The sequence below is a fragment of the Elgaria multicarinata genome, chromosome 5, assembly GCF_023053635.1.
Source record: "Elgaria multicarinata webbii isolate HBS135686 ecotype San Diego chromosome 5, rElgMul1.1.pri, whole genome shotgun sequence".
In the NCBI taxonomy this organism is placed as follows: domain Eukaryota; kingdom Metazoa; phylum Chordata; class Lepidosauria; order Squamata; family Anguidae; genus Elgaria; species Elgaria multicarinata.
The window spans coordinates 102,973,716-103,101,293 of record NC_086175.1 but is presented as its reverse complement, the minus strand read 5'-3'; the positions used below and the strand labels follow the sequence as shown (position 1 = coordinate 103,101,293).

The window sequence follows — 127,578 nt, the reverse complement described above, 5'->3', positions numbered from 1 at the left end:
CTTTCATGTCAGTCATGGTTGGTTACTAGACAAAGCTACCTTGCCCAATTTTGAAAGCCAAGCTTTGTCTGTGTATTCTTTGTCCCTTGGCAACAGTCTTTAAATAAAAAAAAGATCAAAGGTGACAGGAGCTTTATTGTAACATGGCCAATGGGAAAATATTTGGCTTCAGTGTCCATAACATGACTCAAATTCCTTATTCCCTTATATCTACTTAAAATCATGAATTCATAGTCAAAATCACTTACAGTGCAATCCTATACATGTCTATTCAGGAGTAAGCGCCACTGAGTTCACTGGGACTTCTTCCCAGGCAGTGTATATAGAACTGTAGTCACAATGTCTGCATGCTACCTCATAACTCCTGTTTTTAACTTTAAGATACTCCCAATTGGTGTGCTTAATTTAATTGACTGTGTATGTTGTTAGCATCACTTCTTTTGGCCTTTTCTTTGTTTTTGGTATTTTTTAAAAAAATATTAACTTGCACTGAGTTTTTACAAAATCACATTTCTTTCCGAAGTTATAAAATTGCAGTCTTCATCCCACTAAAGGGTGTCTACTTATACATTAACAATACTGATGCAAAAGTTTCAAACTCCTCATATAATCTAGAATAGGAATGGAGTAATTTCTCGGGGGGGATTCATGTAGTCAGTTGAAATTCATACGTCAGATTCATCTGTCATCCAAATGCTCATCCAGCACATATGCTGCTTTAAGAGAAATACATCTTTTATGGTGCTCTATACATTTTCTCCCTTCCAGCACCCTCATCTTTTACTAGCATCCCATTAAAAAAAATGTTATTCCATTCATGATATACAGCTAGTGATGAGCAAGCTCACCTCAGATTAACTCTGGAAAAAAGGGGAAGACTTCTTATCAAGCAATTCAACAGGTCTGGAAAACTATCTCGTCCAACCCTCATGGTCTCCAAAAGCCCTCCCTGCCTGAACCGCCCACCCCAAAAGACATTTCCCCACTCATGTCCAGCTTGTGGGTTTTCCATGGGCAGCAGGTTAGCCACTGTGGGAACAGAATGCTGGACCTTTGCAATGATCTAGCATGGCTCTTCTTATGTTCTTACCCCTTGCAAAAGTGGTGCAAGCAGTAGCAAGGGTGTGCAAGGAGAGGAGGCGGGATTTCCCTCTTCCTCCTTCTCCATTGCCCGGAAGTGCTGGATAACATCTCCTCAGGGCATAAAGCTCAGGAGGCCATGAGAAATAACATTCTCCCAAAGGCTGTTGTCACTCCTCTGAGAGATGTTTTTATGAGCACAAAAAAAATTCTCTCCCGAGACCAAGCTCAGAAAATGCCACCAGCACCTCTACTCAGAAACACTTCTTTGCATTTTGTTTTATTGCTCTCTGCACTATTTCAAGCATTTAAAGTGTTTCCATTGTGAGGCTAAGTTTATCTCCTATGTATCAAGGGTGATATTGTATCATATGATTACACTGAATCACTGCGGCTATTGTTCTTCAATCTCCCTGAGAAGAAGCTATATGAAAGACTGGCGAGCAATCTGGTCCCATTAATCAGGGCAGCGAAAAAGCACTGCTTGGAGGATTTATGATGATCTGAAGAGCTCTTTTACAGAAGGAACCTTAAAAATGGGTTTACAGTAATACAATTAAATGGTTTGCTCACACAGCTAATAAAGAGAACAACAGGTCCAGACAGCTATATTTACCTTGAGCTATTGAGCCTGCCAGAGGTCTTATCAGATAAGGAAAGCTGGTCCTAGTGCATATTCAAATAGTGAACACTAAAGATGTGGGGTGATTTTGTAGAAAGCAGGTGTTTAGGATGCTGCCTCACAAATGGGAGATTCAGGTCCCACTCATCTACGCCTGCAGCCCTTTTGCAATGGAAGAGGACAGCTTCCTAATTTTCCTGCTTCCGTAATTGGCGCCCACAGGGCACACACAACTGATCATTCCTGCAATTGCAGGAGTGCAGTTGCAGGAGCACATGTGCCCTGTTATGGCGCTTGCGTATGTGTATCAGTAGAAGTGGGTGGGGCTAGGCAGATGGCTACGGGGGGGGGGGGGACAGGATTTTTTTTAAAATGACCCCTGAGGGATGTGTCCCAGCACAGATACACAGCAACACATGGGGGGATAGGAACTCTGACGAATATGCGCTCCTGTACATAGATGTGTTTGTTTTTTTAAAAAAAACACTCGGCGGTGAAAAACGTCAAAACCCATGCACACGCCTCTCACAGCTGATTGGCTGTTCACTGAGCCCGGAACTCATGGCGAACAGCAATGACCTCACAAAGGGGGGGGAGCACACCGCAAACCTTCTTCTCAATGGAAGCGAGAGAGCTGGAAAAAACGTGACAAAAACAGTCAGGAATATTCTGGTAAAACTCAGAACAGGTGAACATCATGTGCCCCATTAGTGATGACTGAGATACAATCCTGCAATAAATGATTGGTGCAAACTCCCCCTAAGACAGGGCGATCTTAGGTTAGATCATACCTGGAGTAGACCCATTGAAATCAATATTACTTAAGTTACCCATGTCAAGCCAAAGTCCCATTGATTTTCTTAGGTTTACTCTGTATGTCTGACTAGGTCAGGATCCAATCCCTGGTATTTGAGAGTACCTATTGTATAATTAATTTGGGAATCCACCAGCACCAGCAAAGGGTCTTAGTTCTGATAAGAGAAGACTGTTGTCTTTCACTTCAGAGCTGAAGTTAGCCTGTACACAATGGGGATATGGGGCAAATAAAATAAAATTGTTAATAGAAAAGGGGTGGGGGTGTATGTCTGTTTTTATAATAGCTGCAATCATTACATGGATCATGTGATTCTAATGTACTAGGAATTTGTTCTTGGCTGAGCCAGGATTTTAGATTATATGGTCCTATGTCCATTACCTGCAGTGGTTCATAAGGCTTTATCTTGGCTTTCCCCATAACATTCCCATTACCTGATCAACAAATACCTTCTTCCCAGCCTAGCAGCACAGCATCTTGCCAGTGGAGGGCAATGTACAGCCACAGGAAGTTGGGACAGAAGTTGCATAGAGTAATGCTGTCTCTCAGATTTTTTTTCTCTACTGAAACCATAGTGTCAATGAAACTTCTCTTTCTCTCGCTCTCTCTCTCTCTCTCACACACACACACACACTGTTCTTTTTTTTCATTTTAACTTCATACAAACTACCATAAAAGCATCAGTCAAATGCTGTTTGAGTGTTGGACAGAGTGAGGAGACCTGGGTTCAAATAATTGTATAGCTTGGACCATGGATGCTAACAGGGTGCCCTTGGGCAAGTCACCATCTCTTGGCCTAACTTATATCACAGGGTTGTGCTGCAGATAGGATGTGATAACCTACATGCATGCCATTGACAACCTAAATATCTTGGAGGAAAGACGGGATGCAAATGCAATAAATACATTATTTTAATATAATGGTCATGTAACATAGTCAGATGCCAATGGGGTCTTTCCAAGACTGGTGTGCATTAGCAGCAGCAAACTTGGAAGCGCAATCAAATCAAAGTTGGCAGCATATAAGTTAATGGGTGACCAAATGCAGGATGTTAATTCCTGGAAACCCTGTTGGAGCTGCCAACTTAGAATTGGTCACATATTTATAGATGTAAAGAATTCAACATGGCAGCATCAATACTATTATTTGTATGACTCCCCAGTCATCATAATTAGCTAGATCAGCAATGAGGGGGGAAACTTGTGACCCTCTCATGCTGGTCAACTCCTGTCCCATTATCATGGTTTACTGGCCATGCTGGATGGGGCTGATGGGAGTTGGAGTCCAACATCTGGAGTGGCACAGTTCCCTACTCTTGCATTAGAGAAAGTGAACCAAGAAACCTTGAATGATCTAGCCCCCTATAACTCATGTTCCAGTCGTGGCAACCAGAGGACCAAGAAGCAGAAACCTATGGTATTGCCCAGGCATAGCGTTTTGTGTTTCAAAAGCATTTCCCCCCACATGATATCAGGGTTTATTTATTTATTTATTTATTTATTTATTACATTTTTATACCGCCCAATAGCCGAAGCTCTCTGGGCGGTTCAGAGCTACATGACACACAGGCCATATGACATATCCTTGATGTGCCCAGCAACCCTTTTGGGTCACTTTTTTTTTTTTTACCTCTAATGTTTTTTCTCTAATAATTCTGTCATGTTCCACAAGTTCCAAGTTAAGAGACCCTCTTTTTAATATTTTTCAGACATTGGTTTGCAAAATTCTGATTGCTCATAAATCTCCACCTAGTTATGCTGTAATCTTAAACATACTTCCCTGGAAGTACATAGCACTGAAAACAATATGTACAATACTTTTATGCAATACTTCTGCATCAACATGGTTAGAACTGTGTTGTTGTCTTCTTAACAGCTGAAATTGTTTTACGAGTGTAATTTATAATATTTATATGTGAACTACTTTGAGTTTTTATTATAGTAAGCGGCATACAAGTATTACAATAAATAACCCTGAAGAGCAGGTGCAATTGCCAAATCATTAACCCCGAGGAGAAATTGAGAAGGGAGATTGATGACCAAACCACCACATTCTTTTTGGAAAGTAATCTTATTGCCATGACACATTTTCATGTAAACAGAAGTTTCCTGTGTGAAAGTTCATGTATATCGTTATGTAAGAATGACTGCACCAGCATGCTGTACTTTCATATTACGATATGCATCAAAAATATGGTCCTTAATTAGAGTGTATATCATATTGAAAGTTGCGCTGCTGTGGCCATTCTTATTACGTCTGTGCACCGCCTCAGGCCAAATCCCCGAAACCAAGGTGAGGTGGGCTGATTCGGCTCACCTCGGCTTTGTTCCGAGTCAGTTCTGGAGCGGCCCAAGGCAGCCCGAGCCCAAAGCAGATTGGTCCCGAAGCTTCAGGATGCCTCGGGCCACTTTGGACAGCACTGAACTCACCTCCCACTCCCCACTCAACTGCTGCCGCATCACTGCCACAACCAGGAAAACACAGCATCCTCTTGAGACCCAGGCCATGATATATTGGCATCTCTGAGCCGCAAACTATGGTGGCCATAAAGGGAAAATGGCCCTTTGTGGCCACCATAGTTTGTGGCTGTAAATGTACTAAAACAGAGGCCCCGCGATATCTTGAAATCGCAGCCAGGCTCTCAGAGGAATGCCACCTGGTTGTGGTGGTGAAGGGTCGATGATAGAAGTGATTGGGCAACAGCACAGCAGCGGCACGGTGTCAGCAAGTGAGCGGGTAAGTCCCAGCGGCAGCCGCCGAGTCACCTCAGGGGAGCCAAATCTTGCTTCAGGGCCAAGGCAAGGTAGGCAACCCCCAAAGCATGCCGAGGTGAATCGGGGCCTTTTCAGGGGGGTCCAAAATGACCCCCCAGGCAAATCAGAGGGTCCATGCACAGCCCTAATTCTTATACATACATACATCTAAGGAAACAACTTCGCACCTCTATTTGTAAAAAACACAACATGACAATTGGCTCTCAGCTAATATCTGGAACGTAGGATAACCACCTTAAAGAACTTCTGTCCTTAATACCCACCAGTATTCATGGAGTGACATGTACTACAGATATGCATCACAGTGGTATCATTATAATCATTCTCTTTTATTAATCATTCTTCAGTTGGAAAAAGGAGCCATGAGTCGCAAGGAACGCTAATTGGCACATTTGCTTTATTTATTTATTTATTTATTTATTAAAAACAAACTGGGGTTGTATTCTCATTCTGTGTTTTTCTTTTTTTTTCTTTTTTTAAATCCTTTTTGTTTTGCTTTGTCTGTCTTGTCTCCTATAGTTCGTTCCACCATCACATTGAAAAAGGGAGAAAAGAAAAAAAGTTTGTTCTTTTTTCCCCCCTTAACTCACTCAATAGGTTTGGACTCCTCAGATGAATGTAACATTGCACACACACTTGGAACAGAGAGAGAGAGAGAGAGAGAGAGAGAGAGAGAGAGAGAGAGAGAGAGGGAGAGAAAGAGAGAGAGAGAGGCGCACTTGTGGCGGGCAGACAAACACACGCACGCGCAGATCAAACAATTCTGATACAGTGCAAGAATTTTCCCAAAATGATTGGATCATCATTACCAAAAAACTCGCCATAACAACACCAAGAAACAAAATGTTTAAGCCACACTTTTTGACTGGGATTTTTCCTGCTTTTTTTTTTCTTTAAATGTTTGCCACACAGAGAGAAAAAGGGTCAAGTGGGGGGAAGAAGGGCACAAAGAGGACAGACAGACTCACGGGTGTGTGAGTGGGAGAGGGTAAGATTGGAACAAGGAAAGGAGGGAAGGTCAAGGGAGAGAGGAGGGAGGGCAGGGCAACAGGGGGTCATTTCGTAATGTTCAGGCATTTTCTTGGTCCGCCTTGCTCTCGTCTTCTTTCACTTCTTCCTGCTGGGCACTTTCAGAAGGTTTGGTTTCTTCTACAGCATCTAAGAGGGACAAACACAAAACTGTAAGGGAGGGTATGAATTAAGGGAGAGCTTGAACTAGGGTTAACACTTCCTGTTATAAAGGAAGTGGAATGCACACATGGAAGTCAGAAGTACTGGTAGTGTTTGTAAAGTTTTTGCCTTTGGCATTTTGGTGCTTTCTTATACCCCCCCCCCCACCTTGTGCCTCCCAGAAGTTTTGGATTGCAACTCTCATCATCCCAAGCCAGAATGGAGAAGATTGTATCAGACACTAGCCTCACCAGCTTCCTTATCCAGGGCTGGCACTACCATTAGGCCAACTAGGCAGCCGCCTAGGGCGCAGACCTCAGAGGGTTGCAGTACTGCCCTTTAAGGGTCACAGTTTTATACAAATTAGCTGTTTTAAAAAGAAAAAAAAACATAATAAAAGGAAAATATAATAGTTCCCAAACTCTTCTTGAACAGCTGAATCAAAGTTGGCAATTTTGAAGGGGGGGGGGTGCAAGTAACTCACCTTGCCTAGGGTGCAAAATAGTTTGGCACCGGCCCTGTCCTTATCCTTTCTAGACTCAGGTATGGGTGAAATGGGAATTCTAATGGAAGTTGAGGCTTGTGAGTATGAAACCAGGAGTGATAGTTATACTGAGTTAATTAATTATGCTCAGTAGAATTAAGTAGGGATGGCAGAAGGGATTGGATGTTTACAATACAACAGAAAAATTAAGCAATTAGTATTTGAGCTGTCTAGAAAAAGAGAAGAGTGGGAGCAATTGGGGATAAAATAAACTGGGAAGTGCTCAGGGTTAAAGAATAATCTAGTCAAAAGAGCCTAAATATATGGGATTAAAGTGGGAGGAAGTCATGGGGCATGTCTACACCAGCCATTAAATCTGGGTTGGTCTCGTGTGGGTCCCTGTGCGTCCATATGATGCACAGGGAATCCCGGGGGCAGCAGGGATGGCCACAGTCTTTCTCCAAGATCTTGGGAACTGAGGAAAAACCAGTGTTTCCCGGAAGCATCCCGTGGACCACAGGCAGTGTGGCCGCCGCTCCTGCCTCTTCCTTTCTTCCCCGCAAGTAGTGGGGCTCTGAAAATGGGCATGGAGGTGTACAGGGAGGCGCCATGCCCATGGGTGGTGCAGGTTCAGGTGTTTGTTTTAAACTTACTGTTGTGATGGAGCGCAATTGCGCTCCGTCTGCCCTGTTAAAAAAAATGTCGGTTGCAATGTCCCTCTTTCCTTCTGGGATGTCACACAGCCGTCAAGACGCTGGGGGAGGATCGCAGAAGCAGTTAAGTCCACGATCCTCCCCCATCCCTCCCATGCCCAAAGCCTCCCTGAGCGAAGGCATTTCTTGCCTTCATTCCATTTACAGTTCTGCTCATGTAAATTAGCCCTTTGAGATGTCCATTTTAGCATATAGGCCTCATTCATGTCAGTTCACCTGGACACATGGGAAATTTTAATGAATAGACTCCCCAAATTTTTGATAAAAATGTATAGATGTCTGGAGTGTGCGTGCGTCTTGTGTTCTCCCAGATCTGACCCTCTTAATTGGTTGCAATGCTGGGGGATTCCAAGCACCAATGCTCTCCCTTCACGAAGCAATCAATGGGCAGTCGTCTGTATCATAAGGGAGATGAAGAGTCCTTGGGTAGATACAAATTGGCGTGGTTCCTTCAGAACATCTGCTTCTTAGTGCACTGTGTATTTCCTTGAAAACGAAAGGATGTTTTGCACAGGCATTTATCAGTAAATGAATGAGTGTTGTGAATAAATACAGCCTTGGTTTCTATAAAACTGAGCCAAGCAGGAGGGGCAGTAGTTCCAAGGGAGGGCAGCCTTCCCAGCTGTCTTCACCTACACGATATGTGTTAATGGCTTGTAGGCTCTGCTCCAACTCCTTCTACTGCCCTACATTGATGAAATTAGTTTGAGTGGATTTCCGGGTAAAAGACCATCTCTTGGGATCTGCCCAGCTCTCTTTGACTTGCCAGGATTAATTAAATTGGAGCAGACAACATCACATTGCCACTGATCTATCTTTCTTCCTTTCCTCTCTCCCCCACATCCCTCTCTCTTTGTGGGTAGTGGCTTTGTTTTTGTGGGATCTTTAAATGATCCACCACAGTGCCAGTAGAAATTAATCATATCAGCACTCTGGATTTCTTGCAACAGCCTAGGGAGATTTGTCCTTAGTGATGTTCATATTTACCACTGACATTCCTCACTCAGAAACAACCATTATAATTCCTTTGATAGTCTTCAACCACTTGATCTGCTTGCATCCACCTTGACTTTCGCTCTGACTATTAAGAAAGTAGGGCATTGCCTTTATCCCTTGATCTAAGGTATGGTAACTTGGGGGCAAGTTGGACTCACTTTCCTGAAAATGCAAGTGGCTAGATTTTCCATAGAGAAATCTGTTGAACAGTTCTGAATTCTGAAAAACCAAAAGGAGAGCATCCAAGTCAGGTCAGAGAAGGAGAGACAAATTCTCAGGATGCAAAAGATGTTTTATTTAAAAGCCCAATGCATTTTGGCCTGAATTCTTTCAAAGGCCTTCCTCAGGGATTTGTTAGAAGATGTCTGCACCAATACTTCTGGCAAGATGATTGTCTCCTATGATAATATCTTACAACCACTCCCCTTTTGAATAAGAAAGATGGGCTATTATTGATTCATTCTAAATGTATATATTTATGCCACCCTTCCTACAGATGGTCTTGAGATAGTGTAGCAATAAAAACAGCAAACATTAAAAGAGCCAAAACATAAAACCTACAAAAAATAGCAATATTCCAATTAGCAAAATGTTTTCTTAGAAGGAAGGCATTAACACTTGTCCTAAATTAGTTCAATTAACTAACCCAGCAATCCCATTCCATAGCAAAGTCTAGAAAGGCCCTCACTGCCAAATGCAATAGCATCTTGAGTACTGCCTTCCCAGAACTTCTCAAAGTCATGGGAGATAAATATGGGAGAAGCCATTCTTTCAGGTATCTTGGTATTACATTTTCACCCTGCTTAGTAACGTCTGTTTACTGCACCCATTCATCAACTTTGTTGTATTGATATCTTGTGGCTTTATCCTCTTCAGTTGTAAATTGTTCCATGTATGCTCACTGTTTCTCTGTTATAATCTAGGCTCCAGACTGGCTTTTCTTCATGGCAGCTTTGAGCAACTTGTACCCTTTCCAGATGCTGTTGGACTTCAACTTCCATCACCCTTCACCACTAGTTATGTGGACTAGGGCTGATGGGAGTTGCACCCCTGCATTATGGGAAGGGTAACCTTAAAGTTGTATACCCACTGAGTCATTCTCACATGGGCATATCAGGTCTTGATGGAAAAGAGATATCACAGGATTTGACAGAAGAACAAGAATGGTGTGAATGGGTCTCATGCAGTTGCAGATTATTTCGTGCCAAAGGGTTACAATATGCAAGTATCATGATCATTTTTAATTGATGTAGGCATGACAACACTTGAAAATGTAGTAGTAGTAATAGTAGTAGTAGTAGTAGTAGAAGAAGAAGAAGAAGAAGAAGAAGAAGAAGAAGAAGAAGAAGAAGAAGAAGAAGAAGAAGAAATATTTTAGCTCAAAATAAATGGATGACATATAGTAGATTTGTATAGCTGCAGAATTTTAGAGTAGGGTTTGGAGTTCTTGAAACAATATCCAACAACATTTTCTACATTTTCTAAATTTGACTGCAGCCAGATCTACACCAAGCAGGATATGACACTTTGAAAATGGTTTGAAATCTCTATATGGAGTGTGCCCTGAGTCCCAACAGTTGTCACTGCTGTTATAAACCATTTTAAAGCAATAGTGCAGATCCTGCCTGCAAATCTACAACTGAGAGTCACATCCCATATAATATTGTCATCAGTGTTTCTCTGGGCTCTGCACCCACCCACCCACCTCACACTAAATTCTCATCTCCATTTCTTATTGTTTGCTTCCCAAGATAATTATAGACAGATTTCCAGTTCTACCAAGTCAGATGTAGCTGAACACTTACCACCCTTATATGACTATTGGATATTGGCTTTTGCAGACCAGATTTTTTTTTAATGACCATGTGATTTTGCATGACAATGAAAATGAATGGTATTTTGTGGCATCAAAATGTCAACTTCTCCCTTCCCCTGAGTTGAAATGGGAAGTATATGGAATATGGAGAAAACCCTCCATTAAGAAAAACATTTCCCTAGGAGGAGATTATTCAGGATACTACAGAGGAGAGGGACTACAGCTCAGTAATAAGAACGTAAAAGCATAAGAAGAGCCCTGCTGGGTCAGACCCTGGGAACATCTAGTCCAGCATTCTGTTCACATGGTGGCCGACCAGCTGTTGATGGGAAACCCACAAGCAGGACATGAATACAGCAGCACATGCGTTGCGCATGGATGTCCTAGGCTCAATCTCGGTACTTCCAAGTTAAAGAAACTTCAACAGCACTCCACTGGCTTTTCAAAAGCCCCAGTATGTGACTTCCTGTCAATTGCAAAAGAACAGAGATGTCTGCCAAGGTTCTTCACTGTTGGAGAGCCATATCATGCCACAATTCACAGTAAAGAGGACCGGGTTAAATGGACCATTGGCCTGATTCTTTTTCCTCACACAGTTCTGGAATGCCTTTTCCCATTCCTGAACTGCCTCCATCAGCAGTCATTCCACTTGGCTGCCTCTGAATGAGAAGTAAGACAGCAAGGCCATCTCCATCAGCTCAACTGGGACCAATTGCAGTTTGGCCCCTCCATCCCAGAACTGACTCCTGCAGTGCCCCATCCCACAGGGTCATTATGTAACTTCATTATGCAACAGTATGAAAGAACTGCTAAGTGAATTTTGCTTAGTTTCTCTTCTCTTCTAATTCCTTTGGCCTTTTTTAATCATGTCATTTAGATTGTAAGACATTACTCTAAAATGTAAACCACTTTGGCAGAAAAGCAGTATATAAATAAAGAAACCAAATTAAAAAACACAATCGAAAGGTAACACATTTGATAACATAATCAGGGTGCTTTAAGTACTTCAAGGTACTTAAATCTGTGTACCAAAATCTGTGTATTAGGTTGCAATTCTATTCATGTTTCGGCATAAAGAAGTCATACAACTCCCAGCATATCCCAGCCACGACCCTTAGACATAGCTCATTTCTCTTCCACCCCTTAAAAAGTGTTCTCTAGTGTTGCTTTCCTCAATCTAATGGAAACATGTATGAAGGTGGAGGTGGCTCTTTAAGCTGTCCTAAGAAATGCTTGCTGTTTTCTGACCCAATTAAGTGCTCTCCAAATCGATCAAGGCAACACCTCTCTGCGTCCTTAAGATGAATAAATGGAAATAAATCCAAAACCTATTGTTGGGCAATACCTTTGTTAGGACCAACCAAACTGCCACAAAAGAATGTGCAAGTTTTCAAGTTCTCCAGAACTCTTCATCAGGCTAGATGGTACAAAAAATTAAAAATATTAGGTGAGAAGTTGTGGCCATGAGGTCTACAGCATAGACTCACCTTCAAAATGGATATTTCAGACTGAATGAATTATTGGCTAGTAGTGTTTCAAGTATCAGATTACACTTAGAATTATGGGACAAAGAAACAAGGGCTGGTCCCCATTTCTGGTAACATTAAATGCAGGCTTTAACTCAGATTTGTCTCTTGCCCTGGGCAGATTTCTGGATAGGCAGAGAGCAGAAATAAAGAGAAACATGACAGTCTTTTTATTTCCCAAAACCAGTGGGAAATATATGGTGGTGTATAAGGCTCTGTTAGGGATTCTCCCCCACACACCGCCCCCTCTGGTTTCCTCTCAGATCAACCTGTGGAACAGAAATGTGTGCGTGCGTGTGTGTAGTAAATGGGAAGTAACAGGGAGGTGACACAGGGTGTGTGCATTTGTGTGTAAAGGTTGTGAAGGGAAACTGGAATCACGGCTCCTTTGCAAGGCATCGCTCGCTGTGTCTAGACACCAGCTGCCTGGTTGCCATGGAAACCTTCCAACTTTGGCTGATGGGCAAAAGCAGTAATGTCTCTCCAGAGAAATCATTCAAGAGGATGTGTTTGTGGAGGGGCGGGGGAGAGAAGAGAAAGAGAGATGCTCTTTGTGAATACGACGTCTCAACCCTGTTACAACCGCATTCATTTTCTGAGAACAGGGGGGAAAGATGGGCTCACCCATTTCTCTCCACAGCCAACTTCAGCACAGAGACTATCCTGGCAGCTAAGCAACAAAATGTCTGGGATACGCCTCGCTGCTCATTTCTCTATGCCTTCTCTCATCCCCACCCCCCTCCACTTCTCTGAGTGCTCATTCAGTACATCAGAGCTTCCTCCATCACTGCAGACACCTTAATTGTACCGAAAGAAACTCCCCCAGGGAGGAGATGGCAGACTGTCAGGTGCATTTAGTGCTAGTCAGGGGAAAGTCTCTCCCTGATGAATGCCAGTCTCTCGCTCCCCATCCAGAGAAAATAACACACCACTCAGGCAATGGCGCTTCTGTCATCTTGAAGACGTATTTCATCAGTGTACTTGTTTTAGTTTAGACAGCAGGTGAGAGCATGCAAATACAGCGGGATGGGGTGAGGCAGTGTGGCATGAGAAGATAGTGGGCTCTTCTACATGAGGCTTTTAACCCACTTTACTGATCCTTCCGTTTTCAGATTATTTGCAGGATTAAGATTGGCTCCTTACATGAAGGCCTCATGTAGAAAGGCTCCATGTATCTCAGCTATGAAATCAAAACAGAATGGCCCACTCTTATAAGCGCCTGCTCATGTGTTGGGCAAAAATTGGGAGGGGGTATTAGTGTGCACATAAGCCCCACCCCAAAAATCCCCGCACACCTGGCTGTTGGATCATTGTAGGCACAGTGCTCCCATGATCAGAAACCTTGGTAAGGCAGGGTTTTTGACCATGATCATGGGCACTCCATAAGTGCATCCAACCAAAAGCATGTACAGATTCCTTTTCAGACCTTGGCAGGTTCTACACTATTGCTTTGAAATGGCTTATAACAGCGACAACTGCTGAGGCCCAGGACACACTCCATATACAGTTTTCAAACCATTTTCAAAGTGTCATATCCCACTTGGTGTAGATCTGGCCCTTCACACTCAACTCACAAAGGACTAACCTGCAGCTGGAAGTGAGGCTTACATGTGTGCCCGCATACCCTTCCCCAGTTTTTTTTACACCTCAACAGGCAAAAATTAAGACCTGGAAGCCCAGGGCCAAATCTAATTTAGGGAGTCAGCTCACCAGCCCCTTCTCCAAACCCCTCACCCTGCCTCCTACTCAGCTGTATCCCCTGATCTACTGCAAAGCACAGGGCCAGGAGGAGGTTGAAAGAGGTTGAAAGTTGGCTCCTCTGTGGGCAAACCCAACCAAGATGACATACAACAAAACTTAAAAACCACAACAGTAATATTTTTTTAAAAAAACCACCCAAAGAACGAATTAACTATTAAAACCAAATACTAGTATGTGCACTATTGCCTTAATTCAGTTATAAGCCAAGATAAACATGTGAGTCTGTAGAGCCTACTTGAAGGTTTGTAATGATGGGGATGTGAAGCCCCTGGGGGGAAAAAACCATACAAATTAGGAAACACTCCACTGGAGGGGGGGTCCATTCCCTTCCCACCCACCCCAGCTCAAGGACAGTTTTTGCTTTCCCCCCAAAACTGGAAAAACTGAACAGCTTTTTCTTCTACAATTTAAATATTTTATATTACAATTTAAGATAATTATATATTGTTGCCCTGCCTTCATACCCCCAAATGATTTCTAAAAAACTATGTAATACGACTTAAATAGAAACACTAGAGATGTAAAATGTCTGAAAATAATGAAACCCTGGGGGAAATGCTTTTTTAATATTCTCTGTAAGATTTTCAGCACAGTTATTTCTTCCATTCCTTATTATAATTATTGATCTAATGTATCTTTTAGTCATAATTTAGAGATGTTCCAAGTCATGGTCAGTTTCCCAACATATGAGTAGAGTCACTATACCATAATATGGAAGAAAATGTGCATTCTTGACCATTTGGGTTTCGTTCTACAGAGTCCTGTGTTTCTGGGCTTGTTCAGGTTATATGCTGCAGCAGTAGTTAATGTAGTTCTAATCTAAAATCCACATGTGAAAGAAGCCTTGGGGAAATTGTGTATCCCCCCACCCCGCATTAATGGCGGATGCCATTCATGCAGCACAGGAAAAGGAAAAGGGCACAGGTCAGGGCAGAACCATGCCCGACTCTTCTCGAAGACTCAAGAACAGTCCGATGCAGGCCTGACCCTGGCACTGGGCATGTCCACCTAGGCCCATGAGAGCTGGACATGGGCATCCATTGCCCTCACAGGCCCAGGCAGATTTTCACCCCAATGCTAACTGCAAGAACTTAATGTAAAACATGTAAAATGTAAAGTCGTTCTGCTTCCATTTGAAGATCTATTGAAATAGCTAACCACAAATGCTAAAATCCAAACTAGAGTTGCCTAACCGCATTTTTAGAGAAACTGAGCTTCTTTACTAATTACTGGGCCTATTCACAAAACATGCTAAGCCATGGTTAAGTTGCTAACCTTTTTTCTGCAAGTGGTTAGTGAGTATGTTTAAGCCATGGTTATGTAACCACCATGGTTAGGAATGGTTCGTATGACATGCTAAGCCATAGTTCACATGACATGCTAAGCCATAATGTTTAGCATATAATGCGTGAACAGGGTCACTGTAAATCAGCCTTCCACAGCATGGTGCCCTCCAGATCTTTGGGACTAAAACTCCCAACACTCCTGACCATTAGCCATGCTGGTAGGGGCTGATGGGAGTTGGATTCCAAAACATCTGGAAGGCACCAGGTTGAAGGAGGAGCTCTAAGAGATTTACAAAAGATTTCCACTTTTATATTCAGGGCTTAACTAATTATCATATATAAATTAGTTGTATATTTTATTGTATATAATAGTTAGAAAGGTATTTCATTTTTCCTCCAAAACAAAAAGAACTGATGGCCAATGATAGCCAATCTTCACAAAAGGAAGATAGAAAATGTATTTTATGTATTTTATTGTTGTAAGTTGGCTTGCAAGGGCTTCTGCCCTGAAGAGATGGTGCTATATAAATAAATAAATAATAATAATAATAATAATAATAATAATAATAATAATAATAATAATAACAACTGTTTTATATTAAATTACATTAAATAAATAAATTATAAAATCCAAAACACCACAAAATAATATTGATTGAAAAGTTCCAATGCATTTTGAGCAAAAGCTCTTTTTCAGGAAAGTGCATATCCAATTAACAAGTTTGATTCTTGAAGCATGTGAATTCTAGTCAGAATGCTGTCCTTTGGAATCAGAAAGCAAAACCGCCAGTGTAGTTGTCTCATTCCACAGCACCACCTAGAAAGGCCTCCAGGCAATTGCATAGAAACCCAAAAGACAATACAGTTTTCTCTCCATAGGTATTAGTGGTGGGCAGAGCAGGTCTTCTCCTCCCCAAAATTCGGGATGGAGCTCCATTGAGTGGGTTCTCTGCTCCAATTTTTGGAGGGAGTCTGGCTCTCCACACTGCCGGATTACTCATTGGAAAACCATTCTTATTTTGGAGAACTACACTATTATCATCAATGGGAATTAACAAAAGTGCATACATCTCCATCATTTTTAAAGATAAAGACTTGAAACATGGCATGATGATAGCTCTTGAGGGCTTTAGACATGCCAAGTTTGAATTAGATTCCTTCATACCTTGATTTTTTAGATTTTTAAAAAACATTTGATAGCTCAGCTTTTAAAAGTTTGACAATCAACTGTTCCATTAGCCTATGGCAATTAACAAAGTGGAATGGAAATGGGATGGAGCTCCAAATGACTTTCGGTCTGTACCGCAGGGTATCCAGAGGTTTTAAAAAGTCCCCTAACTGCACTGAAAGTTCAGTGCTCCTTCGGAGCACCATCAGAACCTGAGATTTTTGGTGCAAAGCAGGGGGTGGGGGCTCATCTAGGTTGCCAAGTTAGGTATTACTGTGCATGGAGAAACTTTTGTGCTGCAGAGTTTGAATTTTGAACTTTCACAAGAGCAGCAAAAGAAAAAAGGTTTCATTAGCTTTCAGTTTATACATTATTAGCAATGCTCACTGAAGAGGTTCATGGCAAGAAATGGGGCATGAAAGAGCAAAAGTAGCTATACCAGAGGTGATGGGACAGTAATGTACCAGTAGACAGGAAAAGTATCTACAAGCAGAAGTAGTGTATTTAAAAAAACTGTTCTAGAAAAGCTCCGAGTATAGGAAATGTCACATAAGAAATTTGGACTCTGCCAGTGTAGACTCTGATATAAACTAGCCTTTCTACCATATGTGCCCTTATGTAAGGTGATGGAATGGGTTAGGGACTTCTGATTCTATGTTCATGATTTTCCTACCAAGTATGGATTCTGACTTTGCTACATCCACAGCTGTGAAGTGTTTTTCACAGCTGGAGTATGCAGGCTTGGATATATTTCCAGCTGTGGGATGACATCTGGCAGCTGGCAAAAGATGTTCCTTGTACAAGAGTTTTGAGAAGCTATTTCTACCCCATGCGGCTGCTGCACTGTGATTTCTTTTTCTAGGCCTTTGGAGTGTTTATTTTTAAATTCTTGGATATGCTTTGGGAGAAGGACTTGAGCTAAGATGGATGCAGGAGGTTCTTACTTTTGTTCATCTTTTCTAGTAGCAGTCATTTGAATGCAACTCCAAGTGGTCCAAACAAGACAGGACTGTTCTCTTTCTACACTCTTTTGAATGGGACCTGAGTTTGCCACTATAAAACAGAATGGTAGAGATCCTCCACAGATGATGATGATGATGATGATGATGATGATGATGATGATGATGATGAATGATGATGATGATGATCATTTACATATCTATACTGCCCTATAGTTGAAGCTGACAGGGCAGTTTATAAAAGATTAAAACAATAAAAATGATATACAAAATTTTAAACCATAAAAACATACAACTATGGAATGGTTTCCAAAACAAGAGGCTTAGGAACCTTCTTTGCCTAACTCCTTAATTTATGTGGGCCTTCTCAGTAGTAGCGCCCTACACACACACACACACACACACACACACACACACACACTTACAGAATGCCCTCACCAGAGAGCTCTATATGGTTCCTACCCTAATGGCTTTGACACCAGGGGGGGATCTACACTACTGCTTTTAAAGCGCTTTAAAGCGCTTTGAAAATGTTTTGAAACCTGTATATGCAGTGTGTCCTGGGCCCCAACAGTTATCAAAACTGTTATAAAGCGCTTTAAAGCAGTAGTGTAGATCCCCCCCAGCAAAGACCATTTTATTCTTACAAGCTTTTAAAACTGATGTATATTCTGATGGACCAGTTTTTATCTCAATGTGGTTTTATCTCTGAAATGGGTTACATGTTTTTAGAGGTTGCTGCCTGTTACATGTTTATCTCTGCTGGATTTAAATTGGTTTTTTGTACTACTTTTGATGTTGGTTTTATGTATGTGGATTTTATTGGGTTTTTATTTGTGTTTTATCTGTATTTATTGTAACATCCTGAAAACAATTTGTTATAGGGCAACTGATAAATGTAATAATATAATAGTGGCTGATAAATTGAATTATATCATGTGGAGTTATTAATGGCTTATTTGAGAACATAGTTGTGAAATAACTGTTCTCTCACTTTAATTACAGCGGGACAAACTATTGGAGCCTCCCCCAAAATAACACTTCTAGTTATAGACCTCCCATAGTGAAACAGTTACATGCCATTTATGAGTCACCTGAGTGCCAATGGATACTCCTATAAAAGGCCGCAGAGGCCTGACTGCAAGATATTGCCATGGAAACAGGAGGTAGAGATGATATTGATCCCCACAAGAAAAAATGACATGCTGTGATGGGTGATAAAATAACTCCTCTCTTTTCTTTCTAATATTTATTACTGGATTGCGTAAAGGTCTTTTCATGATATCAAGGTGTCATTTTGCCATTTTCTGTACTAAAAAAAGAGGGATGATGTCATCACTATAGTTTCAATGTAATTATTATAAAGTGTTTGGGTCTGTCTCCTTAATCAAAGACTGGTAGTGCTTGATCGTAATGTTAAAATCACTGGATATTTCTGAACCTTCCATCTGCCTTGCTGACAATGACCTAGTTGGCAACAAATTCAACTGTGCTAGAGCATTGCATCAAATAGATCAATAATGATCACAGCAATAAGAAAATTTTAACATTGTATATCCATGTTATGTAGGATGCTGACTATGTGAACTGGTGGGACCTACTTCCAAGTAAGGATGTTGGAGAAATTGGGAGGGGGATTTGCACATATTGGGGAAATTTGTGTATTTTGGGGGGAAGTTTTGAATTTGCACAAGTGCAAATTTTTTCAAATTTAAGAAATGTGGGGGGTAGACTCATTACGACAATGATTAGACAATGGAACAAAAAGCATCTGAAGTTCTGCAAAATGCAGATGGAACAGATTCTACAAAATATGTGCATCCCTATTTCCAAATAAAAATATTTAGATTGCAAACTATGGCTGCAATCCCATGTGCACTTACCTGGGAGTAAGCCCTGTTCAACCTATTTACTTCTGACTAAACATGTATAGGATTACTCTGTCAAATAATAAACATCAAATTACAGACCAATAAACTCAAAGACAAACAGCATCAGGGCAGAATGATCAAATAAACAGAATAGTCCCTGAAGTATAAAAGCAGCCATAATTAATAAAGAGTGGAATAATCTCTTTTGCAGCTTCAGAGAAGCCATAAATATGGGGGGGGGGATTAACTGTCTCTGATAAAGGCATTTTTGAAAAGCCTGGTTTTTGCTGATGCCTGAACACAGTGTTGAGAACAGGCAGATAGATGTCCATGAGAAGGACATTTCACAAAGTTGGCACCACTACAGAAAAGGCCCTGCTCCTAGTAGTTACCTGCTTCGATTTAATAAGCAGGGACTCATGAAGCAGGACCTCAGATGTGGAATGGAGTGCACATGCAGCAGAAGACGGTCCTTAATATATCCAGGTCTAAAGCCATAGTACCTTAAATTGAACCTGAAAATGAAGACATAGCCAGTACAGATTAAACAATACTAGAGTAACATACTCCAGTCAACCAGTCCATTCCAGAAAATTTGATGTTGCCATTTTGCACCAGTAGATGTTCCCAGACAAATTTGGTTAGACAAACTGAAAGGTATACATAGCAATTTGATAATAGTAAGTAAGCCGTAGAGACATCCTGAACAACTGCTGAACAACTGGAGTCCAGATCAGAAAAGATATGTCTAATTTTAACCACATAACCATTACCATGGGCTACTGAGGGTTTCCATCATGCTAATCTAGGAGACAGTGAAAGGCCTCTCACCACTTGGTACTAGGGATGGGTGAACATATGATGTTCAAGCTCGATGAGGCTCTACAATTCCTGCTCAAAACTCGGGGGGGGGGGACGACGCTCGCATTCGGGGTGTGTGTGTGTGTGTGTGTGTGTGTGTGTGTGTATGGAGATGCTCACATTCAAGAATATACATGCATTAAATAAATAAACCTGAGCTTAAGAATCATCATCATAATCATCATCATCTTAGGTGAATTTTCCATAAATGTGTCTGACAATTTTTTAAACTGGTACACTATTTGTCTGAATAGAGCACCAAACAAGTGGCCATAAGGGCAGCTGCCTTTCCACTGCAGTCTTGTTTTAATTGTCACACAGGCTTTCTATCATAAAAAATACTAATTACTTGATTATTGAATTCCGTCTCAACATGAGAGTTCTGAATGAGCATAGTGATGACTGCAGCTCTTTAAGTATCAAATAAGCCTGTACTTTTTTCAAAAAAACAATTGCCTCCATTGCTTGGAGCGCCAAACAGCAGAGGGCACTGTTGCTATTCTCAGAGTAAGGAAGTGCCTAACATTTTGCTCCTAGGCCTCTCATTTCTGATATCCCTAATAGCTTATAGCATTGAGGATCTTCAAGAGTCAATACCACCACCACCACCCACCTATCCACCAAATGTAAAGGAGACAACCAAGTCTGCATACCTAGCCTTTCTGAACCAGGCACCCTCCAGATATTTAGGACTTCAACTACGGATTTCAAACAGGAGCCCTACCTGGAGATGCCAGGGTTCGTGTGGGTCTCTCAGCAGTCTCCTAGCCAGTGGAGGCTGGTGGCTCCCATGTCAGTGGGGTGGTGAATCCGCTCCGGGTTTCAGTCAGAACTCTAAAGGAGCTATCCAGAGTGAATTCACAACCCCACTGAAATTATAGGCACTAGCCTCCATTGCTCCTAAACAAATATTGATGAGTTCCACATATTAGCTTAATTTCAATAGTGCTACAGCTTTGGGTATTCCCAGACTGTTAACAAGATCCATGTCTTATCATGATTTAAAAAATGCTGAAAGTATTAAAGCAGCAATCCTATACCCACTTATGTGGGTATAAGCCCCATTGAACTCATAGGGAATGTTCAGAGGAAGAAAGCTAAGGAAAAAAAACTCTCCTTCTGCCCATAACAAGATATAGCACCATTTTAATATAAAATCCTTGTTAATATGCAGCTAGCACTTCAGAGTCTATGTGGTCATCATTCAAGCTACAGTATATTTAATATAGAACTACTCTCCAGATGATACTATGTAGACTAAATTGATTGGTCTATTTTATATACATTCTCTTAAGACGTAGTTTGCCTGTACTTGGGATATCATCTGCCAGCTTTGATAATCTGTGCACAAGAAATCTTTTCACTGCAGTGAAACAAAATAAAACAACATAAACAAAATATTTACATTTAACTACCTGCTATGACCGATAAAATTGAAACAGGGAATAGGCCTACAGAATCAGGTTTTCCAGAAATCACTCTAGGCTATGTTGGCAATTTCAGCATGAGCTAATACTCAATCGTGTTTGTCCTTGTAGCTACTCAAATACGGTTAACTGCTGTTTCAGACTTTGTTGTAGTGATGGCACTATTAACAAAATGGATTCCAATAATCCTTCGATCTACAGGTGGAATTGAATCAAATAGATCCTTTCGAACACACATGACCCAACAGTGGTGTGGGACCACCATTACACTGAGGAGTATGTGTGAATGTTTTTCAATGACATCATATTTCCTAACATATCAGCACCCTCTGTCCAACCAGACGATGACCAGGAGAGGAAGATCTACATAACTCATGACCCAAATGGTTGATCCTGCCCACATTATTGGGGTATCCACATGATTCACTGGAATGGGATTATACCATGGGGAAGCATTTCCTACATCACAGGTATATGTGGAGGGGGCTATAACAACATAGGTATGAACAATCAAGTGATTCCTCAGAATTAGCAAAATGTTGATAAGAAGCTAATAGAGAAAACACAGTAACAAAACCACAAGTACGAGATGGGGAGCTTTTTTGGTGCTGTACTCCATCACATGCTTCAGTACTGCTGAAATGGCAACAGGACCAGCCCTACCATTAGGCAGAATGAGGTAGTCCTCTCAGGTGGCAGATGCTGGGAGATGGCAGCAAGATGTCGGACAAGGCAGAGCCACATGGCCCATTTGCACCCCTTAAGCTATCGTGCTGCAATGGAGGATGCTGCCCCAGCCTGTATTGCAGTGAGATTCAACTGCTAGTCCAGTTGGCTTTTGTACATGAAATGAGAAGGATGCCATTTTGTTCTTCAACTCAGACAGCAAAATGTCTCTGACTAGCACTCGGGTCAAGAAAATCACACACAGACACTCCTTTCCCTCCACTAAGCAACCCACATTCATATGCCATCAGAGATCCAGGTTGATTATAGGTACCATGCCTTATAAAGTGAATAAAATAAACCACACATATGAGCAACATCTTGTGCTTCATCTATTGTAACAAATCCATCTTGCTTGTTTATCTGTGTCCCAGTCTTGGATTTTGGTCTAGGACATTATTATTATTATTATTATTATTATTATTATTATTATTAATTTATTTATTTATATAGCACCATCAATGTGCATGGTGCTGTACAGAGTAAAACAGTAAATAGCAAGACCCTGCCGCATAGGCTTACAACCTAATAAAATCATAGTAAAACAATAAGGAGGGGAAGAGAATGCCAACAGGTACAGGGAAGGGTAAGCAGGCACAGGGTAGGGAAAAACTAACAGTAGAAAGTAACAGTAGAAGTCTGCACAACATCAAGTTTTAAAAGCTTTAGGAAAAAGAAAAGTTTTTAGTTGAGCTTTAAAAGCTATGGTTGAACTTGTAGTTCTCAAATGTTCTGGAAGAGCGTTCCAGGCGTAAGGGGCAGCAGACGAAAATGGACGAAGCCGAGCAAGGGAAGTAGAGGCCCTTGGGCAGGCGAGAAACATGGCATCAGAGGAGCGAAGAGCACGAGCGGGGCAATAGTGTGAGATGAGAGAGGAGAGGAGAGAGGACATGTCATGCCATAGAACAAACACACTTAGCTCAGACCTCTAATTTGAAGGCAATGATATTTATACTTATGCATAAGTATGTCAAGAATGCAAGCACCATAACTGGCTAACATAGCTGCATGTGCAGCACAATATACGACACAACAGTATGGCATACAACACAATAGAGAGCCAATATGGTGTAGTAGTTTGGACTGGGACTCTGGAGATCTGGGTTCTAATCCCCACTAAGCCATGAAGCTCACTGGATAACTTTGGGTCTGTTACTGTCTCTCAGCCTAACCTACCTCACAGGGTTGCTGTGAGGATAAAATGGAGAAGAGAAGGAGGATTATGTATGCTGCCTTGGGTTCCTTGAAAGAGGGAGGGAAAGTGGCATACAAGTGTAATAATAAATAAATAAACACAGCTACTTCCTTTCACCAAACAGTAGCATTAGCAGGAGAAGGACAGAATTCTGATATATGAAGGCTTAGCTTTTCTTATTTGCTCATGAGTTGTTGTGGTTGTTGTTTTTTAAAAAACAGTTGCTTCATCTCTGAGTTATTTGGCTTTTGCTCTAAAAGTGGTTAAATGAAGGCGCAAACATGTTTTCTTTCACCAATTAATTTTGCTTGGGAGTGCCTTAAGTAAAGAGGTGTCATACTTTTAAGACAGAAATCTGTCATTCCTCCAAAAACAGATGCCTTTTCACACTGGCCCTGACTTTAAATCTCCATGTTTCTTTAAATGCTCTTCCATTAGGAGCAACAGTGAACTAGCACCTTGGTGATTTGTGCAAATTGTTCTCTGTGGAGTGCTAGCTAAAAGCTATTGTAGTAACAGCAAAGGGTGTGAGGCACCAATCCACCAAGTACCTTTACTGCACTTCTGCTCTCAGGGCTCCATCTGCCAATCCTGGCTGATTTCCAGCTATTTCCTAGTGGCAATCACAATATGATCTTGAGCATATCTACTGAGAAATAAGTTTCCCTAAATTCAATGGGATTTTATCCTTAGGAAATGTACTTAGAATTGCAACATGACTACCAATGCAGTTTTTAAAGTTCCTGCTACTTTTTCTGTGTCATAGGTTTTGAAATTGTATCACTGCATATTTCTATCTCAAGTGGGGAATGAGGCCACCGAGGAAACAGTAATTTAAATATGTTTTGAGAACAGCCTCTCTGGTAAAAAAGATTTTTAGCTTCCTTTGTTAGATAGGAGACACAGACAGAGCAAAACTGTTCTTCCTGGTGCTGCAGCACTTGATGGGCAAAATCTGAACTGCCAAAACACACCCCAGCAGTTAAAGGTGCAGCAGCCTCTTTAGATCAGGGATGACTAGTAGTTAAACTAGACGCAACAGGCGGGGGGAAACATTTACAATCACAATAAATATATACATATAGCAATTGTGGAGGCAGGATGTTCATTGGGACCACAGCCAGGGTCAGCATCAAGGGCAGGCATGGTCAGTCACCTGCCGAAGGACCACATCCCAGCAGAGCCCCAGACAATGGTGGTGTTGAGAAGGAGGAGCGATAAATGCCACTGCTTACATGTTCACTGGTTTTCTGCAAGCAATCAAGTGGTGGCAATGATGAGAAAGAGAACCGAGGAGCAATGGCAGCTGCTTACAATGGAAATAAGAGTGTCACTGAGGGAGTGACCCACTGGCGTCTTGCCCAAAAGCCCAAAAGAGCATAGATCCTGCACTGACCACAGTACACAGGAAGGGGTCATTAACACTCCCCACCCACCCCAGACCCAACTACAATCACCCTCTCCTGTTCACCAGAAGCTACTATTAGCCCCAGGACTGTAGTAGTTGAGAAGGAGTCTCTACATCAACAGGGTCTTTTAAAATGTGATCTAACACATGTCTACTCCAAAGTAAGTCTCATCAAATGGGGCTTACTTCCAGGTAAGTAGGTATAGGGTTACATATATAATCACATTGCTCCACACTCCCCATCCCAATAAATCTGTAGCACAATTAATAACGTTTCATTTTAAAACACACACAATGCATGCACAACAACATAAACAAAGTCAAAAGATACACATAATACAGCTTCCATGCACATGTCCCACAAAAACCACTTCTGCCCTCAAGCATTTCAACATGCATATATGGAAACAGACACATGTAGTATAATCTTCTTTCCAACCCTGATAGTTTTCTGCATCTGGTAATTCACAAGTAAAACAAGATGTCCTTCAAGAAGAAAAAGCAAAAACATTCCTGGAGGAGAGAATTCAGATTGAATGAACTCACACTGTCCCTCGTTTCTCCCAACGTGGTGAAAAAGGAAGGTGCATCCAGCTCTGACAAACCCAGGCTGGCTTATGCAGGGCTGCCATGGAAAGCAGTAGGCAGACCTGCACGTCCTCCTTCCTTCACCTTCGTAACATTTAGTAAGGCAAAACATGTGGAATGACATCATTGCATAGCGAGTTCTCTGGCCCCAGCAAGCAGCAGCCAATGAAGAGAAGAAGAGGCGGGGAAACTCACAATGCAATGATGGCCCACTTGCGTTGAATTTTGCCTTGCTGAAACATTGTGGAAGAGACAGAAGAAAATGCAGGCTGCTGTGTTTAATACCAATGTCAGAATTTATTGTCCTCCCCCTCTGCAATCAACAACAGGGAGACTCAAACTTTCAAGATATTACAGCTTTATTATGCTAAAGGCTTGCCTTTCTACAGTGCAGATTCAAGGAAGCTCTCAGACTGCCCCAGGCGCTGAACAACTAATCTAAGATCTCTATCAGGGAAGATGAACCACAGGTGAAGTTCATGACAGTTTGCCCGTGAACACCCACAGTCAAACCTGCCAGACAGTGGACCTGTTCACACAACATGCTAAACCATGGTTAGGCCACTAACCCTTTGCAGCAAATGGTTAGTTGGCATATTTAGACCATGGTTATGTACCCACCATGGTTAGGATTGGTTCACACAACATAGATCACACGACACGCTAAGCCATATCATTTAGCTCAAAATGCTTAACCACCATGAATTAGCATGCCATCTGAACAGGTTCAGTGATGCTCCTCCCTTAGAGCAACTCCTATGTTGGCTTCTAAGAGTGGCTATCCTAACAGAGCATCTTAACCCTGTCCCTAACTCCTCCTACTTTGACTTGTGACACACTCTACCATCTCTCAAATCATGCCACTCTTCCTCCTTCTCGGAAACTTGAGTTCTCATAGTGGAGTGGGGGCGCGGTGACCTCATGACTTTCTGAAGGTTACGCCCCATGATGTAGAAGCTCCACTGCTCATAGAATCATAGAATAGTGGAGTTGGAAGGGCCTATAAGGCCATCGAGTCCAACCTTAAAGCATCCCTGGCAGATGATTGTCCAGCTGCCTCTTGAAGGCCTCTAGTGTGGAAGAGCCCACAACTTCCCTAGGTAATTGGTTCCATTGTTGTACTACTCTTACAGTCACGAAGTCTTTCCTGATGTCCAGCTGAAATCTGCTGTCCTGTAACTTGAGCCCATTAGTCTGTGTCCTGCACTCTGGAATGATCAAGAAGAGATCCTGGCCCTCCTCTGTGTGACAACCTTTCAAGTATTTTGAAGAGTGCTATCATGTCTCCCCTCAGCCTTCTATTCTCCGGGCTAAACATGCCAAGGTTTTTTGGTCTCTCCTCATAGGGCTTTGTTTCCAGACCCCTGATCATCCTTGTTGCCCTCCTCTGAACCCCCTCCAGCTTGTCTGCATCCTTCTTGAAGTGTGGTGCCCATAACTGGATGCAATACTCAAGATGAGGCCTAACCAGTGCTGAATAGAGGAGAACCAGTACCTCACACAATTTGGAAGCTATACTTCTATTAATGCAACCCAAAATAGCATTTGCTTTTTTTTTTTTTTTTTTTTTTGCAGCCACATCACACTGTTGGCTCATATTCAGTTTGTGATCTACAATAATTCCAAGATCCTTCTTGCTTGTAGTATTGCTGAGCCAAGTGTCCCCCATCTTGTAACTGTGCCTTTGGTTTCTTTTTCCTAGATGTAGAACTTGGCATTTTTCCCTATTAAATTTCATTCTGTTGTTTTCAGCCCAGTGCTCCTGCCTGTCAAGATCACTTTGAAGTTTGCTTCTGTCTTCCAGGGCATTAGCTATCCCACCGAATTTTTTATCATCTGCAAATTTGATAAGCGTTCCCTGCACCTCCTCATCCAAATCATTAATAAAAGTGTTGAAGAGCACTGGGCCCAGGACGGAGCCCTGCGGTACCCCACTTGTTACCTTACCCCAGTTTAAGAAGGTACAATTGATAAGCCACTTTGTTGCTTTTAGCCTTCCTTGCTAGGCTCAGCTCATTCTCAGCTTTAGCCTTCTAATGCCATTCCTGCACTTCTGCGCTACCTGTCTGTACTCTTCTTTTGTAGCCCGGCCTTCCTTCCACTTCCTATATGTGTCCTTTTTTGTTTTCAGGTCATCTCTAAGCTTTTTGTGGAGCCATATCAGTTTCTTCTGTTGTCTTATCTTTTTTCCTCTTCTCTGCTCAGTTAGGAGTCAGGGAACAGAATGTATCTAAGTGCATCTTAAGTATCTAAGTGCAGCCTGGGTTGGTGATTTGGTGATGGTAAAGGAAAAGCATTTTTCACATGCTTGGAGACTCTTTCTAATTTGTACTTGCTTCTTGCAGAGCTGTCACACTCACATCAAAAAGAATCTCCAGAACTGACCCCTAACACAAATTAACCGCTGTGCATAGATGTGTCCACATATAATGTGGTCATATGCTGATCCTTAACATGATTTCATTCATAGTTTGATTTCCCTCCCTTAAGGGAGTTGCTACTTGTCCAGACACAACAGCAGCACTTTTAATGGTAGCACTTGATGGTCTGATACACCCACTCTGCCAGATATATTAAATGCTACACTCAAATGCCCAGAGAGGGAATACTAAGCTCTTGTGCTGAGTCATTGAAGCCCAGGTGTGAAAATATCATGGTAATTACATCTGAGTCATGCTAACAGGTGCTGTTAATTAGTTCTGGCCCATCTTTAGAGGGGGTGGATTAGGAAGTATATCAAAAGAGGCTCTGGTGAAAAAGCGTAGGTTATACAGACACAATATGAGGATTTTATATATTGTTTATTTAACTGATAGTTCTTGCAGAGCTTCCAGAAATTCAGCAGGTGAAGCTATTCTCCATTTTCTCCCTTGGCATACTCCACCAGGAAGCTTTTTTTTTTTTTTTTTTTTTTTGCATTTTAAAGTACTTTTTGCTTTTTATTTCCCTTGTATGCTAAATGCTAAGAATGCCGTAGATGTTTTATCTAGACGTTTTTAAAAAAACACCCTGCCAAATACCAGCAGACTGTACCATGCCCTCCAGTCTTTCCTCTGTCATTTAATAGGCCTTCCCCTGCCCTGCTTTTTTGAACTGTTTCTAGCTGTGTGGCCCTCCTGTCCAGCACTAGAAGGCATGCGCACGTGCACACTCACACAGTTTTAAAATTAAAACAATGGGGACAGGTTATTTCATCTCATGGCAAGGTCCAACTGAGTGGACAAATTTGCATCCCAAAAGCCTTACACCATTTTTCTCATGGGTACTTTATGGCACCGTGTCTACATTTAGAACACTGGGTAAAAACTGCTATGAAACCAGAAGCATGCTTAAACTTTTCAGAGCACAGAAGATCAGCCGTCCTATAACGTACAGAATATAAAGGCCATGACTCCACTTCTCAAGTCACTTTCTCTAGAGCAGTTGTTCTACTCTATTAAACCATTTTTATGAAGTAGACGTTGGTTTGAGTGAAATTAGGGATTTTTAGTCCCTCTTCCTCCTGAGAAGACCCCCATTCTGTATTGCCAGACAGAATACAGGCTGCTTCCTATCCTGTCTTCTTCAGCAAGAATTTCACAAAGAGAAAGCTGCTTCTCTTATTGCAGCATACAAGAAAGTTTTTTTTCAATGCTTCTGCAGCTACTGCTGATGTTTGGAAGAAACATTGGTCAATCTCTGGTTTCCTTTTGGTTTGTGTTTTGCTTTTCTAACTCATGAGTTAGCACTGCTTTTCATAAGTTAAAACCTAATTGCCATGGATCATTCTGCTAATCAGACTTTCTTAACCTAGTTGAACTTGTGAACTTGGCAGGGAAGTTCTGTTATGGACCCATCTGTCTTGAGATAGGTGGAACCCACATAACAAAGAGAAAACAGCATAGCCTTAACTGTTTTCCTATGGATTTACTCCTTTGAGCACAAAATCCCAAAAGGTACTGTATTGTATCTTATAGCTTATAGTTTTCAGCTGAAATGTTCAGCCTATTAGATTCTGGCATTAAAGGATTGTGTAACTGCAGCACCATCTCTATGCTGAACAAAACAGGCAGTTAGGTCTGTACAACTTGTAAGTTCTGCTGCCTTTCAAAAGCTTAATTCTAATCTTTTAAGAAGTACATGGCAAGGTGTAGTCAGCAAATGTAGCTTTTCCTGTCATGGCGGCACCAAACCTCTACGAAAATGCAGCTATTATGATCTCAGGAGAAAACTTAAAATCTATATATTGTCAACTTTGTGATTGGCTATAAACAGGGCACAACATTAGAAAATGTTGCACGATACTATAATTGAATTGACTATAAAAGTCCACTTCCTTCTGAAGATAGAAATACTTATTCTTTTAAAGATTTTTAAAAAAATCTTTTAAAGTTTGTAAAAGTCATTTAAAAGTATTTATTAAACATTGTGGTATTTTTGTGTTTTATTGTTTTAGTCCCTGCAATCTGGTTTTACCCAATACGTGATACTATATTCTATGTTGAGTTGGCACGTTTATTAATTCTATATAATTGATTTCATTCATATTATTATGTTTTTGTAGAAGGCCCAGAGAAACTTATTTTATGAGATACCTCCAGTATCAGAGGCTGTATGCCGATGTACACCAGTTGCTGGGGAACATGGGCAGGAGGATGCTGTTGTACTTGTGTCCAGCTTGTCTGTTCCTGGTCAACAGCTGGTTGTCCACTGTGGGAACCCTTGATCTGATCCAGCATGGCTCTTCTTATCTTCTTATGAGATATTTAATTAAAAGTGATTAGTTTATTAATTGAATGTTCTTATCACTTCCTCCACCCATTGGATTGGGTGATATCAACACTAGGTGAAGAGCTTTTTATTTTCCCAGTATTTTAACAGTTTGTCATTTTAGTTTTTTTAACTTTCCTGTTTTAAATATGTATTTTAAATCTGCATTAATCTCTGCATTGCTGCTCAGTTTTATCCTAGTTGTGCTTTTATATTGTACCTTTATACCATTGTTTTATACTTTGAATTGTCTTCATAGTTTTAATTTTTGTGAACTGCCCAGAGAGCTTTGGCTATTGGGTGGTATGGAAATGAAACAAATGAGATTTATCTTAATGTTACCATATGATCACTCAGCTAGTAGCACAAACCAGCTTGTAGGTCTGAAACAGTAAGGTTGTTCATACAACATGACAACCCAGAGTATGGGTTGTCATTGTTGAAACATGTATTGTTGCATTGTGTGAATCCAGTCATAGTAACAAGCCATAGTCTCTTATCTATGAACAACCCACAAAGAGAACCCACTGTGTTCTTGGGTTGCAAACTCTGGGTTGTTGCGATGTGTAAACCCAAAGGGCCCCCTCAGAACACAAGACATAAATACCAGCATAGGGGATTATTTGCTTTTGTTTCTTTCTTCAAAGGTGGTGGTGAGACATTTCAACGGGCCCAGTGAAATTCTTCAGGCTGTGCTTGGAAGATTTCCCAAATTCCCTATAACTTGAAAACATTGATCAAGCCAATCAGAGATAAATATGTTTGAAGTTGGCTCCCCATTGGGTTGCAATTAATATGCAAGTCTCTAAGAGGAAAATAGAAAATAATCTCTATCTAGCTATCAGTCTATGGCTTGGCATGGGATGTGAAAACAAGAAACGTTCACTGTTCCTTTCTTATTAGCAAAATCCATCTTTGTGCTCAGTCTGTTTGGCCACTCAGATGAGGAAAGCAAGAGCAACTCCATATGGCACGTATGAGCTGGTTTTGAAGTAGCATATGAGAACACCCGTTTGGAAGAAGAGGGCTACACAATGAGTGTGTCTTCCTCTAGTGGTAATCTTGGTGATGAGAGATGTGCCCTTTAAAGTGAAACATAGGGCATGTCTACACCACAAGGGTGTAAAGGGACAATTGCAGACTTACCGGCTTCCGCAATCCTCCCTGGGTGTCTAGATGGCCATGCGATGTTCCAGAAGGATGTCATGGCCGCCATTTTAAAAAAATCAAGAAGAGGAGTGCACTCGCACTCTAGCACCAAAGGTAAGAAAGAAAAAATGACCCTGCTCTCCACCCCCGATGGGCACAGACTGCCACCATGCAGCTCCGTGCCCATTTTACAGTCCCCACTATTCGCAGGGAGGACAGGACAACTTGGGAGCAGCAGTCGCACTCCACAGGATGCTCCTGGAACCATGGAAAAATTGGGTTTTCCACGGTTCCTGATATCCCGGAGTAAGTCCTTGCTAGTCCCGGTTTGCCCGCAAGATCCCCTGTGCATCATGTGGATGCACGGGGACAATCCAAGGACTACCCCAGGATATAGGCATGATGTAGATATGCCCATACTTAGGCTGCAACACTAAGGATACTTACTAGAGAGTAAGTCTAATTGAACTTAATGGGCCTTACTTCTGAGTAAGTATGCTTAGGATCACACTGTTAACCTACAGTAGCTAATGCTTTATTCTAACAATATTTATTCATTCCATTAAGGTGGGGTTTTGAACCCCAGGCCCATGGGCCAAAACTGACTCACCTTGGGTCAGGCCCTCTCATGTTCTCCAGACTGTGATGTCACCTTCACTCAGACCCAGACCCCTTTTCCTGATTATCAACTATTTGATGGTTTCCTGGCTTTTGTGCAGTTTTTTCCCATTCTGAAAGGTAGAAATGCTTCTCCTACTGTGTAATAACTGGCAGTAAAGCTTTAAGCTAAAATATACTGGTATTTTGGTCCCAACCCCTTTGGCCTTTTAACCCAACCACTACCGGGATGCAGCCCCCAAAAGCATCTTCAAAATTGAATTCAGCCCTTGGGCTGGAAGAAATTCAACATTTATATACCAACCTTCGTAGTAATTGTCCTACGGGTGGTTTACAATGCAAATTAAAACAAAACAACAAGATATACAATACAACGATTAAAATAATTAAACAGAGGATATAAATACTAAACAAAACCACAGTGAAATTTTAATTCTAGTGTTTACAAGCACAGACCATTAAAATGTCAGAAGACAAAAAAAATGTCTTAACCTGACTCCTAAAAGCCAAATAGGACAATGTCGATGAAGCCACTTCATATCTTTTAGCTCTTGGATGGGAACAACCTACAGAAGTAAATAACTTCTGAAGAACAGAGAATTCCGTATTGATCTCATGTCCTGATAATTATCATAAGGCAGGAAATTGATAGTTTTTATGTATTGCACTGATTGAGAGGAAAAGTGCTAGATACACAGCAAGTTCTAAGTCTTCTTAACAAAATACACAATTGGAGGTACAGTGTACAGAGGAAGTGTATGACTTCCCTGACGAGAGTCAGTGTGTCACTAAGGACGTCTACCTGCCAGATGTCCTCCACATACTTTTTGTACTATAAGAACCACTGATGGGGATCATCTTTATCACTCTTTGATAGGATGGCCAGTTACACATTGCCAATTTGCATAACATTTGCATATGCAAATCTATATTTGTAGGTGCAAATTAAGAAATAATAACTATCATTTAACTAGAAATACAAGACATCTCACCAGAGTCATGAAGACTGACCACATGAACTGTGTACCTGTTCAATCTGCTGTCCAGGTGCTAAGTGCGGATGGGCGACTTCAAGGCACCTGCTCTCCTGCCTTATGGTTCTTTGGCTTTAAACCAGACTCGGACTGGAACCTCTTCAAATAGAGGCCCGTCCTCTGTAAAGGTGAACACCTGGTCACCCTTTGGTGTTAAAGATAGGAATGCAATCTGTGAGAGTGGGAGGAGTGTTGGCAAAACATTAATAACTAACAATATAACCAGAAATAAATAGGGAAGAACAAGGAGAGTTGGCAGTAAGCATGAAAAACGGACTGGATTTGATTCACTCAAAATAACACAAGAGAAGTCAAGGTCTGCATTCATTTAAAGAGCAGGTGAATGTGCAGCTATTATTATACAGAGGTTGTGAAAAGACAATCGCAATGCATAACTACATTGCATATAATAGTTAATCCTTCCATTACTCCCACAATGGAGCCAGTGTTTGCTCACGTAATAGAAATCTCCAAATAGATCACTGGATTGCTGCAAGTGAAATGGGAATGATCACTAAATTTGCCCAGTGTGATAGCATCTACATGCTGCTTTTTAATCGTCAGATACACGGGCCACATAGTCTAATTCTCAGATCTAGATTTCTTCATACATTATTTTATATTACAAGTGACAACACTTCCCGCCCCCCAGGCAATTCTATATGCACAAGTAATACTCCAACTTGTTGAAATGTGTCACTTTATCGCTATCCTGTTTCAAATGAAACTGAGCTTTTAAAGCATTTTGTGAACCATCTATGGTGAGCGGTTTGTCTAGGGAACTCACAGGAGAATAGAAAAGTTATTCAGACTCCTGGGATATTAATGCTTCTACAAAGGCAGGGGAAAGGTGTGGGGTATGTGCTAAAGAAAGCTTTTTCAAGGCTTATCATAACACAAAGAGGTAAAAGGTTCAACATTATTTTATAAATGAAAAGTCTTTTTCCAGCTCTAGGCTTCATTCTCTTCCTTCAGGCTCCTTCTTAAGACCTATTGCTGTTTGAAGTGTAGTGTGGCCTGAAAGACCACTTTTTTATCTTACCTGTTTTCCAATGGTACTTGATTCCCTATTCTCCATTCACACTACTTTTTTCTGTCTAAACACACATAGGATTGTGCCCTTAAAGCAAAATATTGGGACTCCCAGTGAAAATGATCAGGAAAGAAGCGTTAATTAACAGAAACTCCAGAGAGAGGGGAAACTTCCAAGTAGTAGGCAAAGAAGGAGAAGGAGAAGTGATGATGATGATGATGGTGGTGGTGGTGGTGGTACTGAATCATAGAATAGTAGAGTTGGAAGGGGCCTAAAAGACCATTGAGTCCAACTCCCTACTCAATGCAGGAATCCACCTTAAAGCATCCCTGACCAATGGTTGTCCAGCTGCCTCTTGAATGCCTCTAGTGTGGGAGAGCCCACAACCTCCCTAGGTAACTGTTTTTCCTGATGTCCAGCCGGAATCCGGCTTCCTGTAACTTGAGCCCATTATTCCGTATCCTGCACTCTGGAATGATCGAGAAGAGATCCCGGCCCTCTTCTGTGTGACAACCTTTTAAGTATTTGAAGAGTGCTATCATACTTAAAAGTATCTTAATAATTGCTATCTTATGGTAGACAGGACAATTTCTTCATTCCATCCCTTTTTCACATGACATAATGGTTTCTCAAAGAAAGGATAAATAAAGGACCTCCTCCTCTGACAATGTCACCCATGAGATCATGTCCTTAGATTAGAAGATTGAGGCAATAGCTATAGTAACGTTCACTCCAGATGAACACTGCTGCCAAAAAGAAAAATTTAGTCTGACCTGCATTTACTTTTTGTAATAGCAGTAGCCAAGTGTGCCTTGGAAATTTGCCAGCCAATGATACTGGCTGGTAGCCAATTGGATTTATTTATTTATTGGCAGGCTTCCACTACCAATTACAGTGCCAGCCTTCGCTCACTGAAATGATGTCAACGATTTTTAAAGCATGAGCCAGAGCTCTCCTTGACGTTCAGAGAAATCCTACAGAAGCTCAAGTTCCACTTTTCACAATCCAAGCTGTTGTGCATTCTGGGAAAGGGTGCAAAGTGCTTCCTTGTCCCTTCCATAGTAATGCAAGGTATATTCCATCACTCACCAACAGGTCAATGAAGAAGAAAGGGAGAGGAGATATGTTTTGGGAAGAGGGTGCAAGGGAAGACCAAGACAAACCTTCCCCAAACTGACACCCTCCAGATGTGGTGGACTAGTCATCCCATCATCCCCTAGCCAGCATGGTGATGGTGGGAATTGTGCAGAGGTTACAAGGTTGTGGACGGCTGAGACAGACTGTAGATGGGATGGGGCAAACCTGGAACTTCCCTTCTCTCTAGGGATTATCATGAGCATTCAAAAAGGGGTGCTTCAAAATTACAAATGGTGCTTGTTGGATGTGTGCATTTGCAAGATGAACAAAGTCCTTTTCACAGCCTGCTGAAAAGAGGTTAAGCAGGGCCCTTGTTACTTAGTGCAAGCATCTACTGCCTCTGCCGCTGCCACCTCTCCTTTCACCTGCCTTACCTGGGCCACAAATCTTACAAGAGGCATGACATGACAGCAGGCAGCATCATTTACTGCCAAGGATGAGACCTGCACTGCAAGTCTGATGGTCCCTGGCAGGCAAATAACGTTATTTACATCCATTTCCATAAGCGAGAAGGTCCTTCCAAGTGTCCATTTCTTCCCTAGCAGGGAGTCCCAGTCTTGTAGTGCCAGTCCTGCCCTGGATGGACAAGGTGCTGACAGTAAAGCCAACAGGTACAGAGCTCTACGAGGGGGCTCCATGCCCATCGGGGGTGAGGGGGGAGCTGTCTTGTCATCACAGTGATGGCTCTCAGATTTGTTTTGTTTTTGTCTACTTACTTTTTGGCACACGATCGTGCCTGCGTTGCTGCACAAAAGTATAAAGACAAACAAACAAACAAATGCCACCCCGGACATGCCTCTTTCCTTCTGGGACGTCACACTGGCATTTGGATGCTGGGGGAGGATCCCGGAAGTGGGTAGCCCGGGATCCTCCCCCCTCCTAGAAAGCCTGTAGGTATAGAAATGCCCAAGGTGTCCATATGACAGCCAAAAATTTTACATACTCCAAGGGAGAGAATTCATATAAAAGAACTAGAGAAAAGGCTGAGATTTATACTGGTGAGGAAAAAAAATTATACAGTTCCTAGTAGCAATGATAAAAGAAAATAATAGCTGGAGGTCCCCTCTGCAATCTATACCTGATTTCTTTAGATAAATTTGGTGGATTTTTTGAGCTGCTGCACCCAAAAGATATATGAGCCATGAGCTTTCAAGCAACTAAAGGATCTTCAATGACCTAAAAAACCACAATGCCTGTATTATGAGGCAGAGGCTGCCGGAGGGAGACAGCTACTACCTATGTGGCAGCTCAGCAAATATGATTCCTGTCCATCAGGAGCAGTGGAAGAGATGGAGTTCTGTGAAGAGAGCAAGTCGGCACTGAGAAGCATGAGGAGCCCAGTGAGAAAGGGGCTATCCATGCCTTTTAAAGAACTGTGGGATCTAAGCTACACTAAGCTGGACAAGGCAGGCAAGAGGTAACAAGGAGTGCTCCAATGGGTCCGTCAATTAAGCCAAGCTCCTGCTAGGCTTCTAACTTTGAAACCGCAGCAACTGACTAGCTCTACCTCCCATTCCACTACATGAAGCAAAACTGTGGAGAGTTAGGAACACTGTCGAAAGCGAGCGGCTAGGCTTGAAGGGCTAAGAGATCACAAAGTATGTTATAAAGCAGAAATGATTCATTCTTCTATTTTTGCTCTAGTGTGGCATTTGGTCTGTGAAGGATTAAAAGGAGATCAGCTGTAGCTACCACTCCTCCCATAACCCAGTTCCTCTCTTCCCTGCAGTCAGCCTTTTGCCTGTGAGCCTCAGTGACAGTCATATGTGTAACCACTTTAATAAAGTTGTTCAATTGTTCTCCTGTGGTGTATCGTCAACAGGGAGATGTGCAATCATGTGAGAAGTTGCACAATGGATGCCTACAAGAATACTACATGCCCAAGAAGCCCACAAGATGGCATTATCAGTAGAGGCACAGGCCATTTTTGTTCCTGTCTCTGTTTCATAATTCTATGAAATGTTCTTACCATGTTAGTTTAGTGCTAATTAAACTAAGCAAATATCAAATTTTGCTCATCTTCATTCTGAAGAAAATTCCATTTTCCACTAATAGCTCAATCATTTTAATCAATTCCCCACTAATTTTCTCCAATTTGTTTTAATATAATCAGTTGACTTTCCCATGGTTTTGCGAAGAAGAAGAAGAAGAAGAAGAAGAAGAAGAAGAAGAAGAAGAAGAAGAAGAAGAAGAAGAAGAAGAAGACTTATTTCTTCACTGCTTAATGAAAGCATTTTGGATAATATCCAATAAGGGCAATGTGCACACAGCCCGCTGGGACCTGTCCATGTGCACTTAGGCCCACCAGCCCAAGACTGCACATGACCCCTACCACACGCTTCTGGGAGCAAGCTGTGATGCACACAAAATGGCTGGTTTCTGGAAGGGGCAGGTCATGCCTCTTCAAGAAACCAGTGTTTTTCTGCATGTCAGGGCTTGCCTCCAGAAGTGCTATATCACAGCCATGCACAGACCTGTTCTGGTAGGGCTCGGCGCATGCAGATTGGGGCCAGCTGGGCTGGACATATATGCACCAGCCCTATTGGATACTAGCATTTATAATATATATATATACTCTTTAGGCATGGACAAATCTGTCAGTATTGGTTTCTCTAAGTTTCTAATGCATTTTTCCAATTTGTTTCTTCCTGTTTTCACATAAGTTGGTGATTTTAAATAACAACAACAACATAAACATTTCTTTACATAATGTTATCTAATAAACCCATTTTTGCAACCAATCTTTTCTTCTATAATGCATTCTCATACAACATTTTTACCAATATATGCATTTGTGTATGCAATATTGATTGGAGAGCTGCATCACAACATTCAGAGAAGTGCAAATACAAAAGGACAACTGCATTTTGGTCCAAATATTGGTTCAGGAAGTGCCGATCATGGCCTAATCTATACCAAGCAGGATATTGCACTATGAAAGTGGTATAAAAGTGGTATATAAAAGGCAGGAGCCACACCAAGCAGTATATAACACTATGAAAGCAGTATGAAAGCAGTATATGGTATGTGTTAATGGGACCCAACAGTTGTCAGTGCACTTCAATACCGCTATAAAGCAGTAGTGTGGCTCCTGCCTTTTATATACTGCTTTCATACCGCTTTCATAGTGCCATATCCAGTTTGGAATAGATTAGGCCTAAGTAGGTTCGCATTCAAATGTGAATTGAATGAATGTCTCTCTGCAGAATTCATAGTCTAGTGTTAATAAACTGAATCAGCTATATACATGAACTAGAACATGATCTCCAAACTGGTATATGTACTATTCAAAGTGTTTGCATAACAAGAAGAGATTGTAAAGTATTAAATGCCGCCATTGAAATCCCTCTTTAAATACCTGCAGATGTTTTGCCTTCCCTCCAAATATGCCTCTGTTTCTGTCAAGTCTTCACTTTCTGTGGTCTCTATTTAGTTGAATATTTTGTGAATTGCTCCTAACTTCTAATCAATGATGCAAATTGGTTACTGAGCTGTTGGATTTCAGCTTGTATATGTGGCTTTGTTGTTCTTGTCTATTTTAGTTGTTATCTTCCACTGAACACTTCATTCCAGATATTTTTAAAGTGAGGAAAAGTTCAGTGACAACCTTAGAGCCATGTTGTATGCTACCCTAAGGTGCTTTGGCCACAATATAGGGAGTTACATTAGACCCTGACACATGATTTATATATCATGCTGCACTTGTACAGTTGCTGTCCCTGTCCATTTGCTGGTTCAGAAAACCACAACAATGGTTTATTGAAATCAGAAATCAGAGGAGTGTCATGCAAGGTTTGCCATAGCTGAGGATAGGCCATCTGCACCTGTCTTCTCACAGACCACGTTGCACAGTCTGTTTGCTCTGGCACAGTACAACTGAGCTTAATGGAACTACGCTGTAGTAAATGGGCACTGTGGCCTCTTTCGTCATGCCTGTTGATTACAAATGCCCTACGTTTTTTTTCTCCACCATCCTTTCCTGTCACCCCATCTTTTCCCCTCTACAAATCAAGCAAATTCCAATTCCTGCTCAAAATAAATTACCTTTGGCAACCAGAATGGCAAAGTTTATTATACATACAACCTATATGTCCTTGCTTATTCAGCTCATCCCCCCTCGACATTTTAGATTGCTGGCTTTATGTTAGAGGAGGCACTGCTTTCTCATGAGATTTACAGACCCATTTGGCAGAAGCTGATTCAAAATCATCTCTGGCCCATCTCCAGTGAAGTCATTTTGGAATTAAGCCCAAAAATGGTGCAAACCGAGGAGAATGAGTAGGCTTCAGTTTGGCTGCTCTTTCCATCTGATACTCCAGATTTGTTACTGTTTGATTATCACTTTTTCTTCTGAGTGTTCCCCCAAATCCAGGGCACTTAGATACAGGCCCAGTATCACAGGTCGGCATAGTTGGGCACCTGCCCAGGACCCTCACTCCAGCAGAGGGCTCACAGAAAAGAGCCCACAGACCTGCTTCTCCTTTTCACCTTTGCAACTTGCTTCTTCAGCCACCATTTGCTTTGGACTAGGCAAGAGAGGTGGTCTGAAGGAGGAGCAGTAGATTCCAGTGCCTGCATGCTCAGTGACTTTCTGCCTGGCAATCAAATGGGTGGTAGCAATGAAGACTAAGACCAGCAGGCAATATGGCTTGTGAGACATTAGACTGAAGGGATCCACTGAGGGATCCACTGAGGCTGTCTTGCCCAATGGTCCTCCAAAACCTAGAGCTAGCACTGCTTAGGTATTTACACATGAAGAGGCTCCAAGCATAGCCTGAGTAGTCCCTGAGACTTAGGCTGTATCTACACATCCTGTATCTATATTGGTTTTATACCAGTTTTACCAGAATGACCACACCCCTTGAGATTGTAGTTTGGTGTTGAGAATTCTTTTAGGGATCTCTAGCTCTCCAATCCCCATCCATCTCTCCAACTACAAAATTATCCCTGGGTCATGGGGACAACTAGTAGTATAAGGGGGAATCCACACGTCGTTCTCAGGGTGCTTCCATCCACCCCCAGTGAACCCCGAAAACAATCGTGTAACTTGCCTGTAAAAGAGACGAGGAAGAAGTGTCCTTGCCGGCACTGCCGCCACCCGCCGCCACCCAACTCCCTCCTCTCCAGCCGGCTCGGAGAGCTCGGCAGAAGAAGGCAGGGTGGAGAGCGGAAGAAGCTCTCCACCCCGCCTTCTTCCCCGGAGCTCTCCGTCCCAGCCGGCGAGGAGGGAGTTGGGTGGCGGCGGCGGCAAGGACGCTTCTTCCTCGGCTCTTTTACAGGCAAGTTACACGATCGTTTTCGGGGTGCACTGGGGGCGGATGGAAGCGCCCTGAGAACGACGTGCGGATTGCGTCTAAGTCTCTGGTGCAGATCTCATCCCCTATCCGCCTATTCCCAAAGATTCCCATGCTAGTTCCAGGTTTGCAACCTATCCAGGTTAGCACACAACGCTTTTTGCCTTGCCCTCACTGCCCTTTCACAACAAACCTCCAGCTGGCCTTGATACCACCATTTTGGCAAATCCCTATCATTTGAGCAGTAGTGAATTTTTTCAGATTGTGCAATCCTTGCTTGCAAGAATGGACAACTGTGGGATGACCTTTGCCAAGAGAAGGACAGGGGGAGTGTCGCCATGTTCATTCTCTTGGATATCTCAACAACTTTTGATTCCATCATCCATGGTATCCTTCTGGATAGGCTATCTGAGCTGGGAGTTGGAGGTATTGTACTGCAGTGGTTCTGCTCCTACCGCACAGCCGATTCCAGCAAGTGATGCTGGGGGATCATTGCTCTATCCCTTGGCAGTTATGCCATTGGGTGCCACAGGGCTCTATTTTATCCCCCGTGCTGTCAACATCTACATGAAACCCCTGGGGAGGTTATCCAAAGATATGGACTGAGTTGTCACTTATATGTGAATGACACCCAGCTCTATCTCTGCTTTACAACAATTGCAGGTGAAGCAGTTGGTATTCTGAAGCAGTATACTGGGTGAGGTAATGGACTGGATGAAGACTAATAAATGGAGACTTCATCCAGTCAAGACAGAGATACTGTTAGTTGGTGGTTTGTCTGCCTGGCTAAGTGATGTTCAATCTGTTTTGGAGGGGCTGCACTCCCCCTAAAGGATCAGGTTCATAGTGTGGGGGTGCTTTTGAATCCAGCGTTGCCACTAGAAGCAGAGGTGGACCTTGTGGCACAGAGCTTAATCAGTCGTTGTCTGGGCAGAGATGGTCTGGCTACAGTTATCCATGCTCTTGGTAACAGTTATCCATGCTCTTACTGCAATGCGTTATATATGGGTTCCTTTTGAAAAATGGTATGGAAACTTGACCAAAATAGGACAGTGAGATTGTTAATAGAGACTGGCCAATATGAGCATATGATGCCAGTAGTTTTCCATCTGTACTGGCTGCCAGCCCATTTCCAAGCCCAATTAAAAATGCTGGTCTTAACATACAAATCCCTAAAAGGATCATTTCCTCCTATATATACACCTGCCTTGACCCAAAAATAGTCTTCAGTGGTCCTTCTCTGGGAGCCCCTACCAAACAAAATGAGGTGGGTGACTACTAAGAAGGCCTTTTATGTTGTGGCACTCTAGTTGGGAAATGGAATGAGCTTCACAGAGAAGCTCTCCTGGCACCTATGTTGGAGCTTCTTATTTTCCTAGACATTTTTGTCTTTCCATTTCTGTTGTTTTAAATCTGTTACTGTATTTAAAATCTTTGCTAGGTTTATCTGATTATTATTTTTATTTTACACTGTACCTTTACATTTCTACACCTTTATGTTTTTACTTTATCATGTTGTATTTTATGGTTTAAATTGTTGTGAACCACCCAGAAAGACTCGGTTGTTGAGCAGTATAGAAACATAATGAAGAAATACACATTTGTATTCTCAGGGGTCATTTTATTTTCTAGAGGGTAGTCTGGTGGCCAGAAGTTATGTTTTGATACTCAACATAACCTTGTCATGGCTGTCCAGACTCTATAATAAAATCTCTGGGAAGATATCAGCTAGGGCATTACATACTAATGAAGAAATAATCTCCTTACAAGAAGTTGCTTTTCCTTATGAATGAAAACCCCATATGGCGTTTGCAGGAAAGGGACACACACAAAAAAAAACCCTTGTTGACCACAAGGAGTTCCCAGTTGGTCACTCCTTGCCTGGACCACTCTTGCCCATCCTTTCCCAGCTTCCATTTTGGATATACAGTTGCCTACTCTATCTATCCTTAAACCTACTCCTTCACTGTTCCCATGAACAGCCACTGGTGGGTTGATAATTGCATTAATTCCCCTTTCCCAACACACTCCTCACCACTTTAGCTCATTCCAAGAAAGCCTTCCTCCCTGCTCTTATTACCATACCTGTCTTCTCTTCGGTTTGGCTATTCTCTGCCGTGTCTGTTCGGGGTTGCGCTGTTGCCTTGGCAGTAGCATCCTCTGCAGCACTGGGGGTAACGGCGGTGGTGACAGTGGCAGGCACATCGGCTTGTTTAGGTTCCTCCTTGACTTGGGATTCATCGGCCTTCAAGGATGGAGAGTTATCAGTGGAAGCTTTAGTGGCACTTTCCGTTTCGGTGGCAGCAGGAGCGGTCTTGTCCTCCGACGGGGCAGCAGGAGTGGTGGCCTTTGGGGCAGGTTGTTCTGAACCAGGATCAGCTGTGCCTTCCCCCTGCTTCTCATCTGCCGGGCTGCTTCCCCCTTTGCTGCCATCAGCAGGCAGGGCTTTCTCAGTTGGAGCAGCTTCTGTAATGGCAGCTTTGCCGTCCACCAGACCATTGACAAGGACTTCCTCCTTCTTCTCTCCAGCTTCAACATCAGTAGTTTGGGCATCTCCCTTCTTCTCACCCTTGAGCTTTTTCCTTGTTATGTGCCCACGGAAGCTAGCCTGAATTTTGATGGCTGCCTTATGAGCTTTATCTTCTGGTTTGATGCCATCTTGTTCGATCTTTTGGTCAATGTCATCATTCTTCTCAACCTTTCAGGAAAAGAAAAATAGAGGGAGCAGATTAATTTTGAAAAAATCTCTCAAACAAACAAATCCAATAAATGCTAGTTAAAGTATTTGGGTAAGCATGTTGTTATTGTTGTTGTTGAATTTATGTGTCACTTCCTACTGCAAAAAGCAGCCTTCAAGCGATTTATACACACAAATACAGAAATCCATAATTAACATAACAGTAAAAAGCCAAAAACAATATAAACCATAATCAGCAAAATAATAAAAATACAAACAAACACCATAAAAACATAATTTTAAAACAATATAACATGAAAAGTGGTCACCCAGAACACACAAAATTGCAGCCTAGAATGAACACCGCAAAAACAGCCCACTACAATTGGGCCATAACTGCTGTCCATATGCCTGGGGAAATAAGCACATCTTTGCCTGGCACCAAAAAGATGACGGCGTTGGTGCCAAGTGATCTTTCTTGAGGGAAAGAGGACGCATCAGTATAATGAGCATAAAGGAGCGTTTCAACTCCTTGCTTGTTGTACTTGGTGCAATAATCATAGGAAACTGCTGAGTCACAAGTAACGTATCAAAGTTCAACATGTCACTTCCGTCCCAAATTTAATATGCTAAGTCAATTGTATATGGCCATATTTGTTACATTTTAAACTGGATACCTACTAGTCACTCCTCTCCCAACACCAGTGTAGCATCATGCACAGCAGTCACATCTAATCTGCAATTACACAATGATTCTTTGTGCTGACCACACCAATATGAGCAGGCCACAGTCTGCCATGTTCACAGAGACTACGTTGACCAGTAAACTCAGTATCTCAGTGGCTATTAGGAGCTATAAGCGTGTGGTGCCCTTTTGTGTCTATGCTTGACACAAACCAATTACCATCATTGCAGGAGGGCCTGTACCCAGGGCTTCATTTGCTTAGAGCAAGTCCCACTGAATAAAATGGCACATCCTTGTGAGTAAACATGGGGCCATTTGCCAAGTTGGACCCCTCAGACCTCAGCAGTATCATACTGCCTGTCAAGCAAATATATATCATATATCAGGAACTCTCACGGAATAAGGAGGTCACATTTTCAGATTTCATCCTCCTGCTTGTTAGATATTTCATGGGGCTGAACTTGCAGTAGCAAGGGGTTGTGATCATTAAAAGTGCCCATTCCTGCAGTTTACATTAAAAGATCTGTTGCTCACACCAAGCTGCAATCTTTGATGCACAATTGCTTATGTTTTCAGTTGGATGTAATTTATTCCCCAGGAAACAAACATTAGACCAGGCTACGTATAAGGCAAGCCATTCCTTGATTCTCTTTCCATTATAACTATGGTAGGTGCAGACATTTCTATTAGTGTTATTATTTGTTAACACACGCACACCATTTCTGTTACATTTGCCAGCACTCTTTATTGTACGCAATCTCCTTCAGTATTAGCTTTCTGTAATTCAGCACAGTTCTCCCTCTTCAAGTCACTTTTGCCCAGCAGTACTACTTCACTGGTAGAATGCTATAATTAAGAGCACCTCTACCACAGCTATCCTATTTTGTGTGCTCAGGAAAGGCCAAATGATATGATGGCTAAAATCCTTGGGGTGCAGACAGGGTCTACTAGTTCCAATCACCAACTGAAATCCCATCATGGTAATTAGAGCCATGGCTGACCCATAGAAGTGCAGCAGTGGCATAAAGCCACCTTTACTCTCCAAGAATCTATACTGAAGCTTAGTTGTGGATCTTCATGTACATGCTGGCCTCACTTTTTCAGCTAAGGTTTACTACCCATTTGAATATGCAGTATCTATAGTTACTTTTCACTGATGGATCATATCATTTCTTGTCCCAAATATTAATTCTAACTCAGTTATAAATATTTAGCCAGCAGTTCTATATTGTTTCTTGTAAATGTAGACAGACGGACGCACAGACAGACAGACAGATACACACACACACACACCCTCCCCACCATCGCTCAGTGTGATAGAGCACATGCTTTGCATGTAGAAGGTCCCAGGTTCAATCCCCGGCTTCTCTATGTAGGGCAGGAAAAACGCTTGCTTGAAACCCTGGACAGCTGCTGCCATTCAGTGTCAACAATAATGGGCTGGAGGACCCAATGGTCTGACTCATGTTCCACCGCTACTACCCAGGCATCTACTCCAATGATATTCATCTAAACAAATTGTTATCATATATAATTTACAGATGCTATCAACTGGGGTTTGTCACTAGTTGCCTCAGTGACACAGAACACTTTCCACGAGCATAGGCTGGTGTACCAATTGTGATCTCTCCTGAACAGCGATAGCATGGCAACAGTCATCCAAGCACTGCTAACATCTTGTTTAAAGGATTGCAATGTGGTGTACTATATTAACTTCAAACTATACCAGCATGAATATTACTGGGGCCAATGTATGGAACACATTTTGCCACAACTTCTGGAAACACAGCACGCACGCACGCACGCACGCACGCACGCACACACACACACACCTCCCCTTGAAGGTCATTTTGGGAGCTCCAAAATGGCCCCGATTTGACTTGGGCTGCCTCAGGACTTGCCTGCCTCGCTTTGTCACCGAAGCTGAAGCAAGATTCAGGGGACCCAAAGTGGTTCAGCCTTTGTGGAGTTCCTGGTGTCGGCCACACAGCGGGCAACCCAGGAAAGCCTGGGCCAAGGCCAACTGGGAGTCCATTGGACTCCTGTCTCCCTTCCTGACACCTGACTCCCTACCCATCCAGTGCAAGGCTGTCCCTCCCTGTTCACCTTCTGCCACCACCCCCATCAGGACTTATGAGAACCAAGCCATGATTTAAAGGTAAGATTGTGGGGCTCTCTTTTTTTAAATAGCTCTATGATCTCAATCTAAGGGAAATGGCCTTTTATGGTCACCATAGTTTGTGGCCATAGAGATATTTAAAAAAAAGAGCCACTGTGATTTTACCTTTAAATTGTGGCTCAGCTCTCAGGAAAGATGATGCAGGGCAAGGTGCAGCGAAGGTGGCAGGAGGTGACCGAGGAGGAATGGAAGGGAGTGGGAGATGAGGTGTCCAGTGAGTCCATTGGACTCACCTGGACTCACAGTCAGCTGTGCGCTGACTTTCCTGGGTGGATGGGGAGAGCAGCCCAGCACCATCCCGAATTTGCCTGAAGCTTTGGTACTGACCTGCTTCAGCCTTGGAGTGCCTGCCTCAGGCGAAACTGGTGCTGCTCCAGATTCGGGCCGAGGCAGGCTGAAGTGGCCCACCTCAACTCAGCTTATGGGCTTCAGCCTGAGTAAGTGCACAACCCTAGTGGAAACCTTACTTTGGTTTCGAGTCCATTTCTGGGCACAATTCAAAGTGAAGTGTGTGTTCTGACCTAAAAAGCCCTCAGTGGCTTCAGACAAGGACTCTCTGTTTATACACACACTTGCCTGGGTTCATGAACTTGCCTATGTTGCACGCTTTGGGTCCCACTACATTCTGATATCAGGTGGGTAATGACAAGTGACAAGGCCTCTTATGTTGTGGCACCCCATCTCTAGAATTCCCTTCCAAAAGAGGTGTACCTGGCACCATCTTTGTTTCCTTTTCAGAAAACCAGGTAAAACCCTTTTTACTTGCTTGCCCAGATCTTTCAAGTTTCAGATGATGTTTTATGCTGGTATTTTATCTTATTTCATTGCTATGCTATATCTTGTTTTATTGTGATTTTTATGACTGTTTTAAATTTTGATTTCATTGTAAGCTGCTTGGAAAGCATTGCTGGTTATAAATATTTCTTTTAAAAACACCTGAACATATTTCCCCCTATCACTTGCTATTGCCTTTAAAGAGTGTGCCTCTGACAAGCAAGGGATGTATTTACCAGATGATATCCTTAAAGTTCGGATTAAACTGACCAGACACCCTGACATCATCTATCTAGGGCAAAGCATAAGCCGTCTTTAAGCACTAAATTGAGTTAAGTGTTTCCTGAAGAGGGCTAAAATGATGTATAATCTGTGTCCTGACTTTTATACATGAATAAATGTCATCTTTTAGGTCTCTTTTCAGTCTGATGTACCTACTGCTCCTCTTGGTAATTTACCAGCCTTTGAGCAGGGCATACTGATGAGATGCTGCCTTCCTATTAGTATTGTAAGCATATAATTATCAAAAGGTTTGTGGGAAAGCAGAGGCAAGCTATGGCATAGGCTATAGCTCAATGGTAATGCACGTGCTTTGCATGCAACAGGTCCCAGTCTCAACCCCCTTTGAAAAGGGTCAGGTAACAGAAGATGGAAAGACCTCTGTCTGCCTGAAACCTGGACAGCACTGCTGCCATTCAGATTAAACAATACTGGGCTTGATGGACAAATAAACTGATATAATGCAGCTTCCTACGACCTTTCCCTTCTCAACATCTGTCCTCAAATTGTATGCCAGGCTCCCAAAGGTAATGAAATGGTCTATATACATAGTAGGTATTTGTTACTGCCAATGGGCACCCCAGAAATTAATAAGTTATTTGCAAATCCACAGCCTATTTATTATTTATTTATTGCATTTTTATACCACCCAATAGCCGAAGCCTAGGGATCTTCACAACCCCTGGTAAGAACACACACACACACACACACACACACACATCAGGGAAATCTTAAAGCGCTTTAAAGTGCTTTATAACAGTTTTGACAACTGTTGGGGCCCAGAACACACTCCATATACAGTTGTCAAAACTGTTATAAAGCTCTTTAAAGCATTAGTGTAGATTCAGCCACAACAGAGAAAAGCACAGCACAGCTGCCGGAAGTCCTGCTTGGCAGCATTTGGGAAAAAGTGACATATCACCTGAGATGGTGTTAGGGTACTTCCAGGGAAATGGATCCTTGCGCTACCAACCAAAGGACACTATGGAGCTATTCTGTCTTTCCTTCCTTAATGTATTTCCTGTGGTAAGGAAAAGGATGTCTGAAGCAATGGGAAAACATGGGCGGTTTACAAAAGGAATGCCTGGATCCCCCATAAGGCAAGGTCATTACACAATAAGAGCCGTGTCTGAATACATCCTATGGGTGCTGCTAGGATCCAGGTCCCAGTCTGGAAGCAATACTCAGCCTGAAAACTCTGAAGGCACAGGGTTTTCAAAGGCCAGCAGCCTGGTAAGGAGGAGAGAGGTTTGGCAAGTATCACAAAGGAATACTGTGCCAAATTAAGGAAATGGATGTAGTCACAGGTTATTACAATGGTAATTTTAGCTTTATTACAGACAGCCAACCCAACCTAGCTAAAGAGACCGGCATAAGTAATCATGCTGCTGCATCTGGCACACTTTCTAGACCAGGAATTATGGGCACTATTTATTTATTTATTTATTAAAACATTTGTATCCCACCCTATATCACTGGGATCTCAGGGCAGCATACAGATAAAATCAGAACAATGTAAAACAATAACTAATATACACAGCTAAAAATGCATTGAATTGTTAAATTAAAACCAGTAGAAAAAAAATTAAAAGCAACAGAAGCAATTAAAACTATTTACCAGCATGGAGAATTTAGCCTTCAAAGGCTTTGATAAAAGTCTGATGCACATCCAATTGCACCTGTCACATCAGAAAGCCCAGCTGACAGTTGATGCCATTGATCTGATCCCCTTCAATGAGATGTGCAAATGCACATCCCCATCCACCGTCTAGGAATGGAGGGTGAGCTGCAGCAAGTAGGATGTAGCCACTGCTGTGAAACAGTGACTGAGGGGGAGAGGGAGCCATGCTTTCGCCACAGGCATCGGAGGAAGAAAGCCCAGGTACACAGGTACTACCTGTACCCCATTCATTCATTTAGTCTTTATTCATGTAAAGAATTTATAAGCAACATCTTCATCCAAGAATGGATTTAATAGTGCTGCACATAAAAAATTGTCATCACTAAAATATTAAAACACATAAATATTAAACAACAGAACTATACAATTGAGATGGATAGCACTATTTAACCAGCTGCAAATACGGCTGTTTAATATACCTGGGCCATTAAAATGGTTTTAAACTGGAGCTGAAAGAAATATAAGTCAGGTATACCCCCCTTGGGGTGGCATTGAAAAGTAAGGATGCCACCACAGAGAAGGCCCTCTCTTTTATATATGCATAATACACTTCTCCTATAGATGGAACATGGAGAAGGGCCACCTCTAACAATCTTAATGCATGGGGAAGGTTGATATGAGAGGAAGCAGTCCCTCAGATATTTGGGCACCAAGCCATTTAGGACTTTAAAGGTAAGCCTCAGCACTTTGAAGTGGGCTTGGTAGCAAACAGGCACCTTCAGAATGGATGTAATATGGCTTCATCTGGATAAACTAGCAAGAATTCTAGTAGCTGAATTCTGGACTAGTTGAACCTATCAAACCATTCTCAAAGGCAGCCCCACATACAACACATTGCAACAATCCAACATGGAAGCTACCAAAGCAGGCTATCCCTGTCTGAAAAAGGCCACAGCTGACGAACTAAGCAAAGCTTCTAAAAGGTGCTCGAAGCCACTGGGGCCACTTGGGTCACAACACTGGATCAAGAAATAGCCCCAAGCAGTATACCTGTTCCTTCAGAGAAAGGGAGAGGGCAGCCCATCCAGAACAGGTAATGCACCAGCTTCCTGAACCAGGGAACCACCAACCCACAGTACTTGAGGATTCTCAGGATTCAACTCATTTATTGTCCCTCATCCAGACCATTACCAAGCCCAGACAGAAGTTCAGCCATCTCCACAGTCTCAACTGACTTCGATGCCAAAGAGAAACAAAACTGGGTGACACCTTGCCCCCAAACCCCCAGATGATCTCACCCTTTATTTATTTATTGCATTTTTATACTGCCCAATAGCCGAAGCTCTCTGGGTGGTTCACAGAAATTAAACCCATCAGCTTCATACAGATGTTTAAAAGCATGTGGGAGAGGATGGAACCTTGTAGGACTTCACAACTCAAATGCCATGGATTAGAGCAGAATTCCCCCCAAACTCTACTCATTATGTACCTGGGCTGTTAGTGTATCAGCTGCTGCATGGTGCTGACCTGCTCATTCCCCGTCTTCAATGCTGCCACACAACTTGTGTCACTGAAGGCATTGGGTATCCCTTTCCCATCAGTCATTACTTAGCTGGTGGCAGCCAATTACTATTTCCTGCACCTCCTCACCAGATACTGCTGAGTCTGTGTATCAGGGTGACTATTTCTTCCTCTTATTTGAAAAGTGTGTGATACTTTTTAATGTGTGATACTGTGAAAAGAGGTAAGACGAGACAAGGCCTCAGAAGTCTTAGAAACCATCTCACCAGGGAAATGAGCAATACTTCCTTTCTTCCCTTGCTGAGAAGTTTGAGGGAGGGAAAGGAGCTATGCCTGCCTGCTTCATTTTGTCCTGCTAGCTTCAATTCATTTGGAAGACATTGTTGCTATGAGTTCTCTCCTTTGGTGCAGAGACATGGGGAGTGAAGTTGGCAAGTTCCTGAGGATTAGGGAAGGAGGTGGCTGACTAAGAATTAGTGGCACATGAGAGTTGGCTTCTATGGGAACCAGTTGGTCTTCCCTAAGAGCTCTCTGACTTTCTGACTTTGCTTCTCTGGAACCTAAACATTCTCCCAAGAGGACTTCCTCACCTCCTGATGCATCAGAGCTCTACAGAATTGGTATTACTGATCTCAGTATCCTACCTACTACTAATTTAGGGAAATCTAGTTCAGCACAGTCATTAACTCAGAACACCACTTTAATCATGTGAAATGTGGGATAAAGTGTATTATACAAGTGGTGTGTCTGCATGCATGTTTAGTATGGCAGAGGATTCTTCAACACAAAAATCATAGGTCATGCTCCCAAAATAAAACATTTTCTTAGGGATGAATGAGATTTCATTTCAATTCATTTTGATAATAATTTACAAAAATTCACACAATGAAGAATTCACCTTCATTTCTTTATATTCAGGAGAGAAAAAACATGAGATTTTAAAAATCTGAATGTGAGAGAAAGCAAAATGACAGATTCATCCATCCCTAGTTTTCTTTAAAGATTAATTCATTTGGGAGCTTTTCAAAATAATCTTTTGGTTTCTGAAGCTTGAGGATTATTTTTTATTTTAATAACTTCAGGTACAGGAAAACACTAAGATGGCACTATCTGCAATTTCATATACTGAGTGTTGGCAGTCCTAAGAGGAAAAAGTCACTATTGATCTCACTTCATGCAGACAGAAACTCATTACGTATATTCCCTAGCGTCGTTTCTGCCCTATATTGTGAAGAAAAAGCAGTCTCTGCTCTTCTTCGAATGCCCAAACCCACACCGAAGCATCTCTGCCAAAATCACTTGCTCCACATGCCCCCAAATTCTATATTAACCCTAAGCTTTTCTCAATCTCGTTCATGAAATATCTGCACCATGGCCAATGATCAATTATCGAAACTTCCCTGGTTTGGGGTTAGGATGTAGGCATTATTTTGGAATTATCCTCTCCGCATCACTGTCTACTGTGTGTATCTGTGTGGCTCTATATAGTGAAAGAAAGCAATAATTTCCAGTCTACTTCTGTGGTCTTCCCTGAGCTACATTAAAAATGTACAGGGCACTGACGCATAGCACCTCTGTTGCTGATGGTTAATTCAGGATCACTGGGGCAAGGCAGCAATGTGTTTCAGCAAAAAGTATTGCTACGGGGAAAGGAAGGAACATAGAAAACTTGAAAACTGACTTATATGGAGTCAGACCACTGGGCCATGTAGTATTGTTGACACTGACTGCCAGCAGCTCTCCAGGGCTTCAGGCAGAATATTTTCCTGATCCTCCCTACCTGGAGATGCCTGGGATTGAACCTGGGACATTATTATTATTATTATTATTATTATTATTATTATTATTATTATTTTATATAGCACCATCAATGTACATGGTGCTGTACAGAGTAAAACAGTAAATAGCGAGACCCTGCTGCATAGGCTTACATTCTAATAAAAACATGATAAAACAATAAGGAGGGGAAGAGAAAGCAAACAGGCACAGGGTAGGGTAAACAGGCACTGGGTAGGGTAAAACTAACAGTATAAAGTCAGAACAAAATCAAGTTTTAAAAGCTTTAGGAAAAAGAAAACCTTTTACATCCAAAGCATGTGGTCTAACACTAAGCTAGAGCACCTCTCCAGGGCTACCATCCCCCAAATTATGTATAGAGTATAGTGTCATGTAGTGTGCTGACTGCATGACATCATCCCTTCCATAAGATTAATGGAGGAGAACGTGCCTCATCTGGAAGGAAGAGCAGACAGGTAAAGCAAAATGCATTTACACATTAGGTACTTCTTTTCCAACTCATTCACCTACCAACTGATTCACTTTCAACCACTAATTATATCTAGAAAATCTAAATTCAGATACCAATCTTTTGGTTTTTAGGACACTTTAAAACTGAAATTACATTTCTATTTATTTTTATTTTGCTTTAATCAAAATATTATATATGCAAACAAATGCGCGTGCACACACACACACATATTACTTCAATTCTATACCGCCCAATTGCCAAAGCACAGTTCACAATTCAAAATTACAAACCATAGATATAAAATAATAAAACACAGTATTTTAAAAAATAACATACAAAACTTAAAACAATTTAAACAGCCTAAAACAGTTACAATAAAATTCTAGACCTGTTAAAGACAGCTAACGTAAATGCCACATCATATGCCGTTCAATGGCAATAAATGTGTATAAATCTACACAGTATAGCAAGCTCCAAATGCCTGTTGTTTTTTTAATTGTATGTTTGTTTGGCTTGAACCAGCTGCTCAACACTGAATAATGGACTATGAGGAGCAACAGTTTGATGTCGTAAGTTGGGTTGAATTACAGAATTGGTGGTCTGTTCACTTTAAGAAAGAGTAGGCAGGCAAGTCATGTAACGCAATGGGGAAAACACTATAACGTATCATCTCTGGGGGATGGGGGGCATCCTTCTTCTTGTGTTAGAATTGCACCCCTGAGACTCTGAATAGTGGAAAAAACTGAACTAAATGGACAAAGTGTCTGACCTGGTATAAGACAGCTTCCTGTATAATAAATGACCAAAAGAGGGAAAGGGACTGAATTGTCCTATACAAAATGTACCATTCCTGTTGTCTGGCTGATCCCCAGGCTGCTTGCACCACACTGTACATGTGCCAGGGCCTCCATCGTATCCTAACCTCATTTTCTAGCTTGTGGGTCCTTTTTCCTTCTGACCTGCCCCCTCCCCATTCCTTTTTTAGTTCATCCGGACACAGTTTCACTCCCTAACAATCTCTCCACTGAAAAAAAAGAGGGTACAAGCCAATGTAAGTCCTACTTAGAGTAGATCCATTGAAATGAATGAGACTTAAGTTAGTCATGACCTAACTAACCCCTATCCATTTCAATTAGGTCTACTCTAAGTAGGATTTATGTTGGATTTTACCCTTTGAGACCATTCTAGAATTGCCACTCCTGTAAGACTGGAAAAGAAACAAAACCCCAACCTAGTCCATGATTTACACACACACACACACACACACAACCAAGAGTGCATGTGCACACACACACACTGATGTAAGGATACACATAATTTCTGAAACTACTAAGGTGCTTTTGAACCTTATCCATAAATTACATGATATCAGTTCTGAAGGACAGAAGGAATGCATAAAATCCGCAGATAACAGGGATCTAATGGCTGAGAAATGCAACAGGAAAATATTCTGACACCTGTCTCTACTGAAGTAGCAGAACATGAACACATGAGGTGGGGGGAGGTGGAGGAGGGATGGGGAACTTTCACACCTTCTGAGGTGTGGAAGCCATTTAGCACTGAGAATAGTTTCGCTTAACCCAGCTAAATAGCGTGAAGTCACCAGGGCAAAAGTCAATAGCAGCTTCCATCTCCAGCCTTCTTCAGCACAGTAAAATGATTCCTATATGCCAGATTAGATGTTGTTACTGTGGTCAGGTCACGCGCAAAGCTGAAAAAGAGCTGCCCATTTTCCTGATCACATACAGCATCTAGCTGCATTTGTTAAGAGAGGAGTGACGGACCTCTTGCAACCTGAGGGCCAAATTCCATTCCAAAGACGCTCTCAGGGTCCACATTCCAGTGGTGGGTGGGGCCTAAGGTCAAAGGGGCAGGGCCAAAAGACAAACATACCAACATATTGTAGCTTTAAGCAACAATATATTGGTATGTTTCTCTTACTGCCAGTAACTAAGACTTAGGAGAGGCATTTCAACCATTTAGAATGGGTTCTAAATGGTGAGAATGTGAACAAAAGCCAGAAAACTGCCCAACCATAGGTCTTCAGGGGAAGGAGGTGAGACCAGGAAAAGGCAACAGGACCTTCTGGGACATCCCAAAGGGCTGGATTGGGACCTCCAGAGCACCAGCTTTGGATCCAGGGCCTGAGGTTCTGCACCCCAGTGTTGAGAGGTGAAGCTTCTACTTTAACCTCCAATAGTTTGTAGCCTAATTTGGGGAGTGGGGTCTCACTCATCTTGATCTTCAGGTAGATCGCTTCTCAGCCTTTTGGCTAAGATCAAGTGTAGTATCTTCAGGGTGAAATTTTCCTTTATTTAAAGTCTAAAAGGGAAAGAGCATCTCCTCCTAAAGGGAATGCTTATAAAGCCTCCTTCAGGCATTACTGACTGGGTCCTCACCATGTACATCAACCTTGCCCAACCTGGTGCCCTCCAGATATTTCGGACTATACTGCCCAACATTCCTGACCATTGGCATTTTGGCTGGGGTTGATGGAAACTGAAGTCCAAAACATCTGGAGAGCACCATGTTTGGGAAGGCTGGTGTACATCATAAGACATCCTTTTGAATGCCCACAATATGGTATTGGGCCAATATTGCATGGTTTCTCTCAATATGAGGTTCTGAAACCCGATCGGTAGCATGATACAGAGATTCAGAATGTGAATGTCCAGGTGATATTGAGCGTTGCTGAAAGCTCTATTTCAGGTGGCAGATTTAGGGCACAGTTTTGCTACCTGTGAGGCCTGAACTCAACAGACTTGCAGTGCAGTAGTACTGGCCAGAGGAAATTACTCCCAATGCACTAAACAGGATTTGCTAGCCCACTCATGTACAATTGACATACATACATGCCCTACTTCCATGTCTGTCTATGAATACAAAACAAGCAACCATGAACATAAGGGGTTCAAACAAAGGAAAGTAAAAGGAACGCTAGAAAACACCAAACAATCGTCATTTACCCCCACCTCACCAAAGAAACAAGACCTTTGGAGCAGGAAGGGACCAGGGCCCACTTCACAGGTTTGTATCAGCCAAGCCCAAAGAAATGATGCTTGGGCAGTAGTCCTTATGGGGATGCTTTCACCTTGAACTTCACTTTCTAGTGGATTGAGAGCGATGGTTGCTGATGATGAATTCACTCAGTCTAATGAACAGAAGGTGCTGAGTTCAGCAAAGTATCATCCAGCTTCATCTGGGCTTTATTTATTTATTTGTGTCACTGGAAATAGGAGCAATTAACTTCTGAGGTGATGTTTACAGGTTCGTTAAAATCAAACAAACATCCCATGCAATTAGAGAAAGAGGAGGCAGATTAATTCCCAGTGGCTGGGGAAGCAGCTAGCAGATGGGCACAGCCAGTGCAACCTTTCCTCTTGATACTGCTGCAGGACAGAGACTGTGGGCTTTGTTGGTCCCCTGGAAGGAACAGACCCTCCCTCTGCTTGCATTGGTGAGGCTGGGCCATTTGGGAAGACACTCACCTGCAGGAGAAATCCCAGGCTGCCTTATCCATTCCAGCCAAGGAGAGGCTGCGCCTTGACAGCGACAGCGTGACGCCGCAGCAGCCAGCCACAGCCGGCGAGAAGTTTGCCCCTTCCAGCAGGGATGCCAGTGCTACGCCCTTTCTTCCTCCTGCCTGCAAAAGCTTCCAGTGCTAAGCTGGAATCCAGGAGTGGATGAGAAAAGGGAAAGAAGGAGAGAGCAGTGATGGGGAGGGGAAAGCCACAAGACCCAGAGAAGGAAAAGGACAATGGAAAAAGAAAGGCAAATGGACAAAGCAAACGGCAAGATGGGAAAGAGGCAATGGGAAAAGAGGATGCAGGAGAAAGATGAAGGAGGGGGGTTGCACAGAGACATGCGATCGAACCGGAAATGGGGTACGAACCTGTCCAAGCCAGAAAAAACAAGACAATTGCTGCTGTAACCTAGAGGTCAGCTCCGCTTTTTCTATTGCACCATCCAGCTCTGCAGCAATCCCTAAACTTCAGCCGCATGTTTCCCAGGATTGCCACCGTACCCGGGACCTCAGCATTTCCCCAAGACTGGCAGGGTTTTCTCTTCTAGCATGGTGGGCGGCAGCATGCCTCCATGGAATTAGCCTTGTCAGGGAGGATATTGATTTGGATGCTGATGTGTTAATACGTGGCTGCTTCAGGGCAACGCTTCCTTCCTTTCTCCGGTGCAGACAATAGACTGGAGGACCAGCCTGCCACTAATCTGCAGAGAGGTGTGTGAGACGTGCTGTTCAAGGGAAAGAGGCAGCCTGTAGAGAACATAGAGCAAGCCTCTGTATTGTTCCTTATCCCAAGGTGCTTTGAAAATCATAGTGTTGGCTACTATGCATATGAAAACACAAAAAGACAATAAGGGCTCAATCTTAAAAGAGCCTTTATGTTTACAGTGATTCAGACATGCCCTAAATGTAACTGAGCATTGGCTGAGAAGTTAGAGAAAGATGGAATATAGGATAGGGTATTGATTACAATATTGCAATGTTGTGATCATATGGGGGACATTGGCCCCTTGCCCAAGCTATCAGGAAATTGTTTTCAGCCTTATGAAAATGTATCCTGATATTTTTCATTTCTTGTACATTGGACTAGGATTGTGTGTTGATGTGTTGTGTGTTGATAGGATCAGAAACGGTCAGAGTGCTAAAGGAGCTGTCCAACGTACTGGACACTACCCCCAAAATAGGCCCAGCACCTTGGACAGCTCCTTTAATGTTACAGCCGAAACCCAGGGCTCATCTACATCAAGCAGCATATTCCACCCTGAAAGTGGTATATAAAAGGCAGGAGACACATTACTGCTTTATAGTGGTATTGAAGTGCACTGACAACTGTTGGGGCCCATGACACATACCATATACCGCTTTCATAGTATTATATCCTGCTTGGTGTAGATGTGTCATGGGCCCCAACAGTTACCAGTGTACTTCAGTACTGCTATGAAGCAGTAGTGTAGATCCTGTCTTTTATATACCGCTTTCATAGTGGAATATCCTGCTTGGTGTAGATGAGCCCCCAGAGTGGAATCACTGACTCCACTGTCATCTGTGAAGGCACTCCGTGCTGGAATCACATACACTTGGTTTAGATCTTAAATATAACTGCATATCTCTTAAAATGAAGAACAGTAAGCATGGGGCAACACATGCCTCCAAAGTCCACAAAAAACTCAAACACTCCCATTGAGGAAAAATTAGCTGGCTTCAAATATATTGGCATGAGTACATGGCTGTTGACTTCAGCTCGTCCTTGATTTCATCTTCATCTTTGTGTTCAGAACAGACCTTTCCACTCCTGCCCTGCCCTCCATGCCAGTCATTCCAGATATCCACCAGGTCTTGGTGATGACTAGATACTGCAAGAATTAACATGTCATCAATGGACAGAGGCCACCGACAATCTGACTCAATTCAAGACATGGAGGTTTTGTACTACGTTTATGACAATGGAACCAATTACCTAGGGAGGCTGTGGGCTCTCCCACACTAGAGGCATTCAAGATGGACAGCCATCTTTCAGGGATGCTTTAAGGTGGATTCCTGCATTGAGCAATTGGTTGGATGCAATGACCTTCCAACTCTACCATTCTATGATTCTAAGTCTCAACCCATCACTAATAGTAAAACTAGACTTGATGATAGAAACTCAGGCTGCCAGTAGCAAATGGCTGAAAAATGCAATGTCAGGTGCTTGCAAAAGAAAACCAAAAATCTCCACCCGTATCTGCTCTGGCAAGTGGTAACTAGATGGTCACACTCACAAATTCTTCACCATTACAATTTATTTATTTATATAGCACCATTAGTGTGCATGACATGATGTAAGAGAATAGGCCTTTGCCCCGAATAGCTTACAATGTAAGATTTTATACAGGAGACAACAGAGGAAAGGAAAGGAAGTGAAGGCCATGGGAAGAATATTTCAGTTACACATGCTTCGGCTTAATTGCATGTTTAGTTGCAGTCAGACACAGGAATTATGGACTTCAGCAACTTCTTACACATGGTTGCAGTTTAACATTATCAGCAGCTAAAAGTCAGCACTTCATGGCATGCTTGGATGAAGTCAACGTGAACAGGGATGAATGGAAGAACTCTTCTTATCTATCTCAAATCTGCAGTAGAAAACAGGAAAACACTGTGCAAGCCCATGCCGCTATGTCAGCAAAATTGAGTCATCTGACCACGTTTGGTGGTTTACTAATATTCAAACAATTGACAATGGGAAAGTAGAATTGGAAACAGCTAAGTAGAAGTCCAAAGGACTCTGCCGCCTTAGGGGTTTCTTTAAAAATGGGCAGTTGATTAAGCAAGAGCAATTGATAGAAAAGTTAGGCCAGTGGATAAAAATCACACAAGCACATGCCTTTCTCTCTCAGTCAGAAATACAAACAGCAGCCACCAGGAACCTAGCGACATTTGGTGGGATATAAAGGAGCAACCAAAGGCTTGGCCTCCAATTTATATAAGTGGATACTGGCTCAGGAAGTCCATTCAAATGGTTCACTTTGGATGGTATGGGAAACAAGTTTAGGAATTCAAATAGAGGGGAAAGGCTGGAATACTTTGTGGGACAAATGTCCATTTAAAACAATATCAATAAAAAAAACCCAAGGAATTAATGTTAAAACTGTCCTCACAGATGGTATCTCACACCTAGGAAAATATCACTGATGAGCCCAGGGACATCCCAAGAATGTTGGAGGAGATGTTTGGACACAGGAACACATATACATATGTGGTCTTTTTTGCAGGGGGTGTTTCAAGATATTAGCTAAATAACTAGACAATGGGTTCACACATCTTCTCATCTAGCCCTGCTAAATTTATATAGAGGACCAGATTGTAATTTGGCAAGTAAGGAATTAATAAACCATCTACTGTTAGAAGCTAGATGGTTGATAGCCAAGCATTGGAACGATGGTAAAAGGCTTCATATTGATAACTGGTACCAGAGAAATGGCAGATTGCTCTCTTAGAGTAGAAAGAGGGGGAAAACACCAAAACACTGGTACTGAAAAGAGAGTAAAACTCTGGTGTTCAATGAAGTAAATGAATGGATTTAATTGTTTTCTTTCAAAAATAATCCAACGATTAAAACAATAGTAAAAAATCACGTATTGGGAGCTCAACATTTTGGACCCAAAGTGGTCCTTCCTCAGGAGCTAGAAGTCAATACATCGAAATATTAGAAGTCTTCCTTTTTTGGCAATGTGTAAGTGGCCACCCTTGCCTTTCCAACAGCTCACTGCCGCTCTCTGCCAGTCAGCATCTGCTGCCTGAGGTGGCCACCTTACTCTGCCTAATGGTAGGGCTGGCCCTGATCTTTGATGTCAAGAAGGGCTTTTCTCATGTTCTGTCCTCAAGAGCTGCTGAGATATGGTCTCCAGGCCCTCTTTATAATATATCTTCACATTGCCATATTCCTCACTAGGATTTCTGTTTCTGACAATCTGCTCTCAACATTAATTTTTATTATTGAGACCACATTTGTGCTGCAGAAATGAATGAACAATCACCCAGCAGAAGGAACTAATGAAAGACAGGATGCTTACAACAACAACAATTAGGCATGCTGTTAACTTGTTCAGAATAAACATGTGTGCAGCAGAGTAGGCTACAAAAAGGGCACAGGAAGTGGTGAACATAAGGTCAGAGCAAAAAGAAACTGCCACACTGTTAGAAATGTTAAATTGTAGTAGTAGTGGCAACAGGAAATTCCGTAAAGCCTACTCTATCAATAGCTCTTTTGCATTTGGAAGAACAACTACAGAAAAGACATCAGGAGCATCATTTGGAAAGTAATTAAGGTGAGAGAACAAAGTCGTCTTTGTGAGTGGAAAACACAGCTCTCCCTTGTGCTATCTTGCTACAATATGACAACTTTCTTGACATCTGAGGTCAAACTGATGTTACATTAGATACTTATAGCATGAAGCTCTTTTCCTGTGTTTCCTCTTTTACTTAACTGTAAATGCAAGATCCTGATCAGGATTTGGAGTGCAGTGCATGGAGAGGGGAGATTTATCCCCTCCCATAAGCACCCACCAGAAAATCACCCCCACTCCATGGCAGTTACTGAGAGTTAAAAGGCCCCCAATGTCGCCAATGGCGGCTTTTATATTATCAGCAGCTGCTGCACCAGAAGGTGATATTTGAGGAGTTGTAGCTGGGGTAGGAAGAATTAAATCTCCCCTCCTCGGGTGCCATGGTCTGAATCTAGATCAGGGTCCTCTGTGCTTACATTTGAGCAAAAGAGGAACGGAAAGAGAGCTACACCGTATGTGATTAAGGTGCACAACTGTGAAACCCAGTAAGCTATGTGCTCTCTTTCAAATGTCCATTCGAAGAGAATAATTTCATGAGGAGAATGGGATCATAGCAACAGATTTGTTTATTTATTATTTATTTTATTTATTAAAACATTTATATCCCGCCTTATATCACAAGGATCTCAGGGCGGTGTATTATAGCACTTTTAATCTGCCCCAACCAATGTGTTTTTGTTGTAATTATTTATTTATTATTTATATAATAATAAATGTAAATACACAGCCATATGTGTGATTGGGAACCCTGGAAACACAGAAGTCCTGATTATGTGGGGGGGAAACATACAGCTTACATGAAAAGCTCTAAGTACTTATAATAAACATGCATAGCTTAGGAGTGTCATTCCCCCATCACGCATATTCTATTGGAATGAATGAACTTGCTGTAAAGGGTATAGCAACCAACACTCCACCCTCCCTACGCAGGGGAGGGGAGGGGAGCACGCATACATGAAGGATGGGCAAATTGGTAGAACTCAAGCTTGCCAAAGTTCTCCAAATTTTATCTCCAAGCTTATTGCAACTCAACTCCATATCAGATTGTGAGCTTTGTGTGTAGGGGGAAGTTGTTCTGTGCATGCTTTTCTAAATGTACACATCAATTATGCACATCTTTGAAATGTACACATTCTTCTCCCATGGATTAAAGCATATTCACATGCATTTTTCAAATGTATGCATGCTGTCAAATGTTAGGGGGGGTGTTCTACAAATCACATTGTAAGCTCAGAAATGGGACTTCAGCAACATATTTTGTCTGAGTCCATATTTGGTCTGGAAGGTGCAAAATGTGTAAATCCTGATCAAAAAGCAAATTGAAATGAATTTCTCATACATCCCTAGTGTTTGTGTGTTTGCATATGTGTGTGCATACCTGTTTTTATCTGTCCAAATATTGGAGGATATGCAATAAAGGATTCTATTCGCTTTTTTTTTTTTTTACTGTAGCTAAACCGTGGTATGAATGCTATTGATAGGGGCACTATAAATTTTCAAAGCAGAAACAATTAACAATTCTGAACACATGGGTTAACTATACAGATGGATCCCTACAACAGTTTTAAGCAATCTGTACTCTAAAGTCTGGTTTGACTCATTACCAAAGGACAAGATGACAATTTTGCACCCTTATTCCTTCTGCCATCACTCTCTCAAATTTGAGGGTGTTTTTATACTTGAAAGTTGCTTTAATCTGAGCTCATTTCTGTAAATTACCAGGTTAATGCATCTACATAAATGTCATTCCCTAAAATTTAATTTAATGTTGTGGAATGGGAGATATTCTACTAATATTCTACACAACCAATTCAAGCAAATGAGAGACTGTAGAGCTCTAGCTTGGAAGTGCTGGACCTGAGCAGAAGCGCTTCCCAGAGTTCAGATGCATGGAGCAGCTCCAAAGAGAGCTTCCTCCACTTCAGCTCCTCTGCTCCAGCAGAGACTTTTATGGCTCAAGCAGAGGGCTTGCAATGGTACCTAATCCCAGAGTTGTCTCCATGGTATCAGTGTCCATGAAGATCTACAGCAAGCTGTTATCCTGAGCTGAACATGTCCTGGACTGGAGTGGTGCTATGCAGGATGGAGGGAATGTTACTTCCACCTACCTATGTTGTATGGGAGAGTTTGAGGGCTATGGAAATCGGGATAGGAGGAGCACTTCATAGCACATATCCTCCAGCTCTATTTTCATTCCCCCATTCCAGGATACTTTAAACTGTAAGGTTCTTCCCCCTTCACAGCTTATAGTCCTTGTAGGAGTGATTAATTAGGACAGGAGGAAGCACTTCTCCTATGATTCTAATAAATCCACCTTTCATGTTGTCAAAACTCTTAAAAGCTTATTACACTCAAAAGAGTGGGTTGAGGAGGAATTAGGGTCAAACAGTGCACACTACATGGTGCACAGCTCCCCCTGCCAAGATGCTATGAACTCTTCAAGTATTCAACAGGGCAATCTCCCCTCACCCCACTGCAGGCTCAGTTCTCTTTGGCCTTTTCGACACCTAAGGGTTATCCCAGGAAAATGGAGGGATCGTCCCTGCCTGCTACCGGGATTCCCTGTGTGGCATTTGGATGCACAGGGACAATCCCAGGATATAGGGCTGGTGTAGACATGCCCCTTCTTTCTTTTCAACTTATACTCAACTACTCGCCATAAGAGGAAACATAATAGAGATGTACAAAATTATGCATGGTGTGGAGAATATGGATGGGGATACTTTTTCTCCCTCTCTCAAAATACTAGAACCCAGGATCATCTCATGAACCTAATTGGTGGGAGATGCCAGACAGATAAGAGGAAGTACTTTACACAGTGCATAGTTAAACTATGGAATTTACTACCAAAAAATGTAGTAACGGCCACCAATTTAGATGGCTTTCGATACCTCACTGCAGATTCAAACTGTGCCAGTTCCATCTACTGGAGACCAGAGTAGCAGCTAGTAAGTAATGAGAGGAGTGAACACTTCTTGCATTGTATTCTCTGTTAACAAAAAGTGAATGAGTGTCACATGTCTGCCGAGGGCTTGAGTATAATCATCTGCTAGTTGCCTGCTGGAGCACTGACTCTACTACAGGCCCAGTTGGCTCAATCATATTTCAGTCAAGGGAAGGCCCATTGCACCAGGAACCCATCTTTCCTTACCCTAAGACACAAGTGGCCACAGGAGCTTTCTCTCCACGTGAGGTCTAAGGGGAGTTTGAAAGTACTAAAGGAAGGTAATGTGTCTGGGGCAGCCAGGTAGCTAGGACTGTGAGTGGATGGATGCATATTGAAGAGGGAAAATTTTTGTCTGACTGCTAAATTAGTTATATATAAGCAAATAAATATTAATAAATAAAAGAGCCATTAGTAGAACAACTTTCACTACTGGTTATAGCTTCAATTAAGGGAAGCTAATTTTCTTTTATGAATGTTATCATGTATATTATTGTCCCTAGATTATCAGTTGATGTAACAAATAGCATAAAGTAATGGCATCAGAGGCCATTTGCATTGCCAGTTTGAAAGTCAGACAATGCAAAATGGGCTGAGGGAATAAGTGGGGCAAATGTACTCCTGATATATGGACCCTAAAATGACATAAATTTTTCCATTGCAAAATGGAAACTCTAGAGTAGTGATGATGAAGAAAGCTATATCTACCAAGCCCTGTTTTTGTGCATCCGTGGGGGCATGTGGATGGCCGGCCATTAATGCGGACAAATTCATGGACCAATACGCCCTTTATACTGATCCAGTAAGAGAGCTCTAACGTTCGCAGGATGCTACAGACATATGTCAGCATTAAGGGGAAAATATATAGTATAGTCCTTCTAGGGCAGTACTACATTGAGATAGGGTGACCTTGTGTCCTACTTTACAGAGGACAGTCCTCTATTCAAAACCATTCCCCATTTGAAGGGCTTCTCAATCCAAGTCTGATTTAAAGATAAAGGATTGTAAGAAGAGAGAGCATGGTCAATGAAGTTGAACATAAACAGATAATTTTTGTCAACTACCCGGAGAGCTTCGGCTATTAGGCAGAATAGAAATGTAATTAATAATAGCACCAGGGCCACAGACTAAGCAAGAATACTGGTGCCTGATTCACAAACGTCTACCATCCCATCTAATGATGGGATGTATTGTATTTCTATTCAAATTGTAGTAATTACTTCTAAATTTGCAATAGTACATATACGCTTAAGCAAATATGTATTTTTTTCCTTTTGGGGGGGAGTGATTTTGGTAATGAGTAAGTGGCCACCCTACACCAAGAACTTCTTTTGTCCACCCACTAACATCAATGCCAGAAAGGGGACAGCCTGTCCGTCTGTAGCACAACTGTATGCTGTGGTGATTTAGTGTGTCACTTCTGATTACCGACAGCACACAACTGAAGGTGTTATAATATATCATAAGGGAACTACAGTCTATTCTCCAGAATGATCCAGATCTCAAAGAACCCACAGGAGGCAGACTACTGCTTGCATATGGACAACCACCTGAACAGAAACTACTTTTCACTTTTGACATCTCATCTAATACAAGATCTTGAAACAGATCTAAATATCAACTATGCCCTCTAATCAACATAAATAACAGTGTGTGGACCCAATGGTACTGCCCATCACATCCATGGCACTTCTGTCTGCATGCCTACCAATATGGTGTACTTCATTCCATGTATTAAATGCCCATCAGCCATGTACAAAGGGCTAACAGGGCCATAGTTAAAGCAAAGACTTGATGGTCACAAATCAGATCATTTTAATTTTCTTAGACATGGTATTGCAGACCTCAGAGTTACTGTTCCTAGGAAAGTCAAATCAGGGCAATGTTTGGAACACATGGCAATCGAACAGGAGTCCAAACAAAAATGTGATTGTATTAATCTGGAGTTTAACAGAGATTATGGTTTCCTTGCCCACTTTAAAGATTCTTCATACTCTGTACTATTACTATCCATTTAAGAATTGTAGAATGTTTTTCATAGGTCAGCTTTTTACTGACCTTTCTGATTTACTTTCTCCAGTTGCCACATAAATCTGAAGATTAATTGTCATGACTCCCAGCCCTTGAGCCTTACAGTGTATAATGAAGGACTCTGATGAGGACAAAACTCAGAATAATTCCTCAGGGGGAGGACCATCAGTACTTTATTCAGGGCTCCCCTGATCAGAGGACACAGTCCTGCCACCATCCTCTCTCAGAGATGAGAACCTGGCAAAACCTCTATCTCACCATCTCACAGAAGTCACAAGGCTGCAAAATCAAGTGAAGTCCCTCTAACTATCCAGTCAGCTCCTTCAGGGGGGCACACTACACTACCCATCTTGTCAGCCTATGGAAGGCTTCAGCTGACTTTAGCACCCAGCTTAGACAACATCCTCTTATAGTTATCCTAGAAGGAGAGAGCATCAGCAAGCAGTAATCACTTAGAGCTGTCTAATGTCCTGTTTTGATCTGCCTTCTGCAGAATAGCTCTTATGTCTTGACTTTGCCAGCTGTGTCTTGACTTTATCTACCTTGACTGGACTTTATCTACCTGATATGACTCCATCAGGTTGTCACCTACAAAAGCATATACCATTTTGTAAAAAAAAAGTTAGTCTCAAGATGCCATTGTAAAAAACAACAACCCAAAAACCTTTAAGACTTACACAGCTTTCATATTATATAAGACCAAAATGAGTTAATGGTAATTTAGGAAGCCATATAATGAGGAGTCTTTCAATGGCTATCTCTTAGAGTCCAATGTCATATTTCTTAGCTTCCTGTGCCCATCTGGCTGCCCATTATTGGGGACAGAATGCTAGATGGCCCTTTGTTCTTATCCAGCAAGGCAGTTCTTACATTCTCAGGAATGTGTACTACAAATTATAAGATGATTGGCAGGTGGTATAATCCTCCCAAGGCACATCAGAATGCAGTAACACAGCACTGGCCTACTGGCTGCTCCAAACAAACAAAAACCAGAATAATCCAAGGTAGTCCTATGATGAGCAAAAAGCAATTCCACCGTGAGATCACAGTGAGATATTCCAAGAACAGTTTAACAGCCTTTGCTGGGCATGATCAGCCAACAATCCCTACAATCTGATGCGGTTAGCACTGATGAAATAATAGAAAAGACAACATAGAAATTATAAAGTCAGGAACTGAAAATAAAACAACCAGTCCCATAATCCTGATTTAGAGTACTAGATGCAGTTCTAGTCATCCCATGTGGGGGGGTGGACTGACTAGGAACACCTGAAAATGGTGATATTGTATTTTTAAAAGCAAATAAAGTGAAACAAACAAACAAGGCTTCTCAGCTTAGGGCGGGGAGAATACAGAGAGGGCAAGGAAGAGGTTTTAGAAAAGCATAATTGGTGTGAAGAGAGTAAATAATCTCAAAATAAAGAAGGTCTAAGGCCTCCCACAGCAGATGCAAGACAAACAAAGGGAATGGCTTTGTCACATAACATATAATTAACCTATGGAACTCATTTTCACAGGACATTATTGCTTTTAACAGATAAAACAAGCACACTGAGGATAGGTCAATTGATGGCTACAACAAGCCATAGTATCCAGATTGCAACTTCCCTGTACAGTAACTGCACCTCTCTGACTATCGGATGCTCAAGATTAACACCATTGGATGGATATTGCCATCATGCTGTGCTTATATTTGGCTCTGAGAAAGGCTCATCACTGGCAGCAGAGAGAATGCTGGGATAGATCATGGAACTCTGTCCGGCCTCAGCCTAGCAAGCCTTCATTCATGGCACAATGAAAAATCTGTGGATTCCATAATCCATAATTTTAGCACAAAGGAAAAATGAAAAGGCCTTGTTCAAAGAAGCAGGCCATAAGAGAAGCAAAGGTAGAAAACAACTGGACAAAGAAAAGGACAGACTGAGAGATATGTGCAAGTTCTAAAGGAGGGATTGGCAACCTGAAAACATGAATCACAATCAAATACATGAAAAGAAATAGGAAGCAGAACAGATGGACATGCAAGAGGAAATGAAGAGCGGGGGGTAGTGCTATTAGCTTTCTCAAAAAGAACAAAACCTTTATTGCACTGAAGACAGTTAAAACAATATTTTTCCTAATGTTATTTTTCCACATAAGCAAATCAGTGTGTTTACCCACAGGGATGTTGCATTATCATGAATGAAGAAGGATGAGTTGTCCACATAACGGCAAGAAGGTAGAGAGACAGTGTCTATGAGGCAGACTCCAACAACATGGAAATTGCATTGTGAACTGGATGCAGGACGTTCTGAGAGCCTAGAACTTAGCAACACCACCTAAGAGATGTTCACAAGAGAACATGGGCACTGAAGACAAAGATTCATGATGCCAGGTCTCTCATAAGACAGGAAGTCAAACATACACATGGTCCCTCTCATGTACGGTAAAGCGACAAGGCTGGGCCATCAATAAGATACTGCATTTCGGCTCTCATTTGGTACATACAAGCGAATAGAGTTGTAGGCCAGAGCCACAGTAGAACTCACACAGACTTCTCATGAATATTATCTGTCAAACTTTTATGCCACAAAGATTGGCTACTACCCTATTGTGCCCGCGCATTCATGGATCCCACTGCTCACACAACAAGGCTAAAAGAAGCAGAAACGCTCCTTTCTGTAGCAGGCCAAGTCAGCAGAGCTTGTGGAAGCTCACTGCTGGGGTTATTTTTAGAAGAGTGGAATCCCTGTTGTGCAACAGTCGCTCAAGTGAGCACAACAGAACCAGCCCTTCATTGGTACTCTAGTTGGAGTAACTCCAAAAGGCTCTAAGTGAGCCACAGATAGATGGTATCAGACAATAATATACAAAGGAATAATAATCACCATCATCATCTGCTTATGCCTTAATACATTTGTTAAGGACTCTTTGTTGTTTTTGCTGCAACAAACTAACACATCATAGAACAACAATAATTATATTCTTTTTTTTTTTTTTAAGGTAACTTTTGTTCCACAAACACCATTGCCATTGTGTGGTCTGGAAGACTCAGTTGTGTACCAAACAAATGCACCAGCTCTTGTTCCTGATCTCACCTTGATTCTTTTTCTTTACCCCACCACACACGCGCACACACACACACACACACAACCTCCTCCTCCTCGTCTCTTCCTCATTACATCCAGCAAGGATACCACTTGTCTGGCAATAAGCTATATCCAGTAATTAATGTTTTCGTAAATTACTGAGTAGCAAAATTGTGGGCTTTTTTCTTTCACAAAAGACTCTCAGTGAAAACACGCATGACCTTGCATCTGAGAATTCCAAACAGTTATGCAAATGTTTAATAAATGAAAACTCCGAATCCCCATGTGACGCAAAGAAGCGTTATCTCAGATCCACAAAAGGAGAGATTGACACGCAGGGAGAAGTGCACAGTGTGCAAAAGAGAAGAAAGCCTAATACGGTTTTACATTTACTCCAGGCACTGCAAGGCTCAGGAGCTCCAATGCAATAGCAGGATGCATGTTCTGACCACCTCCACAGTATTAGCCACACTTGCATGGATTTATTTAGTCCATTGTGAATTGAATAGTATGATTATCACATCCAATTACAATGGGTTCCAAAGGTTACTTATGCACTTTGGTCCCTTCATACATAGCAGTAGTGGCATGGGAGATGAACCCTCATGATGCAGTCTCGTGTTACTTAGGATTACTTTGGGATAATGTAAGCACATGGGCAGGGCTGATCACATGGCTCTCTCCTACCCGACTGGCATCCAGCCAAGAGGAGAATTGGCCCGGTCCATATGATTGCATCATTCACATGAAGTTCACCATCCCTTGGGATTGCACCACAGGAAAAAGAAGAAAAAAACAGCTATCATGCCACGATTACTCTGCATGAAGCATGAGGGGGCTTCATGGGGGGAAATACTATAAACCTGCAGTGAATCATTTCATCACATTATACTTTTAGAATATTGTGACATGGTTTCCTTTTCCTTTAGTACAAAAATAATTTTCAGAGTAAAAGGCAGTGCATGAGGAACTTTTTTCTGCTCAAGGGTGAAATTCCAGTTTGGAGAAGCTCTTGGGGGACAAATTCCAGTTGTGGGAGCCAAAAGCCACATGCAAAAGTATGGCTGGGTTGAAAAAACCACCCTTCCAAATCCATTGCTACTAATCGATGGCAGGAAGCATGTATAGTCACAATGGAGTAGGGGACATCCCTGCATGTCTACTCAGAAGTAAGCATAAACAGACCTTTGCAGAACAAGGCTCAGAAGGAAGCAGGACTGGAAGCAGTGGCAGAGAGGGTGGGACCGGAGGGAAAAAGCTGCCAGGCTGGATGGGGAACCCCTGCGGGCAGTGAAGGCTGGTGGCTACAATGGCAGTAGGGCCGTGAATCCACTCTGGGTTTCAGTCAGAACCCTATCAGGTCAACAGGCTGTAGAAATACCTTCCCTACCATAAGCAGATCCAGAGAGGCATGGAGGTTTTCCCAGCCTTGTGTGGCTGCAATTCTATACCCTTGCCCTTTAAAGTATGTCCCACTGGACTCAAGGGACTTACTTCTGAGTAGGCATACACAGGATTGCTTTGCCAGTCTCAGCTCAGCCAGAACCAGATTAGAGTCTTGTGTTCCCCATGCCTTTTAGAAAACAAAACCTAGCAAGCATTAAGATTATTAGGAAGGCCTTTTGGTCTCTCTCCCACCACCACCACCACCACACACATCTCTCTCATATACAGACACAAACACCTACCTTCCTTACACCTCCACCTACTAAACCACGTGGCCCTGCTCCTTTTAGTTAACTTCTTTTTGGCCTCAGGTCCCCTTAACATATGCATCTGCACACAGCTGAATGGGAGCTTCTTCCTTGAAGTACTATCCCATGTGGTTATAGTTTACATATGAATCCTGTACACATTGCCAAGGTTCATCGTCTAGGCCTTTCCCACCTGCTCATTGCACACCAATCTGGCAGAGTAGTGAATGGACAGTAAAGAGCGACGTGATTGGTCCCAAATATGCTGCTGGCATCAATGCTCATCCCATAGCAACCTGGGATAGCACCCTAAAGAACTGGCTTCCTGGTGGACTTGTAAAAAAGCCAAGGCTTTTGGGATTCAGATACATTCGTTAATCCAAAAAATATTGAAGACAAATATAGAAATGAAACCGGAAGCATTCTTACTTGGATTAATGGATAAACAAACACAAGAGAAGGGGGAACTTTGTTTTCATATATGGTGACAGCAGCAAGACTACTTTTTGCACAGAACTGGAAAGACCCAGTAATACCGACAATGGAAGAGTGGATGCTGAAGATGTTAGAAATGGCAAAATTTACAGCGATAATGAGAGAAAGGTCAACAGCCACATTTATGTTGGAATGGAAACCATTGATAGAATATTTGAAAGAGACAGAGAAAAATGATTTATTTGTTTGTGGTTTTTAGGTTAAGAGGGGGGAAGGGGAAAACAAATTCTGTGAATTCAAGGTTGTATATTAGGTGGAAGGGTAATTAAGAATATAAGGGGCATTTCAGGCATGAAGAGGACGGAAGAAATATATATCCTAACCTCACCCTTAATTTTTTTTTAGTAATTGGAGTTGTTATACGTAATTTTGTGGGTATGTACAATGTGTGTGTATGTATTATGTGTGATGCTTGTTTAGATGTTGCTGTTGAGAAAAAAGAAAAGGAAAAAAAAGAACTGGCTTCCATATGATTGGGTATGGCCATGAAGGGAACCATAGTTATACTTCAATACAACCTTCCCCAACTTGGTGCCCTCCAGATGTTTTGGACTTCAATTCCCATCAGCTCAGCCAGAATGGGTAATGATCAGGAATGCTGAGAGCAGTAGTCCAAAACATCTGGAGGACACCAAGTTGGGGTAGACTCCTTCAGTACGGTGGGGTATATTTTTCTCTCTTTCTTCTTCTCTTTTTCTTCTTCTTTATGTGAATTCTACTGACTAGTGTGAGATATTCTGAATCTTCAGTGTTTATAGTAACTTCCTAACATTTGTCTATTTGCTTCTCATCCCAAATATATCTTAATTCAAGAAAAACCAGTACAAAATAGTTGCCTTTGCCCAACTTTAACTGAAAACTTTTCTTTGTATGGAAGGTGGTTGCCTTTCTCCTTTTCAAGTTCCTCAGAATTATTTCTGACACATCTTGTAACATATTTAGCTTTAAGGTTATCCAGAATTTGGGCAGTTGAACATTCCAAAAAGGAAATGTCTTCTCTTTGCTCACCACAGGTTTTTAAAAAAAAGATATTGTAGAGCTGGAAAAAGTGCAGAAAAAGGCAAATAAAATGATCAAGGGGCTGGAGCAACTCCCTTGTGAGGGAAAGTTACAATAGTTGGGATAGTATAATTTGGAAAGAGAAGATGTGATAGAAGTGTACAAAATTATGTATGCTGTGGAGAATGTGGATAGGGAGACATTTTTCTCCCTTTCTCATAATACCTGGGGTCATCCCGTGAAACTGATTGGTGGGAGATTCAGGACAGATAAAAGGAAATTCTTCTTCACAGTGCAGAGTTAAACTATGAAATTTGCTACCCCAAAACATAGTGATGGCCACCAATTTGGATGGTTTTAACAGGGTTTAGACAAATTCCTGGAAGAGAAGGTTATCAATGGCTACTAGTCCTAAAAGCTATGTGCTACCTCCAATATCAGAAGCAGTATGTCTATGTACATCAGTTGGTGGGGAACATAGGTGAAAAGGCACTGTTGCACTCATGTCCTGCTTGTTGGACCCTGGCTAAGGCTGTTTGGCCCCTGTGTAAACAGAGTGCTGAACAAGATGGAACCTTGGTCTGATCCAGCAGGGCTCCTCTTATGTTCTTATGTTAGTATCACTATTATGCATTACAAATCTGGTCTGCTTTCTCAAACTGCTGAATTAGATTGTTCACTGTGGAAACTCAATAAGTGAGTTAGGCCATGGTTCCCTGTGGCATAGCTTCTCCCACAAAACTGTTCTTGTGTGGTTGGGCTGCATGCTGCAGTAGTAAGGCATTCATGGGATTCTTCTTGTGGGCTCCCCATAGGGATGGACAAATTAATTTTGGATTCTCTCCATTTCACATTTTTCCAGTATTACATTCAGTTTGTCCCAAATACTGACATTTGTTTTTAAAAGGTTGTTTGAAATCCCTTGTGTTTTTGTGCATATTTCTCCTAATACACTCACATTTGCCAAATATGCACATTTTTGCAGGCAATTTTCCTAATACAACTAATTTTTTATGTTATTTTCACTAATATATACATTTTTGTGTGCACTTTCCCCGAATATACACATTTGTGTATTCATTTTTACATTGGATCACTCCTGCCCCAAAACCAGAGAAGTGTAAATTTTGAAAGATAACTGATTTTTGGTTTGAGTGTGCAAAATTAGGTTCTTCTCATTAAAATCTGCTCAATTCTTAGTTTCATGAACCCTTTCCACACTAGTGCTGAACCTTCAATGGAGCCATTTGATAGAGGCTTGGGAAGTAACCATGTAGCTCACTTGAGTCATTTATAGTGATGTTTGCGTATGTAGAGCCCAAATACATGGAGGTGTGTTTGTTTATTTGTTTGTTTTGTGGTGCCAGCCACTGGTATGAACCAGTTTTACACCTTTTTGCCTTAACAGTATAGGACGTTACATTAGATCTCTATAACTCTACACAGCCTTAAAGGAGAGATATGCCTCTCCATTCCAAAATGCTCATTTGGCAGTCACATCGACAATTCTCATGATCATGGGGAGACACAAGTGCTCTGGAGTCCTGGAAACTAGGCCTCTACAGGAGCCAGGCAGAGGATAGTTGATGCACAATGCAAAATCCCTGTCAAAAACTCTCAGCCTGAGAAACACTAATCTGCAGCAGCAGGAAGGAGCCTCAGATGATAAACTCACAGATCATTGGGCGGGGCAGAGGGGGAGGACAAGCCCTTTGATAAGTTATGCCTTCAAGCCATAAAACAAGCCCAGGATTTGTGTATAAACATCACACCATGGGGCAGGAAGATAGTACCTGGGCGGCAAATATCCTCCCAGTGTGAGACACTTAGAACCAGCAGCGTATACAAGTGCCCACTGCATGACTGAGGAAACCCATCATTTATACAGATACATCTTAAGAAAAGGACAAGCAAAGCCTTTGGGTCATCCACACCCTTCAACGTAAAGACATCTGAGCATCCAGAATAGAGGCAGCCTGGCAGTACACGGTCAACAGAGTCCTGTCCCTCCAGCAAGGGACAGAGGAGAAACTCTTGTTTTATACACTTATCACAGCAAAAGAGGATGAGAGGTCATCACAATCCAAAGACCTGGTATGACAAAACACAAGACATCTACAGCCAAGAGGGTATACACTGAATTCATCCTCTGCGAGCACTGTCTTTGGGACAATCTCATCATATCATCCTTTCACAGGAGGACAGCCTCAGGTGGCATACATCTTGTCTAAGTGGAATTGATTCACATGTACACTGTGAAGAAGTGGTGGGAGGATTCTAAGTTTTAGAAATCTTCTCAGCCTCAGACAGGAGAAGTGCATCTCTGCTTTTAAAAGATTGCCTTCTCTTGTACAACCAAGGGGGGAAAGGCTACACCCACACCCACACACCAATGGTTTCCAGGTGTTTCCCGGAAAACCCTAAACCTCTTGTGGGTGCTGTTGTAGACATTTTTTTTGCCTGGGCTAATCTACACCAAGCAGGATATAACACTTTAAAAATGGTATGAAAAATGTATATGTAATGTGTCCGGGGCCTGAACAGTTGTCATAACCATTATAAACCATTATAAGCAGTAGTGTAGATCCTGTGTAATGAATACTGATGAAAATGTTGCACTGGCAAAGCAAGAATCACATCTTGCTTGCCTTTTACCTTAAGGAAGAACTGCTTTCAATTAAATCTCTAGGGAAACTCATGTATGCAATGGGTGATAGGTTACATTAAGTGATTTATGAAAAATCCATTTCTATAATAACAAAGGAGATCAGAAAATTGCAGGGGTGTAAGAGGGTGAAACCCAAGAATGAATATTTCAATGCAGACATTTGATTTATTAGGAATCTCCATAGACAATATCCATGGAATGAAGATGGGATCTTCAAAAACCTTTAGCCACAGACAAATTTAATATGCTGAAATGAAAAGTTTTGAGGCGCCGCCTGACGTGCCTCCTCTAAAGGCAAACTCTGGTCGCAATTTACGCTTAGTGCCAGCTAATACAGTTCTATTGGCTTCATTGTGATGGCATTGGTGTCTGGCAGTCTACCTTCCCCCCACCCGCCCTATGAAAAAAAAACTCTTCACCTCCTCCCTTCACCCTCTCCTCCCTGCCTCAGCATTTAAAGGTACAAATACGCCTTGCAACTTTGCAACCTCTGCTTTATGCAGCATAATCAATGTAATTTAAATGAGATTTGAGATACCCCGAAGCAATAAAACATCCTCTCGGTGCTTACTCCTCCCTTTTCTTTCCATCTGCCTCTTTACCTTTCTGCTTTCCTGGTGTTAAGAGGCACTGCACTATGTAATTGCTGAAATGGTCCCCTATCACTCGCTTCCTCTCTCCAGTTGCATTGAACAGTATCTCGATAGAGAGATACAGCCCTGCTTATCCATGCTGCTCATGCGGAAGAGGAAAGAAATGCAGGCTCTCTCTTTTCCTCCACCTCCTCCTTGTACCCCTCCCCTTCCTTTGATTTCATGGGTGTGGCAGGATTCAAACCTCTCTTTCTCTCAAGCACTGGTGTATTGACTCAGGGAAGCACTGGATAAGAGTACAGACTCCTCTCACCTAGAAGTGGGAAACACTGGATCCCATTTAATCACCCATTCAATCCAGTACAGAGCACTCGCCTACATACTGTCTGTCTGTTCCAGTACATGCTACATTGTAGGAGATACGTCGCTATTTGCTCCACCATGAAATATATCTAGCCTTTAGCACGTTTTCCAGGCACAAAGTATGGTATAAACTTTAAGGTTCCATTTCAAAAGCTTCCCGAATCTAAGCTCTTGTGTGTGTTGGGGGAGGGGAGGTTCCATCTGCAACACCATTCAGCTTTATAAGGAGGTGTTTTAAAAGGCATAATCTTACAGCTGCAGAGGTGCAAAAAAACTCAGTTATGCTTCTGCAAGGCCAGTAAGGTATAATGTTTCATTCTGATTACAAGCACAAACTACAGACAGGATAAAAACCATCTATGATTTTAACATTAATTTGTTTTATATACTACTGTGGTGCCACCCATACACTCAAACACGTATGACCGATACAGAGGCATGCAAAGACACATACACATGGAGTTAAGATATCAGGGAGAGAGAGAAATACATTCATGCACATTTCTGCTATTTGTCCTTTTGCAGGCAAACATACAGGGAGGGAATTCCCTCAATAAATAGGAAACCTTCAGATCATCTCTAGCAGCACTGTTATTTGGGTTTCCTTTTCTGAATGGTTGTGGGGATAGTGGGAAAGAGGGACCAGCATGGGAGAGCAGGATCCTTCCTTTTTCCAGTTAACGGTTTCAAGGAATAGGCTCAAACTTTTTAAGCAGCACTGATTTGTGAGGGTAATTTGATTCAATGTGTGCATGTACATATGCAGTATGACTCCAAGGATATGAATGGGGATGCATGTTATGTGTGGGTGTGTCCGAAGTGAGGTTTGCACCTGTATGCACCGATGTGCAGTTACGTCTACATGCATATGAACGCACATGCATGGGTGTGTCTCTTTGTGTCTGCGAAAGGATGTGCATGGAATATGGTATATTGATAAATATGTTTAGATTTGTGGAACTGGTGGATGTGTGCTTGCATCTATAAGGGTGTGTGAAGGGTGTGGCTGCTCGTGGTGGTACTATCATTATCATCAATCATCAAGCAGCCCGTCTGCCACAGAAATACAAATACACATATGAAAACTAGAAAAGCTTTAAACACACACACACACACACACACACACACACACACAGCAGAAAGTGTATGCATTTGTGATGTGTGAGGTGGGCAGGGTTTTATGCCATGTGTCTGTAGCTCAGCTCTGAAAAGATGGTGAACCTGACTCTCACAGACTATCACTTCCAAAACCTTCAGAGACTCCTGCCTAATTTGAAAATGTGCTTAGCCTACACATTCCCTGCTATGTCATTTTGCCTTTCTGTCTGCTGCTTCATCCTCCTCTTCCCTTTACATATGGCTACTCAATGTGCTCTCCTGGCTGACTGCAACGTGTCCTGTGTCCACTTTGCTTCGGGTTTTAGGGAACATACTACCAATGGGAGAATGTCTGAAAACATTTATGGAGAATTCATGCCAATGTAAGCTGGGGTTCCCATCCACCAACCCCACCCTAGTGATCTTCGAGACCATCTTCCCAACATATATGCGGGCTCAGATATGCATTCGACATCTTAGCACTCAAATACTTCTAAAGTAATTCTTTCAGCCACCACGGCTCCCAGCAGATTTGTCTTCTCCCCACGCCCCCTGCCCAGAATACTGCATTATGGTATGCTGTGTTAGAAAGCAGCAGCACTACAAAATGTCCATTGAGATTGCTCTTTAAAAGAAAGGGGGAGAGGAGTTCAGCTATACATATACAAAAGCCATTCAGCAGACATTAGAAGCAAACATCCTGCTCCAGTTTCACTAAATAGGAAGCTAGTCCACATGAAATCAGATAAATCCATGTTTCTCTTCACAAAGAAGGATTTGGAGCAGAATGTCCATCTCAAGGGGAGTTTATCTTAAAAGGTGTGCCGGGGGGAGGGGCAGGTGGCTATTTGAGGCTACCCCTCCCCAATTTTTATTTTGGCTCACCCTTGTTTTTAATTGCTAAAAGTGTGGTGTCTTCTCACCCTTTCCACAATCCCCTTCCCCCATGAAAAAAAAAGCCCAAATCATGTGGGACCAATAAGAGATTAACTGGTTTCCACTAAGTTCATACTGTTCCATGTCTCCCATCCCATCGGAGCTCAGAGCTAACAGAGGCGTGGTCCTCTGTCTATTTCACCAGCTGGTGCTCAGTTACCCAAGTACTCCTGGTACGAAAGGGATTGCAGAAGACGGAGCCCCAAACCACTCTTCACCCACCCCCAATTCACCGTCTCCCCTACCAGCTAATTTATTTTTTTCCACGTAATAAAATCTCCCTTTCACCTTTAAAAGAAAAAAATAAAATAAATGCCAGGTCTATCATTGGCGCTGGGTGGGGAGGTGGATCACCATCTTTCAACCCCGTTCGAAGCACATGCCGTTTAATCTTCTCCTGAGCAAAGAAATCACAAACTGAAATCATTCCTATTGCCTGTTATTCAAAATTCACTTGGTATCTCTGGAGTGGGTGTATATCGGGACATTATCAAGGCAGAATCACCTCTCTCCCTCCTCCAATCCATATCCACACCCTCAAAATCCAAAATAGACAATCCTATGCAATACATCTTTTCCCATAGTCCCCCCCCCTACACACACAAAGGCGTGTGTTTCTATGGAGGGAGGGGTTCCCCCTTATTTCTCCCCAAATCTGATCATTAAGCGCCCCCCCCTTCAACAGCCAGTCACCCACCCACCCGCCGACTCCACAGGCAAAACGCACACCCCTCTGCATCCCTCGAAAGGGTGTGTGAGCTGAGCCTTCAGTAAGTAGATGCTAAAAGAATTGCAAAGCAGACCGCAGCTTAGAAGCAGTTTAAAGGGAGGAAAATCTTCTTCCTTCCTCTCCTACACACAGATATAGGTACACGCGCAGAGAGAGATTCAGCCGACAGTTTAGGAATTTCTCAGGAGAAAGAAGTATAAAATCTTCAGCTCTACCTGTTTTGTTCTTCTCATACAGCACAGCATGATTGTATTGTCCCCTTTCTTCCTTGGTGTTCCTTCCTTCCTTCTCTCTCCTTTTTCCTGCTCTCTCACTCTCTCTCTTTCTTATCTCTCCCCCCACCCTCTCCACTCCCTCCCCTCCCTTTCTTTCTCTCTCTCTCTCTCTCTCTCCCTCCCTCTCGCACACACACCAGGGCAGTTAGCAGCAACTGTAAGGTCCACAGCTATTGCTCATCACACATGCTCTCTCTCCCCCCCTCTTCCTCCCTCTCTCATCTCTCTCTTTCCCAGAATTGTTCACTGGCAGCTCTCAGTGACTAGTCACTTCCCCACCCCCCACCCCCTACCACCCCTCTCAAGGCAGCCACCCCCTCTCAGTCCTCTGCCAGCCTCATGAATATTTAAACATATCCAATCTGGACCCAATTACCCGGCGACTTTCCCACTGTACAGAGATTGCTAGGGAAAAAAGAAGGGGAGGGGTGGAAGAGAGAGAAGGGGAGCATTGCAGATTGTTCAGAGGGGTGTGGCAAGGTATGGTTGTTCAAAGGCAGCTGTATTTCTTAGGAAGAGGAGGAGGAAGAAGAAGAAGAAGAAGAAGAAGAAGAAGAAGAAGAAGAAGAAGAAGAAGAAGAAGAAGAAGAAGAAGAAGAAGAAGAAGAAGAAGAAGAAGAAGAAGAAGAAGAAGAAGAAGAAGAAGAAGAAGAAGAAGAAGAAGAAGAAGAAGGTGGTGGTTATAACCATCATAGTGGTATAGTGGTTTGGGAAAGGAGGAAGCCAGGGCCACCATGCCAAGATAGATTTTTGTGTTAGGAAAAGTAGTAACTCCATTTCCAATGCATACCGTATATTACAAGCACTTGTGATGTGACAGGGGATAGACTGGTTCACATTCTATCCAAATAAACAATACACCCAAACATGCCTGTTCTTCTACTGCCACAACTGCATGTACAAAAGTACACACAAATTTCACAAGCACACGCGTAGCATAGCTCTAATAAATAATTGGTGTATAATCATCATTATCATCATCATCGTCATCTAATTTCTTACATTTCTTAGACACCTTTCTCAACACAAAATGACAACGTTAAAGCATACACAGTTTACAACAGCTAAAAAACAATTCTCTAAAATTTACCAACACCCCATAAAATTGAATGGGGCTTAATCTCACGTCCTAAGAATGTGATCCTATGTACAGGGTTAACTGAGAATGAGCTCCACTGAACTCAGCAGAATTTGCATATGAGTAGACCTGTATGCAATTGCATTATAAGGCTGTAATCCTGTACATACATATGTGAGAATAAGTCCCACCAAACGTAGTGGAACTTACAGCAAAATAGACATGCACAGAATCAGAGAAACATGGAGTGGACCTTAAAGGCCATCCAGATCCACCCACTGCTCAATGCAGGAAATCCAGAACTAGTAGATCCCTAATGGATGGTCTCCGCTTGAAGACTTCCAGCCCACCATCCCTCTAGGTAATTGGTTCCATTGTCAAAATACCTTACTAATAAGAAATTTATTCTAATGTTTCACCAAAATCTACCCTCTTGTAACCTAAAGGTGCAATCCTAAGCATGTTTAGACAGACAAAAATCTAAATAACATTTGACATTCCCCAGCCACCATGGCTGGGTGGGAAATGCTGGGAGTTGTAGGCTTGGAATCGTTGTAGATTGCAAGCTGACTATGAGCCAACAGTGCGATAAGGCTGCAAGAAAGGCAAATGCTATTTTGGGCTGCATTAATAGAAGTATAGCTTCCAAATCACGTGAGGTACTGGTTCCTCTCTATTCGGCCCTGGTTAGGCCTCATCTAGAGTATTGCGTCCAGTTCTGGGCTCCACAATCCAAGAAGGATGCAGACAAGCTGGAGCGTGTTCAGAGGAGGGTAATCAGGATGATCAGGGGTCTGGAAACAAAGCCCTATGAAGAGAGACTGAAAGAACTGGGCATGTTTAGCCTGGAGAAGAGAAGATTGAGGGGAGACATGATAGCACTCTTCAAATACTTGAAAGGTTGTCACACAGAGGAGGGCCAGGATCTCTTCTCGATCCTCCCAGAGTGCAGGACACGGAATAATGGACTCAAGTTAAAGGAAGCCAGATTCCAGCTGGACATCAGGAAAAACTTCCTGACTGTTAGAGCAGTGTGACAATGGAATCAGTTATCTAGGGAGGTTGTGGGCTCTCCCACACTAGAGGCCTTCAAGAGGCAGCTGGACAAGCATCTGTCAGGGATGCTTTAGGGTGGATTCCTGTATTGAGCAGGGGGTTGGACTCGATGGCCTTGTAGGCCCCTTACAACTCTGCTATCCTAGGATTCTATGATTCTATGGTATTTTTCTGTCTAAACATACATAGGATAGCATCTTAAGTCCATTAGATCTAGCCTGCCCTCGGCGGCAGCAGACAACAAGTCTTTGCTCTCTTCAAAATCCTTTGGGTATTTTTAAGGTGCAAAAAAAATGTACTATAAGTCCAGCATTCCCCAGCTAGCACTGAAAATTATAGGATTTTTTTTTTTTTTGTCTGAACACACATAGGATTGCATCCTAAAGATACCCAATGTCTTCAACATTTCCCCATAGGGGTCCTTACCATCTTTGTTACCGTTTTCTTAACCTGCCCCAATTTGTCAACATACTTCTTAAAGTGAGGTGTATAGAATGGGACCCAATGCTTCAACAGAGATCTTAGTGTGGAATAAAATGGAACATCACACCGGCTCGTATTTGGCTTGTGTTCTGCTACAAACCTGAGATCCTTTGCACATGTATTACTGCCAAGCTAGTTATTTTAATCCTGTATCTATGCATAGGATTATGCTGTGATTTATGTTTAAGCATGTTTCATTAGAGATCAGGGGTGGGGGAATAGTAAGAGCCAATGGACCAATATTGTTTTTGGTGGGCTTTTCATATGAGAATCATAGAATCGTAGAGCTGGAAGGGGCCTATAAGGCCATCAAGTCCAACCCTCTGCTCAATGCAGGAATCCATCTTAAAGCATCCTCTAGTGTGGGACAGCCCACAACCTCCCTAGGTAATTGGTTCCATTGTCATACTGCTCTAATAGTCAGGAAGTTTTTCCTGATGTCTAGCCAGAATCTGGCTTCCTGTAACTTGAGCCCATTATCTTGTGCATATACACGTGTATACAAGAATATGCATATATGCATGCACAAAAATACTTACATATGCATCATTATCCTTGACACAGAAAAATAATCACAGGGCACACTTACATGTGCCTTCTGAGAATCTGAGGCAGAGTGACTAACTCTCAAATGTGGAAATGCATGGATCTGGGCCAGGAAATTCATGGATCTGAGCCATTTCAGAGTTACTGAAATGAAAGTTCAAATAGAATCAATCTTTTTTTCCCCAATGGATATATTTCTTTAATTTTCCTTGGCAAAAATCCATCAGCATATGTTGGTGAAATCTCTCCTACTCACGTGTCTATCCTTTTTAACTGCAGTACTCTTTGCCTTGAAAGTGTAAACTAACTAAGGCTGCAATCCCATACACATTTGCCTGAATTAACAGGGTTTACTTCTGCATATAGACATGTATGCTGTTAACTACGTTAGCCTTAATCCCAATGTAGAATCAGGTGCACTTCAGGCCATCAAAATCAGTGAGCTATGCAAACCTACCAATGTTTTGCATTGTGCTTTCTCTGTCAGCTTCCTTAATCATAGGGTGCATCTACATTATGGAATTAAACTGGTTTAACAGTCATTCTCTCTCCCCAGGGAATGAGGGATGTGCAAACAACCCTCTGTTTGCTTACATATGGGTTCTGCAACCTTTTCTTGCAAATACTCAAAAATAATCATAAATAATGGGCAGTATCCAATGCTGGTAATCTGCCAGCTCTAATACATTATGCTAGCAGAAACAACTGCTAGCACAATGTGAAAGTAGTGCTTGCTAGCGCAACCCAAGAAACTATTGGAAACTACTGCTTCCAGAATGGGACAAGTCAGCACAGCCCCCTTCCTAGATCTCTACTGACCTGTCACATTATGGAAGGAGTAGTATCCAGTAGTTTCTGGTTGCACTAGCAAGCACTACTTTCCCATTGTGCTAGCAATCATTCTGCTAGCACAGCAGCAGTATTGGATCCTGCCAAATGCTTGCAAAACCCCAGTGATAACCGCCCCACCCCCGAACTTACAAAAGCTGAAACAACACTACTGAGCCGGGCCTGACCAAGACATTTTGCTGCCTGAGGCAAAAGAAAAATGGCACCCCACCCACCATCCCATTCCATGTACAGGTGCTGACTGAACTGGAAGTTGGGATTTACTTCAGCACTGGCAATGTGACTGGGCTCCACTGAACCTAGTGGTTTAGAAGACTAGTTTAGGATTGCAGGGCAGGCCACATTGCACACACAGAGATCTGTCCTCCAACATCTCACTGTTGCTTTCCACACCCAGGCATCTGCTGTCTGAGGCAGCCCCCTCACTCAACTGAATAGTAGGGCCAGCCCTGCTACTGGGCATGCTCAGAAGTGCCATATCATTTTCTGGAGGCCAGCCAGCCAGCCAGCCAGCCTGGAAGTGAGCAAAACTGGTTAGCCATCTACCTCATAACAGCAAGTTGCTTTTTCTTACTTTCAAAGGCAGAGGGGAGGTAAGATCACGAAAGGGTCTAAATCTATAAGCAGTTCTGAAGATTGATCCAGATGCAGATGGCACGGGAAGATCAAGACAAAATGGGTCACAATTCCTTCCCCAAGTATGGGGAAGAGTGTATTTCTAATCTGGATGTTCACCGCATGCTTACAGAAAACGTCAAGCACTTTAATTCCTTGAAAGGAACAGGGTTTTCATGATTCTTCTGAAACTACATTTGCCAGGATCAGGAGAGAGGTGGTGATGGGAGGAGTCATAGCATTTGACTAGGAGAAAACCATTGGAAATTTGTGTTGCAGATATGCCCCAGGGGTGTGTAGCCGAATGATTTCAATTAAAGTAAAATTAATTAAAGTTTTTTTTAAAAAAAATCTCATAATTCATGGAAGCGAGCTCCCTTTAATTTTGCACATTATGCTATTTCCCTTAGCAGTTACACCCTTCATATTTGTAAATGGGGAACATGTTGGCTGTGCAGTACTTCACATTTTCCAACAATCCAGCTTCAAATGAGTCATGTCTTCAAATCCATGCATTTCCTGAGTCTACCACTTTGGGGTAACACATAGATACCTTCTAGTAAAAGACTTCACCAAGTCACACAAGTTCTCTTCCTTTTACACCAGTAAAATATTGTCAGTGATTTCGGGTGTAGTCTAAATGCATCCCATAAAGGTTTACAATAAATGGAATGACATTGTCCCATCCACTATTTCAGGTATGAGCACCATCAAGTTCTCACTGCACCATCAAGTTTGGCACCAGCAGAGAGGAGACTGCCATTTTCGCTGCTATGGAGCATTAAAAGGGTCAAATTTAGCTTGTTCTCAAATTTGATTCCAATTGCATTGTGTATACCACCCTGGTATGATGATGATGGTGATTCCACACCAACATCCAGAAAGCAGTCATAACATGCTCAATTGTCAAGAAATTCCTGAAACAGTAAAAGACAGCATGACTTGGCAAAGTCCGTCATGTTCATCTAGAAAAACCACCATGAGCGAGAAAGAGATAATAATAATATATTGTAAGATGAAGGGAAGTGTGAAATATTTTAGTAGTAGTAGTAGTAGTAGTAGAAGAAGAAGAAGAAGAAGAAGAAGAAGAAGTAGAAGTGTTTCATGACTAGCCACAACACATCATAATTGATACCACCAAAGCACTTACAAAACTTAGCAGACAATGAAACTAGCTCTTTTTCTTCTGTTTTTCTTCACAGTCAATGGCCCATGGCTGTGAGCTTACACACACTTTCTTCCCCGTCCCTCCTTCCCTTGCACATTCTAATTCCTTATCTCATTTCCTGGTTCATAATAACTGTAGTTTGCCTTGTAATTTGAAATGGGTAAGAGTAGGGTGACCATATGAAAAGGAGGACAGGGCTCCTGTATCTTTAACAGTTGTATTGAAAAGGAAATTTCAGCAGGTGTCATTTGTATATATGGAGAACCTGGTGAAATTTCCTCTTCATCACACCAGCTAAAGCTGCAGGTGCCCTGCCTTCTTTTAAATCTGGTGACTCTAGTATAGCTCCTGCACCTTTAACTGTTGTGATGAAGAGGGAATTTCACCAGGTTCTCCATATATTCAAATGACACCTGCTGAAATTCCCTTTTCTATAGAACTGTTAAAGATATAGAGCCCTATCCTCCTTTTCATATTGTCACCCTACTAGGGCTGGGTCTAATGCTGTGTGCCCAGCTGAATTTCTCATTTGCAGGGCTGGGGGAGTGGGTATGGAAATATCCTGAAGATCTGGGGTGGGGGAAGAGATGTTAGGGGGAAATATTTGAGTGGGAGGAGGAGTATTTGCTAATTATATCACAAAGTAGTCCTAGGGCTTCTCTCTCTCTCTCTCTCTCTCTCTCTCTCTCTCTCTCTCTCTCTCTCTCTCTCTCTCTCTCTCTCCATCTTAAATAAAAGCTGCAGCTCGCCAGATCACTCACTGAGCAGCACAGCTACCTGGACCTTTAAAAATGGAGTTCCTAATGCTCACCCGAAGATGCAATGTGGTGATATAGTATAATGTCCTGGCTTTGTATGGCTGCCTCTATGGGGTCTGATATAAAGTGTCCAAAAAAAGTTTTAGAAAGTAATATGAGCCCTCATAAAAGAATTTGTAAATACCATAACCCCCATCTAAAAGTCTTGAGAGTTTCTCCCCCGCCCTGCACAATTGTCCTTATATTCCTCCCTCCCCCTTGGGTGTGGGGAGAAGGTGGGTGGGGGAACTTCAAGTAGCCAGCTTGAAAACCACAGCCTCTACTTCAGGTGCAGCTTAGCGGTGCCCCCTAGAGCAGCTAGTAAGTTGGTACCATGCCAGGACACCTGAACAGGCTAGCTCTCACTTTTTGTTCCCCATCATACATCCAAAACTTTAGCCCATTCATACAATGATTTGTCCCATTAAAACTGGCCTGCAGTTTTATAATTCAAGTATTTACAAATCTGGCTCCAGACAGTAAGTAATTTTCTGATTAGCTGGCTAGAGCACTAACATCAGAAATGGGGGCAGGGTGTACTGCATTGTGGAGAAATCAGCAGTCTCCACTAAGGAGCTGGCTTTGACTGAACTCAGACTCCCATAACATTAAGAATGTCTTGACTCTCTGATGTCTTCCTAATACCAATTAGTCAGTATGTCAAGATACTCTCTCTCAGACCATCCCTTCTGCAAGGAATTCTGCATATGCTCTGAAACTCAAGATCCTACTCAAGCAGGTAAAACTATGCTAGTTAAGTTAGAATTACTTTAGTGGTTTTACTTTGAATGCTATGTGTGTGAGTCTTATCTTCCCTTGTTCTTCTGTTTCCCCCTTTCCTGAAATTGTTATGTTCTGCGTTTCTGGGCTTTGAGCAAATAAAACAAAATCTGGTGTGTTTCTTTTCTCCTCCCCTCCCCCAAGCTGGGCTGAAGGGAGAGGTCCTTGACAGAAGGGATGAGACCTCCCCAAGCAACTGGAGAATCTAAGGGGTGTCAGAAGATTCAGTTTAACGGGTGGCATCTTATCAGTAATTATTTTAGGAGGACAACCCTTGTAACTAAGGAATCCAGCAGTTGGGAAAAACCTCCCCCTTGCAAATCCATAACTATCTACAACCCATAACTGTCTACAACTAAATCAGAAATTCAGTTCCTCAAATAGTGCTAGACCCAATATGGATATCATGTCAAACTATAGTGACAGGAGCCAGGAAGTGAGGGAAGGAATCAGAATACAGGAGGTGAGGAGGGAGGGCCAATGTTGGTCATGCCATCACTTTTGCATTTGTAAAATGAGAATCACTATGAGATATCTCACAGATTATTGGGCAAATGAATGAAGAAACACTTTATAAGATTAATGATTTCATATAAATGATTGTTAACACATTACTTGATTGAATTCTTCAGCAGCAGTTCAGCCTCTACTTTTCCTTCCAACAAACCCATACTCTGGCTCAAAAGAACCGTGTGCCAGTTATTTTAACTCTTCCTCGGAAAATTCCCATCATTTCAATCAATATATATTAAGGTATGCAAATGATAAATAAGTGGTCCAAACCTAGTCATAGTTGTGAATGTTCCTTTCTTTTGGGAAGACAATGTAACTGCTGTAGCTAAGAAGGAAAAAAACCATCTGACTGCTTTAGCTAAGAAAGCAGCTTACAGATTTAAACAGGTTTTTCTATGGGTGTTGGCACTTTGTGTGCAGGGGGTGGGTGTTGGGTGCCAGAACCTTTCCTCTGGGATTCTGTCCGTGCTCAGAAACAAACGCACACCATGCAGGTCTTACACAGCAGAGTTAGTTTATTAGCTTCAGGCTTCTTTTACAGTTCCGTGCAGTCCAGTTCCATCTTACAAAAGTGAGAAAATATATACACATACATATCTACACAGTTCTTATCTACATTACAAACAGCTGTGGTCAGGCTAACCTGGCCTCAAGGATCTTTGGTGTAATCTCACCCTTAACCCCTTAATGTCCTAAGAGAATCCTGGCAAGGTTCCCTGTACAGCTCCCAGTGTATCTCAAGGTAATTGCACACAGATAGTCTTTCTCTGTTTAACCCTGAGATAGCCATACATACACAATTTTAATGACTAAGCAAGCGTCTTACTTTTCATATATTTAACAGTGGGGGCAGGCAGGTGGATGGGCAGGCGTGGGTGCACATACATACACACAAACACCCTACCCCAGAGGAGAATTCCAGTCATTCCAGTAGGATGATCTCGATTCAAGATCATATAGTCACAGGAAGAAATATTAACTGAATGATACAACAGAGTCCAAAAGGTGCATCAGAGCCTAAAGCTTCAAAGTAAGTCAAAGAGGCAGCTGTAGCTCACTGTATGCTTGACAACCATAAGCTTCCAATACAGTGTTTAGCATCTGCAGGATCTTCAGTAGCAGGACTGAGGGAAGACCTTTGCTAGAACTGCTGCGTATAGGGTCGCCTGGAGATTTCCCCCCATACAGCTACAGCTACAACTCAAACAAGGCAGCTGCTACCTATGCCCTCCCACACCCACTCTTTCCTGCTGTCCAGCACGCCTATTTTAACTATTTTATTATTGCTTTGTGTTTATGCTCTTGCATTTTATGATCTATAGCTGTTGTTTAATTGTGAGTTGCCTTGAGCAGACTTTGGTTTCGACTGCCAGGACAAAAATCATTTAAATAAAATACGCCAGGGGTCATGCTGAAGGAGAGGGGGGGGGAACCTAGCTGAAAAAACAACAACATTTGGGTCAGTATATGGAGGTTCCTTATATCTGTACACTCTATATGAAATTGGCCAATTCCTGGCTTCTCCTTTCTGATACTGTGTTTGGTGTTGGATGTTAAACTAGGTCAGAGGCAAAAGAAATGCTTGTGACAGCATTACAGTGGAGTGTGTGTGTGTGTGTGTGTTTTAATCACAAATTCTCCTAGTTCTAATTATGAAGTACACTAAATAAACAATAGGAATTCTCAGTAGAACTCACCACAGACTCTCAAGATGTTCAGTTAACAGCAACACTTTGGATACAAAAATTGAATGGGCTTATGGCTCCATGAAAGTTGACAGAGACCCTGATGTTTTCAGGAGAACCTGGATTTCAATATGACACAGACACAAAAACCCTATAAGAATAGATTCCCATACCTATCAAACGTTTATCACTTCTAAACATTTTATCTGGGAACTGTTAATTAATTCTGTCAAATTGTCTATGATTTTTTTGTGAATGTCATTTTATGGGCGTTGACATTCACATAGCTTGACAATCCTAGACAATGCTGTGAATATCTAAAAGTTCAGAGGAACACTGGTGAATTTCAACGGTCACCTTTAGCATTCGCTGGCATACATCCAAAGAGCAGGAAATGCTTGGACATTCCCAAGTAGGATTAATTAACATTTACATGTGAACATCAACAACCACTAAATGTTAGGCACTCCCTGGAATATAGACAGACACATGGAATTATCTCCTTCACTATTTTGCTACTAAATTCTGTTCCTTCTCATGGAATGTATTCCTGAAAATACTTGTGTTCCACATACTTGATGGATGAAGAGCTGGTAATGCAGATTAATACTTCAGAAATTACAGTAATTTGAATGTATACTTCTAGTTATTTTTGTGTAATAATACAAGCACTTAATCTGGAATACAACTAGCTTATTTTACTGTAGTGTCAAAACAAAACTGAGATCAAAATTGGTCATTTCAGGGGAATTTAGGAAGTTGTGTTAAACTGAGTCTGACCATTAGTTTATGTAGCCTTCTATTGTCTTCTACAAGCACCGGCAGCAGCTGCCCAGGATTTCAGACACAGACCTTTTTAGCCCTGCTTGGATATCCCAAGGATCGAAAGCTCCATCAGATGAGCATTTTATTGCACACTCGTTACTGGGCACTCACAGATTTTTGTGGGTCCCTCTCCCGACTTCGTCTGCCTCCCACCCCTTCTAGCCTTCTTTGCACTACAAAAAACACCCCAGTAAGTCAGACTTATTTTTAAAGACAGAAGTTGCCACTATCTCCTGCTGTGTACAGGAGAAGCAGCAGGATCAAAATGGCCCACTGACTGGAACATGTGCAAGTTGTTTACTTCCTCTTTCAAAAGGGGAAGTAATGAGGGACAAATGTGCAAGTGGAGAAGCGACAGTAAGCAAACGCAATTTCCCCCTGTGTGATGATGCTCTGAATTTGGGCCTTTCTGTATATGTAAATCCTATGCCCTGTGACCTCTAACACTGCTCCACTATTCCAGAATAAATTCCTGCTCACAGGTGTTCCCAGAAAGAGCAAAAGGCATGCAGCATTCTTGCTGGAATTGCTCTGACATTAGTCTATGCATAGCCAATTCTAAATTCATGTCCTCCTACAAGACATTACATCTGATCCATACATTTTGCCTTTTACTCTCTGCTCCTAGGGTGATCAGAAACAAATCAGGACAGTTGAGGATTTTGTTCCTTTAGGTTTGTAAAGAGGGCATTTTGGCAGAGGTATGACTAGGTGCATCTGCTGAAATTGTTTGTTCTATGTATACTATTAAAGGTAAATTGATTAACAGGAAATGGTTAAATAGGGTGACCATATGAAAAGGAGGACAGGGCTCCTGTATCTTTAACAGTTGTATTGAAAAGGAAATTTCAGCAGGAGTCATTTGTATATATGGGGAACCTGGTGAAATTTCCTCTTCATCACAGTTAAAGCTGCAGGTGCCCTGCCCTCTTTTAAATCTGGTCACTCTAGTATAGCTCCTGCAGCTTTAACTGTTGTTGTGATGAAGAAGGAATTTCACCAAGGTTCTCCAAATATACAAATGACACCTGCTGAAATTCTATTTTCAATACAACTGTTAAAGATACAGGAGCCCTGTCCTCCTTTTCATATGGTGACCCTACACAGTCACTACCTGAGATTTGCATCTTGCTAATCTGTGCATCTTACCAAACTTCAGAACTTCCTGTTGATACCACTTTACCTACATGGCTTCTTCCTGCTCCAAACTCCAGTGCAATACTAGAGCCCCCTTCCATTCCTCCATCAAATTCTACAGCATGTACTCAGGAGAAGTAATGGGGGTGGTGTCTCATGTCATGCTGTACTATTGAGCAAGGACAGATGGTGCAGGAGAAACTCACCCTCCTTCTTCATGCTCCAGAGTTCCTCATGGCATGATGAGAGAGTGATACCCACCATCAACAGCAACCCGAGTCATCTATAAATGGCAGAGAGGTCAGGGAGAGAGCGGGAAAGTGTTTTGATGTAGTACTAACATTGGGAATAGGCAGACATTTCCAAAACTCTGTGTCAAGGAGATTTGTCTTGAATTCTCTGAAGTTCATGGAGCTAAGGGAGAGGAATTTAGGTGCTGCCTAAAATGCACCTAAATTTAGGGATTTAGGTGCATTTTGTGCAGTGGAGGGGCAAAATGAGCTTGTGTGAGCCTGTCCAGAGGCAAAGGAAAAGTAACATGCCACTGCATCAAATACTTAAAAGATACCAAAGGTCACCTCAGTCTTTGGATTTCAGGTGGAAACTGCAATAAAATGTTGCAGTGTGGAGTGCTCCTGATCAGGGTTCCAGCCAGCCATGACTTTTCCCAGCAGATTCCATTTTATTTTCCTTTCCCCTGTTTTTTTTTCATTTTCATCAACAAGCATTCCATAGCCACCATGTTCACTCTTCATTGGGTTACTTGGCGGGGGGGGGGGGGTGGCTTAGGTTTCTCTTGGTGACGATGGTGATGGTGATGATTTCTGTACAGTTTGAGGTTTCCTCCAAGTTGCTAACACCTCCCTCTTTCATATAGGTACTGCTATTTTAGCCATAAGGATCCTCACTTGGAGAATGTGTTTGCTATTAGTAGATAGGATTTACAATGTTATGATGCCTCCCTATATAAAATGTCAAGAAAATGAGAATCTTCGTTCTACAGTTGCGTTTCTTCCCACTAAAGTGACATGACTGGGGAGGTACATAAAGCAGAAAGGGAAACCATTTTATTAAATGGGCAGCTCTGTTGTCAGTCATAGAAATCCGTGATTGTTACATCATCATCATCATCATCATCATCATCATCATCATCCTTTAAAATATGTGGGGTTGCCATTGAAAGGTGTCCAGAATTTCAATAGGGATTTCTCCTGACTCTCAAATTACAGTATCAGTGTCATAATTACTTTCATTTACATACTCAACAGTTAAAGGAACAAGAATAGTTGCTGAAACTATTACAGTTTTCAAGAAAAGGAATATTTAAGCTTTACTAGCAACTAAAGAAACTGAAAACACCCACCTATCACAAGATGTAATGACTGACAGCCAACAACGTAGATGATTTTAAAGGTGATTAGACAAATTCATGGAAAATAAGGCTATCCAAAGCTACTAGTCATGATGGAAATGTATTATCTCCTTATCAGAGGCAGCAGCCCTGTTCAGAAGACCCCTTAAATAAGGCTTTTTGCCTTATTCACCGTGGTTAAAGCCATGGATTAAGGGGTTTTCTGAACAGGGCCAGTATGAGCTCCATCAGATGAGCATTTCATTGCACTCTCGTTACTGGGCACTCATGGATTTTCGTGGATCCCTCTCACAACGTTGTCTACCTCCCACCCCTTCTAGCCTTCTTTGCGCCACAAACACCACCACCCCCGGGTAAGTCTGACTTATTTTTAAAGATGGAAATTGCTGCTATCCCCTGCTGTGTGCAGGAGAAGCAGCAGGATTAAAACGCCCACTGAATGGGCCACGTGCAAGTTGTTTACTTCTTCTTTCAAAAGAGGAAGTAATGAGGGACAAACGCATGGGCAGAGAAACGATGGTAAGCAAACGCAATTCCCCCTGTGTGATGATGCTCTACGTCTCTCTGTACCAGTTGCTGGGGAAGATGAGCAGGAGGATGCTATTGCATTGTGGGCTTCCCATTGGAGCACCTGGTTGGCCCCTGAGGAAACAAAATCCTAGGCTAGATAGGCTTTGGTTCTGATCCAGAAGAGCGCTTCTTAGGTTTCTATTAGCTGACAGGTGCTGGTGGGAAAGTGTGCATATTTCAAACTGGTTTTTCACTGTCTTTTTGCCTCCCCCCCACACCCTTTTTTTTCTTTCTTTTTTTGACAGCTCTCTACTGTCACATTGAAAGCTCCAAACCCTATCAGGCCCATAATGTGTTCAAGCTGAAGCCTTTTTTGATATAAGAAAACTGAGGTCTCTATTTCTGTAGCTACTGAGTTGGACTTTCACTGAATCTCTCTCCTGATCAATCTACTGTCACTTTTTGTAGGCCACAAAAACATTGCCTTGACACAGAACTGCAATTTTCAGCTAATTCTGAAGTACTTTTTAGGTACATAATAGCTAGAGTGATGATTCTTTTTCTTCCCACAATGTTATTGATCGAATAATTGTTGACCATACCCTGAATTCTGAAATTTAGGAGAAATTCTGAAATTTAGGAGTAGTCCAAAATGCAACAACTAGGTTATTAATTTGAGCTGCCTATTGGAAGAATGCAGCAACTCCTCTGATGAAACAGCTGCACTGGCTTCAGGCATTGCTGTTTTTCTGGGCCCAATTCAAACAGCTGTTGATGAGCTCTAAAGCCCCTAATAGTTTGGAGCCAGGCCTTCTGTATGAATCTGCCCACTTGCAAAGGTAATAGAATGGACCATCTTGTGTGTTCTATTGATCCTTGCAGTACATCTGGTTTGGACCAAGGACAGGGCCTTCTTGGTAGTGGTACCTAAACTCTGGAACTCTCTCCCAAGGGAGGCTTGCCTTACCCCCATCACTCTATAGAAGAACTAAAGGAAACCCCTCTTTCTCCTCCTGTTGTGGGCATGGCTCAGCAAAAGGCTCATTTCATTTTCCTTCAGTCTCTTGTAAGTAGGGTGACCACTTATGCATTGCATCACCCCAAAAGAGGGCAAATGAGTTCACCAATTTGTTAATATTTGCTCATTTATATGTATAGGTTCAAATTGAGAAACAATAACCATAATTTAAATAGTAATGCAATACATCTCACCATATGGGGGAAGACTGCCACCATGTGAGCTGTGTACCTACCTACTTTGGTCAGGTGTTAACTGTTGGTGACCAAATTCAAAGCCCTTGCTGAACTCTCTGCTTGTGTTCTTTGACTTTAAACCAAACTTGGACTGGACATCAAATAGATGACTGTCCTCTTTCAGCTATCCAAAATAGAGAACTGTCCTTTGTAAAGTAGGACACCTGGCTGCAATATTTCTAAGTTGCTCCATTTCTCCTATCACCCTCTTCAGAATCTTCTCCTACTAAATAGAGCATTCTCTTTCTATTCGTTCACACCCCATCACCACATTCAGAAGCTGTCAGTAATGCCTTTCTGCACAGATCATTCTACAGGTGTTTCTTAAGTGTCTAGCAAGGGGGGAAAGTAAGTGCGAGAAAGCCAATGAGAAGACAAAAAGAGCAGTTGGGGAAATATTTGCACAACATTTATTTGAAAGGGCAGGTTATTGAATCACTGGGGCCCTCCAATGCAAGCCATGCTTCATAAATATTAGATTGAAATTATTCTCTTTCTGGAATCAGCTTGGCTGGTGATGGAATAAGAATGTGTAACATTATCTTACTGCATAAAGATTTGCTGTGTGCGTGTGTTTTGTCATGCAGCATAGTTCATGGCTTAAGCTTAATTTATGATGCTTGCATCTGGGCCCTTTTTTTCCACAGCCAAGCCTGCTTCGCCTTAAGAGAAGAAATGAGATTTTTCACTCAGTGCTCTGTTCCTAACCTGCCAGCTCATTTATTTATTTTATCAAGAAAACTTGTATCTCCACTTTCCATTAAACACATAATGTTCAAGGTGGCTAAGAACATTGAAAATACAATAAAGCAATGATAAACAATTAAAACAGAAAGAGGAAGTTTGGCAAGTGATTAAAAGATCTCAGTGACCATGGGCGTTGCTAGACGGGGCTGTAGCGCGCGTTACATACCGTAATCGTGTCGACAGATCCAGATGACGTTCACCAGGATCCGTCGTCATCCTGTGGTGAAGCCATGAAAATCAAGGCAATTAAAACAGCCAACCTAAACAGAATTTATGTGCCTTCGCAACAAAGAAGGAACATAGATTAGCAATGGATGGAACTGTCAATTTCGGTCTTGCTGAGATTGTCAGCTTTTTGAGGTCAAGCATGTTTCTGCATGAGCTTGCAGAGGCTTTTTTTAAATCCATGTGGAAATCTGTATGCATTTTTCATAATGTACACATTGAAGTATGCACTTTTATGTGTGTGTAATTTGGATGCATAGACTCATTGACTAAAGCATATTTGTGTATATTTTGGAAATCTGTGCATTTTGTTCTTTGCACATTTTTAAAATGTGTACACGTTGTCAAACACAATTTTTGTTTGTTTTGCGGAATGCATTCCAAGCTCAGAAATGTACAGATTTCTGACCGCAAATTGCTTGGGTTCAGGAGGTATGAACTGGATAAATCTACTAAAAAAAAAAAACGCCTCTGAGTGAATTTCTCACACATCCCTAACGTGGATGAAATGGCTTTATAGCATTGGACTGGACATTGGAGCTGACAGGGGAGTTCATAACTTAGTAAGGACTTAGCACTTCACTTCTGATTTGTAGTCGGCCTCATCATAAAAGACTGAGATGGATAGATATAATTAAAAAGCAAAAAAAAAATGCCACCCTGCTTGATCAGACATAAACATTTGACCATCAAAAGGCAAATGAAAAAGTCTTTGGAAGGCTGCTTCTATGTGGGCTCTGGTGAAATTCCAGCAGAAGAAAGTGCTGTAGTTGTGGAGGCAGATACAAGTTGTCGCCTGCAGGTTACGAGTTATTTCCTTCTAGCCTTCTGACATTGTAATACTTGCGTGTGTGTGTTTTCTTGATAGCTTTCTCCGTTTTGTGGTTCTTTGAACTGCACTGAACTTTATTTGTTAGATGTTAGCCACTTAAAGAATCCATGTAGGACTGATGTGGCAGGTTACATATTTATACCAATAAATATACAAGGGAAAGGGTCTCAGCTCAATGCTGGATTACATGCTTTGCCTGCGAACGGTCCAAGGTTCAATCCCAAGTAGAGCTGGTAGAACATCTCCAGGTAAGCTTGGAAAGGCTGTTGTCTGAGACCCTTTGTAGACAAAACTGAGTAGATGGAGCAGTGTCATAAGGCTGCTTCCTATATAAAGATATAATTAATCCCTATTAACATAGCCTCTCCATTTAAATCTCCCACCCAGCAAAGGAAATGCTTACCCAATCAAAGAGATAGGTTCAATGTATTAAGGGCATTACAGATCAAAGCTACCATCTGAAGTTTCTGGACAGCTGGTAGATTGCGTTATCAACGGATCACTACCTCACAGGTCCAATGGCCTAAATGATTTTATCAGTGTAAATATAGGTATGGGAAGAGGTGCAATCTGGATCCTGGTGGGGGAGGATTAGGGTTTAATCCTTCATGACCTGCTGTGTTTCTGATCTAAATTGGTCACCTGTACCTGCTACTTGTACTGAGGAAAGTTTCCATTGGTGCAACTGGGAGTTTTTCTTCCAGTGCAAATAGCAGGTGGGAAAGGCAGCAGTGCAGACTGGGACCACAGAAAGGGAGAGAGGACTAAAGCCTTCTCCCTCTCACACCAAAGTATCAATCCAGAGTTATGCTCTAAAAAAATATTCACACAATTGCTTTGCATGAATTGTGTCAATTTTATTTTGGCCCTCTGAAGGCAGACTGCTCTGTCTTCTAGGAGAAGCATCTAAAACAGGGATCCCCAACATGGTGCCTGTGGGAGCCATTGTGCCCCACAGGCACCTGAAAACATATTTTTCCCATTGTATAATATACAGACATGGATTTGTATGAAATGCATACTAATTTCTAGTGCAGGGGTCTCCAACAAAGTACATGGGTTCCCAATACTGAAAAGTATTTTTAATACTTTTAATTCCATTCTTAATATACATGGATTTGTTTGAGATACAACTTTCTAGCAATTATACATGGGCTGCAACAAAAGTGAACTAAATATCTAAATAAGTATCCATTTGAAGGTGACATCAATATGCCTCTCGTTCAAATATTGAAAGTGCTGTAAAGTCCTCATTCCAATTGCATTAGAGGTGAGTATTTATCCTTCCAATGTTGTAATATTATACTTTTAGCAGTCAAAAGGATGTTGAGAATCCATTTACTCTGACCATTTGTTAATTTCCATGAAACAGGTAAATAATTTAAAAGAGTGTGTACATCACTGAATATTAAAGACTGTTCCAGTGCCAACTTTTTCTATCTCCCAGCAAAAAAGAAGCAACTACTAGACATTGCAAAAACAACCCTGTGTCATAATCTTGAATGACACACATTAGGTCCACTTGACACCACATCTAGTTTAGTCCTGAGTGAACAAGGTTACAGGTCTCAAAGTCTGCCAATCATATTTTCCTTCTTCTGTCTTGTCTGAATTCAGCCTCAGTCCGCTTACCTTCTTCCAGTCTCCATCTGTAGCTATATGTGGACTGCAACTCTGCATCCCTTTGTTAGAAGAGCATATAAAGCCAATATGCTCTTTTTTGTTTCAAAGTCACCGTTTGTGGTACCTCCACTTGTAATGAAATACTCATGGGGGGGGGGTGGAATTCTTGTTATTCACCATAGTAGGTTTTGTTTTTTGTTTTTTGTTTTTAAAGATTTGCTTCCAATTTACTCAGGGGGTTGTTTTTTCTGTCTTGTTATGGTACAAATATAACGTGCTCTTGAGGTTGTTGTTCCCCAGGACAACGCTCTACAAAAGTGATTGCAATTTTCAAAGAAACCTTGTCACATTGCAGGTTTCCATTTTTCCACAGTTAATCCTTAAATTGGCCTCTCAGATAGAGGAGAATTTCATGCCAGGTGTTAGGACTGACTGGCTAAGGATCCAAGTAAATTTTGCTGTAAATTCTTTGTGCTGATTTGGCAAATGAAAGTTCCTATATAATTCTCTCTACAACCTTCTTAAGGGTGAAGCCTTCCTGAGCTTTCTGGTGTCCGCTATTGCCAGGGAAAACTGGTAAATCCCCATCACTAACAGGAAACTTTCAGTTCTGCTATCTATGAACTTTGCATGGCTCTTCAAGTGTGGCATCCAGGAAGTTCAAGTGTAGCTTCCAGGAATGAGATAATTGAGCTTCTTCCTCCATCTACTGCAGGGATGTCAAAACTCTTTCATCCCTAGGTCCAAATGCAATGTTGATGAAGCTGTTGGGGTGGGGGGCATTCCAATGGTGTGCAGAGCTGAAAGAAAGAAAAAGGAGCAGGTCCAAAATACTATAAAATAATATTTTAGTTTGGATCTCTTACTGCCATTAACTTACCCATAGGAGAGGCATTTCAAAATTTTAGAATGGGGGAAATCAGTGGTCAGGGGAAAGGGTGTGGCTGTCTGGGGAACCCTGGAGGGCTGGATTGGGTCCTCAGGCTTGAGGTTCAGTACCTGTGATTCAGCTATTCCTCAGGCCAAAGGTGAAGAATAGACCTAGGATATGTGATTTGAGTCTGTAACTGTAAGTGTTAAAGAGGAGAAGGGATACATAATGTGTGGTGGGAAGGGAAAGCAGTACACTTCTGCTCACCAGACCTAAATAGAGCTGGGGGTGGGGGGGAGTGCAGAAAAGGGCAGCTAAATGAAGGAAGGTTACAACAGCTGGTATTGTTTAGCTTGGGGGTGGGGGGAAGGAGGCTAAAGGGAGACCTTATAGAGGTGTACAAAATTATGCATGGTGTGGAGAATGTGGGTAGAGAAACACTTTCCCCCTCTCCCATAATAATTGAACCCAATGGGTGGGATATTCAAGAAAGAAAAGGAAGGACCTTCACACAGCAAATAGTTAAACTATGGAATTAACTACCACAAGATGTAGTGATGGCCACCAAGTTGGACAGCTTTAAAGGGGGGTTGGATAAATTCCTGGAGGAGAAGGCTATCAATGGCTACTTGTCCTGATGGCTATGTGCTACCTCCAGGATCAGAAGTAGTAAGCCTGTATACACCAGTTGCTGTGGAACATGGCTGGGAGGGTGCTGTTGCACTCATGTCCTGCTTGTGGGTTCCTGGTCAACAGAGTGATAGATGGACCCTTGGTCTGATTGAGCATGGCTCTTCTCATGTTCTGAACAACAATGACAGAAAATAAGGAACTCTTTGGATGGTATGCAATGCTAATTCTATGTAGAGTAGACCCATTGAAATGAATGGCACTTAATCCTTTCTATATGGCTCTTTGGTTGAGAACCTTCAGCCTTCCTTGGTCTACATCAGAAATTACTGGGTTTTCACTGATGTATACCTGTAAGTTACAGGATAATGCTTCATGCTTCTGATGAAGAGGGCTGTCGACTACAAACGCTTGTGCCATGATAAATCTGTTAGTCGTTAAGGTGCCACAAGACTCTGAATTGTTTTCATCTTGATGAACTAACATGGCTACCCCTCTGGAAATGTGTTCCAGGAACAGAGCCACGTTATAGAAGTAATGGTGCTATGTAAACATTGACTCAGCTCTGATTAGGGTTGCTCAGAGTGGTAAAAAGGAGCTATTACTGCTTGTGGTTTCTCCTCAATCGTTAGGGTATGTTTGAAATACAAATAAAAAACACATGAAATTAATACCTTATTTTGGCCCTTCAGTTACAGAGCTGCTGCTTCACCACCCTTCAGCTCCTTAAACCATTCTAATGCTTCTAGCACGAGAGCCACAATATTATAAAAACCCATTTACTGGACCACTTTGTTTTTAAGTTCATCCTCCTCTCTTGTCCAAATGGCACATTGAACATGAACTCACACACACAAGGAGCTTCTCAGGTAGTGAAGGAGTTGTATGAATGGTTCATTACAGCTTGCAACATAATGCTTGTTTAGCTTTCCAGTGAAATGTTACCAAGAGAGAGTTGAATAAAGTCACACTGAAGCACTTTTCAGAGTTCCTGAGCTCACAGACAGAACAAACACAGGAAGGAGGAGTAGGATCATGGCAACAGCCTCCATTCCCAGACTATGTTTTTTCACTAATCTGTCTGCACCTGCCTAGGGTGACCATATGGAAAGGAGGACTGGGCTCCTTTAACAGTTGGGTAGAAAAGGGAATTTCAGCATGTGTCATTTGTATGCATGCAGCACCTGATGAAATTCCCTCTTCATCATGACAGTTAAAGCTGCAGGAGCCCTGCCTTCTTTTGTATCTGAATGATTCTACCTCCAGTGAGTTCTGATGTGTGTATGGATTTGGTCCATGGACCCCAGAAGGTTGCCCGCCCCATCCTACTACATTATGTGTACATTTCAGCTCAGGAGAGCTCTGCCTTCTTTTGTATCTGGTCATGAGGGCAGGGTTTAACATAACAATGTTATGTTTAACATAACAATTTACTAGAATTTTAAAACAACCAAATTACAAGTAAAGGTATTTAGTCAGTAGAGCTAAGTGATACAAAGGCATTAAACATTTTTTTACCCTAGCTGCATTTAGGCTTTTCCAGCTGCTTCTTCCTCATGCTCTCATGTTCTCTCTCTGGCTGGCTGGTTCTCTCCCCTTTATTTATTTATTTATTACATTTTTATAAAGCCCAATAGCTGAAGCTCTCTGGGCGAGTCACAAAAATTAAAACCATAATAAAACAACAAACAGGTTAAAAGCACAAATACAAAATACAGTATAAAAAACACAACCACGATAAAACCACGCAGCAAAATTGATAAAAGATTAAAATACAGAGTTAAAACAGTAAAATTTAAATTTAAGTTAAAATTAAGTGTTAAAATACTGAGAGAATAAAAAGGTCTTCAGCTGGCAACGAAAGGAGTACAGTGTAGGCACCAGGCGGACCTCTCTGGGGAGCTCATTCCACAACCGGGGTGCTACAGCGGAGAAAGCCCTCCTCCTAGTAGCCACCTGCTTCACTTCCTTTGGTAGGGGCTCATGGAGAAAGGCCCCTGTAGATGATCTTAAGGCTCCGGGCAGGTACATATGGGAGGAGGCGTTCCTTCAAATAACCTGGCCCCAAACCGTTTAGGGCTTTAAATGTCAATACCTGCACTTTTATACCCTCTTCCCTCAAAACAAAAAAAATACTGTTCAGCCTTGAAGAAATGAAAATTCACTGGAGAAATGAAACTACTCTTCTCAGGGATACCCCCTCACAACAGAAAAGAAAAACTAAAAACAGCTTCTAAGGCCTAACCTTTTTACTTTGCCTCTGTAGGCTTCAATTCTTCAGAGGGAAAATGATATTGATCTAGGTGGAGTACATAATCTTCCTTCTCACCATTTTATCCTCACAACAACAATCCTGTGAAATAGGTTGGGCTGAGTGTCTGTGTCTGGCCCAAAGTCACCAGTGAGGTTCCATGGCTGAGTGGAGACTAGAACTCAGATCTCCTGATTCCCAGTCCAGCACTCTAACCACTACACCACAATGGCTCTCTGAATCCACTACAGCACTATAAACATGCTTAGTGATGGTATTATATTATGATGATGTAATTACTGAGGTCTGTAGGTCTTAAGATTCAGAGTCCTGATGGTAAGCATAATGAAAATAAAACAAATTAACACCTATCTGACTAAAAATAAAAAATGCCACTTCTTCTGTCTCATTTAGTACATGCAGAGGGGAGGGACTGGCAAAGCTATATGCCCATTGTGATCGCCACAGCCCACCCACGCCAGCATCTCCACGGAGACACAGCATATTTCTAGGTGAAGCATCACCAACCTGTTGCCAAGGAAACAGGAGATGCAAAATCTCAATGACATTCCATTTTGAAGCATTCAAGAGACCCCTGAAAGGGATTTTTTTTTTTTTAAATGCCTGGGAAGGAAACGGAAATTGGGCTTCTAATTACAGATTCTCATCCAGCCCTGTTTTATTCCCTGGTTATTCTGTCTGCTCACGTCACTGTCTTCCTGCCTTTCTCTGTCTGCTGAGGCACAAATACCAGACACGAGCGAAAACAAAACTTTTTTGGGCTGAGGAGAGGAGATGAAAGCGGGAGGAGGTGTTTTTGGACAGAATTAAAGAACTGCTTGCATTAAGAATGTAGGTGGACACAAGTTAGAGAAAACTGTGTGGGTGCCCAGAGAAGAATGGCTGCCAGGATAAGATGGGGTCTATTTGAGCACACATGTTTATACATCCTCTGCAGGAGTGTTTGTGCATTCACTCGCCCACAGTTTGTGTATACATTTGCCCACCGGCTAAGTGCCAAAGTACATATTATGTGAATCTCATAGTGTGTAGCTGAGGGTTAGCTTTTTCTTTACTACAGTGCAAGCATGTGTGATCCTGATTTGGGTTGGGACCACAATGCACCAAGACAGGAGAATTGCATCTTCCCTCCCCTCATTCTTCTGCACTAGGGGGGGAAAGCTTCCATATTTTTTAAATCCCCCTGTACGGGGAGGGGGGAGATTTCAGGGGGAAATTATGTGGGGAGGTTTAATCTTCCCCTCCCAGTGCATGGTGATCCCAGCCCAAACCAAAGCCATGTGCATTTACATTAGAGCAAATAAAAAGCTGACCCTCATCTATGTGCTATACCCATACCTTTGGTCACTGCTGCTATTTTGTTTTGTTTTTCAGGGAGATATTAATGAGGGGGAATTGTTCAATCCATTCTACCACATCATATTCTATAGTGATGAACAAATCTGTCAATTTCAGTTTCTTGGGCCATAGCTAGACCTAAGGTTTATCCCTGGATCATCCAGGGGTCAAACATGTTCATCTAGGTCACCCACAGGGGATCCAGTGCTCAGGCAGGGGCGAACCCTGGATGATCCCAGGATAAACCTTAGGTCTAGCTGTGGCCTTGGTTTCTCATCATTCTTGGTTCATCCCGAACTTATTTTTTTTCTTAAAATCTGCATGAAAAACTGTATGCATGTTGGTGTACATTTCTCTTAATACATGCATTTTTGCATACAAAAGAGAGATTTGGCTACTTGGTGGTATAGAAATGTAAAAAAAATAATAAGGGTGCAACCCTATCCCGATTACTGACAGCCTGCGAACTCTCCTATGCAGAGTAGCAGCAGCACAGAAGCAAAGATCGCCTCTGCACACCAGGTCACCCTGCATAAATTAGGTTGCAAAGAAGCTAATTTTGACTCTTTGGATGCTTCGTAACTGCTCCAGGTACCTATTACACACACACACACACACACACACACAGTGCTGTAGGGGAGGGGAATGTAGCCCATGGTAGTGGGGGGGAGGGAATGGCTCCCAGTCATCCCAATGGCCATTGGACTGCTCTTCCATTTTGTGCTGATCCGGCCCCACCCCTGTATACATACATTTCTCCCCTGTACCCATGTATATTCTCTCAGTTATCTGCAGACTGAGAATAATACTTCCAGAAGTGGGCACTAGTCCACGAAAGTTCATGCTACAATTAAATTGTTCTTCTATGGTCCCACAGGATTCTCTTATTGTTTTTTGCTACCACAGTCTACAGTGGCTACTACAGTGAAAATTTGGATCTTAAATCAGAAGTCCTGGGTCTCTTAGCTTAGGCATATCTCTGAATAATTTGCTTTTGTGTAGTCCCACATGAGTGCAGGAAAACAACCCAGGACTCATACTTCAATCCTTATGTGGCTTTCAAAGAAAAGTGAAGCTAGGTGACATGTATGGCAGGAATGTCCTGTTAGCTCTTGACTAGATACAAGTTTCCTCTATACAGCAACAGAGATTTACCTGTGGAAGTTATCTATGAGCTCTGGGTCATGGGCTTGGCAGGTATAAATGTTTTAAATTGTTTTAAGTGTTTGCTGTTTTTATGGTTTTAAATTTTGTATATTGATTTTTAATATTCAGCCTTTTAATCTTTGTAAACTGCCCAGAGAGCTTCAGCTATGGGGTGGTATATAAATGTAATTATTATTATTATTATTATTATTATTATTATTATTATTATTATTATTATTATTTCAGTGTATATTTAGTACACATATGGAAGTGGATATATGTTTCATATTATTGTTTCACTGCACCATACTACATCCCCAGCAAAACCCTGGGAAAGGATTTTTCCATTGTGTAGTTGTACTGGTGTTGATACTAAGTACTGATACTTATACTAAGAACCCTACTGCCTCCATCCATTGTTGTGGAGATAGATGTGGGAATGCTTTGAAGATTTTCTGTCTATGATTAGCTCTATCAAGCCCCCAGCTGAAAAGCATAGTGTGGCAAAAGGTGAACAAGGCACTCATGCATGCAGAAGTTAATTCGGGCTAGATTACACTAGGAATCTTATAGAAGGACACTGGGATATCCATATTAATGCCAAGGGAGTTCCATCCAAGCTGAATTCTCACTGAATTAATGATTTCTGGCAACTGAGAGTAAAAAGCTGGCAGATTTGAGTTTCAGAATACTTCCCATCAAGAGGTGAACAGACTCTTTGGAAGTGAAAAGGTTGTGGTTCATTTCTCCCACTCTGTCCCTCGGATGAACTACGGTATCCATCAAAGAATCCAAAATATTTTAAGTAAAATAGATTTACCACTGGTCTGTCTGATGGTGACCAGTATAAATAAACAAATATCACAGCAATGCATTTTGTTTTTCTGACTGCTTTTTTTTTTTTTTTTAAGAAGACCATGCCTCATGTTTCTTTGGCTACATAACATTTTATTCAAGGTCTGTAAAGTCCCACAGGGAGCACTTACTGGAATGGTATCAGGAGAAATGGAAGCAAGAATGGGATGGCTATTGTTGCAGAAAACACAAGATTAGATCCAGGCACTGGGCAATAAGATATACATGAATATGTAATTTGCAACCTTCAAGATCAATATTACTTGGGGTCACAACACACACATACACCTCCCTTACAGCCTGCCTTCTTACACATATACACACTCATACATACAAAAATAATAGCAATGAATGGAATTAAAGATGCAGCCAAATCCAGATACGGGCTCAGTTCTCACTAGCATTTTGTTTAGTCCAGTATACCGTGAGTGTTGTAGAATAAAGAGTTTTTACATGGTTCCAGGAAAAGATAATCACATTTATTAGTGAGAATGCATGCTTAACAATCAGGTTTGGATCCAATGAATCAGATCTAAAAAGGGTATAACTATACATATCTCTAATACAACCTTTAAAAAAATGTGACTATGAAGCTTTTTTAAACTTCCCGTTTGTATACCTGCACAGATTTCCCTAAATATAATCTTAGCTTGACCCTTTCATTCCACCTCTGAAGTGCATTCCCTCTGATTTCACATCTGTCCCATGCTACATACACACTTTCTTATCTAGCACGTACATACTTCTCAGTACATATATTGTATTGTTTTATAAACCAACTTACACATGGCTCTTGCCTTTGGAAATAACTATGTCTCAACTATGTCCTGGACACTTACTGTTCCTTCAGTCAGGGGTGCAATTGCCAGTTCATTAAATTGCAAAACCATGACCAGACATCATGTAAACAGGCTCTCCTTCTCATCACTATAAAGCAGCAACAAATTTCTTTGAGATCTTATTGTCTAATAATAATAAAGTTCTTTTTCTAGCATATCATCTTACCCTAGCCAATCTGCTCTCCCATTATATTTCACATACAGCATTTAATCTCTAAGGGTGTGATCCTATATGCATGTTTAGATAGGAAAAAAAAGTCCAACTCCCAGCATTCCTCATCCTCTCTCACCTATTAGGAATGGTAAGTGACCATTTTTAATTTAAGATCCTTCAGGCAATCTCAACCTAGTATTTGAAAAGTGGTGTTTTATTCTCATCTGTAAATAATTTCCATTAATAAATATCTTATTTTTGTTTGTTTGTTTTTGGCTTATTTCAAAAAGTTGACTCTAATTGTGATGTCAATCCCATACCCATGCCATAGGAAGAAAGCTACTGTGTTTCTCTTAGATTGAAAAGATTTATTCTAGTAGCAGCAGTTAAAGTTTATAACTAAGGTAGCATTCCCTAGCAGTGATGTCTAATTGGGAAGCTTATTAAAAACTGTATCAGCGAATTCCATACACCAAGAAAAAAAGAAACATTGGTTAGATAACCTGTAGGATAAATTACAGTGTTGCTTTCACATGTGGGCTTTAGATTAGAATTATATTAATTACCTAAAATTTGTATATGCATTTACCTACAATTTGTATATGCAAATGTATACACAGAGCTGCAAAATTAGACAGTATTATTTTGAATTAAATAGAAATACACCATAGCAATACACCTGAGACCACGTAACCTGTGTGCCTGCCTGCTTAGGCTGGTGCCTAGATGTGAACTGGTGACAAACAACATTTCTTATGATTTCTTATGGAAATCATAAGAAATCGAGGACAGGTCCTCAAATAGAGGATTATCTATATAGGACACATGGCTATCCTATGATGCAGGCCACCTGTGCCAGTTTCCTCCACCCAAGAATACTTACCCTTGCAAAGGGTTGGGGAAGTCAGTGGTTGGGAGAGCTTCATGGAGCAAGACGGCTTTACACAGTTCTTCTGTACTGGTCTGGCTGCTTCACAACATGCTCCTGTTGGGGTTTATGGGGATTTGAGGTTCTCTATGGCTCCCAATTAAAAATGAATTGAAAAGGAAGGCAGAGAAAACTACAGATTCCATGAACCCGATGAAGAAATTATGTTCTTCCACTATCAGCCTGCCTTCTGAAGGGGAGAAGGCATTGCCAGACAGGGGTGGCTAATGACAGGGATCAACCCTATTACAAGCTGGATGTCAGTTCAAAGGGGGTTGGGACCAACTCATACTGAGCATGGATTTCCAAACTGGGAGAATTCATACTCTAGACTCTCCAGGTCTGAATTTACCCTCATCACTACTTGTAACTGCTGGCATTCAAGTGGGGGGGGGGGACTCTGCACTTGTTATGGATAGTGTTGATGCAGGATTGCCAATTCCTTATCCGTATGTAGCCCCTGTTTTCTATTACACTTTCCTGATAACAAGAGGTCTGGCACCTGAAGTTCTTCCATCACACTGCTGCTGTGACAGGTGAAGCTGCACCTGTCAAGTGTCTTTCTGCAACACAGCCTTTGAAACCAAGAAACAGCTCTCAAAGCTAAACACTGTAATTAAGTTAGATACTCAGTGTGTGTGAGTGTGTGTGTGTGTGTGTGTGTGTGTGTCAAACACAGATGCAGGAAGAACGTGTGTGTGTGCACACGTGAGAGAGAGAGAGAGAGAGAGAAACATGGATGTAAGAGATTGAGGCCTTAGCTAGACCTAAAGTTTATCCCAGGATCATCCCGGGGTCATCCCTGTTAATGTAAATGACACACAGGGGATCCCGGGAGCAGGCAGGGATGACCCCGGGATAAACCTTAGGTCTAGCTAAGGCCTCAGACAGGGGGCTGATCTAAACCAAGCAGGATATTCCACTATGAAAGTGGAATGAAACGGTATATAAAAGGCAGGAGCCACACCAAGCAGGATATAGTGGTATGAAAGTGGTATGTGTCAATGGGCCCCAACAGTTGTCAGTGCACTTCAATATCACTATAAAGCAGCAATGTGGCTCCTGCCTTTTATATACCGCTTTCATATCGCTTTCATAGTGGAATATCCTGCTTGGTGTAGCTAAGCACTCAATTTCTAAATGGTACAATCACAACATTCTTATATACTATTCCTAAATCTTAGACAGACCTAGACTTACCCATCTGAAATGTACAAATATTTGGGAAAGAAAATCAGAAAACAGCTGGTGTTTGGGGATTTTGCTGAACTTTTCAAGAAGTGCCTATTCAGGCACATTGGGGAGAAAACAAAGAATAGGTTAAATCAAACGGTGCAAGATTATTCATTATCAGACTGGTTTTTCAATTTCCCAATACATTATTAGGATCTCTGCCCAGTTCAGATCGGGGGGCCCACACCTATGATCCCCACTGCAAAATAGTGATCCATTTGCTGTTGGCATCACTCTTTTGCAATAGAAATTGCAGGCATGGATCGAACTACCACAAGGCATACCAGAAGGAACAGCTTGGGTTCTTCAAAGAGTATCTTTATTCCTCTTTTTTCATTTGTCTGTGTAACTTGGCGACACATGAACAGTTGTGCACTGGAGTACATATTCCTTAGAAGTACTTAACCCAGTGTGCATTTATCGTAGTGAATCCCACCTTGAGTATACTGCGTGGTATACTTCTTCTGCATGGTAGAGATTGCAATCCTTTACACACTTACCTATTTGAAAATCCCACTGAACTCAATGGACTTGCTTCTTAGTCGACATGTAAAAGATTGTGCTGTTAGTTTTCAGCATTCAAAATAACATAATAGTCTCTTAAAGGTATTTTAAGTAACATTTTTGAGCTCTGTGTTAAATCTATCTTAAGCTATATCTGCTATTAACAAGTATTTATCTGATGATATATAGCAAGAGCCTCAAATGATATGCAGTTTTTTTAAAAAAATAAATTAGTGGTTACATGATTACCATTGTCAAACATTTTATCGAGACATCAGAATATGAGCAAATCATCATTATGTACATTTATACTGCTATTTGCTGTGAAATATAACAAGCTCTTTCTATATCTAGACTCTTCCTTTTTTCAAAGGGGGAAAGAAGTATATGGTACGACTAATATCTTCTTAAGGCAATACTGTCACACACAAGCAATTATAAATGTTATTTTTTAACTTAGTGGATGAATTGGAAGATCATATTGAGAGCCAGTGTGGTATAGTGGCCGAAGTGTTGGACTGGGAGATCTAGGTTCTAGTCCCCACTCGGCCATGGAAACCCAATGGGTGACTTTGGGCCAGTCACAGACTCTCAGCCCAACCCACCTCACAGGGTTGTTGTGAGGATAAAATGGAGAAGAGGAGGATTATGTATGCCGCCTTGGGTTCCTTGGAGGAAAAAAGTGGGATATAAATGCAATAAATAAATAAATAAAATATTGTAAGCTGACTTTTGTTTATCATGGCCATGGTCTGAGGATGCTGCTGCGACCACCTTGCTGAAGCTGTTCAGTTCTTGAATGGGTAACTGCTTGGAATCTCATGTAAGCCATCCTTGACTTCCATGATGGAAGAATGGTGAGATATACCTGAATTGATGATTGGTTTAAAATGTTATATTTCTATATGTTGGTTTTACATGATATATATTTTTAGGGGGTTTATCTTTGTAAACCATCCAGAGGGCTATTGGGCTGCACAGAAATAAAATACATTTAAAAATAAAATACTGAACAAAATAAATGTTAATTAAATACTATCCCATACATGATTTTACTGTTGTAATGTGATTTTATTAATTTACTGTTTTAACTCTGTATTTTAATTTTATATCAATTTTGCTGCGTGGTTTTTATTCTGGTTGTGCTTTTTATATTGTATTGTGTATTTGTGCTTTTAACCTCTTAGTTGTCTTACTATGGTTTTAATTTTTGTGAACTGCCCAGAGAGCTTCGGCTATTGGGCGGTATAGAAATGAAATGAAATGAAATGAAATAAATAAATAAATAAATAAATATGATGTCTACACTACACAACATAAGGAGAGTTAGATAATTGGCAGAATACATTACAGGCCTCATACATATGAAGGTGATCCTGTTTATTTATTAGTAGAGAAGACCCTTCTGCTCTAGTACATAACACAACTGGATCCAGATTTAGTCATATTTAGAGTAGACCCATCGACATCAATGGGACTTAACATCATTATAACTAATGTAAGTATTGGTTTCACTTGGTCTACTCTAAGTATGACTAGATCTGGATCTAACCTTCATAATGTAAAATGTAGGACAGATGGACCCACATAGTGTCCATCTATCTCACATTTTATATTATGTATTATTTCAAAATTCCTCAAAGGGCTTTTATGTTTTGCACTATTATCCAGCTTATTACATCTGCAATTTTTTTCATAACATTCACCAGTAACCTTATACAGATGTGCATTGTCTTGCACTATACTGTTCTAAGACATTATAAAAATAGACAATTTTTCAATAAGTGCATTATTCATTTGTCTTGAACTTTTCATATTGTACATAGCTCTCCTCTCCAAATTGCAAACTTGTTTTTAAGGCATTATGGGTCTTTATGTGAAACATTATATTAGTATATTGTTGGGTGAAAAATAGAGGTGTGATTTCCAATGCAAGTTGCCTTTTTGATACTGAAAAGGTGTCAGGTAATTTTTAAGTGTGTGTGTGTGTGTGTGTTGGAGAGCTATATACCAGCCCAGTCCCTATCCATAGCATAATTCACATACCTTTTAGCTTCATCAGGTGACTGCAAAGTTACTATATAATGGCTCTTCAATGGCCCACAGCAGTGCTTTGGGTGCCACTTTTACAAAGCAGTAAAAGAGAGAATTCTGTCAGTGTAGTTTGACCTCAAAACCATTCAATAAATTGACACAAGAGTTAAGGTTTAAAATAATTAAATAAATCATGGTTTGAAAGTATACAATTTATTTTTATTTTCCCCATCACAATTGTAAGCATGGACTTCTATTCAATTAAGTAAGCCTGCCTTTCATTTCAGTGTTTCATGTTTCTCTTATTGATTTATTACTTCTTCATGCCACAGCAACAAGTTATGTTGACCACTGAAGTCTAAAAAACTAAAAAGGTGCTACTCTATGTTGTTGCCTGCCAGGCCTCAGACAGCCAAGGAATTCAGAGCAAGTCCTCAGACAACCAATGGAACATGCTGGGAGGATCATATGGGAGAAGCAACCCCTAAACGTACCAAGGTCCCAAGCTGTTTGTTTAGTGCTTTAAAGGTTACAACCAGACCTTGAATTGTGCTGGAAAACAGACCAGCAAATTCTTCCTCAGACTCCCTTCCCCATGGCTACATCACAGTGGCAAAGCTCACAGTTGCCTTCCTGTTCGTGAATGTTCATGTACATTATTACTGCTGCTAAGAGAAACTATTGCTGTTAACTTCTTCGAAACCACCCCCCTTCCCATAGCTAAACAAGTGTTCTATTCTCTAAAAAAAAACATTTTGAAAACCGGGAGAAAGGGAATGATGTCCACTTCAGACAACATTTTTATAATGAAAAGCACTTCGCTCCCAACCACACTTACATACAAAGGGGGTAGGTGGAGGAGTGGACAGCTAGCGTTGAGAAGGGGGAAGTGGGGATTTTCTGAGAATTAAAAATGTGCTCTGCTTAGTCTCAACTACTCTGTGGTTGTTTTCATTGAATAATAAATGTGAATAACAAGACTACAACCTTCCAGACTGCTTCTGATAACCAATGGATTAACCCTAATCCACAGCAAGAAAACTGCATCACTCAAACAAGATCTTAAGGAATTCATATGTTGCGAGAGCAGTTTGGGTTTTGTTTCTTCTTCTTTTGTTGTTATTGTTCTTTTTCTTTCTTTGTTCTTTTTTCCAGGAATTGTGATAGAAGCAGGATCCAGATTCCAACATAAACAATACCACCAAAATTGAACAGCTGCAGGATGGAGGAGAACATGATGACAAACCTAACTTATATTTGCAATGACATCTAAGGTTTGGCCCACTTGGCATTACTTCTTCTTTTTGCACTGTACTGTTCTTATCCGAACCTTTTTATCATTTAAAATTTGTACAGGGACAGCTTAATAAGTCAATACACATTATGATATTTTCAGGATACTAAAATTGCATCATTGGAAGTTATTTCTAGGAATATAGGAAGTTGCGTTATACAGGGGTCAGACTTTGGGTCCAACTAGCACAATATTGTCGACACTGACTGGCAGCAGTTCTCCAGGGTTTCAGGCAGGATTCTTTCCTCACTCTACCTGGAGAAGCCAGGGATCAAACCTGGGACCTTCTGCATACAAAGCATGTACTCTACCACACTGAGCTATGGCCCCTCCTGTATAGAACATCCCTCAAAAATTTACATTGCATTATAATTAACTTGGAGCCCCGAGAGGTTCTGAAACTTGGACAGTATCCTTAAATTTCCTGGCATAGCTGCCTCTGGATTCAAAAGACCACATCATCTGCCAAACAACTTTATCAAGTGTTCCTGGCTATGCATTCTAATACTTTTACGTCTGTAGCCCATTGCAATCATTTGGGCTAATTGCCCCATTGCCAGAGTAAACAGAAGAGGAAACAAAGGACATTATTCTCTAGTGCCCCTATGCAATAGTATTATGGGTGGGGAGTCCATTCTGTTTGTGTGCATTAGTGCCTGTACCCGTTTGGTGTTACTGAACTCATAAGAAGGGCCCTGCTGGATCAGACCGAGGGACCATCTACTCCAGCACTCTGTTCACACAGTAGCCAACCAGTCATCAGCCAGGGATGAACAAGCAGGACATGGTGCAACAGCACCCTCCCACTCATATTCCCTCACAACTGTTGCACACAGGCTTACTGCCTCGAATACTGGAGATAGCACACAACCATCAGGGCTAGTAGCCATTGATAGCCTTTGCCTCCAGGAATTTATCCAACCCCCTTTTAAAGCCATCTAAATTGGGGGGGATCACTACATCTTATGGTAGTGAATTCCATAATTAAATTATGCACTGTGTGAAGAAGTACTTGTTTTTATTTGTTCTGGATCTCCCACCAGTCAACTTCATGGGATGACCCCGGGTTCTAGTATTTTGAGAGAGGGAGAAAAATGTCTCCCTATCCGCATTCTCCACACCATGCCTAATTTTATACACAACTCCAGTTTTTAATGGTCAAAACTCCATTTTGGCAAAAACAAACAAACAAAAACAGCAATCAGATTTAAGGGCTATGTGTGTTTTATAGTCTGGCACTTAGACAACAACTGGAAGGGACTGGTCAGAGACTATTTCAAAGAAATGCCTGACAGCAGTTCCTGGAATTCCTCATTTAAAAGTTTTGTCACTAAAATGAATCTGGCAACCCAGCTATGGTGCATGACATCATTTATACCTTGCCCAATTCTAATGGGCCAGAGAATTGTGGGTAGGGGTGGGCCTGCTATGAAGAAACAGGGCCAGTCTCTCTCTCTCTCTCTCCTTCTTCCCTGCTGTGATGGCTGCATAAGTGGCGAGGAGGATGCTCTAAGACCTCTAGAGCCTAGAAACCATATGAGCCAAAACATTTGGGACACTTTGAAATGGCTGGCAGCAAATGGCTGAGTGTGTGGGTTCAGAGTGTGATGAATGCATCACTGTAAGAGAGGGGGAGGTTCCAACCACCCTTAAGGGGGTAAACATACAGCCACTCCTGAAGAAGCCCACTCTGGACCCAGAAGTATTGGACAATGATCACCCAGTACTAATATCCCCTTCTTGAGGAAGGTACTTGAGAGAGTGATGGTGGGCCAGGGCCAACTACTCTTGGTGGAAACTGATTTTCTAGACCCATTTCAGTCTGGGTTCAAACCTGGTTTTAGTACTTGGTTTTAGCCTTGGTCACTGTTTATTTGGAAGGGAGAGTGGGAGCTTTTGATACCACTGACTATTGGACCATCTGTGAATTGGGGGTAAGGAGCACTGTTTTACGGTGCTGCTGCTCTTACTTACAGAGCCAGTTGCAGCAAGGGAGTGACACAAAGTACCATCTTGTCCCAATTGCTATTCAAGATCTGTACGAAGCTGTTGGAAGCAGTCATTAGGAAATGTAAAGCACTGTTTCTCTGCTATATCAGAATCAGGAGAGGCCATGCAGGTCCTTTACTAGTATCTTGATACAGTGGTGGGCTGCTTGGAGGCCAAAACTGAAGCTGAATCCTGGTAATATGGAGGTCCTCTGGGTAGGCATTCCCAGGTCTAGGACTTAAGCATTTGGCCTGTTCTGGGGCCGATCTACACCAAGCAGGATATAACACTTTTAAAACAGTATGAAAATGGTATATGTAATGTGTCCTGGGCCTGAACAGTTGTCATAACTCTTATAAACTGTTATAAGCAGTAGTGTAGATCCTGCCCTGGAGAGGATTGAACTCCGTCTGAAGGAGTAGGTATGTAGCTTTGGGGTGCTCACAAAACAACTTTAACCTTTAATAGTTTGATAAGAACATGAGAACATAAGAAGTGCCCTGCTGGATCAGACCAAAGGTCCATCTAGTCCAGCACTCTGTTCACACAGTGGCCAACCAACCATCAGCCAGGGACCAACAATCAGGACTTGGTGCAACAGCACGCTCCCACCCATGTTCCCCCACAACTGGTGCACACAGGCTTACTACCTTGAATACTGGAGATAGCACACAACCATCAGGGGTAGTAGCCATTGATAGCCTTTGCCTCCAGGAATTTATCCAACCCCCTTTGAAAGCCATCCAAATTGGTGGCAATGACTACATCTTGTGGTAGTGAGTTCCATAATTTAACTCTGCACTGTGTGAAGAAGTACTTCCTTTTATTTGTCCTGAATCTCCCACCAATCAGCTTCATGGGATGACCCCGGGTTCTAGCATTTTGAGAGAGGGAGAAAAATGTCTCCCTATCCACATTCTCCATACCATGAATGAAATTGTACACCTCTACCATGTCTCCCTTCAGCCTCCTCTTCTCCAAGCTAAGCAATCCCAGCTGATGTAACCTTCCCTCATAGGGGAGATGCTCCAGCCCCTTAATGATTTTAGTTGCCCTTTTCTGCACTTTTTCCAGCTCTATAATATCCCTTTTTAGGTGTGGTGAACAGAACTGTACACAGTATTCTAAGTGTGGTCCCACCATAGATTTGTACAGTTTAAGGGTAGTACGACACTGGCCATTTTATTCTCAATTCTTTTTCTTATAATACCTAACATGGAGTTTGCCTTCTTTACAGCAGCCGCACACTGGGTGGACATTTTCATCGAGCTGTCCACCACAATCCCAAGATCTCTTTCTTGTTCGGTCACCACCAGCTCAGATTCCATTAGGTGGTGGAAATTTTGTAGAAATAGTCCTTACTAAGAGAATACATTGCTAACAGGGCTCAGATTGCATATTTTACTTCTGTGCAAACAAGCCAGGAGCTAATAGCACATTCCTATTCATGTCTACTCAGATGTAAGTATAACTACACTTATTACAATAATAATTTTATTGTAATAAGTATAGTTATACCTAAATTTGATATATTGTTTGTATCAGTTTTCTTAAACTTTGTTTTCAGGTTTGGTTTTGGTTTAAGACAGCACTTTTTCACATTTCTGTTACTCACATTTCTGTTACTCAGATGTAAGACCTATTGACCTCAATGGAACTTACTCCCAGGTAAGTGTGTATAAGATTACATCTTAAAAGCAGTAACAAGAAGGGGTGAAGAATGTTTTAAAAAAACACATACAGTGATCATGCAACCTAAATTAAAGGCTGTAAGCTGTAATACGTCTCTTGCTTTTGGGGATTTCTCATACTCCCCAAAAATCAGTGGAGGCTCAGATTGACTTCCAACTGGGCATGAAGGTGGATACATTTATAAGCTCTCATGGTGCCGATTTTGAGGTTTCCTAACATGAAAGCTAATGGAGTTCTAGTATGGGATTTGAATTGCGGTGAAAGGAAAAAAAAACCCGCCAGAAATCAGGGGATGATGGGATTTGCTTAAAGCTTGCCATGAATGTGGCTCTAGATGGCATCTGTGAGGGTGCCCACTTCCAAGTTTGTATCTGTAAAAATGTCGGAGTAAATCCCATTTCTGGAAATGGGGTGGGGGATTTTCAAAAAATCCCCCAAAATCAGGGGAGGCTCGGATTGACTTCTAACTGGGCATGAAGGTGGATACATGGATAAGCTCTCATGGTACCAATTTTGAAGTTTCTAACATGAAAACTGACAGAGTTCTATCATGGGACTTGAATTGGAGTGAGTTAAAAGGGGAAAAAACTGCCAAAAATCAGGGGATGATGGGATTTGCTTGAAACTTGCCATGAATGTGGATCTAGACGGCATCTGTGAGGGTGCCCACTTCCAAGTTTTTATCTATAAAAATGTCAAAGTAAATCCCTTTTCTGAAAATGGGTTGTAGGATTTTCAAAAATTCCCCCAAAATCAGGGGAGGCTCCAACTGGGCATGAAGGTGGATACATGGATAAGGTCTCATGGTGCTGATTTTGAGGTTTCTAACCTTAACAGAAAAAAGTTATAGGCATTTGGATTTCAATGCAAGTCTATGGGGGGGGGGGGAAACGGAGCTCCGATTCGGATCTGGAGCTCCACAGCGAAGTGGAGCGGACCACTGGCGGATCGGCACGGAGCAGACTCAATCCGGAAGTTGCAGATCAGGATCTGAAGTGGATCGGGGGGGGTCCATGCACAGCCCTAGTAAAAACAATTAAAACAGTCAAAACAATGTGCGAGCTTGGTGAATTTAACCATTAAAGGCTTTGTTAAAAAGCCATGTTTTTACTTGGCGCCGGAATACAGTCAGCATTGGTGCCAGTCGGGCCTCCAAGGGGAGGACATTCCATAGTCAGGGTGCCACAACAGAGAAAGCCCGCTTCCATGTCCCACCATAATGTATGTGTTGCGCTGGTGGGATGCAGAGAAGGGCTTCTCCAGCAGATCTCAAGTCTCGGGCAGGCATATACAAGGGGAGGCGCTCCCTCAAGTATCGAGGTCCCAAGCTATTTAAGGCTTTAAACGTCATTACCAACACCTTGAATTGTGACTGGAAGCATATAGGCAGCCAGTGCAATTCCTTTAAGACTGGTATTATGTGGTCTCTGTAAGATGTGCCTGCCAGCAGTCTAGCTGCTGCATTTTGCACTAGCTGCAACTTCCGAGTTGTCTTCAAGGGCAGCCCCACGTAGAGTGCATTGCAGTAGTCTAATCAGGAAGTTACAAGTGCATGCACTACTGTGGCTAGGTTGTCCATGTCCAGGAAAGGATGTAGCTGGCAGATCAGCCAAAGCTGTTCCCAAGTACTCTGGGCCATGGAGTCCACCTGGGCATCCAGTGACAAGGATTGTTCTAGGAATACTCCCAAGCTACGTACCTGCTCCTTCGGAGGGAGTGCAACCCCACCCAGAACAGGTTGCTTACCCAGTCCCCGGAATCGGGAACCACCAATCCACAGAGCTTCCATCTTATCAGGATTCAGCTTCAGTTTATTGGCCCTCATCCAGCCCATTACAGCCTCCAGGCAAAGTAGCTGAAATTAGAAATTCAGCAGAGGTTGTGTAGTGTTACCCTACTGTCATTTTGCTTTACTAAGAAGGTGACCACTTGTTTAAACTATCTACCGTATAGGGGCCAAGTCAAGTACAGCTCAGCACCTCCTGAAATGCTTTTGAAATAAGGAACAATGAAGAGGCAATAATCTGTGATCTTGTCATTGTGCTGCAATGCATTCAAATTAATGCATATTGGTTTTATCACTGTGGCCAATGATCATGCATAGTGGCTGATTAACCCAGGCAGGATCTCCAGTACTGCTTTAAAATGGTTTATAACAGTAGTGACAACTGTTGGGGCCCAGGGCACACTGCATGCACAGTTTTCAAACCATTTTCAAAGTGCCATATCCTGCTTGGTGTGGATCTGGCCTCTTTGTTTGAATCTGTTCATTCCCCATTTCTGAAGAATTCCAAGCAGAAGGGCTTGATGTACAGTTGTTCCTTCTCAATAGTTAAACCTGATCTGTCTGATTTGCTATAACTCCTGGGATTGGCCACATCATCAAAAAAGCTATACAGCACCATGTACATTGATGGTGCTATATAAATAAATAATAATAATAATAATATACTTGAGCAGTCGTGAAAACATTCCAGTTGGATTTCAGTCTGTATTCCTGCAGCTCTTCCATTGTTATCTCTAATGAGATTGACCTAGGGAGGCTTTTGCATTGAGCATTCAGGGGATAGCTACTTATCACAATGACAGGGTGATATAATTTGTTGTCCCACAGTCGCCATCTTTTTGTACTTTTTATTTGATTTTTCATGTATCTCCTCTTTTGTTTCCACTCAACACTGAACTAATAACAATTCTCCCTTGGCTGAAATAAAAAGAAGAAATTATTGGGATAACTTGTAAGTTGTTTGTATATGAGCAAAACTGTATATAACCAACTCATTGAGGGAAAGCACTCATATTTAGGTCTAAAATTAGTAACAGGCTTGACTGCTTTTAATTCTTAAAGAAGTGTACTGTATAAACTAGTTCAGTCTCTGGTTTTGTTCCTATTGTGATTCCCAAACAGTGCCATCCTGTATGTGTGTACTCAGAAGTAAATTACACTGAATTATCTGCTTCCTCCTAGATACAGTAAGTGGGTATCAGATTGAAGCATAAGGGCATAACCCTATGCATGTTTAGATAGAAAAAAGTCCTCCAACTCCCAGCATTCCCCAGCCAGACATGCACCCTAAGAGAATACAGACTGGAAGGTGATACAGAACTTTTGAAAGTGGGGGGAAGGGGGGAAACGGACGTGCTCACATGCACAGTTCCTACAGTTACTTCACATAGTTTATCTACTTTCTAAATATGAGAGAACTTAATTTGAGGAGACATCAGAAATATGAAAAGGCACATATAATCCAGCATCAGCATGTGCAAACTTCAGGCAGTACAACCATTTTAATTTCCGTAATCACCCATGATAGGCCTTTGGGGGCATTGGGATAAATTAAAATGGTGGTGCTGGAGCTTGAGCACCTCAAGGATGCCATGAGCTAAACCGTGAAGGGACACCCAAGACAGGAAGGTCATGGCAGAGAGGTCAGACTAAATACGATCCCTGGGGAAGGTAATGGCAACCCACCCCAGTACTCTTGCCGTGAAAACTAAATGGATCAGTACAACCAGAGATATGTCGGTATACCATCGGAAGATGGGACCCCCAGGTCGGAAGATGGTCAAAATGCTACTGGGGAGGAACAGAGGATAAGTTCAACTAGCCCCAGATGTGATGACGCAGCTAGCTCAAAGCCGAAAGGACGGCTAGCGGCCGACGGTGCTGGTGGTGAACGACGAATCCGATGTTCTAAAGATCAACACACCATAGGAACCTGGAATGTACAATCTATGAGCCAGAGCAAATTGGATGTGGTTATTGGCGAGATGTCAAGATTAAATATAGATATATTGGGTGTCAGCGAACTGAAATGGACCGGAATGAGCCACTTCACATCAGATCAGCACCAGATCTACTACTGTGGACAAGAGGATCACAGAAGAAATGGAGTAGCCTTCATAATTAATAATAAAGTGGCTAAAGCAGTGCTTGGATACAATCCAAAAAATGGTAGAATGATCTCAATTCGAATTCAGGGTAAGCCATTTAACATCACAGTGATCCAAATATATGCCCCAACCACAGATGCTGAAGAAGTAGAAGTAGATCAGTTTTATGAGGATCTGCAGCACCTACTGGATAATACACCAAAAAGAGATGTTATTTTCGTTACAGGAGACTGGAACGCCAAGGTGGGTAGTCAAATGACATTTGGAATGGCAGGTAAGCATGGTCTAGGAGAACAAAATGAAGCGGGACATAGGCTGATAGAATTTTGCCAGGAAAACTCACTGTGCATAACAAACACTTTCTCTGCTGTGGCATCCCGGTTGTGGAACGAGCTCCCCAGAGAGGTCCGCTTGGCGCCTACACTGTACTGCTTTCATCGCCAGCTGAAGACCTTTTTATTCACTCAGTATTTTAACACTTAATTTTAACTTAAATTTAAATTTTACTGTTTTAACTCTGTATTTTAATCCTATATCAACTTTGCTGTGTGGTTTTACCCTGGTTGCGCTTTTTATACTGTATTTTATACTGTATTTTTATACTGTATTTCGTAATTGTGTTTTAAACTGTTGGGTGTTTTACTGTGGTTTTAATTTTTGTGAACCGCCCAGAGAGCTTCGGCTATTGGGCGGTATAAAAATGTAATTAAATAAATAAATAAATAAATAAACACTCTCTTCCAACAACCTAAAAGACGGCTTTATACATGGACTTCAGCAGATGGCCGACACCGAAATCAGATTGACTACACCCTTTGCAGCCAAAGGTGGCGGACATCTATACAGACAGTAAAAACAAGACCTGGAGCTGACTGTAGTTCAGATCACGAACTTCTTATTGCACAATTTAGAATCAAACTAAAGAGAATAGGGAAGACCCACAGATCAGTTAGATATGAGCTCACTAATATTCCTAATGAATATGCAGTGGAAGTGAAGAATAGATTTAAGGGACTAGATTTAGTAGATAGGGTCCCGGAAGAACTATGGACAGAAGTTCGCAACATTGTCCAAGAGGTGGCAACAAAAAACGTCCCAAAGAAAAAGAAAACCAAGAAGGCAATATGGCTGTCTGCTGAGACACTAGAAATAGCCCAAGAAAGAAGGAAAGCAAAAGGCAACAGTGATAGGGGGAGATATGCCCAATTAAATGCAAAATTCCAGAGGTTAGCCAGAAGAGATAAGGAATTATTTTTAAACAAGCAATGCGCGGAAGTGGAAGAAGACAATAGAATAGGAAGGACAAGAGACCTCTTCCAGAAAATTAGAAACATCGGAGATAAATTCCAGGCAAAAATGGGTATGATCAAAAACAAAGATGGCAAGGACCTAACAGAAACAAAAGAGATCAAGAAAAGGTGGCAAGAATATACGGAAGATCTGTATAGGAAGGATAATAATATCGGGGATAGCTCAGACGGTGTGGTCAGTGAGTTAGAGCCAGACATCCTGAAGAGTGAGGTTGAATGGGCCTTAAGAAGCATTGCTAATAACAAGGCAGCAGGAGACGACAGTATCCCAGCTGAACTGTTTAAAATACTGCAAGATGATGCTGTCAAGGTGACGCATGCCATATGCCAGCAAATTTGGAAAACACAAGAATGGCCAGCAGACTGGAAAAAATCAACTTATATCCCCATACCAAAAAAGGGAAACACTAAAGAATGTTCAAACTATCAGACAGTGGCACTTATTTCACATGCCAGCAAGGTAATGCTCAAGATCCTGCAAGGTAGACTCCAGCAATTCATGGAGCGAGAATTGCCAGATGTACAAGCTGGGTTTAGAAAAGGCAGAGGAACTAGAGACCAAATTGCCAATATCCGCTGGATAGTGGAGAAAGCCAGGGAGTTCCAGAAAAACATCTATTTCTGTTTTATTGACTATTCTAAAGCCTTTGACTGTGTGGATCATAACAAACTGTGGCAAGTTCTTGGTGTTATGGGGATACCAAGTCATCTTGTCTGCCTCCTGAGGAATCTGTATAACGAACAAGTAGCAACGGTAAGAACAGACCACGGAACAACGGACTGGTTTAAGATTGGGAAAGGAGTACGGCAGGGTTGTATACTCTCACTTTACCTATTCAACTTGTATGCAGAACACATCATGCGACGTGCTGGGCTTGACAAATCCAAGGCTGGAGTTAAAATTGCAGGAAGAAACATTATCAATCTCAGATATGCAGATGACACCACTTTGATGGCTGAAAGCGAGGAGGAGCTGAGGAGCCTTATGACAAAGGTGAAAGAAGAAAGTGCAAAAGCTGGGTTGCAGTTAAATCTCAAAAAAACCAAGATTATGGCAACCAGCTTGATTGATAACTGGCAAATAGAGGGAGAAAACGTGGAGGCAGTGACAGACTTTGTATTTCTGGGCGCAAAGATTACTGCAGACGCTGACTGCAGCAAGGAAATCAGAAGACATTTACTTCTTGGAAGGAGAGCAATGACAAATCTTGATAAAATAGTTAAGAGCAGAGACACCACACTGACAACAAAGGTCCGCATAGTTAAAGCAATGGTATTCCCCGTAGTAAACCATGGCTGCGAGAGCTGGACCATAAAGAAAGCTGAGCAAAGAAAGATAGATGCTTTTGAACTGTGGTGTTGGAGGAAAATTCTGAGAGTGCCTTGGACTGCAAGAAGATCAAACCTGTCCATACTCCAGGAAATAAAGCCAGACTGCTCACTTGAGGGAATGGTATTAAAGGCAAAACTGAAGTACTTTGGCCACATAATGAGAAGACAGGATACCCTGGAGAAGAGGCTGATGCTAGGGAAAGTGGAAGGTAAAAGGAAGAGGGGCCGACCAAGGGCAAGATGGATGGATGATATTCTGGAGGTGACAGACTTGACCTTGGGGGAGCTGGGGGTGGCGACAGCCGACAGAAAGCTCTGGCTTGGGCTGGTCCATGAAGTCATGAAGAGTCGGAAGTGACTGAACGAATAAACAACAAAACTTTTGGAATGCTGCTGTTACCTACTGCTGCCATTTCACAGGTAATCCTGTCAAAGGGCTCACTGAGATAGGAGGGAGCCCACCAGTGCACCATTTTGCATCCCCCATATTCCCTCAGACCTAGCATTGTTCAGGAGCATTGAGGGAGGAGAAATAGGGGCCACCACACAAAATATTTTTACTAAGAAGCCTTTTTTTTTTTAGGGAGGGTGAGAAATCTCATAAATGTTGTTCAACTCTAGTTAAAGCATACCTGAGGCAGGTACTGTTGTAAATTATAAATATCCTACCTGCTTTACTCTTGCTCACAGAGAATCTACTCATTCTCATTTAAAAGATCTTGCTTGACCATTTTTTACAACACTTTTCATACAGATAGACAATCTCAATAAACAATTGTTTTGTACTAAATGCACTCAACCCAGAATTAAATGGGAAGGCTTTCTTATCTTCCTTGAAAAGTATCCCAATAGGATAAGAAAACAGCGGGGATCTATACCCATTAACCTTCTCTTTCTCACCCACTAGGTAACACTTTCTGCTAATGCGCAGTGTATATCACTCCAGAATACTAAAGAAGGTTACTTCAAATTAGAGCTGTCGATCAATTACAGTTTTGTAAGTTGATTAAACAAATTAATCCTAGAAAGATTACATATCAGAGGTATTTATCATCGTGTCTGGACTTGGCTATGAAGTCAAAAGACAATAACAGTTTCAGGAATTAAATTAGTAAAGGCTGCCATGAGTACAATAATTTGCTATTATCTAACATTTCTAATCCAGAGTGGGAACCTCATTGTCTAGCTATATTCAACTCTTCAGGGTCCTTTTCTGAATCCTCCTCATGATTTTTCTAACACTGATATATGGCCTCCGGTTTCAGGCTCAGAGGTGTAAATGTTGATAGCCTTGTTATCGAACAATAAAGCCTCTGGAGAAGGTGGCATTCCTGGAGAAACCTTGAAACCAAAGATGAGAAATCTCTTTCAGCCTGAGGGCTGAATTCAATTTCAGAGAAGCTCTCGGAGTCTATATTTCCTGTGGGTGGGGTCGAAAGCAAAGAGGGTGAAGCCAAAGACAAAAGGGCTGAGGCCCAAAATGCAAAAAATAAATTTTAAAAAACAGTGTATTGTAGCTTAATTCTCTTACTGCCAGTAACTAAGCCTTAGGGGAAGCATTTCAAGTTCCTTTTACAATGGGGGGGGGGGGGGAGAACAAAAACAAGGAACCCACCAAATGATCAGTGGTTGGGGAAAATGGGCTAGGGCCAGTGGAAGGGGACATAGGCCTAATCTACACCAAGCAGGATATTGCAATATGAAAGTTGTATGAAATTGGTATATAAAAGGCAGGAGCCACACCAAGCAGGATATGAAAGTGGTATGAAAGTAATATATGGTATGTATCAATGGCCCCTACAGTTGTCAGTGCACTTCAGTACCACTATAAGGCAGTAGTGTGGCTCCTGCCTTTTATATACTACTTACATACTACTTTCATACATACTACTTTCATAGTGCAATATCCTGCTTGGTGTAGATGAGACCACGGCCATCTAGAGAACACCACCAGAAGGCCAGATTGGGACCCCCAGGAGGGTCAGATTTGGACCCTAGTGATGAGTTGTCCCACCACTATTTTATATGCAATTTAGAATTGTGCGTACCAGTCATCAGCCTTTTTTTCTTTCTTTTTTTCTTCTTTTTATTAATTAATTTATTTTTATTTATTTTAGTGTAACCAAAAAGTGATCAGTCCCCTAACAATTGATGTCCCATTTTTTCCACTGCTGTGTAATTATCTGGCGATCAGCAGTTAGTAAAAATAATAATAAATCTTTACATTTCAAACTTACATTAGTTCCTTTGTATACTGAATAATTCTGAATCATATACAATCATTTCTCTAGTAATAACCATCACTTCTTTATGTACTTTCATCCAGAATCCCTGTATATGAAAATACGTGCCTTTTACCCCGCAGCCTCTCCAACAGAGAGGGCTACATGTTGAAGTGATATGTGCTAGCTGCATTGGTGTACGATACCATCTATGCAGTATTTTCAGAGAAGTTTCTCAAATAGAAGCTGATATTGATTTAAATGGTCTATTGTTCCATAATTAATTCCAGCTAGTATCATCTAATTCCTCTCCAAAATCTCCTTCCCACACTTTCTTCAAGCCCACCGCCAAACCCATCTTGGTGTCTATTAGGATAGCATAAACTAAAGATATTATTATTTATTATTTATTTATATAGCACCATCAATGTACATGGTGCTGTACAGATAACACAGTAAAAAGCAAGACCCTGCCGCATAGGCTTACAATCTAATAAAGTTGTAGTAAACAATGAGGAGGGAAAGAGAATGCAAACAGGCACAGGGAAGTGTAAATAGGCACCGGGTGGGGTGAAGCTAACAGTATAGAGTCAGAACAGACTCAATATTTAAAAGCTATAGGGAAAAGAAAAGTTTTTAGCTGAGTTTTAAAAGCTGTGATTGAGTTTGTAGTTCTCAAGTGTTCTGGAAGAGCATTCCAGGCGTAAGGGGCAGCAGAAGAAAAAGGACGAAGCTGAGTAAGGGAAGTGGAGGTCCTTGGGCAGGCGAGAAGCATGGCATCAGAGGAGCGGAGGGCACGAGCGGGGTAATAGTGTGAGATGAGAGAGGAGAAATAGGCAGGAGCTAGACTGTGAAAAGCTTTGAAGGTCAACAGGAGAAGTTTATATTGGATACAATTCCCTTCCCTCCTACCCCTACCATTAAAAGTGCTCATTCTGAGTGCATGTGTCTTTATGTTGGGGTCTCCGAGTAGGTGGAATAATTGTATTGCTTGTAGCCTTCCTAGGCCTAAGTCTCCTAGATCATCTCTGATTTGTTCTATTGTTTATCCTGGGCATAAAAATCTCTCAATTGAATATATCCCTTTTTCCCCATTCAGAGATTTTAGTAATGATAGTTGTATTTAAATTACCTGGATATATTTGTAATGGTGTGAGGGGAGACCACACTGGAGACAACTTGGATTGCCATTTTTTTCCAAATTGTAAAAATAGGCTTAGTGTATGGATTTTGGATATTGTTTAGCTCTTTTGTTTTTATAAGTTGAAAAGGCAGGGCCCAGAAAGAGCCCATGTCCAACATTTCTTCTTCCAGACATATCCAGTTCTTATTTGCTTTCATAATGATCAAGTGGAGCTCCCATAACTGAAAGGCTTCATAATATGCTGCAAGGTGTGGGAGTCCCCAGCCTCCTCCAGTATAGTTTTAGTGCCAGGCGAGGTGCTTTGGCTTGGAAGACAAATGTATTGATTTGACTTTGCCAGGACTTCAATATTTTTGGCTGGAGGAATGTAGGGAGGATTTGAAATAAGAATAGAAACCTGGGAATTAAGGATATTTGTATTGCAGCAATTTACCCTAAAATTGACAAATTCAATTTATTCCATTTCTTCAGATTTGTAGTCATAGTTTTAATAAAGGAGGCATAATTTATTCTAAATACTTTATTCATCTAACTGGCTCCATATCTTTAATTGGAATCAAATGGCTCCCATGAAATTATAGACCACTACATATAATAAATATAGTACCAGCTTATATGACAAGTTTAGGTGGTGTACACCTGAGGTTTGGGCAGCTGATATGAGCTCTTTTCTGAACTGCTGCCAGTTTTAGATCCAAATTTAGATCTCAATGGACAATTGTCTTATAACTAGCTCACATTATATACAAGTAGGTTTTGCAATGCAAAGGTGATGTGTGTACTCTGCCCTTATAGACCTCAAACCCATTGATGATACCACAGATTGGGAGTTGATTTGGCTAACACTTTTTTGTATTAATATGGAACCATCATTTGCTTTTGCATTGTCAGAATTCTTTCCTGTGATCTTTCTCCTAAAGTTAGATCCTTAGTTACATCTTCGGTTGGTTCGCCAACTTTGGCCTCTCCTGGACAGAGATAGCTTGACCATGGTGGTACAGGCATTGGTAACCTCAAGATTGGATTACTGCAACATGCTCTATGTGGGGCTGCCCTTGAAGCTGCTCCGGAAGCTGGAGCTAGTGCAGAATGCTGCAGCTCGGCTGTTGTCTGGAGCTGCCCCTTTCCAGCATGTAACCCCTCTGCTGAGGGAACTGCACTGGCTGCCTATTCGCTACCGGGCCAGGTTTAAGGTTCTTGTACTTGTGTACAAAGCCCTAAACAACTTGGGACCAGGATACCTGAGAGAGCGCCTTCTCCCTTACCAACCTGCCCGGTCACTGAGGTCATCCGAGGGCCTGCTCCTGGTGGTTCCACCTAGATCCATCCTCTGATTGGAATCCACCAGGGGAAGAGCCTTCAGCGTGGTGGCGCCCCTCCTGTGGAATTCCCTGCCTCTGGAGGTCAGACAGGCTCCAACCTTGTACTCCTTTCGGCACCTCCTGAAAACATCTTTATTCCAAGAAGCCTTTCTTCAACATGCAGCCTTGGATTTCTGTGTTGTTGTTTTTTGCTTCTTTTTAAATTTTGTTTTAACTGTTTTATTCTGTTTTTATTTTCATTTCACCTTGTACACCGCTCCGAAATTTTTTCAATGAGGAGCGGTATATAAATATTCTAAATAAATAAATAAATAAATAAATAATCCTGTCCCTCCCATCCTTAGCAAATGTAATGAGGGGTTAATTATATTTATGGGACCCTAGGAAGGTGACATGGTGGTTGACACGGTGGTAACTGAATTCAGTAGAATAACTGTTCCTCTCCCTCAGTATAAAAAAGCTACCCATTTTGCTTCATATATATCTCAGTTCTTTTATCTCACACCCAAATAGGACTTCATAGGCAGTTAGTTTCCTAAGGGTTTTTCTGAGCAGAATTCATTGAATATTAATTCTGACAAATCTGAAGTTATTGCTTCTCCTTTGCATTCACAGTCAATAGTTTACCAAGAGGAGTATTCTTTAGGCTATAATCACCCAACCAGCATGTGTTCCCTAGACAGAGTTTTGATGGAGAATTTCAGAAACTGAGAGGGGTGTACACATGTTCATAAAACCGTGAAGGCACAATTCTATGCATATTTAGACAGGAAAGAAGGCCTACAACTCCTGGGGCATGCTGGGAGTTATAGGCCTTTTTTTAATAAACATGCATAAGATTGCACACTAAGCCATTCTGAATAATCCCTAGCACCCATCCCTCTGAATTTTGCCCTGACTCAATGCCAACCGTCTCTCTGATTGATTGATTGATTGATTGATTGATTGATTGATTGATTTTATATCCAAAATGGCACTCAAGGCATTAACAATGAAATACGGATTAAAAACAAAATCTTAATTAAAACATAGCATTAAAACAAATTCAAAACGCAATTAAAATCACAACAAAAAATAAGCAGCAGCAAGTAATTGAAAAAACCCTTCAACAACAGACTAATTTATATGCCAAAGGCTTGCCTGAATGAAAACATCTTTGCCTACTGACAGAAGGGAGCCAACAGAACCTCCTGGGCAAGGAGTTCCAGAGCCCCCTCTTGCTGCCCCATCAAATATGCCTCCTACGAAAATCTTAAAATCCTGACAGGCTCCTGTGTGAGAAGGCAGGCTTTCAGGTAGACTGGTCCCAAGCCATATAGGGCTTTGTAGGTTATCACCAGTAGAGGCTGGTGGCTCCAATGTCAGTGAGACAGTGAATCCATTCCGGGTTTCAGTCAGAACCAGTCACTCTAAAGGAGCTATCCAAGGTGTGAAACACCAGTTCTGACTGAAACCTGGTGCAGACTCGGTGCCTCACTGACATTGGAGCCACTAGCCTCCACTGGTTATAATCAGTACTTTGAACTGTTTCCAGCAACAGTGAGGCTGTTGTCAGAACAAGAGAGGGGCTTTCAGGAGGATTCCTGCATTGAGTGGGGGGTTGGACTCAATGGCCTTACTATTTTATGCTTTCCGCTCCCCAAACTGCTTTTTTAGTATTGCTTTGGAACAAGTGATTTAAAAACAAACAAACAGGAGTTACTAGTGCTCTAATCTAAACTCATCCATGGAGGTTTGAGCATGCACAGAGCCTGTTATGGTATTTCTGGGAAATAATTCTATCTGACTCATTTACCTGAAGAAATAATAACCCATAGTTCTCAGAATGAGAGAATGTCAGCATATTCAGAACTCTCTTTCAGACCGTTGGAAATTTAGGTATACTTTTATTATTTATTTATTTATTTAAAACATTTATATCCCCCCCTATATTATTAAGATCTCAGAGCGGCGTATAGATAAAAACATACAGTATAAAACAATAAAGATGTACAGTTAAAAACAAATTAAACCATGATCCAAGTTAAAACAATATATAATTTAAAAGCAGTAAAAGCAGTTAAATCAGTTAAAACAATGTGCCAGTGAGTTTAACCATCAAAGGCTTTGTTTAAAAGCCATGTTTTTACTTGGCATCGGAATGAAATCAATGTTGGCACCAATCGGGCCTCCAAGGGGAGGGCATTCCACAGTCGGGGTGCCACAACAGAGAAAGCCCTCTCCCTTGTCCCATCATAGCGTATATGTTGCATTGGTGGGATGTGGAGAAGGGCTCCTCCAACAGATCTAAGGTCTCAGGCAGGCATATATAAGGAGAGGCGCTCTCTCAAGTATCAAGGTTCCAAACCATTTAGGGCTTTAAACGTTATTACCAACACCTTGAATTCCGACCGGAAGTGTATAGTCAGCCAATGCAATTCCTTTAAGACAAGTGTTATGTGGTCTCTGTAAGATGTACCAGTCTAGCTGGTGCTTTTTGCACTAGCTGCAGCTTCTG

At 41.8% G+C, this 127,578-nt stretch overlaps 1 protein-coding gene and 1 pseudogene across 1 annotated transcript; one reads left to right on the top strand and one right to left on the bottom strand.

The window, feature by feature from the left end:
• Positions 1 to 5,963: 5,963 nt before the first annotated feature.
• GAP43 (growth associated protein 43) lies at positions 5,964 to 78,258 on the bottom strand. The gene is made up of 3 exons (XM_063127649.1): positions 77,924 to 78,258; positions 42,346 to 42,958; positions 5,964 to 6,449 (listed from the first exon to the last, which is right to left on the bottom strand). The coding sequence occupies exons 1-3, from the start codon at positions 77,951 to 77,953 to the stop codon at positions 6,361 to 6,363; spliced, it is 732 nt and encodes a 243-aa protein (XP_062983719.1). The 5' UTR covers positions 77,954 to 78,258; the 3' UTR covers positions 5,964 to 6,360.
• On the top strand, positions 54,497 to 54,646 carry LOC134399831 (U2 spliceosomal RNA; annotated as a pseudogene).
• Positions 78,259 to 127,578: the final 49,320 nt, after the last annotated feature.

Coding starts and splice junctions, on each gene's coding strand:
- GAP43 (XM_063127649.1), bottom strand. CDS start 77,953: ATGCTGTGCTGTATGAGAAGAACAAAACAG. Junction 42,959..77,923: donor GTATGAGAAGAACAAAACAG/GTAGAGCTGAAG, acceptor TTTTCCTGAAAG/GTTGAGAAGAATGATGACAT. Junction 6,450..42,345: donor CCAAACCGAAGAGAAGACAG/GTATGGTAATAA, acceptor TGTCCCTCTTAG/ATGCTGTAGAAGAAACCAAA.